At 44.2% G+C, this 121896-nt stretch overlaps 4 protein-coding genes across 6 annotated transcripts in view; 2 read left to right on the top strand and 2 right to left on the bottom strand.

Annotated features, from left to right (window-relative positions):
- Window positions 1-365: 365 nt before the first annotated feature.
- FBXO10 (F-box protein 10) lies at window positions 366-54376 on the top strand. 3 transcript variants are annotated; one of them, XM_049895789.1, is made up of 12 exons: window positions 366-708; window positions 3486-3604; window positions 30205-30795; window positions 32615-33445; window positions 36299-36448; window positions 37780-37916; window positions 43622-43692; window positions 45299-45451; window positions 46613-46882; window positions 48741-49054; window positions 50181-50362; window positions 52379-54376. In XM_049895789.1, exons 2-12 carry the CDS (start codon window positions 3530-3532, stop codon window positions 52551-52553), a joined length of 2949 nt encoding a protein of 982 aa, XP_049751746.1. In that variant the 5' UTR covers window positions 366-708; window positions 3486-3529; the 3' UTR covers window positions 52554-54376. The 3 variants fall into 3 exon arrangements, with proteins under 3 accessions (XP_049751746.1, XP_049751748.1, XP_049751747.1); XM_049895791.1 differs by lacking the exon at window positions 3486-3604; XM_049895790.1 differs by lacking the exons at window positions 366-708; window positions 3486-3604 and adding an exon at window positions 5923-5957.
- Window positions 54377-54438: 62 nt separating this feature from the next.
- Window positions 54439-72444, bottom strand: POLR1E (RNA polymerase I subunit E). The gene is made up of 12 exons (XM_049895792.1): window positions 72287-72444; window positions 71653-71756; window positions 70334-70410; window positions 68976-69061; window positions 66811-66869; window positions 65911-66055; window positions 64117-64224; window positions 61207-61303; window positions 60603-60736; window positions 59645-59726; window positions 58714-58845; window positions 54439-57222 (listed from the first exon to the last, which is right to left on the bottom strand). Exons 1-12 carry the CDS (start codon window positions 72360-72362, stop codon window positions 57063-57065), a joined length of 1260 nt encoding a protein of 419 aa, XP_049751749.1. The 5' UTR covers window positions 72363-72444; the 3' UTR covers window positions 54439-57062.
- Window positions 72445-82667: 10223 nt separating this feature from the next.
- Window positions 82668-105501, top strand: ZBTB5 (zinc finger and BTB domain containing 5). The gene is made up of 2 exons (XM_049895844.1): window positions 82668-82785; window positions 103467-105501. Exon 2 carries the CDS (start codon window positions 103471-103473, stop codon window positions 105499-105501), a length of 2031 nt encoding a protein of 676 aa, XP_049751801.1. The 5' UTR covers window positions 82668-82785; window positions 103467-103470.
- A 3685-nt stretch (window positions 105502-109186) lies between these two features.
- The window catches only part of GRHPR (glyoxylate and hydroxypyruvate reductase), a 13196-nt gene continuing 486 nt past the window's right edge, over window positions 109187-121896 (bottom strand). Inside the window, exons 2-9 of the mRNA XM_049895845.1 lie at window positions 119989-120119; window positions 119006-119078; window positions 118350-118466; window positions 117125-117213; window positions 115886-115990; window positions 114940-115075; window positions 111574-111704; window positions 109187-109308 (exon numbers count right to left, since the gene is read on the bottom strand). Of these exons, the coding sequence (XP_049751802.1) occupies window positions 109187-109308; window positions 111574-111704; window positions 114940-115075; window positions 115886-115990; window positions 117125-117213; window positions 118350-118466; window positions 119006-119078; window positions 119989-120119 (904 nt within the window). The remainder of the gene's footprint in view (window positions 109309-111573; window positions 111705-114939; window positions 115076-115885; window positions 115991-117124; window positions 117214-118349; window positions 118467-119005; window positions 119079-119988; window positions 120120-121896) is intronic.

The raw sequence follows: 121896 nt of genomic DNA, 5'->3' as shown, positions 1-121896 counted from the left end.
ATATACTCCTAGTATATTCTCTGGCCCATAGCCAGTGCTCAAGTTTATGGAGAGAATGAACCCAGTCCATATGGCCACACCTACAAGGAACAGCACCACCTCCTAAAACAGCCCGTCACGCTGTTACCCAACTCCAGTAGCTGGAAGAATCTAATTTATATCGACCCCAGCATGCCTCCCTACAAGTCCCGCCCACCGGTTCTATTTTTGCCCCTTCGGATGCCATGCAATACAAGCCTTAATCGCCCTTGCACAAGCTCGCCTTTGCAGCAGTATCTGAAGACCCACCCGCCCCCCTTTGCGTCTCTCTCCCTCGCCCCTCCCTGCGCCGTCCGCAGCAGGACCGCCCCCTTCCTGCAGAAGTTGCTCGGGTTCCTTTCTGCCGCGGTGGGCTGGAAGCAAGGCCCCAGCCGGCTGGACTATTTCGCGGGCCCCCGCCTGCAGCTCCCAACATCCCCCTCCTCGCGCATCACATGACAGAGCGGCCTGGCACGAGCCCCTGGCAACCGTCCGCCCCCGAGCGGGAGGGGCGGTGCTCCCGGCGCCTCTGCCCGCCCCTGGCCGCCCGCCCCTGGCCGCGCGCCGCAGTCCTCCCGGCTCCCCCGCGGTTCGTGCAGCGGCGGCGGGGGTAGCGGGCGGCTTTGGGGCGTCCGCGGCTGCCGCGGCCGAACACTGCTGTGGGCCAGCGCCCGGGGACCACCCTGCGAGGTAAGAGGTGGCTGGGCTCGTGGAGGCTGCGCTCGCGGAGGCTGCGAGCGAATTATTCCGCCCGCGTTCCTCGGATGCCCCCGATCCAGAGCGGGCGGGGACCGGGGGAAGTGGGCTTGTGTCCTTTGGGGCCGTCTGCGGGGAGCCTGGGGCGCCTCGTGAGGCGACCGGCCATGGAGGCGCTGCTGGCTCCTGGCAGAGGCTGAGCGTCTGGTCCGGCTTCGGGAATCAGGATCCTGAAGGGACCGTGTGGGCTGTCCTGGGGTCGCCCGCGGCTCCGCGCTGCTGCGCTCTCGTTTGCCTGCACCTGGAGCCATAGCTCTGCCTTGGTTTCCCCTCCTGTAAAACAACCTGTCCGGGAGGGTGAGTCTCCGCGGTTGCCTTTAGCTCTGAGGTGTTGTAAGTAAGTGAAGTCGAGGAGGAAGATGCAGACTTTTCAGATGGGATGCCCCCTCAGCTAGGAACCCAGGAGGGAGCTTGGGGCCAGGCTTCTTCACTTACTACGGCGCTTATGAGTTTTGTACAAATTTTAAGCTTCTGGGAGACTCGGGTTCTCCGTCTTTAAAGTAAAGCTGACAACCCCTGCCCAGGCTCCCTCATAGGACTACAGGGAAGAACAGAAGGGAAAGCCATTTAAAGAACTGGAACTCTGGAGTCGGTCAGACCTGGATTCAGGTCCTAGTTTTGCCACTTATTAGCTGTGTAACCTTGAACCAGATAGATTCCTCATCTATTAAAAGGAGATAATAATAATAATACTTAGCTCATGCAGTTGCTGTGAGGATTAAGTTTAAAGGGTTTAGAACAGTATCCAGTACAGAAGTGCTTAATAGTGTTATTAATACAAGTATTATTAAATTAACAAGCTAGAGAATGCTCCACGTGAGGAGTTTTTAGTAGCAGTAATCATACTTCAGCTTCTAGATCTTTAATCCTAAAAACAGTGTTGTTTTGATTTTCTAAGAAAGGGGGCTTGTGGGACCCTCCCCTCTTTACTCTTTCTGGGGCCCCTTTGCCTTCCCTTTTAAAATTGGCATGTGAACCTGTTGTTCCTACGAGATGAGTCAGGCAGGATGGGAACATTAATTTACTTGAGCAGATGGGTATCAGATTCTCTCTGAGGGGAAAGAAAAGTGCCAGGCATGTGCTGCCACTAAAAAAAAGCACAGTAAGTGATTGTCAGAGCTGGAAGATGCCTGGGAAACCATCTCATCCAGCTGCCTGCTTTTGCAAATGGAGAAACTGGACCCTGAATGAGGATAGGACTTTGATTTTGCTCAGATCCAACAGTGCTGGCACTGGATGGTGGAGAGAATGCACGTTTTACCAGGCACTGTGCTTTCCCTAAGCTCTAACCTTAATTCTTCATTTATTTCACTAGTATTTATGGAGCGCCTACTGTGTGCTTGTACATCTACTAGGAGCTGGAGATAGAGCCATGAATAGCATGGACAGGGTCCTTGCCCCATGGGGCTTTTTTCATAGCTAGCTATGTTAGCTTGAGATTATAAAAATTTCCTTTCTGGTCCTCAGTACAAATTATAGTAACAGTAAGTTCCAACTGCCAGTGAATTTGCTTCATAGGTAACAGCTGGCCCCAAGGGACAGAGTACACAGAGAGGCCCGAATGGTTTTGTGATCCTTTGCAGGAGGGCGAAAGCCTGGTGAGGTTTTAGATATGGGAGAAAATGCTACTTTGTCAGGGCTTTTAGGAAGGGATTTCCTTCTGGCCTGGAATACTTGGATTTCTTTGTGTTTTTAGTTTCAGGCCTTTTATTTTAAGATTTCTGAAAACATCCGCCCTCTCTGTCATGCCTGAATTTTGGTTTCCATGGTTATCAGGGCAGTTGTATTTTTATAGCACAGGTAGCTGTTAATCCATGGTCAAACAGTCACCAGTTGGCTGTGGGTTTCTGTTTTGTGGTGGTGGTCTCTGTTTTTGTTTTTCAGTTGCAATGCTGTCATCCCTCCCTCCCTCCTTTCCTCCCTCCCTTCTTCCTTCCACAAACATGCACTGGTAGCAGGGCCAAGAGTAGTGGGAGTAAGTAGAGACAGAGATAAAAAACATATAGACGGTGGCCCTAGGGACCTCAGAACTTTTAGGGGGATAAAACAGAGGGCACACACCCACCTTGTACCATGTGCAAGGGACAGATCAATGGAGTCTCTGATAAAGGTGTAGATAGTGAGCCAACAAGAGAGCTCAGAGGTGGGAGGGATGGTGTCCTGGGCAACTAAGAAGCTATTGCGTACTGAGGTGCTTTTCAAGGAAGATGTGGAAGAAACAAGTCTCATTCACATAGTAGTAATAGATGGTTCAAGAAGCAATTTGTTCTTTCATTTTGCTTTAATGAATGAACCTTCTTGTCACCTATCATGGACTTTGACTGAAATGCCTCCTAAGTTCTCTCATTACCCTCTTTCTGTTAGCTTAGTGTTTTAATAGTTTCTCCTCATATCTAAGTATTTGCTATTGTGTACATAAAGGTACATATACAAAAAGATATTTGATTAAGATTTGGTCTATTTCAGTTGTATGTCTCATTTCTCCAGTTGAGTTCCAATACGGTATTATATTAATTAATAATAATTAATATTTAATTATTTTTCCAAGTAATCTCCCAAGTACCCTAATGCCCTTATTAGTGAGAATTCAGATGTCTCTCTCCAAACCCCCTGGGAGCTCATACAGTCCAAAGGGGTCAGTCTTACTTCCACTCTCCAGAGAGAGAACTGCGAGTCTGAGCAGTCCACCCACGTTGTTATTTCTGACACAGCTACATGGTATCACTGTTGAAGAGCTGTCCTGACCGGTCCAAGGATGTGTGGTCACTGCTGCTCAACGCCCTTATTGGACCAGATCCCTGCCAGCATGATCCCATGCTTGGATTCCAAGGTTAGAGCTTTGTTAGTTTATGCTCACATGCTTAGCTCTTCTTCCCAAAGCACTGCACCTGGGCCTTGTGTTAATCCTTTCATTAGGCTGGGTTCCCCCAGGCTTCTGGTGAGTTCCCTTTTGGGACATATGGGGCTCTCTTCTGCTAGCAGCCTTGGTTAGGGTCACCCCAGACCACTCAAGAGATTTATTTCTTTATTTTCAAACCTTGGTTAAGGGCTCAGATTCCCTTGTAACTCTATCCCAAATTCCTTTGGCAAATTGATTCCACTTCCTCTCCAGGGTTCACCTACCAGGAATGGCAGCCTTCAACAAGCTGTCTACCCTAGGACTTTGGGTGCCTACTCACCTTACATTTCCCATCTAAGAGGGGTCCTCAGGTGACTCTTGACAAAGCATAGTTCTGCTACCAGGAGATTCTCTCTCTCCACTTACAGGCTTAAGATAAGTAGGCATCATTTAAAATTTAGCTGACACACATTCTGGTATGGATTTGGCATGGCAAGGTTTTAATTTAAAGATGAAGGATTTGTAGTTCCCTCAGTTTTTCTGAGAATCAAGCAGTAATTTGTCTATTTATTTGTCTTTGTTTTAAACTATGAAATATAATAAATACATGTGCAGAAAAAAACACAAATATATAGTTTAACAGATAGTCATAAGAGTACATATGTAACCACCACGTAAGTCAAGAAATAAAATATCACCAATATGCAATAGCATCACCTTCCAAATCATAATCTCTGCCCCCCAGAAGAAGCCATTATCTTGCCTTTTGTGATAATCATTTCTTTGCTTTTCTTCATAGTTTTACCCCCCTTTTTCTACATCCCTAAGCAACGTAGTTTAGTTTTACTAGTTTTAAGAACTTCATGCATAAAGAATTGTACTGTTCATATTTTGCATCTTGCTTCTTTTGCTGAATATTTTGTGAGATTTATTCATGAGGTGACCTCACTTATTTTCATTGCTATACAGTGTTTCATGGTATGAGTATGTCGCAATATATTTTTGATGGATATTTGAGTTGCTCATGTTTTCTGACTACTGAGAACAGTGCATCTAAGCACGTTCTTAGACATTTTCTATTATGTGTCAATGAAGTTCTAAAGTTATAACATCGGAGTGAAAATGCTTTGCTGCATGAGGCCTAACAGTGTTCTGAGAGATTGTACCAGTTTACTTTGCTACCAGCAGTATGTCGGAGTTCATGTTGCATCACATCATTGTGAATAATTGGTATTGTGGGTTTTAAATTTTTTAACTGTTCTCATGGGTGTATAATGATATCTCTTGTGGTTTTAATTTGCTTTCCTTGGTTACTACTGATGCTGAGCACTTTTTTATTGGCAAATTGGATGGCCTGTTTTGTGAATTGTGCATTCACATGTTTTGCTCATTTTTCAGTTTTTCTTACTGATTTGTTAGAGTTCTTCATATATTTTGGTTAGTGGTCCCTTGACAGGTATCTGTGTTACAGGTATGTTCTACTTGGTGGCTGTCTTTTCATTCCCTTAAATGGTTATTGTCTTAGATCCTGAACTCTAGAAGCAGGAGCTTCAATGAGAATTCTTGTTCAAGTGATATATTAGAAGAGGTGCTCAGGAAAAGGGGAATGAGGGAAGCAGGGTAGGATTAGCAGGGGAAGAGAGATATAGTTAGGTGAAGTGACAGTTCTCTGGAGAAAGGGACATCTGCCAGTTATCAGCTGGCACTTACAGCTGGGATGTGGGTGTGCTAGCCTGTAAGGAGGATCTGGGTGGGGCACCAATAGCATTCTCTACAGTCCACCCCTTGCACCATTCACTTATACTTTCTTCTTATATTAAGTTCACTCCATCTAGACATAGCTTCTCCAGGATTTTGGTTGGTCAGAATTTCTGGGAAAACTTACAAGAAGAAGGTTAGTGAGACAAACTATAATCCTTGGTGCTACAGTTGGTCCAGAGGTTTAACTGTGTAGCCATTTTCTCCCTCCTCCACCATCCATTTTAATTTCCCCTGCTTTGTCCCTTGAATGTTTGATAGAACTCAGTGATGAAGCCACCTGGGCCTGGAGATTTTGTTTTGTGTTTGGACTACACATTCAGTGTTTTTAATGGCCATAAAACTTTTTTTTTTCATTTCTTAGTTTTAGTAATCTTTTTTCTAAGGATATGCCTCTTCTAAGGTTTTTAATTTATTTACAGTTGTTTATAATATTTTCTTATTTTAACATCTGCAAAACCTGTAGAGACATCCCCTTTTTGGTTCTGATTTTATTTTTATGCCCTAACTTTTTTTTTTCTTCTTCTTTAATTTCAGTAGAGGCTCTTTCAAAGATCATCTTTTGTCTTCATTGATGTCCTTTGTGGTAGGTTTGCTCTCTTTTTAATCCATTAATTTCTCCTCTTTTTATTTTTTCCTCCCTTCTACTTCAGTTTATTTTGTTCTTTTTCTAATTTCTCAAAATGGATACTTAGGTCGTTAATTTTTATCCATTCTCTTCATTTAAGGCTGTTCATTTTCCTCCAAATATTATTTCAGCCGACGTTCACAAGTTTTGTTTTGTTTTTTAAATGGTGGTGAGTCTGATCAAACAATTTTTATTTTATGTTATTGTGGTGAGTCGGGTCACACAGTTCCTTTGCCCACCATGTTGGCATTGTTGACTGAGGACACCTTGATAGCCCATAGCAGCAGAGGTTAGTATGGGACTGTGTAGTATCTGTAGATGGAGTCAACGTGTTAGCCCTTATGCTTACCATTCCCACAGCCCTTTCTAAGGGAAACTTCCAAATCTAAAACTCCTGTTCATGAAGGGGTAGCCCTAGATAGCCATGTTTCTACTATAATATCTTACTCCATTCCCCACCCACAAGCCAAAACATACTCGGAGATGGACATTAGACCCAAGAACAGCCAATTCCTAGGCTCACCAGTGACCTGTGAAGTGACCTAGTGAATAAAAGATTCATATTATATCTCAGAACTTTAAACTGGGAATTTAGGAAGGACACTTAGCCATAGAAGTTGAAGCTGAAATGGTGTAGAGAGAGGATCTATGAGCTAGAGTCAGGACTTTGAGGAACTCTGGCAAGCTGATGTTATGAAGAAGTAAGGGCATTGAGGTAGAGAAAAGTTTGTGTAGACTCCAGGTAAGAGGAGAATGGAGCTGGTCCATGGAGAATGGCTGAGACATGTAATGAGTAAAGGCCCACAAAGTACAGCTGCTGAAGTTCCATGGGGCTACCAGGTATCCAGACTTTCCATTCTAGACTCTGGGAGACCCAGTGCTACAATGGTCCTGTCTGTGGATTTCCATAAGATCCCATCATACTTATCCATAGTCCACGTATACTCTTATGATAAGCCCTCCCTTATTTATACTTGCAATCAAAACACTTTACTAGAACACATGTCCAGAACTCGGGGGCAGTGTCTACCTAGGTGAATTTCTATTGCTGATGTAGTTATTCAAACCATTCTGCTCTGAATAACAAAACTTATTCTCTCTGCCATTGGTAGCTCGTTGGCTGAGTTATGATAAAGAGTCCTCTACAACCACTGCTTGGCCTGGTAGTGAATACAGGCATCCCTCCTTTTTCGAAAGTTCGTTTGATGCCACTTTGCTTTTACGAAAGACCTACATTATTACCTGTTCTCACCAACCGAAAGAAACTTAAAGAAGATTTTTGCGTTTATGAAAAAAGGCAAAAAGCAGAAATAACGTTCAGTGTTTGTTTTACAGTGAGCTGTTAAAGAGGCAACATGCCCCCTGAGCAGCGAGAGTGGTGTCGCCAAGCTCTTTCCCAGGAACTGCACTTAGCATCTACTTTATATTGTTGTTATTAGGTACCTTGCTATGAGTCAGTTCCGACTCATAGCAACCCTATGAATAGCAAAACAAAACGCTGCCCGGTCCTTCACCATCCTCAAAATCGTTGCTATGCTTGAACCCATTGTTGCAGCCACTGTGCCAATCCGTTGTGTTGAGGGTCTTCCATTTTTTCACTGACTGCCTACCTTACCACATGTGATGTCCTTCTCCAGGGACTAGTCCTTCCTGATAACATGTCCAGAGTATGTGAGATGAAGTGTATTTATCATATCATTTCTGCTTTTACTATAAAAAAAAAAATTTTTTTTTTTTTTTTTACTATATGTTAGTGTTATTTTAGGTTTTATGTGTTATTTGATATGGTTTAGTAGGTTATTTTTTGGGTCTGGGAACGCTCAAAAATTTTTCCCAGATAAATTAATGGTAATTGCTTCTTCGCTTTATGCCATTTCAGCTTACGAAAGGTTTCAGAGGGATGCTCTACTTTTGGATAGCAGGCGAAACCTGTATTTGCATTGTCTGTAGTCTCCCTGTTCCCTGCCTTCACAACAAAAACACGTCATTTATTGAATAAGGAGCCCTGGTGGCACAATGATTTAAGTGCCCAGCTGCTAACTGAAAGGTCGGCAGTTCAGACCCACCGGCGGCTCTGTGGGAAAAAGATGTGGGAGTCTGCCTCTGTAAAGATTTTCAGCTTTTGGAAACCCAGTGGGGCAGTTCTGCTCTGTCCTATAGGGTTGCTATGAGTCGGAATTGACTGCACAGCAGTGGGTTAGTTTTTTTGATATAGTCTTCCTGTTCCCTGCCTTCACAACAAAAACACATAATTTATTGACTGTAATTAATTTCATTTCTTTTAGGATGTGGGAAGGGTTGGCTCAGAATGAAATACAGAAAAAGAGATAGGAATTTAGGGAGATAAAAGAGACATAGCAGAAAGGGAATTCATTACCATTTATTGTGTGTTTACTGTGTGTCAGGCACAGTGTTAAGTGCTTTCCATCCATTCTCATTTCATCTTTGCAACAAACTCCCTAAGGTATTATTATCCCCATTTTTATAGATGAGGAAGCTGAGACAGAAGATGGTGTGACTCCCATCGGATGTGTGATTTTGCATGAGAAGTAACAATCACTTGGTATGGAATTGCCTTAAACTGAGAGTGATTAAAGAGAAAAGGTGAAGCTGTATGCTGCTGAGTGGGAGGCAGGAGGTGGTAGGAAAGACACTGCCTGGATAGTTCTCTCCACATTCCAAACTCTCAGGGAGGAGTCCAGAGTCAGGGGAGTATAACTTTGGATTGGTTGGGGTCCACTTGAGCACTGCTTCCTCTTGGCCAAGAGATCTGCTACCTGGTAGATTTGTCCTTGGTTTTCACAAATTCTGGCTTGAGGTCCTAAACCTTTTGAGCCAGGCTTTCTAACAGAGTACTGTTTTGTCACGTCCAACTCAGGCATTGTGTGGTACTGTATTGTGTGGCAGTTACAGGATTAAATTCATTCTTAATTCATGGTCTTTGAGTTTGTTTGTGATGATGTGGTTAGAAGGTCCTCTCACAAGTGAGGAACCCAAGACTCTGAGAAGGGAATTAGAAAGCAGGTTGTTATAGTGGAAAGAGCAGGGGCCTTTGGACCCAGTCCCCATTAGGAACCTCAGCTGTGCTGCTACTAAACCAAACCAAACCAAACCCTTTGCTGTTGAGTTGATTCCAGCCCCACGTGTCACAGAGTAGAACTAAGCTCCACAGGGTATTCTAGGCTGTGACCTTTACAGCAGCAGCAGACCAGGCCTTTTTCCTGTGCAGTTATTGGGTGGGTTCGAACAGCCAGCCTTTCAGTTAGTGGTCGAGCACAAACCGTTTGCACCACCCAGGGACCTGTGCTGCTTACAGCACTAGGTGAAAAACTGAGTCACCATTTACTCCTGGAAAATGAAATAAGAATACTGCTACCTCTTGGCTTGTTGTAAGTGCTCATTAAAATGACATATTAAAAAGCACCTGTGTCCTGATCAAAAGGAGGAAAATGTAGAACAGAATTCCAAATTTTCACAGACTCCAGATTTTCTGGAGCTATGGGGGCTGGATGAACCCCTGACATTATTGCTCTGAGATAATCTTTAAACCTTAAACCAAAAATATCCCCTGAAGTCTTCTTAAAACCAAGCAATAGTTTACCTTAATTAGTAAAAGATTTCTGCTGGAACATTGTGTTTTTTAAGATCTATCTGTATGGAATCAAACTGACAACAGCAACTCAAAAGATTAGGTAGGAACCTTAGGGGGCAGTGAGTTTGTGTTAATGCGGGAGGAACAACTCAGGAAAGGAGGGTGAGAATGGTTGTGCAACTTGAAGAATGTAGTCAGTATCACTGGATTTTACATGTAAAAACTGATGAATTGGTATATGTTTTGCTGTATGTATTCTCAACAACAACAAAATAAATAAAAAAATTTAAAAAGCACCTAGTGTCTAGTAAGGCCTAAATACACCTTACCCTGCCCTGCTCTAGGTCCCCAGTGAATAGTGTTAGAATCAGTAGGACCTCAGACTTAGGATCCCCAGGCCGGTGCTCTCTTCTAGTTGAATCACACTGAATGGGCAGTGGGTTGAAGGAGGGAGAGGGGCCCTCGGGGCTCTGCACTATGCTCAGGAAACACCATCCTTGCAGCAGGGCACAGCGTTCTGGTGTATGTCATCAAATTTCAGAGCTGGAAATGAGGAACAGCTGGTTATTTCTCCGGCTGAAGGAGCTAAGATTTGAAGAAATGGTAAAAGCCAAACTAGATTTTTATTCTTTTCAATTTATGTCACCCTTCAAAGTCTTAAGTTTTGTCTCACTTCCAGTCATGGGTATGTGTGTGTAGATGTATGTATGTTTATGGCTCTTTCCTGCTTCACAATATTTTACTCTCTACACACCTTAAAAAAAAAAAAGGAAATCCTGGTGGTGTGGTGGTTAAGAGCTATAGCTGCTGACAAAAAGGTCAGCAGTTCAAATCCAGCAGGTGCTCCTTGGAAACTGTATGGGGCAGTTCTATTCTGTCCTATAGAGTCAGAATCGACTCGACGGCAGTACGTTTCTTTCTTTTTTTTTTTTTTTTTTCATTTATGCACCTTAGAACAGTTTCACAGTAACTCTAGGAAAATTTACTTTGAGGAAAGATTTTAAATCATTAACCCATTACAGTTGTTCAGTTAATTCAGTTTGCAGTTATTTATGCAGGTGCTTTTGTGTGGCTCATAGTGTTGGATAAAAGTCTTTTTTTCCTTGGCAGTACTAGAGTTCTGAGCTGCCCTAGATCATTTCCTTTTATACATTAAAAAAATTCTACCACTTTGATACTGATATGGTCTTCCTTAGGTAGAAAATAAGCGCTTTATTATTATTACAATACAACATAGGACAGAGCAGAGATGTGAAGCCACCCACCCTCAAGGTTACCCAGTGAGGGAGGGGCAGGGCCCAAAATAGAATGCAAAGCCTTTTGGGTCCCTTTTGTCTGAATCATTGCAGCATGGGGTAGTAGGGCCTTTTGTGTTAGAACTCAAAGCATCTCCCCACTGCCCCCTGAATAAACTAGAAACTATTCACACTGGCTAAGAGTGTTTGTTCCATGTGAACTGATCCAGCTGGCCTTTCTCACTGACCCCTTCAGACTCTGGCAGCCAGATAAACTTGTTACTGTGTCCTAAGCCAGGTGGAGGTTTCCCACCTCTGGGCTTTTGCTGACACAGTTTTATTTGCCTACAAACTCGCAATTTTCCAGATGCCCCAATCCTACCTGTATTTCAGAGTCCAGCTCAGATGCCACCCCTTCCATGAAGCTTGGCTTAATGGTTAAAAACAGTCATTGGGGCCAGGCCTGGCCTCAGAAGGTGGCTGTGCTCTTGTTAGCAAAAAACTGGGGGCAAGTGATTTGTCACATAAGTTCTCTCAGGCTTAGTTTCCTTGTCTATAAAATGAAGACAATAATACGTTAAACCACTGCTTCTCGGACTCATGGTGCCTGTGAGTTCCATGATCACCTTCTTAAAATGGTGATTCTGATCCAGTAGGTATGGGGTGGTGCCCAAGATTTGGCGTTTCTAACAAGCTCCCAAGTCCTAGGAACGCATTTTCGGTTGCAAGCCTTTTAAGAGTTGTTGAGAGAATGAAATGAAATAATGCCTGAAAGCTGCTTAATATTATGCCCTTCAAGTAGTAGTACTTAATAGGTGCCACTGTTTTTGTTACCTGCTGTTACTACTGGCTGATTCCCTAGCTAGAGGTCATGTCTTTATCCTTTAAATTAGGGCTTCCCCTCTTTTATAGCACTGAGCACTTTCTCCCTTGTACTGTGTTTTTGGTAGACACATCTCCTACCAGACTTGTGGGTAGGGGTCTTCATCCAATTCCTCTTGCAGTGCTTACCACACAGCCTTATACATAGCAAGAGTTGAATTAGTACTTGGGTTTTATTTACTTGGTTTTTTTTTTTTTTTCCCTCAGGGATCTGTATGACAGTAGGAATTCTATAACTAATGGTTTAAATAGCCTTAGCTAATATTTGGAAGCCCTAGTGGTGTAGCGGTTAAGAGCTACAGCTGCTAACCAAAAGTTTGGCAGTTGGAATCCACCAGGCACTCCTTGGGAACCCCATGGGGCAGTTCCGCTCTATCCTACAGGGTCACTACGAGTCAAAATCAACTTGACGGCAATGGGCTTTTGGGTTTATACTAATATACTAAATAATAATAATAATAAAAAAAATAATAATGGTGACTGTTAATTCAGCAGATATTTATTTGAGTACCTATCATGTCCCTGGCATGATATAAAGCAGTGATACAGAGTTCTGCCTTTAATAAGCTTATCTTTTATTCAGAAGGGACCGACAGTAAATATAGAAAAACATACATAAAGTCATAAGCTCGTTGAGGACAGAAAATGTGTCTTAATTCATCATAGTGAATTTGCTCATAGTAGGTGTTCAGGCACTGTGTCAGCTGGCTCCTCTGAGTCTGCAAAAGCTGTCTCACATTTCACGTGGCCAGTCTTTATGGAGGAATCCCTTGGTGGTGCAAATGGCTTAGCACTGGACTATTAACCAAAAGGTTGGCTGTTGAAACCCACCCATAGACTTCTTGGTGGTAAAGCCTGACAACCTGCTTCCAAAAGGTCAGAGCCTTGAAAGTTCTCTGGGGCAGTTATACTCTGCACGTATGGTGTCACCATGAGTCAGAATCGACTCGTCGGCAACCAACAACAACAGTCTTTGTGGATAACTCAGTACTTCCTCATGTCCCCTTTACCTAAAAAAAAAAAACCATCCCCAAACCCACCTACACAGAAGCATAAGTGGGCTCTATAGATCTTACTAGAGATTTCATGGGGGAGCTAAGGAAAAGGCTTCATTTTACACCCCACAGCAAACAACTTAAAAGTATGTATTAGACATTTCCAAAGTTCCTTTTTTAACACTGCCAACATCAAGGGTGTTTCTCCTTTGGAACATCAAGGATATTTCTCCTTGACACTTCCACCACGCAGCCCTCAGCTGCCTAGGTCCCTGCCACCATCCCCAGCTCCCAACTTCACATTCTCCCAGATTCCTTCTTTGAATTTGCCTATCTCAACCCCTAGTATGCCTGCCTCAGCCCATCAGGATGCTTAGCAAACTAAACAGCCCATAGAACCCAGCCTTCTCAGAGACAAAGCAAAACCTTTAATTTCAGTGCCTTAAGTTTACCAGAGTTCTGTACAATTTTCTAAGGGTGTTCACTCCCATTTTCTTTCACTGAATCCTTTCCCATGCCCTTTAGATGTTAGATTGCCTTAGGACTTGGTCATCAGATCTCCTTTCTTCACTTTCTGCTTAGGTGATCTCATCCCATGGCCTTAAATGTCGTTCAGATCTCTATTCAAATGTTACTTCCTCTGAGATCTTGCTTGACAACCCTGTCTTAAATAGCATACACACATGCATCCATACACACAGCCCTTAATCCACTTGATTTTTCTTCATAGCATTTATGTTGTTATTTTTTAAATTTTCTTTTATTATTTTTTTTATTAACTTTTATTGAGCTTCAAGTGAACGTTTACAAATCAAGTCAGACTGTCACATATAAGTTTATATACACCTTACTCCATACTCCCACTTGCTCTCCCCCTAATGAGTCAGCCCTTCCAGTCTCTCCTTTCATGACAATTTTGCCAGCTTCCAACTCTCTGTTGTTGTTATTTTTTATTATCTGTCTCTGAAAGTAGGGACTTTGTCTTGTTCACTGCCTTTCAGTACTTAAAGCAGTGCCTGGCACATAGTAGGTTATCAATGAATATTTGCTTGCTAAATGAATTTTCTTTTTGGAAATTCTCAAGATCCTCCTGAAGAGTAGAAGGGCGGCCAGCATTAGCCTCAGTTTACAGGTGATGAAATAGGTTTGGAGAGGCTAAATGCCTTGTCTCAAGTCATGGGGCTAGAAGGCAGTAGAACCTACTTGTTGAGAGCTGAGACTGGTAGGACTCACCTCCCAAGAGTGGCCTGTGCCTCTCTCACTGAAGCTGGGGACACTAGGTGGCCTGAAGGCATGTGGATACCTCTTGTGGGAGGTTTGGAGGGTGCCACACAGAAACCTTGAGTTCTCACACTCTTGGAAACATGAGAAATGGAACACTATGGGGCCCATCTCAGGACCTGCTCTTTCCCATCCCAAACAGGTTCCCACTATTGTTTTCTCAGTTTTTCACAGGCATCACACTCTAGGTGCGTAGGCCCTGGGGGACATTTGTTACTTTTAATTCCACAGCTTAGAGGCCCCAATGGCAAAAAGGAAGGACGAAACGTGAATACATTAAAAAAAAAAAAAAAATACAGTGTTACCTGGTTATATAAATCCCTGTTGCTGTATCAATCCCCATGGATTAGCATGAAGAAGTAGTAAATAAACCAAGTGAAAGAACAGTGAATATGGCATTTGATTAAAAGGAAATCCTGATCTTAGTTCAGAGGGACGTTCTGAAGAGAAAATTCTTGGCCTCATTCTAGATTCAGACTCCCTGGTATTACCTAGGGTGGGGACATAGGCAAGTGTGGAGGAAGGCAAGTGCTGAAGGACAGAAGATGCCCTCTGGGAATCTTTGGGATGAAAGCATCTTCCCCTGAGAGTCTAGCTTTAGTGCCAGTTGCTTTCCACTGTGGTGTAGACTTCTCAGAACCCCAAGAAAAGTGACTCCCCAGTAGTTTGTGTGTCAGGTGCCAACATAGACGCTTCCCACATCATCTCAAGGGAAGCACCGCGACTGTCGTTTAATATTTGCGAAATTGTGAGTTTCTGCCTTCACTGTTCCACCTAACATACCTCTCCTGGATGGATCTCCTTAAAGATAGCTTTGATCAGGCCACTCACTCACTTCCTTAGAAACCTACAGTAGACAGAATACAAGCTTCTGAGTCTGGCATTTGAGGTCATTACCAACATGCTCAGAGGGCCATTATGTGTAGGAAGACAGAACGCCAGGCGCTCCACAGAGCAGAACTGAGATCAGCTAGGGAGTAACTAAGAACTAACTCTCAGCTCAGTGGAAGAATTGGGAAGAATACTGAAGTTGCTGCAGACCAGCCATGGAATGGGCAATTTCAAGGTGTTTGGGGGCTTAATAATACTGCTTTTTAGAGTTTCACATGCTCTGTCAGTCAAGATTGGCTAGGTTATGCTATAGTAACAGACAATCCCCAACTTCTTAATGCCTTAACCCAAAACAAAGGTTTATTTTTCACTGATGGTGTATGTCCACTTGGGGTTGGCAGGAGCACTCTGCTTATCCTAATCACTCAAAGACCCAGGCTAACAGGACAGCCTTCATCTCAAATGTTGCCACTTGCTGTGCCAGAGAGAAAGAGGGTTCTGGGTGATCTCTCACAGGCAGTTAAGTGCTCCAGTCAAGGAGTAACACATCTCTTCTCAAAACCCATTGGCTAGTACTAGTCACGCGACCCTACTCAACTACATGAGGAACCAGGGAGTGCAATCCTGTCATGTGCCCAGAAGAAGGGAAAACCGGAAGTAGTTGGTGAGGAAGCACTATTTACTAACACAGTGTCTTGGGCTGGGTTCTCTATAGAAGCAAAACCAGTAAAGTGTATAAATAAATGTACATATAGAGAGATTTATATCAAGGAAATTGCTCACGTGATTGTAGAGGCTGTAACGTCCCAAGTCTGTGGGTCAGGAAAGAGGCTTCTCCTGATTCACGTAGCTGCGGGGGCTGGTGAACCCAAGATCAACAGGGCTGGGGCTCACAGGCTGTGAAGATCAATAAATCCCAAGATTGGCAGGCAAGACTGCAGGTAAGCTGCTAGCTCAAATGCCAAGAACTGGAGGTCAGACAGACAGGAGCCAGCTGCAGGATCCAGAATGAACAAAAGCCCCCGAATCCTACCTGAATATCTGCCATACTTAACGCAGGCCACATGGCCAAGGAAACTCCGCTTCAACTGATTGGCTACTCACAGCAGAGTGATCATGTATCAAATCTCAACAAGGAAGTGATCACATTATACAACTGCCAAAGCATTGAAAATCACGGCCTAGCCAAGTTGACACACAACCTTAACTGTCACACGCAGTATGCATTAGATCCTTTAATCCTCACAACAGCCTTCAGGGTAGGTATCAAGATCCCTAACTTACATATGAGGAAAGCAAGACCGAGACAGGTTAAGTGACTTGCCCAAGGTTACCTACAACTTAAACCCAGTTCTTCTGACTTCAACGTTATTAGTCTTCCCACAGTACAGGAGCAGCTGAACGGTTGACGCTGAGGAGCAAAGCCACTTATTGAGGATGCTGCATCAAAGTGTGGTCGGGACCATTTTCATCACAGTCACCAGGGATCTTGTTAAAAATGCAGATACTTGATTCCATTCCAGAGATTCTGATTCTGGAGATCTGAAGTAGAGCTAGGAACAGGCCCTGGATGATTCTGACATGGATGGCTAAGAGCATGTTTTAAGAGCCACTGCTATGGAAAATCCTACCAAATCTGGCTTAAAGATGTTCTTTTCTCTTGAGCAATTTAAGCTGCAAAAAACAAACAAACAACCATTGCTGTCGAGTCAATTCCGACTCACAGCAACCCTATAGGACAGAGTATAACTGCCCATTAGTGTTTCCAAGGAGCTTCTGGTAGATTCAAACTGCTGACCTTTTGGTTAGCAGCTGTAGCTCTTAACCACTGCGTCACCAGGGTTTCCCTTTAAGCTACAGTGGTGCTTAATTCTTACTATCCCATGTTAGCATTAGCTGTGTCCATTTCCTGTCACGTAGAGGTAGGCATCATTTCCTTCTTGTTCCAGTATTCCCCACACTCTGTAAAGGCTCAGTGAACTGAGGAATAAGAGGGAATTTTATTCTTTAATTTCACGTTCACAGTGGGACTTCAAGAATTTCTGTGTGATGAAGGGGTTCTCTGAGAAGGTCCTTGAGACTGGACTGTGAGAGCCGGAACTCAAAGGCACTGCCTTGTTTTTCCGTGTCTCACAAGTTTTCTGCCTCTGACAGGGTGCAGCTTACAACTTTTTTATTGCTCTCTATTAGTGGAAAATATTTGAGTTTTCCTTCTTTGACAGGTTCCCTCCTAACACGAATTTCAGCTTTTGCAGGTTTTACTGTCTTCCATTTCACACAGTTATACAGGTCCCCTCCTGATGGCTGCAAGTAGCGTCAGTGGGGAAGCAACGGCCCAATAAACTCGAGAGGCAGAAAATACAGGAGGGACATATGTGTCCACTGGCCAAGAAAGGGGTAGTCTAGACACTTGGTAGCTTAAAATGCTCTCCTTGTCTTTTCTCTTACCCCAACGAGTTGGAGTAGAGAAGGCAGTCAACCCCAGGTATTGAGTCTTCAGAGATAAAAAAAATCCAGTGAGGATCCTACATGGTGCAGTGGTTAAATGCTTAGCTACTAACTGAAAGGTTGGTGGTTCAAACCCACCAGCCGCTCTGCGGGAGAAAGATGTGGCAGCCTGCTTCTGTAAAGATTTACAATCTGGGAAACCTTATAGGGTGGTTCTGTCCTATCCTGTAGGGTCACTATGAGTTGGCATTGACTCAATGGCACTGGGTTACTTTTTTACCCTAAAGGTACCTACAATCTAATGGAGAAGACAGAACTAAACAGTGCTGAAAATATGGTGTTAGGGTTGGCCTAAGGACTGACAAATAGATGATGGAATAGAATTCAAAAGCTCAGAAATAGACCCATATTTATTATCATCGGAAATCCTGGTGGCATAGTGGTTAAGTGCTACAGCTGTTAACCAAGAGGCTGGCAGTTCAAATCCGCCAGGCGCTTCTTGGAAGCTATGGGGCAGTTCTACTGTGTCCTACAGGGTCGCTGTGTGTCGGAATCGACTCGACAGCAGTGGGTTTGGTTTGGTTTTGGTTTATATTGTCATCATTTGATTTTTGACAGAGGCACCAAAGGAATCCATAGGGAAAGGAGAGTCTTTTCAACAAATGGTACTGGAATAACTGGAAATCCATATAGAAGAAAGGGAACCTCAACTACCACCTCACACCGTGACAAAAATTAATTCAAGATGGATCATAGAACAAGACATATAAAAAAGTTAAAAATCACAAAGTTTTTAGAAGAAAATTTAGGAGATTATCTTCATAATTTGAGGATTAGCAAAGGTTTCCAAATCAGTTAACGGAAAGCAACAACCATAAAATAAAAAAATTGATGAATTAGACTTCATCAAAATTAAAAACGTGTCATCAAAATCTGCCATTAAAATGAAAAGGCAAGACACGGACTGGGAGAAAATATACACAGAACATGTATCTGGCAAAGGATTTATAAAGAACTCCTTTAATTCAAATATAAAAAGAGAACCCAATTAAAAAGTAGACCAAAGATTTCAATTAAAAAACAAAAAACTAAACCCATTGCATTCGAATCGATTCCAACTCATAGCTAGCCTATAGGAAAAAGTTGAACTGCCCCATAGGGTTTCCAAGGAGTGGCTGGCGGATTCGAACTGCTGACCTTTTGATTAGCAGCTGAGTTCTTAACCACTGTCCCACCAGGGCTCCAAAGATTTGAATAGACGCTTTAAAAAGGAGATACATGAATGGTGATGGAACGCTTTCATTGATTAAGGGTAGGGTTGCACAGCCAATTATTGTAATTGCTGTAAATTGTACACCTGTAAAAAGTCGCATTGGGAAAAGTTGTGTGATAGACATTATTTACAACAATGACAAAAGATAAGAGTAGCTGCTGAGGCTGCTTACGTACAACCAAAATCCCCGTGGGATTTGGTTTTTCGCTTTGGAATTTTAGGGTCATGATTTCATGGGCCATCCCAGTAATTGGCCTAATAATGTGTTTAGTGCTTCTGTTCTACCTCCTAGTTCGTTGCATTGTGCCTGGGGTCTTAAAAGCTTGCAAGTGGCCATCTGAGGCACAGCAATTGGTCCCCATTTGTCTGGAGCAGAGGAAGATGGAGAGTCAAGAATAGGAAGAGGATGTGGAATGTGTGGCTAGTTGCCTCATGAACAACTGCCCCCTTTGCTGTGAGACCAGAAGAACTGGTTGGGGCCTGGCTACCATTACTGAACATTTTGATCAAAGGTTCCATAGAAGAATCCTGATCAAAATGGGGAAAATGCAGAACAGAATTTCAATTTCTCATGGACTCCAGACTTCCTGAAGCCGTGAAGGTTGGATGAACTCCTGAAACTATTGCCCTGAGATAATCTTTAAACTTTAAACCAAAATATCCCCTGATGTCTTCTTAAAACCAAACAGTATTTTAGCTTAACTAGTAAAAAAAAAAATGTCTGCCTTAAGCATTAAGCTCTTCTAAGAGCTGCTAAAAAAAAAAAAAAAAAAAAAATTTTTTTTTTTTTTATATAGGATCAAGGAAACCCTGGTGGTGTAGTGGTTAAATGCTACAGCTGCTAACCAAATGGTCGGCAGTTCGAATCCACCAGGCGCTCCTTGTAAACTCTGTGGGGCAGTTTTACTCTGTCCTATAAGGTCACTATGAGTTGGAATTGACTCCACAGCAACGGGTTTGGTTTTTGGTTATATAGGATCACATTGACAACAGCAACTTGAAAGATTAGATAGGAACCTTAGGGGGCGGTGAATTTATGTTAATGGGGGAGGAACAACTCAGAAAAGGAGAGTGAGAGTGGTTGCACAATGACAGGAATGTAATCAGTATCACCAAATGGTACATGTAGAAACTGTTGAATTGGTGTTATGTTTTGCTGTGTATATTCTCAACAACAACAACAACAAAAAAATTTTAAAAGGGAATGTACGAGTACCAATAAGCACGTGAAGAAGTGCTCAACATCAGTAGTCATGAGGGAAATGCAGATTAAATAAGAATGAGATACAGTTACATATCCACCAGGATGATAAAATTAAAAAGACTGACAACAACAAATGTTGGTCGAGGGTGTGGTGCAGCTAACCCAGAAAAACCAGACCCATTGCTGTCAAGTCGATTCCTACTAATAGCAACCCTGTAGGACAGTAGAACTGCCCCAGTTTCTGAGGAGCGCTTTGTGCTACTAGATCTCATTAGTTGTTAGCGAGCATGTAAAATGGTATGACTCCTTTTGGATAAAAGACCCAGCAATTCTCCTAAGTATTTACTGAAGAGAAATTAAAACATATGTTCACAAAAACACTTGTACAAGAATGTTCATAGCAGCATTGTTCATAAGAGCCCCAGACTGGAAATGGTTCAGTTGTTCATCAATAGGAAAATCCACTTTAAAACTGTGATATGTCAATATTTTATACAATTACATAGTACTCAGCAATAAAGAGGAGCGAACTGTTGATACATGCAACAATATGGATGAATCTCAGAAACGTCCTGAGCGAAAGAAGCCTTACACACAAAATGTAATACTGCATGATTCCATTTATATGAAATTCTAGAACAGACAAAAATGATCTGTGATGGAAAGAACCAAAACAGTGGTTGCCTTCTGGGGTTGGTGTGGGAATTGACTAAGAGAACTTTTTGGTGTGACGGTAATATTGTATTTCTTGGTAGGGAATTGGATTACACAGATGAATGCATGTGTCAAAATTCTGCAAATGCACACTTAGGATTTATGCATTTCATCGAATATAAATTTTATACCAAAAGAAAAAATGTAAATGATATGCATGCTGCATATCTAGAAGGAAGTGTACTGTTGTCTGCAGTTTTACTTGTGTCAAAAAAACAGGAAGGATTCCTAGATAAGAAGATAGGTAGACATATGATATGTATGGTAAAATGTTAGCGGTAGACTCTAGGTGGTGGAGTATATGGGTATTCACCATAAAAAAAAAAAAAATTTCACTTTTACTGTATGTCTGAAAATTTTTCATAACAAAATGTTGGAAAAATGTGATATGCTCAAAAAATCAATCAGAACTGAAACTTACTATTTCCAAATGAGCTGAAAGACATTGATAAAATGATAGAAGACATGACAGAACAACATAAATCAGAATTAGAAAATCTCAGAAATAAGGTGGCAAAACTGAAGAAAGAATTAGAAATAAAAGTTATTTTAGAAACAAAGACTAAACTAGAGGGAACGAGGAACACAGCTCTGTCCCCCGAAAATGTTTAGAAACAATAACCAGCCCAGCAGAAATAAGCATCTCTAATACACACACAAAAAAAAACAGATTATGGTCTTAAAATACTACTTCTGTTAAACCAGGAAAAAAATAGGTTCAACTAATTTTTTATGAGAGTGCAAAAGCACCCTGGAGAAATGGAGGAGAGCCTTTTCAACTAATGGTACTGGGATGATTGGACATTCATAGGGCAAAAAAACCCTAAGCATTATGCCTTAATAAAAAATTACTTAAAGTAGATCATTGACTTAAATGTAAAACTATAAAACCTTTAGAAAAAAAAAACAATGTATCTTCAGGATCCAGGGCTAGGCAGAGTTTTTAGACTTGACACCAAAAGTTTAATTCATAAAAGAAAACAATGATCAATTGAACCTCATCAGAACTAAAAACTTTTGCTCTGCCAAAGCCCATGTGAAGGGGATGAAAAGATAAGCCATAGAAAATATTTGCAAACCACGTATGTGATAAAGGACTACTATCTAAAAGATCATAAAGAACTCTCAAAACTCAACAGTAAATGTACGAATAATCCAGTTAGAAGATAGGGAAAAATAAAATGAACAGACATTTCACTGAACAAGATTCCACTTGGCTGATAAGTACATGAGAGCATGTTCAACATCATTAGCCACAACGAGATATCGCTACACACCTGTCAGAATGGCTAAAACGAAAAACCAAACACTGGTGAAAATGTATAGAAACCATATCAATCATACATTGTGAAATAGTACAGCCACTCTGGAAAACTATTTTCTAATAAAACTAAACATGCAATTACCATACGACCCAGCAATTTCTGTCTTCGGCATTTATCACAGAGAAATGAAAACTTGCGTTCACACAAAAAACTGCACAAATGTTCATAGCAGCATTATTTGTAATAGCTCAAAACTAGAATATGTCCAGAAGTCCTTCAATAGGTCATTGGTTAAACTGTGGTAAGTTCATACCATGAATGCACAACAGAACGAAACACTGCCCGGTCCTGCGCCATCCTTAAAGTCATTGTTATGGTTGCGCTCATTGTTGCAGCCATTGTGTCAGTCCACCTCGTTGAGGGTCTTCCTCTTTTCTGCTGACCCTATATGATGTCCTTCTCCAGGGACTGATCCCTCCTGACAATATGTCCAAAGTATGTAAGACGCAGTTTCGCCATCCTTGCCTCTAAGGAACATTCTGGCTGCACTTCTTCCAAGACAGATTTGTTAGTTCTTTTGGTACCAACAACACAATTAAAAGGCATGGATTCTTCTTTGGTCTTCCTTATTCATTGTCCAGCTTTCACATGCGTATGATGTGATTGAAAATACCATGGCTTGGGTCAGGTGCACCTTAGTCTTCAGGGTGACATCTTTGTTCTTCAACACTTTGAAGAGGTCCTTTGCAGCAGATTTGCCCAATGCAACGCGTCTTTTGATTCCTTGACGGCTGCTTCCATGGCTGTTGATTGTGGATCCAAGTAAAATGAAATCCTTGACAACTTCAATCTTTTCTCCGTTTATCATGATCTTGCTCATTGGTCCAGTTGTGAGGATTTTTGTTTTCTTTATGTTGAAGTGTAATCCATACTGAAGGCTGTGGTCTTTGATCCTCATTAGTAAGTGCTTCAAGTCCTCTTCACTTTCAGCAAGCAAGGTTGTGTCATCTGCATAATGCAGGTTATTAATGAGTCTTCCTCCAATCCTGATGCCCCGTTCTTCTTCATATAGTCCAGCTTCTCAGATTATTTGCTCAGCATACAGATTAAATTGGTATGGTGAAAGAATACAACCCTGACGCACACCTTTCCTAACTTTAAACCAATCAGCATCCCCTTGTTCTGTCCGAACAACTGCCTCTTGATCTATGTAAAGGTTCCTCATGAGCACAAGTAAGTGTTCTGGAATTCCCATTCTTCGCAGTATTACCCATAGTTTGTTATGATCCACACCGTCGAATGCCTTTGCATAGTCAATAAAACACAGGTGAATATCCTTCTGGTATTCTCTGCTTTCAGCCAGGATCCATCTAACATCAGCAATGATATCCCTGGTTCCACGTCCTCTTCTGAAACTGCCCTGAATTTCTGGCAGTTCCCTGTCGATATACTGCTGCAGCCATTTTTGAATGATCTTCAGCAAAATTTTTGTGATATTGATATTGTTCTGTAATTTGCACATTCAGTTGGATCACCTGTCTTGGGAATAGGCATAAATATGGATCTCTTCCAGTCAGTTGGCCAGGAAGCTGTCTTCCATATTTCTTGGCATAGACGAGTGAGCACCTCCAGCGCTGCATCTGTTTGTTGAAACATCTCAATTGATATTCCATCAATTCCTGGAGCCTTGTTTTTCACCAGTGCCTTCAGAGCAGCTTGGACTTCTTCCTTCAGTACTATCAGTTCCTGATCATATGCCACCTCTTGAAATGGTTGAATATCGACTAATTCTTTTTGGCGTAATGACTCTGTGTATTCCTTCCATCTTCTTTTGATGCTTCCTGTGTCATTTAATATTTTCCCCATGGAATCCTTCACTATTGCAACTCGAGGCTTGAATTTTTTCTTCAGTTCTTTCAGCTTGAGAAATGCCAAGCGTGTTCTTCCCTTTTGGTTTTCTACCTCCAGCTCTTTGCACATGTCATTATAATACTTTCCTTTGTCTTCTCAAGAGGTCCTTTGATATCTTCTGTTCAGTACTTTTACTTCATCAATTCTTCCTTTTGCTTTAGCTACTTGACACTCAAGAGCAAGTTTCAGAGTCTTCTCTGACATCCATCTTGGTCTTTTCTTTCTTTCCTGTCTTTTCAGTGACCTCTTCCTTTCTTCATGGATGATGTCCTTGATGTCATTCCACAACTCGTCTGGTCTTCGGTCACTAGTGTTCAGTGCATCAAATGTGTTCTTGAGATGGTCTCTAAATTCAGGTGGGATATACTCAAGGTCATATTTTGGCTCTTGTGGACTTGCTCTGATTTTCTTCAGTTTCACCTTGAACTTGCATATGAGCAAGTCGGCCCCTGGCCTTGTTCTGACGGATGATATTGAGCTTTTCCATCATCTCTTTCCACAGATGTAGTCAATTTGATTGACTCGTCTTCCAGAACTATATCAGACAGTGTTCCGCTGCTATTCATAAGGTTTTCACTGGCTAATGCTTTTCAGAAGTAGACTGCCGGGTCCTTCTTCCTAGTCTGTCTTAGTCTGGAAGCTCAGCTGAAACCTGACCTCCGTGGGTGACCCTGCTGGTATCTGAATACCAGTGGCATAGCTTCCAGCATCACAGCAACACACAAGCCCCCACAGTACGACAAACTGACAGACACGTGGGAGCCATGAACTACTACTCAGCAATAAATAGGAACGAACTATTGATGCCTGAAATAACTCAGACGAATCTCCAGGGAATTACGCTGAGTGAAAAAAGCCAATCCCAAAAGGTTACATACTGTATGATTCCATTTATATAAATTTTTGAAATGATAACAGTTTAGAATGGAGGACTGGTTAATAGTTGCAGGAGTTAGGGACGGGGGAGGGTAGGCAGGAGGGAAGTTGGTATGGTTACACAACGGCAGCACCACAAGGAGTGGTGTTGGGACTATTGAGCATCTTGACTGTCGTAGTAGATACACAAACCTATGCAGGTGATAAAATTGTATAGAACTTAATACAGACATGTACCCACACACACTTACAAATGAGTACAAGTAAAACTGGGGAAATCCGAATAAGCTTGGTGGATTATATCGATGTCAGTGTGCTGGTTGTGATATACTATAGTTTTGCAAAATGTTTCCATTGGGGGAAACTGGGCAAAGTGTACAAGGAATCTCGCTGTATTATTTCTTACAACTGCATGTGGATCTACAATTTCGCAATAAAAATTTCAATTAAAAAATATGGAGCTTCTTAGAGAAATGTCTGATAAACCCTGTCTGGGCAGGGTCTGTAGAACATGAGCCAGGACCATCTTGACATACCAGATAGCAAGGAAGCTATAAAATATTACTGGGGTTGTGTCAAAAGGACTGAGGAACCAACTCGAGGCCAAAGATGGTTCAATTTGAGCTTAAATAATACTAGGAATTTCAAAGAATTGAAACCCACCAAATATGTTTAAATTCATGAGTTCATAAAAGTAGTTAAAACACACACAAACATATAAGTAATTGGTCACCTTCAAAGAATAACAGAACCAGTTCATTATCTTGAAAACTAGGAAATAAGAAAGAATCAAGCTGACCTTTCCTGTGTGTACTGTGCCACTAGGTAACCAAGTAGTAGATGAAGGGAAGCATGGTAATAAAGTTATTTCAGCTAATAAATGAAAACCAAATGACACAGTTAGAAATCACCATTTTGTTACTTTCAGTAAATTAACAAATCCCTGCATTGAGCATCAGTGGCCACTAACATCAAAAAGGAGACAAGCAGATGTGTGCTTCCTGGTTAAAAAACAAAAAACAGTACCACTGTAGTCTTACTAAAGGCATTGAACCTGGGTCTAATCCAGTTGCCAATTTGTAGGAAATACAGATGACATGGGGATGAGTTGATCTCCCATCAGTATGCTGTCAGCAAAATTCAGACTGTGAGAAACTCAGGTCAAGTACTTAGGTTCCTCAGCTAATATAAAGAAAAGAAATGGGTGAAGGGAGAACCAGTGGATGAAATGAGAATAAAAGACATATCAGTCTGAAAAACCTAAGGACAAAACAGAAACTATAGTATCTAAGGATGCCTACTTGAGTGATAAAGCCATAAAGAAATTAGGAAGTGATTGTTACAGAAATCACAATTACATTTACTTTTTGAGGGAGGATTGGGTTATGGAGCACATGGAGAGGCATCTGCGGTGGCTGGCAAAATTCTCTATTTTGATCTAGGTGGTGGTTGATAAGGTTGTTTGGTTGATAAATAATTCTGTAAACTATACATTTGCTTTGTGTACTCTGTGTTTTTCTTTATGTTTTAAAAATCCTGTGATAGAACCGTTGTCAGAGTACTATGGGAGCTCAGAGGAGACACTTAATTTCTGAGAGAGGATAAGGATAGGCCCTCTGGAAGCAGTATTATGGAGAGAGTATGGGTGGAGTGCAGCAAATGCCCAAGATGAGGCTAGAGAAATAGACAAGCTATCTTGTATATTAAGCTTTATCCTGAAAGCCACGGGGAGGCACTGAGGAATTTAAGCCCTCAAATGACATGATCAGATTTATATTTTAGATCCCTGTGGCAGCTGTGTGCCAGATAGATTGGATGAAGGCAGGACTGGTTCCAGGGGGACCAGTTAAGAACCTCTTGCGGTAATCCAAACTAAAGATGGTGAGTCCAGAACTAATGCAATGATAGAGATGGTAGAGAGGAAGGGACTAATGTGAGAGTGCTCAAGGAGGCAGAAACCCAGGATCTTAGAAACTCTGGATATACAGGGACAAAGGAAAGGAGAAAAAGAAATCACGATGTTTCCCTAGTTACTGATTGGGCACTTAAGTAGAAGAGATGGTGCCATTTATCAGGCATGGAATACAGGTGGTAGGGCAGAGGTGGAGGGAGATGATAATATGGACAATTTGATAATATATACTATTTTTAAAATTGAGATAAAATGTACATACGTTTTGAAACTTACAGTTCAGTGATTTTTGACAGATGTATATATCCATGTAACTAACATACCAATCAAGATACAAACTATTTTCTTCACCCCAGAAGTTTCTTGTAACCCCTTCAAGTCAATCCCCACCCTCATTAGCAAGCACTGTTCTGATTTTTAGGAAACCCTGGTGGCGTAGTGGTTAAGTGCTATGATCGGCAGTTCGAAACCTCCAGGTGCTCCTTGGAAACTATGGGGCAGTTCTACTCTGTCCTATAAAGTGGCTATGAGTAGGAATAGATTGGACGGCAGTGGGTTTGGGGTTTTTTTTTTTCTCATTTTTGTCACTATACATTAGTTTTGCCTTTTTTCATTTTTAAAATATTTAATAATAAAGGGTAATGTTTACAATTGTAACTGAGGGTGACAAAAGCAAGATACAAACCTAGATTTACAGTCAAACTCCAATCTTGTAAAAATAGATACCCGTTGCCATCAAGTTGATTCCAACACACATGATGGCTAGAATACAGCACAAATGTGACAGTTTTGTCTGTTTTTTAACTTCACCTAAATAGAATCATGCAATATGTAGTCTCTGTGTCAGGCTTCTTTCACTCAGCATATCATTTTTTAGTTTTCCATGTTATTGTGTGTATCAGTGGTTCATTTTTTTTTCCTTTTTGACTCATTCCTTTTTATTGCTAAGTAGTATTTCATCGTAGGACTGTATCACAATTTGTTTACCCATTCCTCTGTTAATGGACTTTTGGGTTGTTTCCAGTTTTGTTGTCTTTTTTATTTCTTTGTTGTTGGTTGTGTGCATGCGTGCATGCACGTATGTGTATGTGTGTGTTTTTGCTATTATGAATAAAGCTGATATATAAACTTTCTTGTATGTCTTTTTGTAGACTCATGTTTTGGTTTTCCTTGTGTAAATATCTAGGAGTGGAGTTCCTGGGTCGCAGGGTAGGTGTATGTTTACCTGCAGAAGAAACTGTCAGTCTTCTGAAGTGGTTCTAGTATTTTATACTCCCACCAGCAGTGTATCAGGGTTGCTTCACGTCTTCACAGATATCTGATGCTGTTAGTGTTTTTAATTTTAGCCATTTTACTGGGTATGAAGTGGCATCTCATTATGGTTTTAATACAAATTAAATAATAATGAATACTAATGATGAGCAGTAAGCTATTCATTTTTCTTTTATGAAGCTTCTGTTCAAAACTTTTGCCAATTTTTATTGGATTTTTTAAAAATCTTTGACTTGTAACATTTCTTAATATATTCTGAATACAAACCATTTGTCTGACACATGTATTGCAAATATTTTCTCCCATTCTATTTCATGTCTTTTCGTTTTTTCAATGATGTCTTTTTTAAAGACATAGAATTTGCCATTTTAAGTTTTTCGAAGTGTACAATTCAGGGGCATTGATTACATTCACCACTGCTAGCTCCAATTTTTTTTCATTACCCCAGACAGAAACTCTACTCAGCAATAACTCTCATTTCCCCCATACCCCCTTGGCTGATTTTATTTTGGGGAGGGGGTGTCTGATTTTCCTGCTTCTTTGTATGTCTGATAGTGTTTGATTCAGTACTGAACATTGTGACTGGTATGTTGAGGGAGTCTAGAATTTGTTGTCTCTCTTAAAGAGTGTGGAGTTTTATTCTGGCAAGCAGTTAAATTACTGCAGAACCTTTTGATCCTGTCAGGCTTATTTTTATTTTTCGAATTTGAACTTATTCCTCCTTTCTGAGTCTCAGCGTGAACGCTCCATATTACCTGGACTGGAACACCAACGACTCCCAGCTCTGTGTGATCTCTAGTATCATCATTTGGTTCTCAATTTTGTAGCAGCCATCCCTGCCAGGTCTGATGAATTCTTGCCCTGCGCATATGCAGCCCATCCCTCAGCCAAAAATCTGCCCACTTATCCCTACCCCCACTGTGTGTATGTCTCTCTGTGGTGGCATCCTGCCTCACAGATTCCAGCCTTTTCAGCAGCAAGAACTGAGACCTGCCTGCCCAGTGAGCCTACTGCTCTGCCTGCCTCTACCTCTCACACAGTAGTAAAGTGCCCCCAGGATGAAAGCTGGCAGCACTGGGGCTCACATCCTGAGCTTCCTTTCTCTCAAAGATTACAGTTCTATGCAGCTTACTGTTCAATGCCTGAAAACAGTTGCCTCATGTATTGTCCAGCTTTATAGTTGTTTATGGTGAGAGGGAGAATCCAGCTCCAGCTGTTCTGTCATAGCCTTCTGTCAGTGTTCCGTTTTGGACATGATATAGAGATTTTGGTATCTGCGGAATGTCCAAATAGAAATGCCCAACAGGCAATTGGCTGTTCAGGTTTTGTACTCATGTGCTATGGATTGACGTGTGTCCCCCCAAAAATGTGTGTCAACTTGGCTAGGCCATGATTCTCAGCATTGCATGGTTGTGCACCATTTTGTGATCTCATGTGACTATCCTGTGTGTTATAAATCTTAACCTCTATGATGTTAATGAGGCAATTGTGTTAATGAGGCAGGACTCAGCCTACAAGATTAAGTAGTATCTTGAGTCATCTCTTTTGAGATATAAAAGAATCTAGCAGAGAGGAGGGAGACCTCAAACCACCAAGAAAGAAGTGCCAGGAGCAGTGCATGTCCTTTGGACCCGAGGCCCCTGTGCTGAGAAGCTCCTAGACCAGGGCAAGATTAATGACCTTCCCCCAGAGCCGACAGAGAGAATGCCTTCTAGAGCTGGTGCCCTCAATTCAGACTTCTAGCCTCCTAGACTGTGAGAGAATAAATTTCTGTTTGTTAAAGCCATCCACTTGTGGTGTTTCTGTTATAGCAGCATTAGATGACTAAGACTTCACGCATTTACATATGTAGTTGAAGCCAAGGGCATGAATATGATCACTCAGCTAGAGAATGGGTGGAGAATGAGTAGAAGAACATTTTTTCTCTTAAAAAGCCTGAGAAAGTGTAACTAAAGAAGTGGAGAACAGGAGATATCACTGTCACAGGAACCTGGGAGAGTTGCAAATGTCAGAAGCCCAGCATTTTCTCTATAATGCTTAAGTGTCTAGAGACTAGCTTAAGTTATAAAACCCAGATAAAGCCAGCTTAAGCAAAAAGAGAATTTATTGAAAGGTCATTTAGCTCACAGAGTTGAAGGAAGAGCTGCAGATTCCAGGGCATCTTCAGGCATCTGGAATTAGTACCACCAGGACACATACCTGTTGCTCATTTTTTTCTTTCTCTTTTTATCTTCATCTCTGCCTATTTCTGCTTCGCTCTGATACCACAAGGATTTCTGCACTAGGTGGGGAGCCTGGCTTCTAACGACTCTTGGTTATACTCTTATAGTATCTGACCAAAGAGACAAGAGAGTCTTCCTGTTAACTCCAGGTAGAAAAATCCCAAAGAAGGATTCTGAGTGGCTGGGCCTTGTTCACTTGTTCACCCTGAAGGTCAGGAGATGGCAGAGGGTATTTTAAGGGGAAAGGTATGCAGAGTAAACAAAAACCTCTCGTTTTGTGTCTGTCTCCCAGGCGACCATGGACGCTGGTGGCCTCCCCCTGGAGCTGTGGCGTGTGATCTTAGCCTACCTGCACCTTCCCGACTTGGGCCGCTGTAGCCTGGTATGCAGGGCCTGGTACGAGCTGATCCTCAGTCTCGACAGCACCCGGTGGCGGCAGCTGTGTCTGGGCTGCACTGAGTGTCGCCACCCCAACTGGCCCAACCAGCCTGATGTGGAGCCTGAGTCTTGGAGGGAGGCCTTCAAGCAGCACTACCTTGCCTCCAGGACATGGACCAAGAACGCCCTGGACTTGGAGTCCTCTGTCTGCTTTTCTCTGTTTCGCCGGAGAAGGGAACGGCGTACACTGACTGTTGGGTCAGGCCGTGAGTTTGACAGCCTGGGCAGTGCCTTGGCCATGGCCAGCCTATATGACCGGATTGTGCTGTTCCCAGGTGTGTACGAAGAGCAAGGGGAAATCATCCTGAAGGTGCCTGTGGAGATTGTAGGCCGCGGGAAGCTGGGTGAAGTGGCCCTCCTAGCCAGCATTGATCAGCACTGCTCAACCACACGCCTGTGCAATCTCGTCTTCATGCCGGCGTGGTTCTCCCCCATCATGTATAAGGTGGGTGTCCACATCAGATACATGGTCTTGAGAAGTCCCTGGCCTGACTCCAGGGCCTGGGCCTTCTCTTGGTGGGTTTGTAATCCCTTGTTTGTTGGCACTGAAAGTTTAACAGGTATTCTTAAACACGTACACTCCTCTGAGTTCTGAACCAATTGAAAAATAGACAAAGAAGTCAGTAGAGATCAAAATATCTACTTTATTCCTGGCAAAGCTGGATTAAGAAGTGAGGCTTGGACTTAAGGCCAGAATTGCTTGGTACTCCTTTTCCAAACTGGACCAACAGCCACAGGTGGAGCAGCTAGGTGGGAAAGCCAGGTTCTGAGGTAGCAGAGAATATGTGAGGTGATCTCAGTAGACATGCCCAGAGAGAGCCAAAGAGAGGAGAAACTGTTCAGGACCAGTGACCTTCAGCACATTAATACTGCCCTATGGAGGGTCAGGAGAGGTCCAACTTTTACCAGGATTAGTCACTTCTCAAGGGTGACTAGAGATAAGGCCAAGAAATATTAATTTAACACACCTCCTTACAGGAACAGAGAGCTGAAGTTGTGTTCACCACAAAGCATATATTGAGCTGTTGGTAGTTCGTGGTATAACGGTTTATAGCTATACGTTACCTAGAAATTGATTGTAAAACCTAGATTATGTATCCAGTCAATAAAAATTATATTGCCACTATGACTACCAATAACAACTTAATTGTCTCTCATGTATGTGATAATCATTATACTACCAATCATTTATGATGTACTTACTGTGTGCCAGGCACAAGCTTTATAGCCGTTACCTCATTTATTTCTCCCTATAGTTCTGTGACATAGATAGTGTCCTCCAAATTTCGTAGATGAGGGAACTGAGGCTCAACTAGATTAAGTGACATACCCAGGGTCTCAGAGTTAGTAAGGGACAGAGCTAGGATCCAAAGCCTGTACTGTACTCATGACCTAGGTGACTTTCCATCTGTAACCTCACTTGATCCTCACAGCAAACACTTGTGTTTGACAGGGTAAATGCAGTATCCTCATTTTGCGGGTAGGAACACTGAAGCTCAGAGACGCTAAATAACTTTCTCAAGTGGGTAGTTAGTGATGTCAGTACTTAGATCACTAAGCACTTTTAAAATTACATCATGCTGGCTTTCCTGGAAGCTCAGAAGCCTGCTTTTTTAGCTCTGGAATGTTTCCAAAGGACCGATGAGCTGGTCTTTAGACTCAGAAGGAGATTTTGGTTCTAGAAAGAGTACTGTCCAGACACATCATTTTTCACAATATATTTATTGCTAGAGTAATATGTTAATTTCAGCTCGTACTCCCCACCAGAAGTGTGGTTGTATATCCTCAACGGGTGGGGCCTGGCCTTAAGACTTCTTTGTATCTCACCATCTGGCTTAGTACCTGGTATATATTACTGATTGGTCCGTGACCGTCTTTTAACTAAAAAATACGAAAGAGATAAAAACTAGCAAGTCTTTGGGAAAAGCACAGGGCCTAGGATGGCCTTGCGTGAAAAAAGCCAAGACAAGGGTGATTTTACAGCAGTTTTCAATGACTGTCTTCAGAGAGCTGGGAAGGGTGGGCACCTCCAAATTATTTGCCCTCTTTGATGCAGAGCAGCTCCCCAGTTCCTCTCGGACCAGCTGACACACACGCCCTCATGGGGAAGGGGCCTCTGTCCTGCCCAGCAGGCTTGCTTTCTTAAATACATCAACAGAACTAGTGGCCTTTCCATGATCCATCCTCCTTAGAGAGCAAAAAGCACTGATCAGCAAAACAAACCTCATCCCTGTTATATTCATGTTTTCATTTTCATTCCCCAGACAACATCGGGTCATGTCCAGTTTGACAACTGCAACTTTGAGAATGGACACATCCAGGTCCATGGCCCAGGCACATGCCAAGTGAAGTTTTGCATCTTCAAAAACACCCATATCTTTCTGCACAACGTGCCCCTTTGTATCCTGGAAAACTGTGAATTTGTGGGCAGTGAAAACAACTCTGTGACCGTTGAGGGCCACCCATCTGCAGATAAGAACTGGGCCTACAAGTATCTATTAGGGCTTATCAAGTCCTCTCCCAGTTTCCTCCCCACAGAGGACTCTGACTCTTTAATGTCCCTGGACCTAGAGAGCAGGGACCAGGCCTGGAGCCCAAGGACCTGTGACATTGTCATTGAAGGCAGCCAAAGCCCCACCAGCCCAGCCTCTAGCTCCCCAAAGGACTCCAAGGCTGGCTCACAGGAGGCAGAGGTGGCCAGCGATGGGGAAAGGGTGGCACAGACCCCAGACAGCAGTGATGGAGGCCTGAGTCCCAGCGGTGAGGATGAGGACGTGGACCAGCTCACGTACAGACTGTCCTACCAAGTGCAGGGCCCTCGCCCAGTATTGGGGGGCTCTTTTCTGAGTCCACCACTGCCAGGAGCATCCATTCAGCTGCCCAGCTGCCTAGTGCTGAACTCACTGCAGCAAGAGCTGCAGAAGGACAAGGAGGCCATGGCCCTGGCCAGCTCTGTGCAGGGCTGCCTCATCCGCAAGTGCCTCTTCCGGGATGGGAAGGGGGGTGTCTTCGTTTGCTCCTATGGTCGAGCCAAGATGGAAGGAAATGTCTTCCGGAACCTGACTTACGCAGTGCGGTGTATACACAATAGCAAGGTGCTGTCATAGGGACTTACTCTGCAGACCCGTGAGACCTCACTGGGTCACACAGCAGCTTCAAGTAGGCAGGGCTTGAATGCAGGTCTCCTAACCTAATGTTCCTTCCATGCATCATAACTGGACTAAACAGAGAGAAAGAATGGAAAAGGTCTACCGCACCTTCAGAATTTAAAATGCCAAACTGCAAATCTTCTGACACCTTTGGAATCAGAAAATTCACTCACATTCCACCATTCTTGTCAGATGCAGTTATATCTGCCTCTGCATGACTTATTTCCCCTATTTCTTTTTAAAGCCACTAGCTCCCAGAACTGCAAATCTATCTGGCTCCAGGCAGTACTTCTAAAATTGTATATTTGTTTCTTAAAATACAAACTGAATTTTCATCATAAATGTTAAAGAAAATATTTTTAATGATTATACCAAATTCTACGTATATTAGAGAGTCACTGGAATAACTAAACAGGTTATGGTGTTACGAAAAGTTTATATTTTAAAAAAAGCAGATAACTAATTTAGCAGTATAAATATAAAATGCTTATTTGAATAGTTACTGAGAAGCTGTGAGATTGAGATTATTATATGTTTACTTGGCAATCTACAGATTCATCTTTTTTTTTTTCATTCATTTGTTCAAAAAATATGTATGGAGAACCTGCTGTGTGCTCGCTATACTTCTAGGGACCAGGGACACTACAGTGAAAGTGAGGTGTTCTGGATCTCAGCCCTGGGTCTATTATTAATATGCTCTCTGACCTTGAACAAGTCACTTCCCTTTTCTGGATCCCAGTTTCCTCATCTTAAAGTGAGGGAGATGAACTAGATCACAGATCTTCAAATAATTTTGCTTGTGTATTCTCTAAAAAAGTAGGAACCCTGGCGACTCAGTGGTTAAGTGCTTGGCTGCTAATTAAAAGGTCTGCAGTTCAAACCCACCAGCCACTCCACGGGAGAAAGATGTGGCAGTCTGTTTCCATGAAGATCACAGTCTTGGATATCCCACGGGCAGTTCTACTCTGCCTATGTGCTGATAGGAGCCAGAACTGACTCAGTGGCTGTGGGTTTTTTATTCTCTAAAAGAATTTTGAAAAACTGTGTTCCCCATTACTCATTTTTAAGTTGGCATCTAAAATTTTTCATCATTTGTTTAAATAGTTGCAAAGGATATAATTTCTGGTATTTTTAAAATATTGACATTTTAAAATAAAACTGTTACAGTCACTCTTTTAAAATTATCCCTTGAAACTGAAATGCCATAGCAATTTATTATTATTTATTGAGCTATAATTCACATACCATTAAAATTCGCCCTTTTACAGTATATAATTCGGTGAGTTTTAGTATATTCATGAGGCTGTGTAGCTGTCACCACTTTCTAATTCCAGAATATTTTCATCACTCCAGAAAGAAACCTTACACCCATTAGCAGTCATTACCCATTTCCCTGCCCCTGCCCTGGAAATCACTAGTGTACTTTCCATCTCTATGGATTTGTCTGTTCTGGAGATTTCATATAAATTGAGTCATACAGCATGTGGCCTTTTGTGTCTGGCTTCTTTTACTTAGCATAGTGTTTTCAAGGCTATCCATGTTGTCACATGCATCAGTACTCTATTCCTTCTTATGGCTGAATAATATTCCAATATATGGATATGCCCCCATTTTATTTATCCATTCATCCACTCAATATTGTTTCCACTTTTTGTCTATTATCAATAATGCTGCCATGAACATTTGCGTATAGGTTTTTGTGTGGACGTATGTTTTCATTTCTGTTGGGCACATACCTAGGAGTGAAATTGTTGCACCATATGGTAACTCTATTTTTAACTTTTTGAGGAATTACCAAAATGTTTTCCCAAGTGGATGTACCCGTTGTATATTCCCAGCAGCAATGTGGAGGGTTGAAATTTCTTCACATCCTTACCAACACTTATTATTGTCTTTGTTATTGTATTTATCTTACTGGCTATGATGTGGTCATAGCAATTCTTTTTTATTAAACTTCATTTTTTAGAGCAGTTTTAGGGTTACGGAAAAATTGTGCAGAAAGTACAGACAGTTTCCATATTAATAGTAATTTTTTTGACTTATTTTGAAATAATTTCAAACCTACAGAAAAGTCGTAAGATTAGAATGAAGAATTCCCATATACCTTTCACTCAGATTCCTCAATTGACCTACATTTGCTTTATTCTCTCTATAGATATATTGATATATTTTTTTTGAATCATTTCATATACAACCCTCAAAAACAGGAAATTAGCACTGATATAAGCCTACCCTCTATTCTGTAGACCCCATTCAAATTTTGCCTCTTGTCCTAATATCCTCTGTGTGTCCAGGATCCAATTCAGGATCACTGGTGTCGCCTTAATCTCTCTTAGTTCCTCAGTCTTGCCATGTCTTTCATGACCTTGGCATATTTGAGGAGTATGGGCCAGTTATTTGTAGAACGTCCCTCAGTTTGGGTTTGTCTAATGTTTCACCATGATTAAGTTGAGGTCACGTATTTTGGGCAGGAATACCACAGAATGATGCAGTGTTCTCAGTCCATCAGTCATATCAGTAGGCGTATGATGTTGATTTATCCTTTTTTAATGGAGATGCTAACTTTGATCATGTGGTTACAATGAAGTCTACCACTTTCTCCACTGTAAATTTAGTAAGTATTTTGAACTTACTAATAAATTTGTGGGAAGATACTTTGAGACTATGTAAATATCCTGCTTCTCATCAACCTTTCACCCATTAGCTCTCGCCTCCACAATGATTCTTGCCTCAAAGCAATTATTACTCCATTGGTTGCCAAATGGTGATTCTCTAATTCCATCCTTCTTTCCTGCTTAGATCGTCATGCTCAGGAATGACGTTTACCGTTGCAGAGCATCAGGCATCTTTCTTCGCTTGGAGGGTGGAGGCTTGATCGCTGGCAACAACATTTATCATAACGCAGAGGCTGGCGTGGACATCCGGAAGAAGTCCAACCCACTCGTACTGGTACTCTTCTCTGCCTTTGCTTCCTTTCCTTTTCAGAGCAGCTCTGGGTTTTCAGAAACCTTTTCGGAAGATATCTAAACAAATGTTGCCATCGCAAATTTATGTTGCTTCCTGTTTGCAAATAGTTCCTGCTCTTTTCTCTGTGTGTCTTTGTTTCTGTGGAATCATTTTGGAAGAGATATGGCTAGCTTCCTGTGGTAAGTATGGGATTGAATTTAGGCTATAAGTTAACAGACTGAAATAATTTTATTATAATTTTTTATTGTCTAAAAATTTAAGTCACTGTGGAAAAACAACTGGCCTGGGAGGCAGAAGTTCAGATCTGACTCTGCCACCAACTTACTATGTGACTCTGGTCCTGTTTCCCTATTTGTACAAAGTGTTAGAAATGAGTAATCTCTACGGATCCTTTAGCTTGTATACCTTCTATGACCATATGCCCATGGGAAAACTGAGCTCCCAGAGGCCGCTCCCCTGAGTGAGAAGCAGACTAAAAGCCAAATGGCCTTCGCCCTTCTCTGGATGTAGTGCCCTTGGGACCACATGGCCAGCATTCTGTCATATTGGGTGGAGCCCAGGTGGTGTAGTAGTTAAGAGTTCAGCTGCTAACAAAAAGGTCAGCAGTTCAAATCCACCAGCTGCTCCTCGGAACCCCTATGGGGTAGTTCTACTCTGTCCTATAGGGTATCTGTGAGTCGGAATTGACCCGACAGCAATGGGTTTTTTTTTTTTTTTAACTCTTCCCTGAAGGAGCCCTGGTGGCACAGTAGTTAAGTGCTTGGCTGCTAACCAGAAGGTTGGTAGTTTGAACCCACTGGCTGCCCCACAGGAGAAAGATGTGACCGTCTGCTGTCATGAAGATTACAGCCTGGGAAACCCTATGGGGCAGTTCCACTCTGTCCTATAGGGTCTCTATGAGTTGGGATTAACTCGATGACAATGGGTTTGGTTTGGTTTTTGGACCCTACTCTGAGACGTGGGCTCCTTGGACCCTGGGAGGTATGGCTCTGGCCAGATGATCGTGTGTCTGGGGGACTCTTTAGAGGCTCACAAACATTCAGTAGCCTGCCTTGCAGGTGAAGAGCAAGGGCCCTCCGCAGTCAATGTCAGCCTGAGTACATCCTAAGAGGCAGTGAAGACTTCTGTATTCCTGTTCTCCCTTACAGCTTCGCTGTGTGCACCTGTGGAGGAAGGACAGGGCAGCAGCTTGGTCTCATTCACTTTGGCATGAGCTTAGCATCTTCCTGGCCCAGTTGTGTAGGCAGCGTTGGGCACTCTGCCTCTCACTGGCGTGACTGACCCTTCCTCTGGTGTTTCATCTTCACTTGCAGTGTAATCAGATCCACCACGGCCTTCGCTCTGGCATTGTCATCCTTGGTAATGGGAAAGGCATCATCCGAAACAATCAAATATTTTCAAATAAGGAAGCTGGCATTTATATTCTGTACCACGGAAACCCAGTTGTGAGGTATGCACCTCTGGACCCAGACCATCACACTCTTCCGTGATCCCTTCTTAACTCTCTCATCTCTCTGTTTCTCTACTCGCTTTTTTTTTTAATTAGAAAACATATTTAACTAAAACAACTCTCAGATGCGAGCAGAAACTTCACCCATAATCCCACCACAGTAACACAACTGCATTTGTGTTTCTCTGTTCCCTTCCAGTTAACTATGTGCAGTCATTCTGTTCAGTAAACATTGCTGAGCACTTACAACAAGGGATAACAAAGGTAAATAAGTGGCAAACCCTCCTCCCTAGGGGCTTGCTCTAGTCTGGAGGACATGTACGCATAGAAATAACTCTTAAGACAGAGATGGAAATAAGCCAATCACAAAAGGACAAATATTTTATGACCTCACTTATATAAAAAGACAAGAAAAGGCGAATGTATAGAGACCAAAGCTTATTAGTGGTTACTAAGGGAGGGAAGGGGAGGTTATTGCTTATGGGGTACTGAATTTTGGTTTATGATGATGGAAAAAATCACATTGATTAAGGGTAGGGTTGCACAGCCGATTATTGTAAGTGCTGTCAATAAGTTGTGCACCTGTAAAAAGTTGAATTGGTAAAAGTTGTACGATAGACATATTTACAAAGATTATATAAAAAAAAAAAGTAACTGCTGAGGCTGCTTATGTATAACCAAATACCTCATTTGGTTCCTTGACTTGGAGGTTTAGGGTCATGGTTTCATGGGACATCCCAGTCAATTGGCCTAATAACGTGTTTAGTGCTTCTGTTCTACCTCCTACTTCTTTGAGTAATGCCTGGGGTTTTAAAAGCTTGCAAATGGCCATCCAAGGCACAACAATTGGTCTCTTTTTGCCTAGAGCAACAGAGGAAGAAAGAGAGACAGGAATAGGAGGAGGAAAAGGAATGTATGGCTAATTATCTCCATGAACAGCTGCCTCCTTTGCCATGAGACCAGAAGAACTGGATGGTGCCCGTCTACCATCACTGAACATTTTCATAAAAGGTTCTATAGAAGAATCCTGATCAAAAGGGAGAAAATGAAGAACAGAATTTCAAATCCTCATGGATCCAGACTTCTGGAGTCATGAAGGCTAAATGAACCCCTGAAATTATTGCCCTGAGATGATCTTTAAACCTTAAGCCAAAAATATCCCCCGAGGTCATCTTAAAACCAAAGAGTAGTTTAGCTTACCTAGTAAAAATTACCTGCCTTGAGCATTGTATTCTTTTAAAAACTATATGGGATCAAATTGACAACAGCATCTCGAAAGATAGGAACCTTAGAGGGCAGTGAGTTTATGTTAATGGGGGAGGAACAGCTCAGAAAAGGAGGGGGAGAATGGTTGCACAACTCAAAGAATGTAATCAGTGTCACTGAATTATACATGTAAAAACTGTTGAATTGGTGTATGTTTTGCTGTGTATATTCTCAACAACAACAACAATAAATTTAAAAAAAGACAGATGCAATAGAGATTTCCAGTCACCTGACAACTCCAGTCAGTTGGTAGTGGCTACCTGAAGTGCAGTGTTAAGACTGTGAGGCTCTATCTGGCCTCGGCATAAAAGCACGCCATGGTTAACTAGTGATGTCTGCCATGGTAGGGAGGGCGTGGGAAGGGGCCGTGTATCTGCCATCCCAGACGGGACAGACTGTGAAAAATGCTGTGAAAGTGGTACCAAGAGAAAGAGGAAAGGAGAGAACCATTCTGATTAGGAGGATGTAAGAAGGCCTCATTTAGGCGGTGGCAATCGAGTTGGACTTTGAAATATGGGTAGAACTTGGACTGTGATGGAGATGGGAGGTGGGCATTCCTAGTAAAGGAAACAGCGTGAAAAAGGCAGCAGAGCATAACAGACTGAGGGTTTAACTAACAGTCCATTGCGGCTTGAGGAAAATGTGGCACAAGCTGAGACACTGGTATGAGATATTTTAAATTGGGGCAATCCCAGAAATCTTGGGCTCTGTGGTCACTGCAGCATGACCTTTTTTTTTAAAAAAAAATAATTTTTATTGTGCTTAAAGTGAAAGTTTACAAATAAGTCAGTCTCTCACGCAAAAACCCATATACACCTTGCTACACACTCCCAGTTACTCTCCCCCTAATGAGACAGCCCGCTGTCTCCCTCCACTCTCTGTTTTCATGTACTTTTTGCCAGCTTCTAACCCCCCCTCACCCTCTCATCTCCCCTCCAGGCAGGAGATGCCAACATAGTCTCAAGTGTCCACCTGATCCAAGAAGCTCACTCCTCACTAGCATCCCTCTCCAGCCCATTGTCCAGTCGAATCCAGCAGCATGACCTTTTATGTGCCTCTGACAGTCCATCCCTGCCATGCAGCATAGTGAGAAGGAGGGATGGAAGAAAGGCTTGAGCCAGATGAGGAGGGCTTTATGTAGACCAAGCCGAGAAAGGAGGCATTTATTCTGAGGAGAATAACGGGGAATTGTGGAAGGTTTTTTAGCAGAAGACTCACACAGTTATGTTTTTGCTTGAGGAAAATTAACTGTCATTAATGTGCGACAGATCTATTCTGGGTTTTTTCCTTTTGTATTGTTTTATATGTACTTTTTCCACGTTGTTGTATGGCTTTTATCACTTGGACAAGTTTCAGAACATTACATTGTGTTAATATTCAGTAATTTTTGAACCAGTCGTATTAGTTGTAGCAACTATTTTTCACTGTTATAAACAGCTTGCTATAAACATTTGTGGTCATAGAACTCTTTTACCTTCTTTTGCATTATTTAATATAAGAATATGTGTTTGTATCATTCCCTTAACATACATTTAAATGCTTGTACCTAAAGGGACAGGGATATAAAAAGTGTGTGAAGATAGTCTCTGTTTCGTGGAGTTTATAGTCTCATGTTGGAGATAGACACATACAACAAAAACCATGATAGAAAACTCACTGAAATGAGTGTTTTAATAGGTCTTTGTGCAGAGGACCAGAGGAACTCAGCCCCAGTTTCAGCTGAGTACATCAGGGAAGGACGCATGATAACATCTGAGTTGTGTTTAGAGGATAAATAGGATCAGATTGCCGTGGACAAGGCATTCTGGGCCCAGAGGCAGTGAAATTCAGGGTATGTCTGAGAAAATGGTGAGAAATGTGTGTCTGGGGACAGGATGCCTGGGAGGACAGAGTAAAAGATCCACTTGGAAAGGCAGGTTGAAGCTGGAACAAGAAGGACCTCAAATGCCAAGTGTGGTGGGCAGAGTAATGGCTCCCCAAGGATGTCCATGTCATAGTCCCCAGGACCTGTGAAGGTGTTACTTCATATGGCAAAAGAGACTTTGTAGATGTGATTAAGTTAAGGACCTTGAGCTGGGGAGGTTATCTTGAATTATCCAGGTGGGCCTGATGTAATCACAAGGGTCCTTAGAGAAGCAGGTGGGCCATTGTCAAAAGGAAATGTGACAGTGGAAGCAGGGGTCACAGGCCAAGGAATATGAGCAGCCTCTAGAAAGTAGAAAGGACAAGGAACGGATTCTCCTCTGGAGCCTCCAGAAGCAATGCAGCTCTGCAGACATCATGATTTTTAGCCCTATAAGACCTATTTTGGACTTATGACCCCCAAAACTAGAAGATAATTTGTGTTGTTTTAAGCCATTGAACTTATGGTAATTTGTTACAGCAATAATGGAAAACTAATACAGCAAACAAAGAAGTTTGGACTTTACCTTTTGGTTTCTGGGGAATCATTAAAGGGTTTTGAGCAAGGAATAGCATGATCAGATCAGTGTTTTGTGTTTTTGTAAACATAGTGACCTTGAAAGAATAGGTTGTGCTTTTTCCTTTTCTCCTTGTTCGTGATTGGAGGTAAGGATCTAGGGGAGGGTTGTTGTTGATAGTTGCCGTCAAGTTGATTGCGACCCCTGCGTAGAGTAGAACTGCTCCATAGGGTTTTCAAGGCAGTGGCCTTTTGGAAGCAGATCACCAAGCCTGTCTTCCTAGGCAGCTCTGGTTGGGTTCACACCACCAATCTTTGGTAGTCAGGCACTTAACTCTGTGACCCAGGGATAGAATGAATGCTGGGAATTAATTTTGAGATCCCTGAAGTGGCCTGGATGGGGCAAACCACAGCATATTTTTAGTCAGTGAGAGTTAACATCACCTATCGTGTTTCGGTTTTTGCCTTGGCTGCCAGGAAGTGCAGGGCTAAGTCGGTGCTCATATACGGTAAATATCCCACCCTTGGTCCTTGGTACAGCGATCTGTCCACTTTTTAATGTTTTCTGATCCCTCTTTTATCTTTATTCTGCCCTGTGTACATACATGTACATATTCCTCCAGGTGGCCATGGACCCTCTCTGGAGGTAAGTGAGGTATGTTAGGAAAGATATACCAGCCACATATTTGCTGCCTGTTGGACGAGATATGGACGAGACATGCCCTAGCCCAAGGGTTACTTCTGATTGAATTGTATCCAGATCAAAGCAGCCTCTTCAGATCTGTCTGAGGAAATAAACAGGTCTTTTTAACAGATAATTTCACCTGCTTAACTGCAAGATGCATTATAGTGTAGATGCAGTTGACATTCAGCTTTCCCAGTATCAAATAACACAAATTGCTGTTTTTCTGCCAAGGAAGTAAGCCGTTTGGACCCTGCCCTGGGAGATGGAAAAACTTAATCAGTCAACCCCTGATCGTTGATGTTCTGTGGGGTGCCAGGCCCTGTGTTAGTCCCTGACAGGCCCAGCTGAATATTTGGCCCTGAATCCCTGAGATACACAGCGGGGGTGTGGGAGGCCCGCTCAAGAGAGAGTGAGCAGATGTGATTCCAGTAAAGCAGGAGATCACAGCATTCCTACTAACAGAAGATGTGTATCCTCCAGGGAAGACACAATTCTCCCAATGTCTGGGTATGATGAGCTTGTTTTCACAGGTAGTAAACATGTTCTCTAACGTAGCCAGTTGTCTGGTTTTGAAGAAATCATTCAAGAGGGCTTTACGTGGCAGTAAAGGGGTTGTGTGTGTCTCTGAGTAGGAGCATGTTTTTTATACATTCCATTTGTGGCTAATTCGACCCACGAGGTTTCACATACACGTTGTCACTATGATACAAAGAGAATGGTTGCATTTAGGTGGTGCGTGTTTCCACTGAATCCTCCTTCTGATGTTCTTAAAACCCCCTTTTTAAATCTGGTTTTCTTCTTTAAGGCGTGTTATAATTTTGTGTTGTTGTTCAGTGGATAGGTGATTGAGTTGACAGGAAATAAGATTAAGAGTAGATGTTGGAGACAAACAGAAGATTGTGGGCTCGTTATAGGAAGAGTGTCTCATTCGGGATTTGGACACAAAACACTCCTAAGCAAGCTTAACACAGCCTCCTAGGGATTCTGTATACCACCAAGACCAAGTATTCTACCTGTGACTTGGGCCCTGTATTCACATCTGTTTAAAATACTGTTTATATGTACGTGACAGTAAGGAGTGGCCACAGAGAACTAGATATCATTGTGCTTAGATGGCGTAGTTAGGGGTTTAAATTTTTGATCAAGTTGTCTCAGTGACAAGTAAGGGTTTCTAAATGCCTGGCTCATAGGACTTTGGGAGTACTTTATGCCTCTGTGGACGTGAGCCATTTTGAGCCACAAAAGAAGGTAATCACCGTGGGTGGGGCATTGTTTTTGAAGGATGACAGTGGGGCCCTGGTGTCACCTCTTTGTCTTGCTCTCCTTCCATTCTAGTGGGAACCACATTTTTAAGGGCCGTGCTGCTGGCGTAGCAGTGAATGAGAACGGCAAAGGCCTCATCACAGGTATGGGATAAGAAGTGCCTGGAGCTGTGGCCACCAAGGTGACTGGTAGAGCAGCCCCACGCCTTAAATACACCCCCTGGTTTGCTCCCTCCCAGCTGCGGGATCTTACATCACTCTTTTTACCTTGCCAGACTTTAGCCGCCTCCTCTGAATGGTGGGCTGGCCTCAGGGATACCAGCTCCACACACTGGCTGTGCTTATCAAGAGGAGGGCCTAGCATAGAAGGAGGGTCTGCTCTGCCAGGCCCAGCACTCAACAGGACCTTACTTCGTGGCTCATGTAATACTTTCAGAAACATTTATGCCAAACAAGTCATCTGAATCCCTCCTCTTGGCTTTGTATGGGCTTTTCCCTGCTCTAGAAATCCACCCCCGGCCCCCCTCTGCCTGGCTAACTCCTGTTCATCCTCAAGTCTCAGCTTAAATATCACTTCTTCGGGGAAGCCTTCCCTTACCTTCCATTATACAGAGACTCACTGTACCCAGTTCACCTCCTCTGTAGGACAGTTACTTAATTTCTTAGTGAGTTGTTTAATGTCAGTCTCCTCTGCTATCAGGCAGTAAGTGTGATCAGGCAAGATCAAGTCTGCCTAGTACATTAATGGAGCCTTGGCACAGAGCACAGCCATACCGGGCACAGAGAAGGGACTCAGCAAGCATCAGTCCAGTGAACACTCCTGACTGAATCCAGCCTTCATTCAGTCATCAAACTTTTATTGAGCACTTCCTGTATGCAGGCAGTGTTCCAGGAGGTGAGGATACAGCAGTCAACAAAACAGACACCGTCTCTCCCCTCAGGAGCTGACGTTAGGAGTGGGGAGCAGATACATAAATAAAAGCATGCTTACACATGCAAGAAAAGTCATATCTGGGGGTGAGTGCTCTCCAGGTAACTAAGGTGACAGAGGGATTTAAGATTGTGTGGTCAGGGCAGGCCTTTCTGAACATGGCATTTAAGCCAGAACCTCAGTAACAGAGAGGAGCTTGAGCAAAGAGCCTTCTGTGCAGAGTTGCCTGTGGGAACACACTTGGAATGCCTGAGGAACAGAGAGATGACTCCTGTGACTGGAGTGCAGTGAGCAAGGGCCAAGTAGTACAGATGGGTCACAGAGGCCAGAAAGGGCCAGTCACACAGGGCTTTGTGAGCCATTGTGCCTCAGCCCCAGAAAGCTGAGAGTTTGCCCTGCCTCCATGCTTGAGGCAGCAGTGTCCTAAAACTGCCTTTCTGACTTGTGCCTCTTCAGCCCACTCCCCAAGAGGTGGTGGCTTCCAGAGAGAGAGGAAAGGAAGAGTGTGGTCAGAATACAGAGCCAAGGCTGAGGACAGGGACTAGCGCCTTCCCAGGCATGTGATGAAATGGCTGGATTCTGCCCTTAGATAACCACCTCTGAGCCCCTACCTGGCCTTGGTCCGGGGACCCTAAAGCCAGTTTATTTTTAATCATCAGTCTTCAGGGCTGTTGGGTGCAGACAGCAGACAAGATTCCGAGTGCTGGTTGCTGACAACATAAGACCAGTCCAGAGTGTCCCTTCTCTCAGCTGTCCCAGCCCTCGTTGCCAGCACTGGAAGTGGCCCTTGGGTATCAACCTCCTTTTCTGTCTCCATAGAAAATGTCATCCGCGAGAATCAGTGGGGAGGTGTGGACATCCGTCGTGGAGGGACCCCTGTCCTCAGGAGCAACCTTATCTGCTTTGGCTATTCAGATGGCGTGGTTGTGGGAGACGAAGGCCGAGGGCTGATAGAAGGAAATACCATCTATGGTAAGGGGCATGTTCCCAGAGGGAAGAGGCTTGGGATTGGGAGCCAGGAAGTCCAGGCTCTAGCTGGGTTCCATCTTCAGCTTGTGGGTCGTGAGAAAGTCATCACCGTTCCTGGGCCTCAGAGACCTCATCTGAAGGACAGGAATGATTTCTGGCTCCTCCCAGAGTGTAAGAGCCTCTCACAAATCTTGTAATCCTCAGATTGACCCCGTGGGGTCAGCGGGATGGAGAACTTTATCCCCGTTTAAAACAGCAAAAGACAGGAGCTGGATCATATCTAAGACCAGGGTCAGTTAAGCTCTGACATGTAGGGATCTAACTCCTAATTCTTACCCTTTCTTTTGATCCAGAGAACTGAAAATGTAATGCTGCCAAGAGGGAACTCTTCTCATTCACTCTGTGACTGTGGGAAAAGCCTGAGTCTTTCTGGACTGCATCTCTGATAATAAGAATAAAAAATTTAAAAAACCCATTGCCATCAATTCCGACTCATGGTGACCCTATAGGGCAGAGTAGAACTGCCCCCATAGGGTTTCCAAGGAGTGGCTGGTGGATTCAAAGTGCATTAAGAATGCTTAACTACTGGCGCCACTAGGGCTCCAGTAATGGTGACAGTAGCGAACATTTATTGAGGCCGGTTCTGCTATGCTCTTTATGTGCATTATCATATTTAATTCTCATGACTGCCCTCTGAGGTAGGTACAGTTATTAGCCCAATTTTAAAGATGAGAAAATAGAGGCACAGAGAGGTCACACAGCTAGGCAGTGGTAGGTCTAGGAGTCAAATGCAGTGTGGCCCCAGTGCTTGCCCCTTCCTCTGTGCAAGGAGGGGTTGGGCTGGGTGAACTCTGAAGACCCCTTGGGCACTGTCACTACAGGCTTATGTGCAACTGCTCTGGAAGAGTGGTCTTGACAGTTCTCAGGACACTTTTGTGCCCTGTGGAATCATCCCAGCTTGTGAGGTTGGCCTGGTTGTTGTTACCCCATGTATGAAGGAGAAGCCTACAGCCAGAGTCATGAAGTGACTTGTCCAAGGCCACGTAGAAAATCAGGGACTTCCATCTCCAAGGCCAGTGCCTTTTTGCTGCCCCTCCTGGGGAGAACTGGGTGCTTCCTGACTCATGGTTGGGTGTCAGTGACCAGCTCCTTTTGCTCTCCCAGCTAACAAGGGCTGTGGTGTATGGATGATGTCGTCCAGCCTGCCCCACGTCACCAGCAATCATGTCAGCTACAATGGCCTGTATGGCGTGGCAGTGTTTAGCCAGAAGGATGGCTCCAGCGAGTTCCCTGGAGGCCATGGGGCCCAGGAGAACTTCAGTGAGGACGGGGACGCCATCCTCTGGGAGACAGAGCTGGAGAAGGATGACGACCCGCTGCGCCGGCCTGTCACCGTCGCTCTTGTGGAGTCTAACAGCATTAACCACAATGGAGGTGAGCCCCTGCCCAGGACCCTTCCGTGAACTCCACTGCCTTACGGGCCCTTCTTGGTCCCAGCTTGCCCTTCCAGCCTTATCAGCCACTTCTTCCTGCCACTGCCTGATGCCCCAGCCTTCTGTACTTCATGTTCCCTGAACTTGAATCCATTCCATCCCACCTCCCCGCCCCCGGCCTTGCTCGTGTGGTTTCTCTTGCCTGAAATTGCCTTTCTCCCGTCCATACACCCAAACTGACTTAAACTTCAGAGCCCATCTGAATGCAGCCCTCCACCCTTTCCTTTGTGAACCATTCCTGGTGACACTTACTCTGGGGCCCTTGACTCTGTTTGTTCCTGTGGCTGTTCTATCAGCTCTGACAGGCTGTGGACGTGGGGGAGGAAACGAATCTCCCTCATCCCAGTGGGCCCTGCCCTGAGCTTTGGTAATCAATTCTCAGACACATTTTTCACATTTTAACATTTCTGCTGAGATGGGTCTTACAGTTGATCATGTGTCATGGTTTTATTGGCAATGATTTTTCTTTCTTAGAGGTACAAAAAATAAGAGCGTGTTTTAAGTCCATGTTATCTGAGACTTGATTAAAAAATTGTAGTAGGTGTTTGGTATTTATTGAATTGTGAAGTTTTTATTGTGGAGTTTGTCTAACTCCAGGCCAATGATCGGAATCACTGAGGGGGAGGGAAGTTTGTTAAGAGCACAGGCTCCAGGGCCCTGACTGCAGATGACCCTTCAGGAGGGCTGAGGTGGGGCCTGGAATCCAAACTCCTGAGAAGCTCCCCGGATGACCCGAGTAATCAGCCAGTCTTGATGAACCCTGGCTTCTGCGGCTTGAGTCATCTTTCATAGATGGCCGCCCTTTCCTGTCCATAGAGAGATGTCGGGAAAGGTATCCCTGCCCCAGGTAAGCTCATTCCTCTGGGAGGGGTGGAGGGCAGGGAGATCAATAGCCAGCAGCCCCAGCCCTCTTAGTCAGAAATTGAGTTCTGTCACTTCTAGCTCAGGGTCTCCTCCGGGTAGCCATCCTGTCCAGTTGCACAGGCAAAGCAGCATAAATTCACAAATGCTTGATTTCGTTTTGTTGTTCTCAGCCAAGCCAGGAGAAATCAACAGGCAGGTGCTACCAAGAGGTTCTGCGTTACAGGCTCAGCTCAAACTGCTGCCTGTATATCCCAGTCATTGGCCTGCACACACTCCTCCCAACGCCACCCCAGTTCTTCTCGCTTCTTTGGTGGGTGGATGTCACAACTGCAGAGTCCTCGCCCTGCGCCTGCCCAGGTCTGACCACGTCATGCTCCTCTAGTTCTGCTGAGTCTGGGCTGTTTTCTACTAACACATAGTGTCTCTAAGCACACACAATCCTCAACACCATTTTCTCCCTTTCAGATTTTCTAGTACATTTTAGACACATATTACTTAACTTTTTCTACTCAAAAATAGGGAATTTCCCTTATGAAGGAAGTTTCCCAAAACAGGAGGGAGGCAGATTCCAGCTCAGTCTGGGAAGGAAAACAAAACAAGCAAAGAAACTTTCTAGTAGGCAGATCTGTTTGTCTAGCGGTGGAATGGGCAGCCTTGAGGAGGTAGTGAGCCCCCCATCATGTGAAGTGCAAATAGCAGTAGGCTGGCTGATCTCTTTCAGCACCACATTTCCCTGGGTGCATTTAATAAAGATTTGGTTTAGAAGGACCAGGATTTTCTCAATGTTCTTGCAGACCCAAGGGCTGGTTCTGTGGGTTGCTATTTCTTCCTCACCTGTCTCCTGGGTGCACGATGCAGGGAAGGTTCTCCCTGGCTGGTGTTGTCAGGCCTGACCCTAGGACCACCCTGTGCTTCCCTGCTTCCGCCCTGTACAGCCTCAGGACTCTACGTGCAGAGTGGCGAGGCACTGCACATCATCACCAACGTGATCCACGCCAACGGGGACAGAGGCATCACTGTGGCCCAGAGCAGCCAGCTCACCCATGTGGCCAACAACAGCATCTCCTGCAACCGTCAGAGCGGGGTCAAGGTCGAGGCCCAGTGCAAGGTGGAGCTCCGGGGCAATGGTATCTATGACAACAGAGGCCATGGCATCATCACCAAGGGTGACAGCACTGTCGTCATTGAAAATGACATCATTGGCAACCGCGGCAGTGGGCTGCAGCTGCTGCCTAGGTCCGACACAAAGGTGTGTATGTGTGCATGTGTGTGTGTCGTGTGGTGCTGACAGAGAGGACAGCACTGGAAGAATCTTTGTGCCCTCTCTGCTGAGAAGTAGATCCTTAAGCACTCAGGGCAGCATGGGGCATTGTCCCTCCTGCCGAAACAGCCTGGCAGATGTGGGTGAGACTTCACATAGGACAAAACATATGAATGGGGCCCTGAAGGATGAGCAACAGTTCCCTGGCAGGAAGCCAGGGGTGGGTGGTCACCTCCTAGACTCGCAGTGTTGGGAGCAACCTGAGCTATCTCTGTGGTCTCCAGGTCAAGGATGGGGCTATTTCAGCTCTTTCCTATCAGAAGACTCTCACACAGGACTGGTATATAGTAGTGCTTAAAGGGGAGAAGTCCTGCCACAGAGCCTTTGCACACCTGTTCTCTGGATACCAGGAATATCCGTTTTTCCCTTTCATCCTACAGCTTAGCTGTCACTTTTTTCTGGAAGCCCCCCTGATTCCCTAGGCTGTTTGAGATGCCCCTTTTCTGGGCTTCCATGGTGCCCATGCCCACCCCTACCTCAAAGAGCAGTTCCCACAGTGCTTTGTGTCTGTCCCTTGACTTACCTGTTCGCCCCATAGGACTGTGAGCTCTGAGCAGCACTCATGTTATGCAAACCACTGTGCTGGGTGCTAGTTACAGTGTAAGCCAAACAGACCCATCACGGCCCTTGTAGAATTTCAGTCCCAGAGGCTCCTTTTTAGCTCTCCAGCTTGCTGTTAGACAAGTGGTAAAGAATTCCTGGACTGTGTGTTAGAGCACTGTGGGGGAAGAGGCCAGGGACACACAGGCTCAGCTGGGTTGCCAGTGGCCTAGCTTCTGGCCCCATCCTTTCTGCAAGGCCTTTGCACACTGTTCCTTCTTCCTAGAACACCTTACTGCTGCTCTGCACCTGGTAAACTTCTACATCATAGCTGTCACCTCCTCCAGGAAGCCTTCCATGGGCCTCTCAGGTGGTCTCGATATCCCTTCTCTGAGCTCCTTTGGCTCTGTGATGACCTACCTGGCATATTCTTAACTCTCAGTTTTGTAACTGATGGCTCCCCTATCAGTCTAGGAGTCCCTCAGGTATGACAAGTTTTGGCTGCCTCTCCCAGGTAATAAAGAACCGGATCCATTCATTCCGGGCCTACGGCATTGCGGTACGGGGTCGCGCCAAGGCCCTGGTGCAAGAGAACATCATCTTCCAGGGCAAGACCAATAAGACCATCTTTCAGCAGATCTCAAACAACCGAGAATGTATCATGCAAAACAATAAGTTCCTGGTCTTCAAGAAAAAGTAAGTGCCTGGAGTTGCCTGAACCAGCCTTCTAGAACCACGGCGAGGTGACGAGGCCCAGGCCTCGTGATTGTGGCTGCCCTTCTCCCTGCCATTCTGCCAGCTTCTGGCACTGGTCACATAAAGACCTGGGCTGAGGACCAGCACCTTACTCCCTGGGAGGGAACCAGTTTTAAAAGTTGGGAGTATATAGTTTCAAAGCTTAGCTTTGCCAGTTTGTGATTGTGTGACCTTCGGCAAGTTACTTAACATCCCTGAGCCTTAGTAAAATCCAGTCAGTGCTGTCTGCTTTGTAGCATCAATTTGGGGTGAAGTAAGACCATGTGGCCTAGTAGAGTATCATGCTAGTTGCTGCTGCTGGTGTTGTTTTTAGTACCTCTGCCTCAGCATACCACAGTTGCCTCACACTCTTCTCCCCCAGACCTTAGTCCTTCCATGGTCCCCATTTTGATGACATTACCGTCCACGAAGCATTCTGGCAACAAAATCTTTGCCTCCTCCTCCTCCCTAACACCAAAGTACAGTCAGTCACCAGGTCGTCCTGATCCTGCATCTAAAACAGTCTTGCACCTGGTCCCTCCTCTCCTCTCCCTGTTGCTGCCGTAGTTCAGATTTCAGCACCTCTCACCCTCACGTATGGTCTCTATTCTTGTATTGGTCAGTGCGGTGTTAAACCAGTTATAAATATAATAATAGTTGTTGCTGTCACCCCTGTACTGTTAATATGACCCGTTCTGTGGCAGCAGCCCCCTGCCTCGTCTCTCTGCCCTTAGGCCACCCTCCAACCCATCCCACAGGCTGGCCTATGCAGCCTGCCAGATCAATCATTCTCAATCAGGTCGTGTCACTTCCACGGTGAAACCCTTTGATGGATCCTCGTTTTCTGTAGCAGTGATCCTCAAACACACACGATGACGAGGACAGCACAGGCTGGGGCAGTGTCTCGTTCTGTCGTGCACAGGGTCGCGATGAGTCGGAAACCACTTGACGGCACCTAACCACAGTAAAAATGCTGAGGAAACCCCCGGCACGTGTATATTTACGCAAAATTATGTGTTTTATTCTATTAGTACATTATATTATAAACTATATCAAAATAGAAATTTGTAAAGTATAAAATAACAAACAGAAATTCTACTATTTTCTTCCCACATCCCAGCAGATCACATTGTGGACTCCCTGGGATTCACGTCCTTTTTCCTTCTTTAGAGAACCCCAGGCTATAGGATATAGCCCAGACCTAACAACTTGGCATCGTTCACTACGTTATCATCTGTTTTAGTTTAAATATAACTTACATAGAATAGAATTCACCCTTTTTAGTTCTTTATGTTTTGACAAACCTATAGTCACATAACCATCATAAGCAAGGTATAGAAGAGTTCCCTCAGCCCTCCAGATCCCCTCACGTTCCTTTGTAGTCAGCCCCTTCCCCCACCCCAGCCCCTGAAACCCACTGGTCTGTTCTCCATTCCTATTGATTTGTATTTTCTAGAAATTCATATAAATCATACAGTGTGTAGTCTCTTGAGCTCGGCTTCTTTTACTTAGCCTAATGCATCTGAGATTCATCTACGGTGTTGCATGCAGGTAGCTCATTCCTCTTTACTGGTGAGCACTGTTCCATTGTATGGATGAACCACACAGTTTATTCATTCATAGCATTTAGGTAGTTTCTAGTTTTGGGTCATTATGACTAAAGCTATAAATACTCAGAGTTGTGCAGCTGGAGAAAAAAAGAAAGCTACTTAGTTAAAGACAGGAAAAGTGAAGCCCACAGAAGGAACTTGTCCAGGTTACATACAGCATTGAAGGCAGAGCTGGAACGAGAATATAGGACTTTTGCCCTGTCGACTCACACATGTCCTGCCTCCACAGGCTGTCACTAACTTGGGAGACAAAACCTACACTCAGGTTTACATATGGGCCCAATGATCTTGAGCTAAAGGTATGACTGTATAGGACATTCAGCAAGTGCACTGCACCTCTGAGTTCACTATCATTTTGCACCTCCAGGTCTGATACATGGCGCCTGGTGAACCCACCAGCACGGCCTCACCTTGAAAACTCTCTTAGAGGCCCCTCTGCAGCCCATAATGGGAGGAAGGTGGCAGCCATGGCTACCAGGATCACAGCCCGTGTGGAAGGTGGTTACCACAGCAACCGCAGCATTTTCTGCACCATCCTATAAGGATGAAGACCTGGCCCATCTCAGGTCTAGGCCTGGAAGGGGCAGGTGAGGCAGGAGGCAGTGCTTTCAGAGGACTCCTGGAACAGCAGCCACATCCCCTGCCCTCAGGCCCAGGCCTTGACAGGTGCTCAGAAGAGCAAGAACATGAAGCCTTCAGAAGGGAAGAAGTAGTACCTGAGAAGACTCCAGGCCTCTTTCCTCTTACCTACCACCCTTCACCATGTGAAAAAACAGGCTCCCAGGTCTCCTGCAGACTTTAAAAACAAGGTACCTCCAAGACTCTTCTACTCCATAACCTGCAGTAGGAAGAAACTTAGAAATGCATTTCAAAAAGACGAAAAAACACAAAAGTTGGTGTGTTTCCAGTCATTTGAGCTCTTGTGATTATAAAGGGTCAGGGAAACGCAAACGATCTGTGAGGCTTTGATCAGGTTTTTCTGTTGAGTTACAGGGAACCACATCTCACACCAAATACAGACTCTTCTCAGGGAAGAGCAGATTTACTCCTGAGGGAGGGAAATAATTCTGCTGAGGTGGGAAGACACAACTGCCCTAGAACTTTCCCCTTTCCTAGACCTGTCTCTCTTGATCCCACCAGGGACACCACCACACCCTCCCAACTGCCAGTGGAGCCAGGAGGAGTTGGGTTTGGTTTACTCAAGGAGACAGTTCTCTTAGACCTGGACATAGACCTATGAGGGGCTTGGGGCTGGAAGCCCCTCTTGAAAGGCAGCCCCAGTGATGACAAGAGGGCATGCTGAAAACAGTAGGGGTGCATGGACAGCTTCCTTCAAGTGGCTCAGGAGTGCAGGCAGGTGCCAGGCTGGGCAGGTACGGGGATGCTTCGGGTTGCTCCTAGACTCAGGAGGTGGTACCTCGGTGCCAGCTGCAGATTCAAATCCCACGTGAGAGCACCCACACCGGCTGTACCTCCCAGGCACCAGCCTTGCAGACTAGAAGATGGACGTGCCTAGGGTCCCTTGTATATATCCATGCTCCCTCATGGATAATCACCTGCCTTACTGCCCCTGCCATGTTTCCCCACTCTGTGCCTTGGCTCATGCTTTCTTCCTCCTGGCATGCCTTTTTCTGCCATCTCCATGTTTAGCTTTAACACTGCCACCTATACACAGCACTCTCTTCCCTCCAGACGACAATGCTCTTTCCTTCTTCTGAGCACCAATAGCCCCCCTCTGCTCCCTCTCAGGGTACCACGCACTTTCTGCCTTGTTTTGGAGCTGTCCGGGTCATACCCTGTTCTGTCCACTTGCCTGTGTGTTCCCCGAAGGTAGGGTAGGGCAGGGCCATGTCCTACTGCGTGTCCCCAGTACACAGCCCAGGGCTGGGACAGGGTTAGTGTCCTGAGGAAAGGAAGGCTGGCTCCCCAAGGGCTTTACTGAACCATAATATAAATCTGTCAAGGTTCCAGAGCCAGGTGGGCTCAGACCCCAATTGCCTGAAGTGGGCTGGATGCAGGACTGGCTCAGCCTGCACACTCCCCCCTCACTCAGCCTTCCATGCGGGGCCTTCACCAGCCTGTTGGCGGGGGGGTTGCTGTCGTGCACTTCAGTGGTCCTGGCAGGCCCTGGGTGCTGCTCTGCTGGGTGGGGCAGGAGGGAAGCAGAGGGAGCTAGGAGCACTGGCTTCTCCCTGAGGACCCTGGGCACAACAGCACCGGCCCCGCCTGTCCCCAGCACTGCCCTTCGCACTTCTCTTTGGTGGCCCCACTGTGAGTCGCTGTACAAAATGCTGCCTTTATTTTGTAAAAAATGACTTTTCTGTGAATCAAGTGCTTATGAGAATCTCAGTAACCAAATAAAGTACTGTATTATTTGTGGGGTTTCCTTGGTCTGGGTATATGCTAGCATTCCCAGGTGCTGGATGCTGGCACAGCACCGCTCCACATAGCCTTCCCCAGAGGCATCACCGCTTCTCTGAAGGGGACAGTTGAAGCCAGGGACCAGCCTGTCAATTCAGCTCGTTCCCACCATGGTTCCATTTCTCAGGGTTTTAGTGTCAGTCAGGGGTTGTAATTCCAGTACCGCCTGCCCCCTGGGGCTTTCTGATGATCAGTAACAGCCCCTCTGCGAAGAGTTTTCAGATCCATTAACATATTCCCAACTCGGAATCTTCCAATTTTTGCCAAAGTCACTGTGGTTACATAAGAGAAAGTCCTTATTAGGGACGTACACACTGAAGTACTTAAGGATAAAAAGGTATGATGTCCACAGATTATCTCCAATGGTTCCAAAAACTACAAAGCAAATAACAATGAGACAAAGTATCATTGGGTAAAGGGTATGTAGGAGTCCTTTGTACTAGTCCTGCAGTTCTCTAAATGTGAAATTGTATCAAAAAATATATATTTTTAATGTCATCTTATTAGCTATTTCCAGGTTAGGATCCTGGGCAAATATGAACAGTGTCCAAGAGGTCAGAGCCGCAGGCAGAGCCTTCCCTCCAGGGAGCGGACTTCATTCTGTTACAAACATCCACAGCAGTTATCCCACAAACTACAAATCTCATTAAGGACATGCACATCCAGCCCTGTCTCCCTTTCCTTAACAAGGATATCGGGAGATGATTGATGAGATAAAGGTACCTTCCGTGAATGTGTTGGTAAATAAATGGATTTTTCCAGCTAGAAGAAACCTAGTACAGTTCCATTCTACATGTTTACTGTCTAATCACCCCGCCCAGGAGAGAAAGTACAGTTTGTTTATGGCTCACTTGACAGGACCACCTCCATGTCAGGCACTGTGCTTAGTGCTGTCATGGGACATGTTCACATTGAACAGGGCCCCATTTTGAACATTTCCTAAGGAGACACAAACCTCCTGATACACAGAAGTTTGCTTTTCAGTCAGCCAGTACCACCCCTCTTGATGTGTCTGAAGACAAGGTGCTTCCTCACTTGGACCAAGGTTGTCCAAAGGGGCCCGGTCACAAGCTGTGGTCCAATCATTCCTGGAAATTAAGCCTTAAAGCGTCAAACCCACCAGAATCTAGAAGGTATTCAGGAAATCACATTCTAGCCGTAAACACATTAGGAGGCCTTTTCCCTAAGACACATCAGAATTTTGTTTTATGATGCAGAGTACCATACTTGATTTTCACAGCAGCTTAGAGAAGAAAAAGAGTTATCTGGATTTCCTGTCCACACCTCTGCTGGAGGGAGACAAAATACCACAAATGGTCACTATCCAGGATCAAAGACAAATGAAAAGTATGGAAGACATGTACTTTACACGTGTCCTTGCCACAGAAGCGGCTCCGATGACAGTATCCCAGAGCTTGAACATGAGGGAACCACCTGTTCCAACACTCATCCACAACCCATTTCCACCTGACCCTAATGGATGGCCCAGGTGCTGTATAAAGTTCCTCCTTTCCCATTTTCAGAGAGAGCTGAACTCTGAAGGGAGACAGCCTCCATTCCTTCACTAGCCCTGGCTTCCCAGCACTGAGCACCAGACATCACCTGCTCTGACCTGCAAAGCCTTGGAGATCTGAGACCGAGTGCTGGCCACAAACCTAAGTCTCTCCATGTCACAGTCCCAGTACTCACAGCACCCCTGTGTACACAGATTACTGTATCTCCCATGGCAGACTCCATCCATTCCCAGCTCCTTCTAGTATATCTTCCTATAATTACAGGGGCTGGAGAGATGAAATCTAAGATTCCCTTGCTGCTAAGATTCTAGAGGCATATTAGGTTCCTACAAATGTACTTGGATAAGAAGGAAGCAAGATTGAGGCCAGCTTCCTCTCTTTTGGCAGTGTTGACAGACAAGGCAGTAGAAATGAGTGGCTGAACTCCAGACCTTACAACTTTAGAGCACTTTGTCTATGTAATAAATCCCTTAAAATACCTAGAAGAGTTTCTGTTTTCTGTACTGAACTCTGATTCATACCCCTCAAAAGTATGGCTTTCAGGGCTGACCTAAGCCCTCCGTGTGGTCTGGGCCATGCAGAGCAACTGAAGTGAGCACATCCTCTGATTTGGCTCTACCTGGTTAAGGTATCCTCAAACTAGCTTAGCCTGTTTTGGCAACCCCACCCCACTGGTGACCCATAGTCAGCCAGTGATAAAACCTAAAGCCTCCTCTTCCAGCCTACCAGGCTACATCCTCCGGACCTAAGCATGCCATTTCACATTTCTCTTTATAAGGCTTCATCCCGTAGATTTGGCCCAGGTTTCACACTGGAGAGATCTTTTAGTTCCAGCTTCTCTAGGCCCCACCTTCCCAAATCCCCACACCCGTAAACCAACACGAGTAACGCATGCCATTTATAATCACAGCAAAACCAAAGGAGGAAGATGAAATCCAATCTGGCCATCACTCTATATTTCTGCTTAAGACAAGCATGACTGAGATGCAGGCTTCTGGCTTCATACCTGCACCAAAGCAAGGCTTCTTTTTTCCTTTCTTTCTAAAAATAAAAGAGGAAATGAGGAGAAGAAGTGGCTATGACGTGGCCAAAATGCTCTGTGTGGAAAGCAGACAGCTAGGTGACTCTCCTCCGTTTTGACTGGTGGTCCGAGGTCTGGGCTGGAGGCAGCGGGATGGACAGGGTGCCCAGTCTGTGCTCTTCTTCCCTGCCGGCTACCACAGGCACCGTTCTTTTTGAGATCTTCAGCCTCATGGCTTTCGCTATCTCAATTATCCTAAGGAAGGAACAAATGGACACACACCCCTCAATGTCACTGCCCAGTGAGGCTTGGCAGGAGGGAGTGGTACACTCATGCTCCAAAATTCCCCGAAGTGGCCATTAAGCAAAGCCCCAGCAGAGAGGCAGACAAGATCCCCCTCAAAGCCATCAGCTGGACAACTTCACTTAAATGTGTTGCCATTAGAAAACAACTATATAGGTGATGGAAAACCAGGTTATCTAGATCCCTATTAATAATGTTCTTTGCTTCCTATGGCAAGCTATAAATGCAACTAGGGTAGGGCACGTGCTAGAATTTTACAGACTCCAGTATCTGTTCTCTGATCTTTCAAACTCACTGCTTATGAGAATGTCATTTGCGGACAACCCTCAGAATTAACATTCCAGATTGACTGCAAGAGACTCCATACAAGGGTGTTTTCACAGGCTCCCCTGAAATGCCATCAGGGTCCTTGGACATCAGATGCCCCTAAATTACCAACAAAGGCCAACTGACCCCACAGTTCAGGACCCTGGGGAGTTCTGTCCTCTACTCAGTCTAAATCCCTGCTAACAGTTAGAGGGGACCTTAAAGGTTATCTCCGTCACTCTCCCAGCCCAGTCAGGGAAGCCCAAACGTGGCATCCCTCCCAAACAACAGCTCCGCCTTGCCTTGAACGAATCCCGTGGCAGCCCCTTCCATCTGACTCTGAAAAAGTTATTTTTGCTAAGCTGAAAAACTGGGTTTTCTTACAACTTCCACCCATGAGTTTCACTGCTCTGGGCCATACAGAATCCTCCTCCCCAGTGACAACAATCCAGAGAGTGGAGGCTGCTTGGTTATAAAGGAGCAGGATGCTGAGGGCTGAAGTCCAACTATTCCCCTTCTTGGCTGAGTGACCTTGGGGAAGTCATTTACTTCTCTGAAACCCAGATTCCTCAATTGTTTTTTTAGGAAAATCAAAGAGATAATACTTCAGAATTCATACCGTGCATAGTATAGAGAAGAAACTCAGTAGTGTCTGGTTGTTCATTCATTCACTCACCGAAATTGTGAGAGCTTTTGATTCCAACTTCCCCAGGCCCTACCTTCCTGAATCCCCACACCTGGTCCCAAGTCCTTCCCATACAAAACGTCCCCAGTTCCCTTGATGGTGCCTCACGCTTTCCAGTGGAACTAGTAATACATCATACTAATTATAGTCACACTAATAAAGGTAAATGGAAACATTTCTGCCCATTATCTGGGCAAATTTCTTAACACGAATGAACAAATGCAAGCCCACAAAGATTAGTGCAAAGGCCAAATTATGGTTTTGTGGCTACATTAAGTCCCCGTGGTGGCAGAGTGGTTAAGAGCTCGACTGCTAACTAAAAGGCTGGTAGTTCGAATCCACCAGCTAAACCTTTGGGGGCAGTTCTACTCTGTCCTAAAGGGTTGCTATGAGTTGGAATCGACTTGGTGGCAACAGTTTCACGGGGGAGCTTTTTATGCTGTTGTGCTCACCTTTTCTCACTGAGCTTCAGGTCCCTCTGCAACATCGTCAGGTCAACCTGGAAGTCATTTATGTGCAAGGCCAGTATGATTACATATGCAGTAATCTTTGCCTTCATTGAATCCGAAATTAAGTTCCGTAAACTGCAGAATCAGTGATAGTAAAGGGAACACAAAATTAAACTCTTAAGTTGATTTCTCCAAAAGCAAAAACATCTAATACTGTTCTCATACACACTCCATGTTTTACCACCTTGGGGAAAGGGAGAAGGAATTGAGGCAGCATTCCTTGTCCCTTTAAAGGTGCCTGAGCCTTCACACACAGTGCAACAGTAAGCCAATCCCAGTGTTTCCCTCCAAGTGGGACAGGGAAAGGCAGCCCTACACTTTCCCCAGGCACAGTTAGAGCTTCTCACTGGTGAGGACCCCTGAGTCTTTGTCCTTTATCTGCTCAGCAGGGCTGATGGGAAAACAGTCACCCCAAATGTAGTTGCTGATGACTCTCCCAAGCACATGCAGGAGCAGGCAGCACGATCCAAGTAGATGGCAGGAAGGAAGCCCCAGCACGCTGCCTGGGGTTCTTTCCTCGTCATCACGTTAACCTGCCCTTTTCTGCAACACTGCCCTTCCACAGAACACGAGTTCTGGGACTTTAGGAAGGGTTCCTCGAAAGGAGCGTGTGAAGTGAAATAAGTCTTTGTTGTAGGACTTTCCAGAGCCTTCACTATTGCAAAAATATAAGTAAATTTCTCCAAGGAGAATACAGTACATACAAATGTTTCTTAAACTTGATCCCAGAACCCTTCCAAATGTCAGTGCTCTCTTCAGCACTGTATATCTCGGACTTGGAATTGAAGCCAAGCCCCTACTTCCCACTTCCACCCCTTGCCCCCAACCTGCTTTCTACTTCACAAGCAGAAACTGGGACATGAACTCCCCTGACCTGCCATTGTTGTAAGTCAAACAGGTAAAGTGCTTCAGGAGTTTGGTGGTGATGATGTGTGGAACTCCAGGTCCCAAGGCACCTACAACACAAAGTTGAGCTTAATCATCATCTTTCAAAACCCTTAGGCCATGTCTCATCTATGAGCTGGGAGAAGCGACCAACAGCTGGGCCACTGTAATATGGTTTGAGAAGCACAGCCAGCCACTTTAAAATGACAGTATGCTCAGGTGTACTTCAGCCTTCAGATCATACACACGAGAGACGTTTGTGATGGCATGGGAGCAAAAATGAAAAAATAGACTCAAGTGAGGCCTAGAGAGTTTGAAAGCAAACACCAAAAAATATGAATGTACTCTTGGTCCCCAGTCACAGTAACAATGACCCAAATACACCTGGTGCTTAAAACCGTGAATGTCTCCTACTAGGTTTCCAACTCTGGGCGAGTTAGAGGGTATGGGAGCCACCCATGGCCCTAGCTACAGGCAGCACTGAGGTTACCATCAGAAACTGGCTCTCTCCCAGACAAAAATTAGTTGACACAACCCAACCCCTCTTCACAAGCAACCCATTAAACCTCCATAAGCAAGGCCGATTTTTTCTCCCTACGTAACTGATGTTTGTTGTAACAGTCCCTTAAAGTTTTCATTTGATTTGACCTGGATACTATACTTTGCCTAATGCAGAACAGAGGCAATGAACGTAGGCTCTAAGCAATCATATAATCCCACCTTTCCCCATTTTCAGATAAGAAAATGGGAGAGCCAAACAGAGAAAAGAGTTTGGCATGTCCTCATGGCATGTCAGCGGTACTAAGAGGACTCTCAGTGTTGCACAGTTAAAAATAAAGACCTGGACAGACAAATCCTTTTTCTTCTCTCATTAGAGCTGATTTAAGATTTATAAGCAAATAATGGACTGAAAAATAACTAGAATAAAATGCCTGTCATGGGCTTACTTTTCCGCTTAATCACTTTCTGAGCTCGAAATTTGATGAGGGTGTCCAGGAACCAAATGCATCGGGCCTGGCGGTCTCGGCTCTCCTCATTTGATGGCAAGGACTTCAGTGCTTCAATGACAAAGGAACAGTGTCTAAAACAAGAAGGGAAAGGGAGGCATGTATTAGGATAAGATGGGGTCTGTCAGAAACCATTTACTCCCTCATAATGAGAACAGCAGGCACCTCTCACACCTGACACACTCAACAGTCAATGAAGGGCCATCACACTCAACATTACCTGCATGGCTTAGTGCAGGTGTCAGTAGAGGGCTAGAGAGTAAATATTTTAGGCAACTTCTCTGGTTCCTGCCCCAACTCACCACCCTTCTGCCCCGTGCTGGGTTCCACATACCAGATACCAACTCTCTCCCTTGAACACCACTGACAGCCTTGGAATAACAGGCCTGGAGGCCCAAACATTCAAGGAAACGCTGGCTCATTCACGTTCAAATGCTGGACAGACATGCCTCCTCACTGACACCAAAGGTCCCGCTTCATGTCTGACTGCTGTTGTGTCCCAACATCACTCCCACAGACCTTCCACCTGCCCAAGTGGGGATACCTGTTCTCTTCAATCATCTTCAGTATTTCTTCTGATGTGACAGTCCTGAATACTTCAGATGGACTTTTAAGAGCTTCATACTCAGCAGGGGAAAGAACTAGTTACAGGTCAAGAACCCAATCCAACCAAAATGGAAACATCAAACTAGCCCTTCCCCCATCCCCTTAATTTCTTCCCCAGTTTTTTTTTTCTTTTTTATGTACAGTCAACCCTTTGCTGTTGAGGCCATCCTGTTCCTGAGACAGGAAAGTCTACTTATATTTGTATTTCAAAAATCTTTCATATTCATTCTCTCATCTGAGCCTCACAAGCAACCCATTTAAGAGGCAAGACAAGAACGGCTAGCCTCATTTTTCCAGTTAAGAAAATAGAGGCTTACAGCAGTTAACACACTTGTTCAAGGCCACACAGCTGGTAAGTGACAGAGCTTAAAGCCAAGTCATCTGATGCCACAGCCCATCCTCAGCACCACGTGGGCCTAGGCAGCCCCTAAGTCACCTCTCTCTGCAGCACAGCATTAACTCTCTGTACAGGTATTGTCTAGGACAATCCTAGGCAAGGTTATCAACTCAAGCTCGTCAATATTCTGTTGAAGACTCTCTCCAATTAGCCCATCCTAACTACCTTTTGTTTAAGCAAGAGAAAATACAAGCAATTTAAATTAAAAGGCATGAAGGGAAAGAACAAAAGGTGCTGTCACAGCTGTGGTACAAACAGTTTTGATCAGGGAACCAGCAATTCTGGTTCTAGTCCTTTGTCTGTTACTAAGCTGTACGACCAGGGGCAAGTCACTTCGCCATCCTCAGACCCAGCTTCTCATCAGTTAAAAGGCAATAGGACATTTCTCCAAAGATATACAAATGGCCAATAACAATATGGAAAGATGCTCAAAATCCAGGGATCACAACAGAGGGTCCTGGACAGAGCTGGAGAAAAACGTAGAACAAAATTCTAACTCACCAAGAAAAACCAGACTGACTGGCCTGACAGAGACTGGAGAAACCCCGAGAGTATGGCTCCCAGACACCCTTTTAGCTCAGTAATGAAGCCACTCCTGAGGTTCACCCTTCAGCCAAAGATTAGACAGGCCCATAAAACAAAATGAGACTAAAGGGGCATGACAGCCCATGGGCAAGGACTAGAAGGCAGGAGGGGACAGGAGAGCTGGTAATAGGGAACCTAAGGTTGAGAAGGGAGACTGCTGACATGTCGTGTGGGTGTTAACCAATGTCATAAAACAATGTACGTACTGTTTAATGAGAAACCAGTTCTGTACACCTCCATCTAAAGTACAAAAAAAAGTACGTGTGTGTGTGTATATAAATAAAAATGACCAAAATCAATAGCCATGAGGGAAATGGCAAGTAAAACCATGAGATAACACTTCACGCCCCTAGGATGGCTCTAATCAAAGACACACAGTAACGAGTGGTGGTGAGGATGTGGAACTGGAACCCTTCTACATTGCTGGTGAAATGGCAGATGCTTTTGAAAACAGTCTGACAGTTCCTCAAAGGGTTAAACGTACAGTTACCATATGATGTAGCAATTGCATTACTAGGTACACACCCAAAAGAAATGAAAACGTATGTCCACACAAAGCTGGTGTATGAATGTTTATAGCAGTGTTACCCCTAATAACCAACATGTAAAAACTCAAACATCAATACCCTGATATACGTTAAGTGGTTGCCAGGGGCTGGGAGTGGTGGTGGGGAATGAGGGGTGACTGCTAATGGACACGGGGGTTCTTTTAGGGGGAAAGAAAACGTTCTAAAATTAGACTGCAATGATAGTTGCACAACCCTGGGAATATACTTAAAAAACATTGAGTTGTACACATTAAGTGGGTGAATTGTGTTGTATGTGATAATATCTCAATAAAGCTGTTTAAAAAAACTGCCAAACAAAAAGGAAAAAAGGAGAGGGTAGGGAATGAGTCGCTGCCCTGCTGCCATCCTGGGCTCATTACAGGAGGGGCAACCAGTACGCTGCAAAGTGTTTTGTAAACAGGGAAGTATCACAGAGAGGCCATTGTTATTACTGGTGAAATTGTTATCATGGGTAAAGGCAGAAACTCTGAAGTAGTTAAGTTTAAAGTGAGTTTAAAACTGTCCCAAACCAACAGTAACTAACACCTGTCAGGAAATGAGGACTACAATTAATCTGATTCTGTACAGCTGAGGTCTTAAAACTGTCCTTCAGCATAAAAGAACTTAACATAAGGAGGATGCCAAGTCTCCTACCCCAACAGCAGAGAAAGGAGAAAGGATGGAATTGTCACAAGAATGGTATGTGAATGGAAAAAACAAAAAAATGATCATAGTATTATGCATCTAAGGAGCTCTGCTTTGATGGGAGACTCTGGGGCAATGTGTGATCTGTTCACATCCCGGCAGACAAGCTGTTACCTGCTAAACAAGTCAACAAGGTGACTGCTGTGAACAAGCTGAAAACACAGTGGCTACCTATCAAATGCCTGGACTTTTCTGCCTTCTCTTTCTTATCATAAAGCCACTGCGGCATCTTCTATCTGACTAGGCCCCTGAGAAGTGAAATTCTAAGCTACAATCCTTCCTTTTACAAAATTAGTCTGCTCTAGACTTTGGGCATTGGCAGACTCAAGTCCCATTTTGAGTGCTGAGGGAGAGGGGCCCCAAGGTCTGAGCAGTGGGCATTTGGCATCTTGCTGAGGAACAGGGTGAGGGGCTGGGGCTGAAGCAGATCCCTCAGCTAGTGAGGAAGCCCAGCTGACCTCCCAGGAACAACACTGGAGCAACTGCAGAGGTTTGCATGTAGTCTTTGTGAAGGTCACAGGAACACGGACACCCTCAGAGCCTGGCTGTGCCATTCCTATGCAAACATCCCGATTTGTGAAACGAGGCAGATTTTCTACCGCAAAAAGGATACGATCTTCAAATTTATACACGTCTTCCGGCTTGTCTGCGTCAGCGTAACAGGGAGGAAGGTACACAGAACCATCTTGCAAGTCATCCTGCATGGCATCACTAACCAGAGCTTTTCAAAAGAGGATCAATCAGCGTCAGTACCACCCTGCATGGCTTCAGGTTCCCCAACACTCTTTGCAACCCGTGCACTCAAGACCACAACTGGTCCACAAACACCTCATCTGAATGTTTCCACCAACCTGACCCAACCTCCCCATCGGGTGACCGCTCCAGGACTACTATGTTCACTCACGAAACAAACATTAACCAAGCACTATGGTTCCCCACTCAAGTAACTTAGAGTGTAGTTGGGATAAACAGATATACTAATATAGTACCATATGAGAGGAGCTAGAAATGAGGGAGATTCAAAATAGTCTTTAACAGTTTAACGTCCAGAAAATTTCTCCACATATTGAAACCAGAGGGTCGGGGAGAGGGGAGAGTCAGAATATAAAATTGTAACTACCTTACAAAAATAAACATGTAAGAATTAAGTATGCATATAAAGAAGGATGGAGAAGAAAACAGAAAAAATTGTAATAGTTGGTCTGATGGAATGACAGGAATATGGGTAAACTGTTTCTCTTTTTAAATGTCCTTTAATACCAGAAGTAAACGAAAAAGTCAAAAAATTTTACTTAGATATTAAAGTGTGTCTTTGAATCAATGGTGAGACCTATGTTCCCGGGTATAAAGGTGCTGGCTCTCCCCAACTGGATCTTGAAGGAAATTAACAAAATAATTAAGATCACCTGGAAGAAATAACATGCTATAAAAGCTAATATACACTTGTGGAAAATAAGGATGAATTTGTCCTATCAGACAATAAACCAAATGATAAGGCTGCTATAATCAAAACAGCCTGGTACTGCTACCAGATAAGCAGTCAGAACAATGGAACAGAACAACACAACTAAGTGTTTTAGGAAGGTAGTCAAATGATAAAGACTTTTTAAATCATCTTTTACAAAAGGAAAGGACAGCGTTGGGAACAACTAGCTAAATTGTTTGGAAAATATAAAATTAGATCCATATCTCACACCATATGGCAAAAAAAAAAAAAAAAACTTCACAAAGTTAAGGTTTAAACGTAAAAACATAAAACTGAATGTATTAAAAGAAAACATATAAAGATATTTATATAATCATAGGGTGTGGAAAATTTTTTTTAAATTACTAAAATTCTACTCTTAATGGAAAAACTGCTTTTATATAAACTTTCTCTTGTGTTCTTATAATGCCTTTTAACAACAAATACATGTTTAAATAATACAATTAAATACTCAAGCTGCCTAGGAATTCAGGACCAGAAAAAGGTCCAAAGACACAACGCCTTGCCACATTGTCCGCTGATCTCAAAGTGAAAGGGTGTCTCTAGTGGCCCAGGTCAATCATCATCGCATCAAGCTTTTTTTGACCAAAGCCTCCCTGTGACTCAACAGAAAAAACTGAGGCCTCCTCCCTCCTCTGTGCCCAAACTGCCCTGCAGGCTGCAACAAGGGCACCAGGAACACAGTGGTGCACACATCCATTCACACGTCTGTCTCCTCTACTTGTCTGTGAGCTCGCTGAGGGCAGGGCCATCTGTCATGTTTCCTACTACTTCCAGAGCCTGTCCTGAGGATGCCCTCAGTGAGAGAAAGAATCCAGCCTCTAATTCCCATCATTTCCATTGTGGAGCAGGCCAAAGATCTCAAAAGAAGAGAAAGCTGTCTTTATGGGCAGACTCTTACCCAAAGCCCCAGCCGCTTACCAGTCACCCCCTTCGTATCAATGATATTCTCTGCGGCTTTAGCTACTGCAAGATTCAAAGATTCATTGCCAACTCTGTTCATTCTCCTGGAGTTCAGAGCTCGCTTCTGTTTGGTGGTACCAAAGGCTTCAATGCAAGAATCCATCTGTGGAAGAGAAAACTCAGTTACTGGGTGCAGGCCTGGCACTGCTACTTCTAGCTGTGTGACACAGGGAAACTCTCACAGGCTCCCTGAGCCATCATCGCCTCACCTGTAAATCAGGTGATACTAGCAGATTTGAATAAGTGCTTGTTTTATAAACTGTAAAGGGCTATTTACAAATCATTAACAACATCTGTAAAACGAAAAGACCTGACTAGAACTGAGCTGGTAATCTGTGGCACAGTTTACATTCTCCCATCCTACACCCACAACAGACACTGCCAACAGATGACATCACTCCTTCCCCGAGGCTGAGGGAGCCTCACACCCCTTCTCGGTACAGTTGCTCCATGTACCACGAGGGATTGTATTTACCAACCTGGGGGGAGATGACCTCTGTAGGAACCTTCTACTCAAAAACCCTGAAGTTTACTTTGTTTTAATGTGAAAATTTCCAGGCTACAACCAGTATTTTTTGAGATTTGTAATAAATCCTAAAAACATGTGTTACACCACGCCTGTATCAGCACTGAGAGTAGGTTCCCAATACCGGCACACAGCTGCCCCAGATGGAGCAGGACTGCTCTCTGTGAGGCTGAGGCCACTGCAGTCAGAACTGTCCAGAGAACCACAGACTGAATGACCTGGGAGCAGCCAAGAAGACCTCTGAGTTCAACCAACTCATTTTACTGACAGAGACACCCAAGGCCTAGAAGGAACTTGCTTGAGGTCATAGACCTTAGTTCTGTCACACTTACCTTTTCTCTGTAAGTTTTAGTCTGACTCTGTGACAGCAGCTCACTTTCAACTGACTCATCTACCAAAACACAAAACAAAAACAGTGAAGCAAAAAGCAAGCTTGGAAGACCTACATATAATAATGGTGTTTAATACTTATGAACTGTTTCAGTAAAACAGTCTTTACTGCAGGACTTCCCAGAGCCTAAGATGACACTGTACTGTGAATCTTTGGAATGCTGTTTTAGTACACAGCTAAAAGAATTCAGAGAAAAAATTAAGGAGTCAAATGAATGGATCATCTGGTCCAACGTCTTCATTTTACAAATAAGAAAAATGAGGCCTCCAGATGAAATGATTGGCCCCAGATCAGCCCACCGAGTTGTAGCAGAGATGGGATTAGAACCCAAGCACTCAGCTCTTTCCCATGCATAGTTTTGCCCGCCTTGTAAAATACCAAAAACAGGTACAAACATGGTCACCATGAGTCAGAATCAACTCGATGACAATTGGCTTGGTTTTTTATATCTATTACTTACATGAAGCTCTCCCACGAAGTATTCATACAATGGGCAACATAACGTAGTGGATAAGGGCACCAGCTCTGGAGTGACCTTGCCTGAGTTTAATCCCCAGCTCATATATATACACACACATATGCATACACATATATATGAAGTACGTCCCTGCCACAGTCATTTCACCTCCGTGTCTCAGTTTCACCATGTATAAAAAAGTAACAGTACCTACCCCAAAGGTTCTTGTATGAGTTAAATGATGTAGCATATTGAAAGTGCTTAGAATAGTGTCTAGCACACACTAATGATCTCTCTCTCTTGCTAAAAAAAAAAACAAAACACCAAACCGGTTGCTGCCGAGTCCATTCCAACTGATAGCAACCCTACAGGACAGAGTAGAACTGCCCCATAGACTTTCCAAGGAGCGCCTGGTGGATGCAAACTATCAACTTTTTGGTTAGCAGCTGAACTCTTAACCACTACAACACCAGAGTTTCCCTCTCTACGTATATATTACATATACATACACATACATATACACACACATACACAGATATATGCTAGGTAGAAAAAACCAGTATCTAAAAATAATTTACATGTAAACACAAAAATTTATTTAATCAACAAATTAACAATCTTCCTTGACTCCTTGGAATTTAGAAGACCTTTTGGAGACTGATTAAATGTAGAAATTAGCCACTCTACTAAAAGTAGTGTGTTTGTAAAGCAGAGCGTTCTTAACCTAGAGACTGTGGACTCAAGAAATTCCTGGATAGGCTTTGGGATTCAAGAGCCCTTTAAAATTGTATGCAAAATCTCATAGGCTTATATACTTCCAGGAAGGTCCAGGTCATTACCAGATACTCAAAAGGTATGGAACCACTGCTTTGAGGGAGTAAGTCAGAACTAATGCCTCTGAAGGTATCACTTGGCTTCTAACAATGGTTCTAACAGTCTCCCTCCCCCATGGTTCTCAGTATTTAAGGGTATCACTAATGGCCCCAGTTTTGAGATTTAGGGAACAGAGGCCCTTTGAATCTGACTCTCTATTAATAATTTCTGAAGATCTCACTCCAGCCCTGAGCATTCAAGATGCCAAAATATAGAGGCAATGCAACTTCTCCCAATAGATTAGGGAAAAAATACATCCCCCCCACCAAATCACACATTGTTGAGACTTTTTATCAACATGAAAGTTATGGTACAACCTTGTGAGCCACTGCACTCACCCACCATACCAGAGATTCTAAAACCTTCTACCCCAACTAAAATGGTAAAGAATGAAGATAAATATCTTCAGTGGAAATCAATTTGGTATCAGAAATTCTAATATTCTGCTCATACCACTGCACAACTTACTTTAATATTAGTTTCTGATCTCAAGTCCGTAAACACTGTGGGGACAGGATTCTTGTCTGTCTTGCTTACTACTACATCCATAGTGCCTAGCTTGGTGCCTGGTATATAGTAGGTCATCAATCAATATTTGCTGAACAAAAAAAAACTTTAAAAGTTTTTCAAATAATAATTAAAAAAAAACTGGCAGAAAGGCACCATTTTAAAAATAAATACTAAATGTGCTTTGAAAATCAAAATTTCAAACCAAATCACCCAGTAAACCCAAACAGCACATACAATTTTCTGTGAACCTTCATGCTAGGACCTACCTGAAAACAGTGGGTGCATGTTGAACAACTCCGCGTCATATACTTCCATTTGGCCAGAGGTCTTGTTCAAAACTCCAATAAAGTGTCTGAATAAAGAAGGAATAATACCAGCAACAATGGATTACTCAAAATACATTGTTAAAAAAAAAAAAAGATATTGTTTATAAACTTCCTTTTTCCTATATAAAGGTTCTCAGCCTTCTTTCTGCCCCGACACATGTGAGGAGTACATCGCTTGCTCATAAATAACAATCTTCTCTTACAGCAGCAATCCCCTACATGGGGAGGAGGAAGGGAAGGAGGAAAGGGGAGAAGATACGACATGGTTTTGGGTTAAAAAAAAAAAAAAAAAGCCACCAGGTTGATTCTAGTAGTCAATCACCTTTGGACTCCCTGCTGTAATGGGAAACCCTTTTTAGGTAGAAGAATCTAGAATTACACTATAATTTGCTGCATGTATAAATTTTACGGAGGCACATATGAGTAAAACCATACTGATTATGGGGAGAAGACCACTCTGAATTAGAGAATCTTTGTGAGGGGATGCAGCGTGTTAATACTTTTAAGCATATGTGCATTAATCTGACTTGTATCAGGATGTGGTCTAGTGGGAGTTCAGACAGGGCCTTGTTTGTGGTTCACTGTAAGGAAACCCTGGAGGCGTAGTGGTTAAGAACTATAGATGCTAACCAAAAGGCTGGCAGTTGAAATCCAATAGGCGCTCCTTGGAAACTCTATGGGGCAGTCCTACTGTTCTATAGGGTCGCTATGAATAGGAATCGACTCGACGGCAACAGGTTTTTTTATGGGTTGGGTAGCATCACAGGGACCCCATCTGCATTATGCCAGCCCCTGAGAATTGTAGCCTGTTTCAGCTGGACAATCTTCACTGTACAGAGAGGGAGGACAAGGGTCAGTGAAAGGCAGAGTTCTCCAGTGTCGCTCAGTCAACTACCACGGAGCTAGATGGAAACCCTGGGCCCCTCCTTCCCAGCCCAGAGCCTTCAACACTACTAAATCCTTTTCTTGTAGTTAGTTCCAAGGCAAACTTCAGGCAAGGTCTGGTCTACTAATCACACATTCCAAATTTGTAGAGACAGCTGTCAATTGGAATAAGACAGATATAAAGAATATTACAAATTAACACGGTTTAAGAATTTTTAACAAATAGAAGTCATCTCTCTTTTTCAGGAATATTAACAGGCTGGTATGAGGATCCCTGGGTCCAGGAACACAGGGACTTGTTAACCTCCCTACGTTCTCCCACTGCCCCTATGATAAAGACTGATAACAAAAATGCCAGTGGCACCACCTCTACCCTCCCCATTACCTTTAATGCTGCCCGTCCCCATCACTACCTGCACAAAGTGTTGCATTTGAGGGCTCCGGTCCCAAAATTGTTCCCCACATAGGAAAGTCTGTCTGTTTCAGCTGCCTAAAATATAGAAGGGAAAAAAGCTCCACTTAATGTCAAAAGGTACTAAGTATCTTGTCTCCTTTTTATACATTTGCAAAAGCTTTAGAATGCAGAACCACAGTGGATTAGAACTAGAGAGCCACTGGGAGGTGGTACAGCCCCACTATCTCTAAGTGAATCTGGGGTACCCCTGGGGAAAGGGCAAGAGGACTTTTGAAAGGTAAGCCCCAGAAGGTGCTGAGTTCTAACCATATTAAAGGTTCCTGGCCGAGGTGCACCACAGGACTTGGGGGAAAGGCCCTGGGCTCCCAACACATATACATAGGCATGCAACAAGGTGATTCTGCAGGCAACCTCCTTGGCCTGGAATCCAAATTCTCTTTTATCCTTTTTGTTCACTTCTACCATGACTACTCTTTACGTACTCTTAGGACCACGGAAATGGTTAATTCACACCCCAATCACAGTCAAGCACTAGTTCTTGCTATCCTCTTCACCTGGAATATCAAATCTCACCTGACAGTCTCTCCTACCCCCATCCTTCAGGGCTCAGCTCCAGTGAACCCTCTTCCAAAAAGGCATTCTGGCAAGCAGAGAGTTCTCCCCTTTCTGAGCTCACTCTGCCCTGTACTCTCTCCCTTAGGCCTTGAGCTTTGTCTACTTGTATGAGTGTCCCTCACATCCAATTCTCACCTCTCCCTCCAGAGCAGAGGCTCTCAACCCAGGACAATTTTGTCCCCCACCCCAGTGGGACATTTGGCAATGTTTGACATTTTTGATTGTCACAACTGGGGGTTGGGGGCGGGGAAGAGTATTACTGGCATCTAGTGGGTAGAGACCAGGAATGCTGCTAAATATCCTGTGATGCACAGGACAGCTGCCCACAACAAAGGATTATCTGGCCCCAAATGTCAATAGTGCTGCAGTTGAGAAACCCTGTTCTAGAGTATGAGCTCCCTCAGAGCGGCACCAGGTCTAGTTTGGCTTTACCCCCAACAGGTTACAGCACAGGGCCACGGCAGGTGCTCAGTAAATGCTTGTTGAATTAACAAATGAATTAACCGTCATCACTTCTCCAAAAGTTCCAAACCTGGATGGCCAAGCCTGCCCCACACCAGCTGTGGGGCGGGGGGAGGAATAGTTCTTTAAAGGCCCATTTGCTGCCCCCCTTTTTTCCTCCCTCACTCCCTTCACAGCCACCCACACCCAAGGGACCTCCTGAGGTCTGCAGAGTGGAGGTAATTGGCAACCATGACTTACTAAGATTCGCTGACTCCTCTTCCTGGGGTTTGTGGAGTCTTTATTCTTGTACAAGGTAAAGTGCATGTTGCCTGGATTCTGCAGCTTTCCATTGGAGAACTGGACTGTAAGGTTGCAGCCAAGAGCAGAATGAGAAGGGGACCCACAGTGTATGTGAAGAGGAAACGGGGAGTCACTGGAAGTGATTCGAAGAATGGAGATGGGGAAGGAAGTCCTGACCCAGTTGAGAAGGGATGAACAGGTGAGAGGAGCCCCCGGGAGAGCCTGTGACAGGAGGGAATGACTGGGAGGATAGAGGTTACAGAGGAGGTCTGGTCCAGTTCTAGAAAAACAAAGGGGCTCTCTACCCAGAGGAGAGAGGGAAATGGGGCAGATAGGAGAGATGGTGGATGAGGGGACTAAAGGGTCCTGGGCACGGCCCTGGGGAGGGTGTGGCAGGGATGTCCCCATCCAGCTGGGAGTGGTGACAGGGTGGCAGGATGACGTTGAAGCCCTGAATGAGCCCCAATGAGTAGAGACTAGAGGGATACTGGCCCAGGTGGGAGGGGGGCCAGGCGGGGCGCGGGAGACTGGAGAGGTACCAAGAGACGGAAGTGGGATAAAGGGAACTCCGCTCCAGCTCCGCAGTCTTTACCGAGTACAGCTCTCTGGCTACCGTCGGGCTCCCCACAGTACAGCCACCTCGCACTCGGCAACACCTCCGCCGCCATCTCGCCCCTCTAGCGGCCACAACTCGAAGCTGAACTAGCCTGGACTACCGGGTGCATTAGGTCACACGTGGTATCCCGCCTAGTGCGCCGAACCGGAAGGGCGTGGCCTCGTGAGGCACCGCCCCGCGCGCTCGGAGACGCGTGTTTCCGCCCCCTCCTGACATCGCCCTCCCCCCTGCACGCTCCTCCCCGGAGCGTGTCGGCGCGCTGCCCCGGCCACTCAGCGCAGCAGCTCGGCGTGCTGCCCCGGCCACTCAGCGCAGCAGCTCGGCGCTGACAGGTGTGGTCTCCGGCACACCGTACCCCTGCACTATACTGGTTTTGTGGGACTAGGGCTGAGGGCGCCCAAACGTCTGCAGCTTCAGTCTGTGCTTCGTGTTTGGTTTCCAGCTGCTCAGCATGGTCTGGATAAAGTATGATCTATTTCTTCTACATTGACAAATATATCTTCCTGAGACCTGAAAAACTAGGTTCAAACTTAGGATTCTCCTACTGGACCTCCTCCAGCTACAACTAAATGTGGCAGCTGGCGGAGAGCTACCCACTCTCTAAGAGTTGCCATCTACACATGTGGGCTCCCAGTCCTTTAGTCCAAGCTGCGTCCACAACCCCGCCAGCACCTCCCCCATGAGCTAGGAGAGCATACACTAGGATCAGGGGGAAATGCGAACAGGCTCAGAGCTTTTGGGCAGGGAATTCTTGGTTGTGTCCTAAGAGGGGAGGTGGACCTGATGGGCATGTCCCCTTGGCCCTGAGGATTCCACCCCGCTCCCCGAGGGAAGTTACCAGAGCAGGGCCTCTAAAGCATGGACCCAGGCCAGGGGTTCCTCTTGCCAGTCAAAAGACGGTACTGTTGAAGGGCAAGAACTCGGATTGGCTCTTCTCGGTTCTCCAAAGCGCCTTCTTTCAAGACTATGTTCAGGTTTCAGCCTTAAGAAGCCGTCCCTAGCACCCCTGTCACCCCCTACACAGACACCCAATCTCCTCCAAAAAAAACCTAGCACTTCAGCTTCCCTTTACCTGAGCAGTTGCCACATTTTTATAATGACCCAATCGCAAATTTACAGAAATATTGCGAGCAAGTATGAGTAATTTTTTTTTTTTGCCCTGATCATTTTAGAGTAAGCTGCCAACCTGAATTCCATTGCCTCTGAAGACTGTATAGTATTTCCTACTGACAAACACATTCCCTAAATACAATGCAGTCATCAAAACCAGACAATTAACATGGATGCATTACTTCCATGTAATCCTCACACTCCATGTAAATTAACCATTGGTCGCACTAACTTTGTTCGTAGGGAAAGGATCCTGTCCACAATCACGTGGTGCATTTAGTTGTTATAGCTCTTTAGTCTCTTATAATCTGAAACAGTTGCTCAGTCTTTCTTTGACTTTCATAACTTTGACCATTTTAATGATCACAGGCCAGTGATTTGTAAAACTTCCCTCTGGGTTTCTAAATGATCTAATGTTTCCAAATGATTAGTTTCAGATTATACATCTTTGGCAGAACTATTTGTGTTCTTCTTGTATTCTATCAGGTGGCACATAATTTCGATTTACTCCATTACTAGTGATACTAACTTTGATCACTTGATTAAGGTAGTGTCAACCAGACATCTCCACCACGAAGTTATTCTTTGTCCCTTTGTAGTTAGTATTTTGTGGAAGGTACTTAGAGACTGACTATGCAAGTGTCTCATTCATCACATTTTCAGTTTATTAATTTATGTCAGTTTGGACTTGTTGGTTCCTATCTTATTCAGTAGATTAAAATCTGCTGTTATCATTATTTGTTTCTGTGTTGAAATGTTTCCAGATCGTGCCATTGGAAATCCCTTCGAGTTGCCTGCTGTGTCCTTTTGACATGCCCCATCAGTTTTAGAGCATATCCCTACCTCCTGGCACAACAAAGTATCCCAGTTCATCTTGTACTTTCCCTGCCCCAACCCTGCAATCAGCTATTTCTCTAAGAAATTTTTGCCGTAAGAAATTTCTCTAAGACATTTTTGCTGAGAAATAGAATTTAGAAACAAAGATCTGTGTGTTAGATATATTTTGCTTTTGGCATGCCACTGCTCCCAGGCCCTCTTGGTTGGCCAAATTAGGAAATACATGTATTAATGCTTACAACTGTATTTATTTCTAGATCTGTATATATATACTGAAAATCATGAGTTCACACTGACCTCTGATTCTAATCCAACACCACAAGGGTTCATTCTAGTTTTCTTTCGTCTCATATTTGTAACTCCCTTGGCATAGTGGTTAAGAGCTACAGCTGCTAACCAAAAGGTCAGCCATTCAAATTCACCAGGTGCTCCTTGGAAACTCTATGGGCAGTTCTACTCTGTCCTATAGGTTCACTATGAGTCGCAATCGACCTGACGGCAATGGTTTTTTGTTTTTGTTTTTTTCTCTCACGCTGAGAAACCTGGTTCCAGTTAGCCTTAATACATTCACTTATTTGATCAATCCTCTGTAAGTAATCATCTCCTGCCACCACCATGACCACCACCACCACCTGACATGGATGCCCTTCTTACTTCATTCAGGCTCTAACACCCTGTACTGGGCCATTACCAACGCCATTCCACCACCTGCATGAATCCCCTCTTCACTTTGCTCAGACTCTGATAACCCCAGCCAAGCTGCACCCCTGCCCAGTGCCACAGATTGAATTGTGTCCCCCAAAAATGTGCGTCAACTTGGCTAGGCCATGATTTCCAGTATTGTGAGGTTGTCCTTTGTTTTGTGATCTGATATAATTAACCTATGTGTTGATAATCCTAACCTCTATGATAATGAGGCAGGATTAAAAGCAGTTATGTTAATTAGGCAGGATACAATCTACAGGATTAGTTTGTATCTTGAGTCAATCTCTTATGAGATACAAAAGAGAGAAATGAGCAAGAAACCACCAAGAAAGAAGAGCCTGGAGTGGAGTACATCCTTCGGACCTGGGGTCCCTGTGCTGAGAAGGTACTAGACTCACGGGAAGATTGATGACAAGGACCTTCACCCAGAGCCAACAGAGAGAGAAAGCCTTCCCTTGGAGCTGGCACCCTGAATTCAGACTTCTAGCCTCCTAAACTATGAGAGAATAGATTTCTGTTTGTTAAAGCCATCCACTTGTCGTATTTCTTTCATAGTAACACTAGATAACTGAGACACCTAGCTGGGCTCAGACACTCTTTACCTGGCCACCCTTCCACATGGATGCCTTTTCACACTCCTTAGGCTCCAGCACCCCTGTTCTAGACCACTGCAGGCTCTCCTTCTGCTCTGAGTGGAAATCTACCTTTGCTTGACTCCTCTTGATGGCTTTTAGATTTATTGGGGGGGGGGGGGGCGCAGTGAGGGAAGAAGAGGAAAAAATAAGCTTAGTTCTAATTATTTGCCTGTTTCCCACCTGATTGTTCCCTCGCTAAATTTATTTGGGGTTAACAATAAATACTAAAACAATAAAAATAATTTGGGGGTTAAGCAATAAAAAGATTTATGCCTGTTTGTTCGCTGCTGTAGCTGCAGCTCCTGGACCAGTGCCTGGCACAGAGTAGACCCTCAGTTAATGTTGAATGTGTGACAGAAAGGAAAGGGTCTTAATCGTGATTAATCCTGAGAGCCTCACACAAGGACCGGAACTCAAAGATGTTGGTTGAAATGAATTGGCAGAGGGTTTGCAGATAGCAGATTCTCTGTAAGTGTTGATGGGTTGAATGACCACATGAACAGTTAAATCATAGTTATGGGATGACAAAGAGGCGGGAGTGGCTACACAAAGTCAAATGTCATTCTTGAGAGAAGTGCCCTGGCCTCTCCTTATATAGGGTCGCGGTCTATGGCCTTGCTACTCAAAGTGTGGCTCATAGACCAGCAGCATTTGCATCACCTGGAAGCTTGTTAGAAACGCAGAATTAATCTGCACTTTAACAAGATTGCACAGGTGACTCCTGTGCATTTAGGGTTTGGGAACCACTGTTGTACAATATGGAGCCCTGGTGGTGGCAGTGCTTAAGAGCTTGGCTGCTAAGCAAAAGGTCAGCAGTTTGAATCCACCTGCCGCTCCTTAGAGACCCTGTGGGGCAGTTCTACTCTGTTCTATAGGGTCGCTATTAGTGAGAATCAACTGTATGGCAATGGGTTTGGTTGTACCATGTTAAACAAAAACACCCAGCGCCATGTTGTTCCCCTTTTAAAGCACATCTTTGTCAGTCAGAGCAAGTTTGTGAAAGCTCTCAGAATTGGCTGCTTTGTAGATGGGTGGAAGAGTGAAAAGTACCACACACCTACTGAGAGCAAAGATTCCAGAATTACCACAGGCAGGATTTCAAAATGACAGATTCGATCAGAGGAAGGAAAGAATTAATGGTGAGGTAGCTGACGAGGGAATTGTGGTATACCACTTTATTGTTTAACAATCATTAAAACACATACACCATATATACATATATATATATACACACACATACACATATATATGCATACATAACCGGGTTGAGGCAGGGTTGAGGCAGGGTGGAGGGAGCTCTATTTAGCCAGTGATCCAAAATGCAAAAATCTATGGGGGGTCTCCTCTAGATTAGTAAGGTAAACCAAACCCATTGCCAGTGAGGAAATTCCAGTTAAAGCTTGAGTATACAAAACCATGGAATATGGGCAGAATTTTTACAAAATGTTTGTTTGAAAATTTGACTTGGGAACTTAGACACTTCGGTGTTCTTTGTTCCTATCATTTTTCAGAGGAAAACGATTTTGGCGGGGCGGGGGGTCGGGGGGAGAGGCAGAGTAGTCCTTTCCTGGGGTGATATCGCCATCTGCTGGCAATTCAGGATATCGCTAATGAAGACTTGAAAAGGTAGGTCAGATCCCACGGTGTATGCCTTAACTCACCTTCTATATTAAAACTGCTCTTCTATCTTAAAACTGCTCTCCTCTGCCTTGTCTTTCGTTTTCCTTTCTTCCCCCCTGCCTCTTTTTTTGCCTTTCTATTTCTGTTTCATATCACTCTCCTGTTCTTCCTTCTATCTTTCCCTTTCTCTTAATATCCCAGATGCAGACTCTGCTTATACACCTATGCACATGGACAACTCAGACCTTATGAGTCAGACATTTCACCTTGGACAGGTTTTACCTTAGAGGGAGCTGAAATCTTCCTTCTATAGCTTCCTCCTATAGTTCCAGTTCTTCTCTCTAGGGTCATGCAGATACATGACCAACTCCTCTGCCCTAAGACAGCCCTTCCTAAGACTGAATACTTTCCATTTATCTGTTACTCTCCTGCCTCAGCGACTCCCTCCAACACCTCAGCTGCTCCTCACACACTAAAGTTTCTAGACTCTTCCTTATCTTGGTCAACCCTGCTGGACACACACCAGTATATCTTGATCCTTCTCACGCTGTGGGGTCCCAGACTGATCAGTGCTCCAGCTCTGCGCTAGGTGGCACAGAACAGAGGGGCTCCATTACTTTCTTCTTCTACGTGCCCTCTCCTAATGAAATCTGTTCGTGCACTTACTCTAGGCATCCATACTGCCCAGGTAACTTACTTGGGGTTAATAATAAAGAAAAATTCTTGACTCTGTTTCTGCTAAGTCACATCTTCCTCTGTAATTTTTTTTTTTGAAACAAAGTTTCAGAGCTTTATATGAAGGCCTATTAAACCTAATCTTGTTAGAGTCATTCCATTTGTCTATTTTCATTTTTCCTAACATTTATCATATTTTTTAAAATTATCAAAGTAATGTTTGATGTAGAATATTAGGAAAATACAGAAATATGTAAAGAACATAATTATAGTAACCCAAGACCTCTCCCTCCTAAAGACCAGCACTGTTAACATTCTGTTGTTTTTCTTTCTTGTGCATATGTATATTTATATAATTCGTATAATATTGTATTCAATTTTGCCTCCTCCTTTTTTTTAAATTTAACATTACCTGGTGAGCATTTTCTGAAGTCTCACATGATGGTCTATCTAATGCTGCCACAGAGTTTACAAGGTTCTCTCAAGTAGAACCTTTAGGCAATTTCCTTTTTTTTCACTATGTGCAACATTTTAGTGAACATTTTAAGGATAAAACTTTGACTAAAATATTTACTATCTGGTCCTTTACAGGGAAACCCTGGTGGCGTAGTGGTTAAGTGCTATGGCTGCTAACCAAAAGGTTCGGCAGTTCGAATTCACCAGGCACTCCTTGGAAACTCTCTGGGGCAGTTCTACTCTGTCACCAGGCGCTCCTTGGAAACTCTATGGGGCAGTTCTACTCTGTCTTAGACGGTCGCTATGAGGTCAGAATCAACTCGATGGCACTGGGTTTGGTTTTTTTGGTTTGGTCCTTTACAGAAACTCTTTGCTGACCCCTGCTCTAGGGTTTACAACATGCGTCTTTAAAATGTCAGTGTATCTTCAGATGGTATTATACAACTTCATATACAATGTAAGAACTTTACAACATTATGCTTCCACTTTTTTTTTTTTGCTTTAAACGTCGATTTTATTTTAAAAGAACTGAAAAACAAGCAGAAATTCTTTCTTATTTACCCATGTATTCATCATGCAGTGCTGATCAGAGCTGGAATGTCTTCCAGCTCTGTGTGAGCTCTGAAAACTGCATTTTGCCTGGCCTTGTAGAGTTTCACCCTATTCACACACAATTTAGTAATCAGCAGCCAACTCTGGGAGACTCGTATGCAGATTTCCGGAAATACTTTGTATGCACAGGTCCCTCTTCTCTGACACTCTGCTCTGCTCTGCAACTTCCAGCCAACTCACTGTTCCTTCAACTTAGTGAGACTACCATGCTCTGTTTGAATTCACTCTCGTGCCATTGTCCAGAAAGTGTCTCCAGGTAGAAAGATGGAGTGATCGTAGGGTTCCCTTGCCTTTTTTTTTTTTTTCTCTCAGGGATCACAGTTTCGTGCTGCCAATTGTTCAGTGTCTGAAAACAGTTGTTTCATATATTTGTCTCGTTTTCTAGTTCTTTACTGAGGGAGGGCAAGTCTGGGACCAGTTATGGTTATAGTACAGGCAGAAGCCGCCTCATTCTTTTCATTTGTGTCTCCCTCTCTGTTTTTGTTTTTTGACAACTGCATAGATTCCATTGTATGGATGTACTCCAATTTATTTAGCTAGTCTTCTACTGATGGATGCTGAGTTTGTTTTGGATTGTTTACTAACACATATATGATTTTACACTTGTGTATATCCCTATGATAAAATCCTAAAAGTGGAATCACTGAGTATAAGGGTATTTGTACTTGCAATATTGTAAAAAATCTGTACTAATTTCTACCCCCAGTAGCAATGAATGAGAGTGGCTATTTATTTCCAAACTCTTGCCAACATGGTGTGGTATAAAACTTTTGCATCTTTTCCGATCCGATAGTTGTGTTGTGCTTTGCACTTCTTTTTGTATGAGGTAGATTGAAAATCTTTTCATATGTTCATGAGCCATTTGTATGTCCTTTTCTATGAATGTAGACCTGGTGGTATAGTGGTTAAGAGCTTGGCTGCTAACCAAAAAGTCAGCAGTTGGAATCCACCAGCCACTCCTTGGAAACCCTATGGGGCAGTTCTGTTCTGTTCTATAGGGTCTCTATAGGCAACAGGATTTTTTTCTCCTATGAATAGTCTGTTTGTATTCTTTGCTTATTTTTGTATATGGTTGTTGTCGGTCTTACTGATTTTCAGGAACTCTGTATGTAAGGAACCTAGACTTTTAATCTGTTGCAAATAGTTTTCTGTTTGTCCTTTGTCTTTGGACTTTGATTATGCAATTTTTTTTTGCACTATAGAAAAAAGTACATCTTTATGTAGCTACATTAATCAGTCCTATTTTATAGCTTTCAGGGTTTGCATTTTGTTTTAAAATGTCTATGCCACTCCAAGACTATAAAGCATCTTATTCCATGTTTTCTCCTATAGTTTAATTTTAAAATGTTTTAATATTTGATTCATTTGATTAATTTTGTTGTAAGAAGCCAGGTAGATATCCGACTTATTTTTTCCCTAAAAGGCTTCCCAGTTTCACAATATCTTTTTAAAGAATAGTCTATATAGTCTATACCAACTTTGTGGTACACTAAATTCTTAGATATTTAGGTCTATTTCTGGACTTTCTCTTTTGATCCATTGATTTGTCTGCTTATTCATATACCAGTACCAAATTGTTTTAAATAATAAAGCTTTGTGATATAGTTTAGTAATTGTTAGGGCTATTGTTGCCTTGTTAATTTTTTTTCCAGAATTTTTTAGAATTTCCCTGGCTAATCTTGCAATATTATCTTCCTTTAAGAATCAGAGAATCAGCTTGTTTCAAATAGTATCCTATGATAATTTTATTGTGAACCTTTTAAATTTATAGATTTAGGTAAACCAAACCAAATTTAGAACAAACCAAAATTGTTCCTGTTTTTATAAAAACTTAGTTTTCATAAAAGTATAGAAGTATTTGTTATAAAATTTAAATTTACATAAATATATAAAGACTAAAAATTAAGAAGGCTCTCTTAAAACATTTCTTCATGACTCCATTCCCATCCCACCCCCCTTTACAGGGAACTAATGTTAACAGTTTGATAGTATCCTTTCATTCTTAGCCATACAGTTACAAACATTTACAAATACCACATACACAGGGATTTTTTTGGCTTTGTATGTAAATATTCATTAGTGATGAGGGAGCCATAATATTTAAGTACCAATTTGTTATGGATTGAATTATGTCTTCCCAAAATGTGTGTCAACTTGGTGAGGCCATAATTCCCAGCATTGCGTGACTGTGCACTGTTGTGCTATCTGATGTGATTTCCTTATGTGTTGTAAATCCTTTTTTGGGTTAGAATGTTGAGGCAGGATTACAGGCAGTCATGTTAATGAGACAGGACCCAATCTACAAGATTAAGTTGCGTCTTGAGTCAATCTCTTTTGAGACATAAAAGAGAGATGATAATTGGATGTAATGTTCTGAAGAAGCGGGTGCTCCATTTTTAAAAGAACCGAGCCGCCTTCCAGAGCCTGCCTTTGTCTCCGGAGCAACGCAGAGCTCCCTAACGAGTCCGTCAGGAGAAGGTCCCTTATGGGCTTTCTTTTCTCCGCCGAAGAAGCAGGAGGGATCCTTCCCTGGTTCCAATGCCTGGCACCCTTGGGAGGGCGCTTACTCCGGGGCCCGGGTTTTCCATCCGAGCGCGCACCTGAAGCCCGGGAGCCGCGCCACTGCTTGCTTTTTTCTGAGAACAGTGTCTCAGAGAAGGCTGGGACCCTTCCATGTTTTAGACAACGTTAGGAAGTCTCAGCATTTGCGATTTTCTTTGGCTTGGAGTAGGTGATTGGGGTAGGTGATTATAAACTTGGCTCCGGAAACTACGCGTCTTGGTCTGCCGCACGCAAGGTGGAGCCAAGTGCCAGAATCGGGAATCCGGGCCAGCCCGTCAGACTCGTCAGGAGCCAGCGTTTCGAGACTCGCAGCCACCGTGACGAGACGTGGGGCGGGGTTGGACCCGACTGCCATCAAACGTACAGCTTTTTAGTTCGGCGTTTTTAGCCTGGATTTTGGCTTAATTAAACTTAAGCAGCTTCTTGAAAATTTATTTTTTACAGAGCCTAAGAGGTGCGAAGTCAACCTCCGCCCCGCTTCGCCTGTGGGTTCCGCGAAAGGAACCCTCTTCAGACACGGAGCCGGGGTTCACCGAAAGGCCGAGAGCCGGGGACAGGGAAAATCCTTCAGGACCAGCCAATGGTAGGGCGCGCTACACAAAGGTTCCGTCTCACGGGCTCGCTCAAAAACCCAGGCAGTCGTGATTATGACTGGCGGAATTAGGCGGAAAATGCTAGTCACGCAACAACAACGGGTTCTCATTGGCTGAGGCACAAGTCGCTTTTCTATAATCCAAACCTAGAGCCTCTTAGGGATAAATCCCGCCTTAAAAGGCGTTTGATAACAGGTTTACGTGTTGTAAGACAAACGATGATTGGTCACAGCGCTCGCGGATTCGGTCGGTAGTAAACACAGCGAGGCTCCTGGGACCGTGGATTGGCCAGTTTATCAGGCTGAGTAAATTCCTCCGGCTTCCGCGAGCGGGCTGGCTGCGCTCCTGCCCCAGCCCCGCCCCTTTTTGCTGGTTGGCTGCAGCTTGACCGAAGGGGCGGAGGAAGGGGGCGGAGTAGGCCAGCTCGCATTCCGTCACTTCCGTTTACTGTCGGGCACCGCCGCGGAGTTCTCAGAGTGCCGAGGCGAACGGGCCGAAGAAGCTGGGGGACTAGAGGCGGGGAGGGCGGGGGGGTGGGCGGAACGGGGAGGAAATCCCATCACCGAGTCGCCAGCCTGGACGTTCCCACCTCCTCCGACACTGTCGGGTCCGATTGGAGAGGGGTCACCGCCTCCTCCGGCGGTGGAGAAGGGGGCGGAGCCCGGCTCAGGTGAGGCGACCCTGTCAGCGCCAGCGGGGGTGGCGCGCGGGCGGGCGCGCTCACTCGGAGACGGTTCAGCACCAAGGTTGCGTGGCGGGCGGCGCGAGTAGGGGGTCTCTCCAAGGCGTCGGGGAGCGCGCAGACGTGTATCGGTGCCCCCTGCCTACCCTGCCTGTCTTGCTGAGGGGTATTGTTACCCTTCGGAGTGGAGGGGCCAGGCGGGTGAGAGTCTGGTGCTTCTGCGCAGGCGTCCCCCGTGTCCCGACGCCAAGCTGTCTGTCTGCGGGGTGGGGCGGGGACCCGTGCCCCCGCGGATCACCGGGCTGGCGACGTAGGTTCCTGGGATGGGGTGGGAAAGGCCTCCGGACCCACACCCGGGCGAGATGAATAGGGCATCTGATGCCGTGTGGGATGGGGCCGGTGTCTCTCTTGCCCCCATCCTGGGTCTTGTTTTCTTGAGCGACGAGATTTTATTTCACCAGAGCAAGGCCACAGGCGATCAGGAATCGAGAAGCGGTGGCAGACCCTGGAAGGTGTTTCGGAATGCGTCAACTAGTTAGTTATCAGAGGAGTGAAGTGTATAATAGGCATTTATTGAATGCCCACTATTTCAAGGCTTCGTACTAGGAGCTGTGGGTGATTCATGGTAAGCTACAGCCGTCCCACCCTCACCCCTTGTTTGGAGAACAGGCGGGCTTGTATATGGATACTAAAATATAAGGGAGTGATTGAGGGAGGTCGAAGGATTTTCCTTCCAAAAAAGATCATTTGTTGTTAAGTCAATTTGCATTTTAGCATAGTGGAGTGTGCTGTTTAAATTAACTTCTGAAGAGAAGACAAATCCGAAATACTGTTTAATTTGGAGAAAGTTTTTTAGGTAAAGGCACAGGAAAGTCTTGATTAAATAGTAAGCTCCGGTGAGTTTTAAGTTCTGGTTAACTTAAAGGTATAGAAATCTGAAACCGTTCACCTGCAAGAATTGAAACAAGATGTTTCTCAAAGTGTTAATATAGTTTTCAACTGTAATAAATAGAAGATGTTACATACGTTTAGATCTTTTTTTAGAGATTGAAAAAATGTTGTGACTTAGTCATCATTCATGACTTGTTTCCCTTTGTATAGACTACTGTGTCTTAGATTAAAAAAAAAAAAAAAGTGGGCTGAGTGCCTCACCCTTTTCTGGAGAACTTGCTATGGGGTCTCTGTGAGTCAGAATTGATTTGACCACAATGGGTTTTACTTTTTATTTGCTAAAGTGTTGTAATTTCCGTGGTGAGGGTGGTCGGCAGTCAACGAAGAGTGGGAAGGGAAGAGACCAGACGGGGAGAGAAGACTGAGAAGAATTTTAGGCAAAATCCCCTAAGCCAAGAGGAGATCTCCCACTGTTGCTTTAAGCCCCTCTGGAAATCTTAACAAACTTGGGAGGACTGGCCTGGCTACTGCAGGCCAGCTTGGTGACCTGCCAGGTGACACTGACTGTTTGGGGACCTGTTCTGGGCCCATGGGTTTTGCTTAATAAATGAACCAGGACTTTTTGAAAAGTCTGAGGTCAAGATTGGCCTTTTTTTCTCCTAAAAGTTGTGTTAAACAAAACATGAAGAGTATAGTTAGTTGGGGACGTTGGCAAGCTGGATTCTGGTTAATTGAGGTGTCTGGCAAAATTCTGAAAGTGGTAACATTGGGAGGAAAAGCATATAATGGGGGGTTGTCCGAAATTCAAGGGGTCAGTGCTTTCAAAAGAGAATTTGTCCCAAGACTGACACAAGAGGTTGAAGTAATTTAAAAAAGTCATTTGGATAAGAGAATGCATGTAAATGGTTTTCATTATTTAAAGTAGTTAGCATGAATTATAAGGAGCCCTGGTGACGCAGTGGTTAAGAGCTCAGCTATTATTTGGACCCTCCCAGCGGCTCCGTGAGCGAAAAGACTTGGTGATCTGCTTCTGTAAAGATTACAGCTAGGAAACCTTATGGGGGCAGTGCTCCTTTTATATGGTTGTTATGAGTCAGAGTTGACTCAACGGTACGCGATAACAGCAGCATAAATTATATAGAATCAGAGTTTGTCAGTGTGGATAAGTCTTAAAAGCACTGTGTTCACTGTGATATGACAAAGCTTGCTGTAGTGCTGACAGAGTCTTGAATTTGTTGCAGATACTCTTTGGAAAGGGGAAAAAAACCAACAACCAAGTATTGATTCCATGTTAGCTTTCAGCTTTTATTTTTTAAAATGTAAATTAATTGTAACCAAATACTTTTTCTCTCTAAATTTTAAGTACATAATTTTACTTTTTCTGTACTTAGTATTTCTCAAGCGTGTTGTCTAGTAGAGCCAATTTTGTTAGTGTAGCAGGTGGGATGGAATGTAACATAATACTACACTTTTTGTCTAAGTATGAAGTGAACTTCTCCTATGCTAAAAGACCAGCTGTTTTGGAGTGAACTGTTGCTCTTTACAGTTGTTTTCATCACCAAATAGTGGCTTTTAATCTCAAGATCCAATTTTTGGCATGCCTTTCAGTTTATTAATTATACATATATTTGCCAAAAGCTTTGATTTGTCTTTTGACAGCTCAGACAGATAAGGAATCATGCTAGAGTACTGACTTCCTAGTAATATAGTCGGTAAGGGTAGATTACTTTCTGTGATGGTTAAGGTTGTGTGTCATCTTGGCTGGGCTATGATTTTCAGTGGTTTGGCAATTATGTAATAATGTAGTCATTCTCTATGATGTGATCTGATGTGGTCAGCCAGTTACTTGTATGTACGAGGTCAGGCTCAAACCCGACCTGAAGGCACAGATAAGTTGCATAAGGAAGTGGTCCAAATGCCCATGGTCTTCACTCCTTCCTTTTCCCATTCTGCACCTATCACCCCATGGGGAGTTCCTTATGATCATTTGACTGAGGAAGAGAGAACTTAGGCCTGGTGTGTGCATGGTTCTGCATGATACGCAGACACCACCCATAAGTAGACAGTGACAGCCCTGCAGCCCCTTTATGGGACCTCCTTGAAGGACAGTGTTGAAGGAAAATCCTCCCAATGGACAGAACCTCGAGCAATGTGCCTGATTGTTCACTTTCTTAGAAGCAGAAATGGCCAGATGTGTGATTGTATACTCATCATGGGCTGTGGTCAGTGGTTTGGCTATCGGATGGTCAGGGACTTGGAAGGGATGTGATTGGAAAATTGGTGACAAGGAGGTATGGGGATGAGGTATGTGGATAGACCTGTCTGAATAGGCCAAAGAAGTGAAGATATTTGTGTCTTATGTGAATGCTCACCAAAAGATAACCTCTGCAGAGAGTTTTAACAACCAAGTGGATAGGATGATGCAGTTTGTGGAAACCAAACTTCTTTCCCTAGCCACTCCTGTCATTGTCCAGTGGGCTCATGAACAAAGTGGCTGTGGTGGCAGGGATAGAAGTTATGCATGGGCTCAGCAACATGGACTTCCACTTGTCACGGCCGACTTGGCTTCAGCCACTGGTGAATGCCCAATCTCCCAGCACCAGAGACCAACACTGAGTCCTCAATATGGCACCATTCTTCAAGATGATCAGCCAGCAGCATGGTGGCAGGTTGATTACATTGGACCACTTCCATCATGGAAAGGGCAGTGTTTCATTCTTACTGGGATAGACACTTACTCGCGATATGGATTTGCCTTCCCGGCATGTAATGCATCTGCCAAAACTACTGTCTGTGGACTCATAGAATGCCTTATCCACCATCATGGTATCCCCCACAGTATCACCTTGGATCAAGGACTCACTTCACAGCAGATGAAGTATAACAATGGGGCCATGCTCACGACATTCACTGGTTTTACCATGTTCTTCATCATCCTGAAGCAGCTGGCTTGTTGGAATGGCTTTCTAAAGACACAATTATAGCACCAGCTAGGTGGCAACACTTTGCAGGTTTGGAGAGTATTCTTCAGGAGGCTGTACGTGCTCTAAACCATCTTCCAAGATATGGTGCTATTTATCCCATAGCCAGGATTCACATTTCCAGGAATCAAGGGGTGGGGATGAGAGTGACACCACTCACTATTATTCCTAGTGACCCACTGGCAAAATTTTTGCTCCCTGTCCCCTTGATCCTATGCTTTACAATCTAGAGGTCTTTGTTCCAAAGGTGGAATGCTCCCACCTGGGGACACAACACAGACTATTGACCTGGAAGTTAAGAATGCCACCTGGCCACTTTGGGCTCCCCATACCTCTAGATCAACGTGCAAAGAAGGGAGTTACCATATTGGCTGGTGTGACTATAAACGGGAAATCAGATTGATATTGCATAATGGTGGTAAAAGAGAGTATGTATGAAATACAGGAGATCCCTTAGGGCATCTCTTAGTACTACCATGCCCTGTGATTAAAATCAACGGGAAACTAGAGCAACCTTATTCTGACATGAGTACTAACAGCTCAGACCCTTTAGGAATGAAGGTTTGGGTCACCCCACCAGGCAAAGAACCACGACCAGCTAAGGTGCTTGCTGAGGGTAAAGGGAATACAGAATAGGTGGTGGAAGAAGGTAGTTCTAAATACCAGTTACAACCACATGACCAGTTGCAGAAACGAGGACTGTAATTGTTATAACTATTTCTTCCTTGGATGTATATATCAAAAAAAAATTTTTTTTCACTTATGAAATAAAAGATATAAACAGGGCTATTGTATTTTCGGTTGTACACATGTTAGTTGTATCATGTTAGGTGCAAGTATGACTTTGTAATTGTCTATTTATAGATTGTATATGGTTTAAGGAGATGTGTACAGGTGTCAAGTTGACAAGGGATGGATTGTGATGGTTAAGGTGGTGTATCAAATTGGCTGGGCCATGATTTCTCAGTGGTTGGGCAGTTATATAATGATGTAGTTTGGCAGTTATGTAATGATGTAGTCATCCTCCATAACGTGATCTAATGTGATTAGTCAATCACTTATAAGGGGAGTTACATCAAGGGTGTGGACTGCATCCAAGATATAAATGAACGTTTTGGCAAAGCTAGCTTGCTTGCTCTGGGTCCTGCATCCAACTCGTCGTCATATGACCTCTGGTTCTTAGGACTTGAGTCAGCTGGCTGCCATATTGCCTGCTGATATAGGGACTTGTCAGCCTCTGTAGTCTGTGTTCTAGTGGCCTGTTGCCTTACCTGCGGATCTTGAGATTTGTTCGGCTCCACAGCCTGTGAGCCAGCAGCCTGCTGTCTTACCTGACAATCTTGGATTTGTCAGCATCTGCAGCCTGTCAGCTAGAGGCCTTCTGTCTGATCTGCTGATCTTGGGTTCATCAACCCCTGGAGCTACATGAGTCAGGAGAAGCCTCCAGCTCAACACCTGGCCCACGGACTTGGGACTTACTAGCCCCTACAACTGTGTGAGCCATTTCCTTGAGATAAATCTCTCTCTGTGTCTCTGTGTGTGTGTGTGTGTATATATGCTTCACTGTTTTTTTTTTTTCTTAATTTATTCTTTAGGTGAAAGTTTACAAATCAAGGCAGTCTCTCATACAAAAACTTATACACACCTTGCTATGTACTCCTAGTTGCTCTCCCCCTAATGAGACAGCATACTCCTTCAGTCCACCCTCTATTCCCCATGACCATTCACCCAGCTCCTGTCCCCCACTGCCTTCTCATCTCGCCTCCGGACGGGAGCTGCCCACATAGTCTCGTGTGTCTACTTGAGCCAAGGAGCTCATTCCTCACCAGTATCATTTTCTGTCTTATAGTCCAGTCCAATCCCTGTTTGAAGTGTTGGCTTCGGGAATGGTCCAGTCTTGGGCTAACACAGGTGTGGGGACCATGAACCCTGGGGTTCCTCTAGTCTCAGTCAGACCACTGAGTCTGGTCTTTATACGAGAATTTGAGGTCTGCATCCCACTGTTCTCCTGCTCCATCAGGGATTCTCTGCTGTGTTTCCTGTCAGGGCAGCGATCAGTGGTAGCCAAGCACCATCTAGTTCTTAGGGTCTCAGGCTGATGTAGTCTTTGGTTTATGTGGCCCTTTCTGTCTCTTGGGCTTATATTTACCTTGTGCTTCACTGGTTTTGCTTCTCTAGCAAACCCAGCCTAAGTCTCTTTTTATCCAGGGTTATCTATAGATAATTTGCTTTCCAATCTTCTGATTTGAATTATTTAAGGTTCCAGTATTTCCTTGATTCTAAGTCACGTTTTTTTTTTTACATTTTAATCTCTTTGAAGACAGGATGTGATAAATTAGATTAATTGGTAACTTTTTTTCTTTCCTACCATTGCATGAAATAATGTTGTATCTTATAATCACTGTCATCTTAAATTTAATGAAATTAGTACAGTTGAATACTTTAGTACTCTTTTAATTCAGACTTTACTAAATTTTCCAAATTTGCCTTTGTACTCCAAAGACAGTTTGCTATTGAAAGGAATCCTGTTGCAAGTGATATTTTTCTTCCATAAATGGAAATTAACAAAGTTTTTTTGTTTAAAAAATTTTTTTAAATGGTTGATTTGTGGATCTGGTTTTTGGGTATGTATACTTTGTCAGCTCTTACTTTGTGTACTTGATAACATAGGTTTATAAATACTTTATTTCCAACTTCAGTTTAAAATGATTGAATTGCTTCCCTTTTCTTTTCTGTACATCATTTTGTTAACATGGTGTAATTGATTTTTTAGGACATCTTAATTAGTTGATTGTGATTTAAAATCTACTCAGCTGTCTTTCTCTGAAAATCTGAGGCTTTTAGTTTTTAAAACAGCCTGTACTACAGAAAGAATTTGAAGAAGGAGGACTGGGAGAAGAAAACCCACTGTTTTGGGGTTTATTTGTGAGCGGAACCTACAAATGCTACAAAAATCTAAACACATTTAGTAACATACATTCTACTTCATTTTGAATAGAAGGTCAAAAGCAACTCATCAGGTTAAGTTTCAGTCAGAATATACTGCTGATTCAATAAATGACTCAGAAGTGACAGAATTTACACTGCTTGGAAAGTAAGCTAGGTATAAGAAATGGATTAAATCCGTTTTTCATCTTCACTACTAAAAAGGCACCATCAGTAATAATGTCTCCAGTGCTTTGGTATGGCTTTCTTGATTAGTTTACTCTTTTCACGAAGAATTAAGTTTCTTCATTGTCAGGAGTAAAAGGCAATGAAAGCTATTTTTTAATACTGCTGAAAAGGTGTGTGTATGTGTGTGGTGTGTAGCAACTGGGATGGGTGAGAGGTAACATTTTTTTAAGTAATAGGGGGAAGTGAACATTTTAAAATAGACGTGGTCTTATGGTCTTAGACTTAAAAGCAGCTAAAAGGAGCCATTAATTTTTGGTTTCTGTAGACTTTTGGATAACTATGTATAGTTTTTTTTATTAGTTTGTATGATGTTTTGAATGTTAACTGGCTCAAGTTTTTTTTTTTTTAAATCTAGATAGCTGAGTATTTATTCATTTCAAATTTTAGGGGAATGTAGTACTTGAGAGAGGGAAATTTCTAGGCCAGTTACAGTGCAAGTGTGAAGCTCTAAACAGGATAAAGCAGTGGAATTTGTCTTAATTTATTTTGCAGTCTAAATGTAGTGCTTTCTCTGTCATGCAACTGACTGCCTTGTGCATGCCCATCTTTTCTTTTTTTTTAAATTTATTGTGCTTTAGGTGGAAGTTTACAAATCAAGCCAGTCTCTCATACAAAAAGTTATACACACCTTGCTGTGTACCCCTAACTGCTCTCCTCTTAATGAGACAGCACATTCCTCCTCTCTACCCTGTACTCCCCATGTCCATTCAACCAGCTCCTGTCCCTCTCTTCCTTTTCATCTCGCCACCAGACTGGAGTTGCCCACATATTCTCAAGTGTCTACTAGAGCCACGAAGCTCACTCCTCACCAGCATCATTGTCTATCGTATAGTCTAGGGCAATCCCAGTATGTAGAGTTGGCTTCGGGAATGGTTCCAGTCTTGGGCTATCAAAGGGTCTGGGGACCATGACCGTCAGGGTCCCTCTGGTCTTAGTTATACCATTAAGACTGGTCTTTTTATATAAGTGAGATCTGCATCCCACTGTTTTCCTGCTCCATCAGGGGTTCTCTGTTGTGTTCCCTGTCAGGGCAATGATTGGTGGTAGCTGGGCACCATCTAGTTCTTCTGGTCTCAGGCTGATGGAGTCTCTGGTTTATGTGGCCTTTTCTGTCTCCTGGACTCATCTTTACCATATGTCTTTGGTGTTCTTCATTCTCCTTTGCTCCAGGTAGGTTGGGAGCAATTTATGCATCTTAGATGGCCGCCTGCTAGCGTTTAAGAACCCAAGGCGCTTCTCACCAAAGTGGGTGCATGCCCATCTTTCAACAGCAGTCCTCTGACAGACCACCACTCTGACACAGGGTTGGGCAGCCCAAGATTTTCCTCTTATAACAAGGTGACCCTGCTGCCAGAAGTCTGCCATTGCTTTCCCCTTCTCCCAAAGCTCTGATCCCTGATTCTTGTTGGGTACCAGTCTATTGGAGGGCAGAGTTGCGAGGAGCCAATGGCAGGTTTCGTGGGAGGAGAAGGCAGAGCTCATCCAGCATTCTCCTGACCTTCCAAACCAGGGGTCTTTTGGCAGTGGTGAAGGTTTGGCAGTGTCATCTGTGGTGGCAGCATGTGACACTGGCAGCAAGGGAGGATTTGCATAAAAGAAGTGGAGAAGAAAACCCTCCTTCCATCTCTTCCAGAGCCCTTGCTCTAATTTTCACTCCCTTTGCCACCATTGTACATACCTGTTTTCTCATTCTCACCTCCAATCCCAGTCTCTGGCCCTGCCTTTCAGCTCCATCTCCTTACTCCCATAGATCTCCTCATCCTTACCCCTAGCCTTTGCTCACACTCATAACTATGTATTCTCTCTCCAGGTGTCATCAGCCACCTGGACCATATCTTGTTGGGGACTGCTCCCATTATAACAAAGTGAGGTTTCATAGTTGGACCTAACCCCCATCTCACCTTCCCCACCTTTACCTCTGTCTGGAGTGTACTTCTGTATTTCACTTTACCTAATCCAAACCTGCCCCTGTCACAATGAAGCTGCAAGTAGCCTTTGCTTTCTTTGAGCCACTGAGTACACTTCACTTAATGCTGTAGCACGGAATGCATTCTGTTTTGTAATGTGGTTATTTGTGTGTGTGTCTTATCTCCAGCAAGCACCTGTGGCAGTTAGGACCATGTCATATAAATCTGTATGCCACAGCACTTAACCTGGAACAAAGTAAGCACTTCAACACATTAGGTAGGTGCATCTGTATACCAAATACACAAGTACCTTCATGGGCTGTTGACATGTCTAAGGCTACAGAGCCCCTCTACTAAAAGGCTCCAAGCTGCGGGGTCTCTGGTCCTTGTATTTGCTTTTCTTTCCTCCCTCAGTGGGTCAGCTGTTTCTTTTTGCAGCTGTCAGTGTGCCTTAGGGAAGCAGCAGCCCCTTGCCCTCATTCTAGAGTTGCAGTTGTTCATCTTTAGTCAGTTAGGAAACTAGAAAAGCTTACCCAAATTTTGTTTGTTTAAAACAAAAGACTTTGTGTGAGGGCTTGGGGGATGTTACTTTGAAGAAAGTTTTTCATACATAGGTTTTGATCTTTATTTTGACTATTCTGAGTCTCTCTCTGCCTCCCGCCCCCCCCCACCCCCCCAGGTTTCTGGGTGATTTTAGAGATAGTTGAGATTCTTACAAATGTGATTGCTGGTTAATATGGTATTATCATATTTCATCTATGAAGGTGCAGTTCACTCAACAAACAATATTTTCTAAGCTGAGTGTCAGGCACTGTGGGTGGTGCTTGAAATAGAGAGAGAGAAAATATAGTTTCTGCCCTCAACAAGCTTAGTATAAAAATCACTTTGAGTTTGCACTAGAAATAGAAGTAGAGCACTAATACCTTTTCTTATTCAAACTGAGTTACAAAGTTCTAGGTCATTTAGTCCCCAGGAATTTTGACTGGAAAATTAAGGTGGCAAAGTGGGGAAAGTTTGAAGGTAAGGTAAGGTGGTAAGGGCTTCTGGCTTTAGCCCTGACTTCCCCAGTCATGCTCACCTTTAGTCATCGATGGATTCCCTTTACAACAGGCCTAGTCTGTCCAGTTTCTGACCACCACTAACAGAGCAGAAATAGATGAGGAAATTAGTCATGCTGACAGATCTGGTATCTGGGGTTTACCCTGGGTACCCATGTGTCCACCTAGCCCAGCCTTCCCCTACCCTCACCTTGTTGGTCAAATCAGAACAATGGATGAATGCTCCAGGTCTCTACTGGGCCTGACTTGGTGCCCTGTCAAAAATCTTAGCCTGTTTGAAATCTTGCCGAGTTTCGCTCTCTCATATTTATTTCCCTCTGTGTTCTCTCTCTCTCTGGCTGCTAACCAAAAGGTCGGCAGTTCAGATCCACCACGCGCTCCTTGGAAACCCTGCAAGGCAGTTTTACTCTGTCCTCTAGGTCACTATGAGTCGGAATTGACTGGATAGCAGTGGGTTTTTTTTTTTTTTTCCATATCATCTCTGTAAGCAGAGGAAAGGTTCTGTTCCATTTTTGGTTTTCTGCTAGCATAGTGAATGTTAAGAATTCCTTAGAATGTAAGATGCTTCCGGCAGGTGGCAACTTTGCAGGTCCTTCCTGGCAGACAGGCAGCAAATCACTTGAAGATGTTTGAGTATGGATATACTTCTTTTTATGAACTAAATATATTATTAAAAAGCATATAGATATGTTTTTATAAATCAAATAGTTTAAGATGTGCTGCTATTAACTGGTTTGTTCTGGAACACAAATTACCTTTTTTTATTAGGTTAATTAAAGCATTAAGAAAGCACATCTATTGAGAAAACAGTCAACTCTTGATTATTCATTTTAATATATTAAATGGTGGTATGAGTGTGTTTTCTTACCTATATTTAGAAATTATAAAAGTCTGTTCCCACAGATAATAAATATTGTACTGTATACTTGCTTTGGGTCAGACACAGTTAAAAATTAGTAGATTGCTTATCTAATCTCATCCAGCCATATATACCCATATTGTCACATTTTGAAGTCTTTTAAAGAGACCTGAAGCTTATTTCCTTGTTTTGAAGGCTTCAGATGGGCAGCTTTTGATAAAACTCTTATCTTCTCTGCATGAGCTCTCTGTAGCTTTTAGGTTGGACCTCTGAATTTACTAGAGTTGCTTGAGAGTTTTGAATAACCATGATCTTGATTCATGATTCCTTTCCAACAGAGCAGAGCGTAACAACTTTTATATCTCCCAAAGTAACTGAATTTAAAAAATATCCTTCTGGATCCAAAAAGGTTTTAAGGTAGTTATTTATATTTTTCCGAGACTATAAGTTGAATTTTGCGTTTGATTTTGTGACAGAGATCCGACATAATCCAGGTTAAGGTAAAAGGGGAATTCATTGGCTGATGAAACTAGGTAGGTCGATGACAACTCCAGCCATGGCTGGATCCCAGGAGGTCTGTTGATGTCATCAGGACACTGTCTTTTGGTACTGCTTTCTTCTGTGATGGCTTCATTCTCAGACAGGCAAAAATGGCCACCATAGTGCTAGACCTACATCTCCCTCATAGCTTGCAGTCTGAAGGAAAAGGATATCTTTCGTTCGTTATAGTACCTGTAAAAATCCCCAGGCTGACTCTAACTGGCATGGCTTGAGTCACATACCCCTCTCTGACATAATCACTGTGGTCAGGGGGAGTGGGAACCAAATTGACCAGCCCACCGTCTCTCCCCCTCCCCCCACAATCGTGTGTCTGGACACCCCGGGAACTCAGAACCTTGAGGATAGTCTGATCTGTACCACATGCCTAAGAATGAGTGGGAGATGGTTCCCCCCAAAACATAGTAGACATTTAAAAAAAAAAAAAAAAGTCCCTTCGAGATAGTGTTTGAATGTTGATTTGTGGGGAAATGTTAACAAGCATCACATTGTCCCAGTTATTTGGTGCTGTATAACAAATCACCTGAAAACTTAATGGCTTTTTTGGTTTTCTTGTCTAGAAAACAGTATTACCTCATGAAGTTAAGAGCAAATGAGTTAATATATGAAAATAGTGGTGTGCTGGTAAATGTTTAACAACCAGCTCTCTGGGGAAGAAAAATGTATGTGTGTTATATGTATGTACTTATTAATTTTACTGAAAGGTTGTATAGCACGTAATTTATAAATAATAAAATATATACTACTCTTATAAATTCTCTGTAACCAATTCTTACAAACAAGTATAGTTTTGACATGGATGTTGGTGATATTTTAATCTATCCTAATTAGTAAAACAAAAATGAAACAATGAAAAAAAAAACCTTAATGGCTTAAAACAACAAAAATCATTTTATTATTGTCTTTCACAGTTCTGGGGGTTACCTGGGCTCAGCTAGATGATTTTCTTTTGGAGTCTGTCATGGTTATAGTCAGATGATGACTGGACCTGAAGTCATCTTGAAGGCATACCCACATGTCTGGAGGCTGATGCTGACTGTCAGCAAGACTTTGGCAGGGCTTCTCACAACATTGTGACTTGTTTCCAAGAGTGAGCAATAGTCAGAAGCCTGCCTAGGCTTCAGAGGGAATGAACATAGAGAGGAGTGTCAATGTTGCCTTATGTGATCATGTGGGATGGGAGATCTTGATGTGACCATCTTGGAAAATACAGTCTGCCACACAGATTGCTTTATTTCAAGTGACTAATTTTTACTAGTTAAGAACTAGTCAAAACATGAAATATAAATTAGGCTGTTAGTCCTTGGGTTGTCCTTATCAATGTAATATAACCAAATCATCTTGTTGCCTAATATACCATATACCACTTTTTTAGCTCTCCAGTATTCTCATTCTCTTCCTGGTAGCATTCTGATTTCCTGTTGGGGAATTATCTCAACCCTAAAGTTTATGTGTAATCTTATTAGGTGGCAAATTGGCAGTCAGCATTCCACTACTGAAGTAAAGGCAGGAAAGACGTCCTCTTTGCTTCCCCAGCATAATCAGGTGAATCCCTAGTTCAGCACGTAGGAGCTCTCCCTGGGACTTCCAGTCTTTGAATCTTGAACATGTGATGTCAGTACTGAAAGAACTGTTACAGGAGGCAATTTATTCCAGGGGCAGCACTCCAAGGAGACTCTCCTGCTGTGCCACTGACTATGGGTCTTCCTTCCTAGCCCTTCATACCACCTCTGGTTGCTGTCCATTTTCAAGCCTGATTCTTCAGCCCCCAAAGTGTTGAGCCTTCAGATATCCTTGTAATTAATTACCTTTTGCTCAAATAAGCTAGAGTTGGGTTCTCTTGATTGTAACTACAAAGCCCTGACTGACAGAGTATTGCAACTACAGCTAGCTTTATTTTAATACTTAAACTAATTGGATTTCTTCGGTTATGCCAGAAAGCTCAGTTGAGAAAGTCTGCCATGGTTATTTTGTCAATGACTTTTGTTAAAACAGAGTTTACCAACTTTTACGGTGATGGGACCTCTTAATGCTAAATGGCATCTTAGAATCAAAGAAAGGAATCGAGATTTTCCATTGCCTTAATGTTGCATTCCCAATCCACCACTCCTGTCCTTAATATATTATTATTATTTTTTTAATAATATATTAAGGACAGGAGTGGTGGATTGGGAATGCAACATATACTGTACACAAAAATATCCTTTGCTAACAGACAGTAGGGTCTGTTTATCCATGTGGTTATATGTCACTCACTTTAGCATCACCGAATATGTAAAGACTGTTGGGTGTCTGACCAGATGCCCTTGATCCCTTTTACTGGTTCTCTGCACCCATTCTGCAACTTCTGTGTGCTTTTGCTTCTAATGGCTTGCATCTGTGACTCTTTCGAAGACTCCTTGGGGTGACTGGTATTACTTTGTGAGTGGGCTCAGAGAGTGCCTGGTAGTTTACATCCTTCTGGGGAGGCTCTTAGATGTTGACTGACTGGTACGGGGCTTTTAAAGACCAGTGCCCTTTCCTTGAGGCAGCTCAAAGTCAGGGACATGATTTAAATGCTCCAGAGCTCCCCTGCTAGATCAATCAGCTAACGCTGGGATTTTACCGAAAAATCACACCCTTGCTCGGCAGCTTCTGCCCTTTTTGGAATCACTTTTGGGTATCGTAGTAATGCACTATTTCTAATTTGGGCTTGGAATATTGACTTTTAGCAATTTGGGATAGCTAAAATATATAAAAATACTAGGTTGTCAGCTGCATTTCTTATTTGGTTTAACTCATGGCTCCACTTTACCTTAATTGAGTTGTGCATGTGTTAATAACTTTATTAATAGCTTTTCTTAAAAGTTAGTGTAATCACAGTAATTGCCCTTCACTACACATGAAGCGTTCTTACACATCCATGCAGAAAGATTGGTCAGTATTTGCCGTGTTTAATTGCATTGCCTAGCATGTGATACAATAACCATTCAGTGTTACGTCATAAGAAGCTTTCTAAGAATGGTTTAAATAATATAGGAATTATCTTTTTCATTGGGTATCTTTTTCATAACGCTTGATAGATATTTCCTTTAAAACTGTTTGTTACTAATACTTTTTGGAGGAATAATTCTTGGACAACTTTTTCTAATTGTGTGTATGTGTGTGTACATACATAGTTGTGGTCTGTTTAGTTTCTTTTTTGAATTAAAAAATTTTTTTTTTTTACCCAAGGTATATGTAGTTTGCTAAGTACACATATTTAAAAAATCAAATAGTTCTACAAGGTTTGTTAAGGTAAACACCAGACCCTGGTCTCCCTACTCCTCATCTTCTTTCCCACAAGACTTTCAACTCAGCTAATTCTTTTGGTGTTTACATATATATATTAAATAACATACTTGAAGCTGCTTCTTGATTTTTCAGTGTAGGCACTATTGACTTCTCCTTGGTTAACCCATTAAAAACCCATTGCCGTCGATTGGAGATAAGAATTTTGTTAATTTCTCCTTGTAATTCTGCCAAATTTTCCTCTCTGCATTTCAGTGCGTACTCCCCATTCCTCCATCCTCCCAGTATAGTCATTAGATCATCAAACTTAACCAACACAAACTATCTGGCACAGTTCTCATACCCTTAGAGGTCCCCAAGACTTCTTCAAAGGGTCTTTGAGATCAAAACTATTTTCTAAGTTTTCACTTGCTTTTTTCACTCTCATTCCCTTGTGAGTGTACAGTGGAGTTTTCTAGGGATCACTCATGTGATGTGTGATACCACAGTAGGCTGAATGCAGAAGCAAATATGAAAATCCAGCTGTGCTCTATTAATGGGAAATGTGAAACAATACCACTTTTCCAACTAATTTTTTTGAAAACTTATTTTTCACAAAAATCTTGCTACATTAACATGTAATTGTTTAATTTTAAGATAAATATTTAAAATGTCTATTTTTAATTTACTTTTTTTTTCTAGTTCCTTAGAACAGCCCATGGCAGAGTAGTCAGGACTTAGCAAATGCGAATTGAAGATATCTGAACTGCCTGCATACCTCTACCTTGTAACATCAACTCTTCTGTCCTTCTGTTTTGCATCTTCCTTTCGATTCCAGTCTGATTACCTCTTACCCAGTACATCTACGGATTTCTAAAGCCACCTGCATGTTTCATGCATGTAGAGGGGCCCTAATTGTCAGGCAGATGCTTAGAGGACATTTGTCATTTGCAACTCCCCAGAATCTTTTGAACACCTCTGCCCTTTATATTTGGATACCTTGAAAATTGTGAGTCCCACCTTCTCAAGGCAGAATCCACATTCTCTTACAGTTACAGTGCAGAGGTGAGATATGAGCCATGTGGGAAGCTATTAAGCTTCTAGAACTGCTCTGACCAATAAGGTAGCCACTGGCCGCATGTGGCTATTTAAATTAGCTAAAATTTAAATTTAAAAATTCAGCTCCTCAGTTGCATTAGCACAATTCAAGTGCTCAGTGCCACATATGACTAGTGGACAGCATAGATACAGAACATTTTCATCATTGCAGAAGGTTCTGTTAGTGTTAGTCCAGAAGATAAAATGGCAGAGATACGTGACTCTTCTGAGTAGCTAATGTAGTGCAGGATCCATGCAAAGCATCGAGTGGTAGAGGTGGCAGTGGGGGTAATGATTTCTCTAGAACAGTCCCACGGTGTTTCTTGGTTGTTAGGTGCCGTTGAGTTGGTTCCAACTCATTGCAATCCTGTGTGCAACAGAATGAAACACTGCCTGGTCCTGCACCATCCTCACAATCATTGTTATTTTTGAGCCCACTGTTGCAGCCACTGTGTCAGTCCATCTCACTGAGGGTCTTCCTCTTTTTTGCTGACTTTCTACTTTACCAAGCATGACGTCCTTCTCCAGGGACTGGTCCCTCCTGATAATACATCCAAAGTATGTGAGACAAAGTCTTGCAATCCTTGCTTCTAATGAGCATTCTGGCTGTACTTCTTCCAAGGCAGATTCGTTCCTTCTTCTGGCAGTCCATGGTGTATTCAATACTTTTCTCCAACACCTAATTCAAAGGCATCAATTCTTCAGTCTTACTTATTCATTGTCCAGCTTTCACATGCTTATGAGGCAGTTGAAAACAACATGGCTTGGGTCAGGTACACCTTAGTCCTTAAAGTGACATCTTTGCTTTTTAACACTTTAAAGAGTTCTTGTGCAGCAGATTAACCCAGTGCAACGTGTTGTTTGATTAGACTGCTACTTCCCATGGGTGTTGATTGTGGATCCAAGTAAAATGAAATCCTTGACAGCTTCAGTCTTTTCTCCAGTTATTATGATGTTGCTTATTGGTCCAGTTGTGAGGATTTTTGTTTTCTTTATGTTGAGGTGTAGTCCATACTAAAGGCTGTGGTATTCGTTCTTTAGCAGTAAGTGCTTCAAGTCCTCTTCACTTTCAGTGTAGTTAGACATTATTTCTGGCTCTAGAGTAGCTTTCCCACCATCCTGAAGGCTTGGTGAGGTTCCTAGTATCCTTTAACTCAGTGATTGGCTGTATCGTATTCGGTTAAGGACTCTGACTTATACGAGGTGCTGTACTGACACTCTTGATGTTGAAGAGGGTCAGTTGAATAATCTTACTGGACAGTTTTCCTGCTAAGATTTACCAGCTTGCATATTAGTGGATTTGATTGCCATCTCCAATCCAAATGATCATAAATTGAATGATTAAATGACATTGAGATGAAAGGAAAATGCCATTAAGGAGAAATTAGTTTGGAATATCTCCAAATAATTGCATGCAATTATTAACTGAGAGGACAGGTATTTCTGCAGGTTTTGATAATCTCCAATGTCATTCTGTTACTTCAGTAACTTCCAGAGCTCCTTAAGAGAGAAGGAATCCTTAGCCTCCATACTGCCCTGAAGATGGCCTGGTAACACAGCCTTGCAGGAAGCTCCAGGCATATCTAAAGCGACTTGAGAAGAGCCTGGAGAATTTTGGTTGCTCTCAGGAAGCTCCAGGCATATCTAAAGCGATTTGAGAAGAGCCTGGAGAATTTTGGTTGCTCTCAGGACTATGATGGAAGATGTAGTGTAGGCCTGAAGATTCCTAGACTGATGGGAAGTTAAAAAATTGCACGGACTGTTTTCTTGTCTTTGAATATTATTTAAACCTCTGTCATTGTTGAGATCATGTTTAGCTATCTCAGTAGCCTCTTCTCCGAGGTCTCTGGGCACCTCAAAATGGTGCTCCTGGGATCATGATCTCTTTCTCATTTTTGCCTTAGAAAGTGGGAATTAGACATTAAGAGTTTGACATTTTAGTGAGTGACCTTTTGTGGGAAAGGATTGTGGTTTCTTCTTACACTCAAGATAACTGACATTTAAACAAAAAAAAAGTAAACTAATTTTTCTCACATAATTACTGTTCTGGAGATTTCTTCCCTCAGGAGGCCTTCCACACTCCCTACCAGGGCAGGTGCCACTTCTTTGTCTCCTGTAGCATGTTGTACTTCTCTGTTGTAGCACTTACAATTCTTTGTTATAGTTGCATGTTCATTAGTTCATTCCCCCTGAAGGGAGGGATTTGATCTGTCTTGTTGATAATTTTATGTCTAGTGCCAGGCACATTAGATATGCAATATGCTCATTTGTTTGTATCAGGGCATAGAAATCAGTTTCTGCCTAACCCCTACCCCAAAAGGCCACAGGTCATTCTCTGGATAGGGTACAGCAGGGTTTTTAACTCCGTGGCTCCTTCAGCTTCTACAGAGTCTGTGCAGAGGGCATGGAAGAGTGCCACTTGGCGTTACAGACCTTATTTTCTAACCACATAATCAGAGTCTGTCACTGAGCTCTAGTCAAGGAGACAGGAACTGAATGGGCAGTCACACGGTTCCTAGGAAGTGTAGCAGTTTCTTAGGAGAGAATAATAAGCAAGCTCATGTTTCTAATGAGTCTAGGAGGTGAAAATGTACAGATGTTTACTGGTTACAGACTCAGCATTAGAAAGTGATACACCCTTTAGGCCATTGTGGCCCCCCGCCTTTTTTTTCTTTTTAAATTTTAACTTTTTTTTTTATTGTACTCTAGGTGAAAGTTTACAATTCAAGTCAGTTTCTCATACAAAAACTTACACCCACATTGTTATGTGACCTAGTTCTCCCCCAATGTGACAGCACATTCCTCCTCTCCACCCTGTATTCCCCGTGACCACTCAACCAGCCCCTGTCTCCCTCTGCCTTCTCATCTCGCCTCCAGACAGGAGCTGCCCACATGGTCTAATGTGTCTACTTGAGCTAAGAAGCACACTCCTCACCAGTATCATTATATGTCTTACAGTAAATTTTAACTTGTAATGAAAGTATAAAAAAAAAATCATAAATGTTTGAAGCAAATCCCAGACATCAGGTAATTTGATCTGTACATGAATGTTATCTCATCAAAAAATACTTAAAATATATATATATCCACAATACCATTATCACACCTAAGGAAAAACCAGCAATAATTCCTTGATATCATCCAAGATAATATGTAATACTCTAAGCAGTCTGTTTAGTTTTGTAGAAGCCGTACAGTTCAAAATGGGCTCCGAAAAAATGGTTTTGGAGCTTGTTCATCTCATTTTTCTTTCCCCATTTTTTTTTATTGAGGTATAATGTATAGACCATAAAATTCCTTGTTTTAAGTGTCAATTCAGAGGTTTTTAGTTAACTTACAAGTTGTGCAACCATTACCACAATCCAATTTTAGAATATTTCTGTCACTCCAAAAAAACCCTGGTGCCCATTTGCATTCACTCCCCGTTTCCACCCCAGCCCTGATGACCACTAGTCTACTTTCCGTTGATACAGATTTACCTTTGCTGGACATTTCATATAAATGGACTTAATACAATGACAGCAGCGCTGGCAACATGACAGTTGTTCGTGATTTTGAGATCCATCCATACTGGAGCATGTATCAATATGGCGTTCCCTTTTATTACCGAATAGTATTTCATTATATGGACATACTAATTTTGTTTAACTGTTGGGCAACTGAGGAACCCATGGAATATTTCCAAGGAGCCCTGGTGGTGCAGGATTAAGTGCCAAGCTGCTAACCGAAAGTTAGCAGTTTGAACCCACCAGCCATTCCACGGGAGAAAGATTGTGGCAGTCTGCTTCTGTAAAGATATACAGCCTTGGAAGCCCCGTGAGGCAGTTCTTCTCTGTCCTGTAGGGTCATAATGAGTCAGCACTGACTGACGGCAATGGGTTATGGAGGAGTGTTTCTACTCTTTGACTTATCTCCTTTGTTCACTCAAATTTTTCAGAGTCAAAGAGTCAACTAGTTTTTTTCAGAAATTAGAAGAGTTTTCTGGGAACTCTGACTAGCCCAAGAAAAAAGACCTGAAGTTTTACTGATAATTGTGGTCCCTCAACCATATAGCCTAGCTAGATCACTACACAGTGACAAACCCCAGCTGCGGACACAGAGCATCCATGAGGTTTTCAGTACACTGCTCTTAACTGTGAGCTGACTTTCAACACTAGTTCTTGTGTCTTAGCCTTATCTTCACCCTGCTTCCACTGGCACATTGGCCACCAGTTCCTGAGCCTTTGGGTTTGTGCAGGCTTATATATAAATCAGGTTGTTTTGTTCATTGCCAGTTTAGAATTTAACTTTTTTGGGTATTCCAAGTCGTTTATCATTTGTTCATGTGCTCACCAGCTTCCAAAATGTTATTGGTATCTCCTTTCCCTCTCGTTTTTCTTTTGTTGGTTTATACTTTTAAAACAACAACATTTTACTATTTAATAGATAGTAAAATTAAATGCATGTGTGCAATCTACTATCTGTAACTGAAAATCTCCCCATATAATATTGATTTGCTATTTTCTCTTACTTAAGGTTAATAAAAGATTCTATTTTGAATATCTTGGAGCTTATTCATTGTTACCTGGGAACGCAGAGCCTACAAAGTTCTGTCGGGTAGATAGACAATCACCTACTCACTGATCTGCTCTAACTTGGTCCCAGGTGTTAAGAGGGTGCCAGTAAACAGTCAGTAGCTGATCCTACACACGTGCATGCTTCTTGAGTTGGTGGCCGAGTTGGCATGTGCTCCTTATTTGATGGGTTCTTAGTCTATGTGACCGTCACCAGAAATGCTACAAGCTTTAAAAGGTCCAAGCTTGGCCATCCCTGTCACTCTTTCATTTCACCATTGTGCTCTGACTCTGACTTAGGCTCGTCTAAGTCTTAACACCTTTTTTTTTTGCCCCTATAGGATCATGGATTTTCCTGGACACTTTGAACAGATCTTTCAGCAACTGAACTACCAGAGACTTCATGGCCAGCTCTGTGATTGCGTCATTGTAGTGGGGAATAGACATTTTAAAGCCCACCGCTCTGTGCTGGCAGCATGCAGCACGCATTTCCGAGCCCTGTTCTCAGTGGCAGAGGGAGATCAGACCATGAACATGATCCAGCTGGATAGCGAGGTGGTGACAGCGGAGGCCTTTGCCGCACTGATTGACATGATGTATACCTCCACCCTCATGCTGGGGGAGAGCAATGTTATGGATGTCTTATTGGCAGCCTCTCACCTGCATCTGAACTCTGTTGTTAAGGCATGTAAACATTACCTAACGACAAGGACGCTGCCCATGTCTCCCCCCAGCGAGCGCGTTCAGGAGCAGAGTGCCCGCATGCAGCGCTCCTTCATGCTACAGCAGCTGGGACTCAGCATCGTGAGCTCGGCCCTCCATTCCAGCCAGAGCAGCGAGGAGCAGCCGGCACCTCTGAGCTCCTCGATGTGCAGTACCCTGGACCAGCGGACGCCCTTCCCCATGAGACGCCTTCATAAGCGCAAGCAGTCTGCAGAGGAGCGAGCCCGACAGCGCCTTCGACCCTCCATGGATGAGTCTGCCATTTCAGACGTTACCCCAGAAAATGGACCATCGGGGGTTCATTCTCGGGAGGAGTTCTTTTCACCAGATTCTCTGAAAATTGTGGATAACCCTAAGGCCGACGGCATGACCGACAGCCAGGAAGACAATACCATCATGTTTGACCCATCTTTTGGTGCTCAGGAAGATGCCCAGGTGCCTAGCCAGTCCGACAACAGTGCTGGCAACATGGCACAGTTGTCCATGGCCTCTCGGGCAACTCAGGTGGAGACTAGTTTTGAGCAGGAAGCTGCAGCTGAGAAAAGTGATTTCCAGTGTGAAAATCCTGAGGTCAGCCTTGGTGAGAAGGAGCACATGAGAGTGGTGGTGAAATCGGAGCCCCTGAGCTCTCCCGAGCCTCAGGATGAAGTGAGCGATGTGACCTCACAAGCAGAAGGCAGTGAGTCTGTGGAAGTGGAAGGAGTTGTGGTCAGTGCTAAGATAGACCTCAGCCCTGAAAGCAGTGATCGAAGTTTTTCAGATCCCCAGTCTAGCACTGACAGGGTAGGTGACATCCATATATTAGAAGTCACAAATAACCTAGAACATAAGTCTACTTTCAGCATTTCAAATTTTCTTAACAAGGGCAGAGGCGGTAACTTTAGCACAAACCAGAACAATGATGATAACATCCCAAACACCACTAGCGACTGCAGGCTGGAGGGTGATGCCTCTTATTTGTTGAGTCCAGAGGCTGGGCCTGCAGGCGGGCCTTCCTCGGCCCCTGGCTCTCATGTAGAGAACCCATTTAGTGAGCCTACAGACTCGCATTTTGTTAGACCTATGCAGGAAGTGATGGGTCTGCCGTGCGTGCAGACTTCAGGCTACCAAGGGGGAGAACAGTTTGGGATGGATTTTTCGAGGTCTGGTTTGGGCCTCCACTCCTCCTTCTCCAGGGTAATGATGGGCTCCCCAAGAGGAGGAGCCAGTAACTTTCCATATTACCGCCGCATAGCTCCGAAAATGCCAGTTGTAACTTCCGTCAGGAGCTCACAGATCCCTGAAAACTCTGCCAGTTCCCAGTTAATGATGAATGGGGCCACGTCCTCATTTGAAAATGGCCGCCCTTCCCAGCCTGGCCCTCCACAGTTGACCAGGGCCTCTGCTGACGTCCTGTCCAAGTGCAAGAAGGCCTTATCAGAGCACAATGTCTTGGTTGTAGAGGGTGCTCGCAAGTATGCCTGCAAAATCTGCTGCAAGACTTTTCTGACCTTGACAGATTGCAAGAAGCATATCCGCGTTCACACAGGTGAAAAACCCTACGCCTGCTTAAAGTGTGGCAAGAGGTTTAGCCAGTCCAGCCACCTGTATAAGCATTCTAAGACAACCTGCCTCCGCTGGCAGAGCAGCAGTCTCCCGAGCACTTTGCTCTAACCCTGTCATCTTGAGACAGTGCTGATGCCAGTGGTAGGACTGCAGCTAAAATCTCTGTTGGTAGATGGTTAATGCCGTAGGGTTTGAGCTCCGGGCTGCAGTGTCTCTTGCAAATTTCGACAACTGGTATGTGGAGACTAATAAACGTAGCGCCTGTGTTGCTACACTTCCAAGTTAAGTACAGGACTTGGTAAAGGGATGCAATCCCTGAAACCAGGTTCTTGCTTAGGATTGACTAATGCAGTCATAAAATAGTTTGAAATTGATGTTGTTAAAAGTGGCACATTTACAAATTAAAATCGAAGTGCAAAAAATTTTTTTTAGCAATTTTTGTAAAACTCTGTGAAGCATTTAATTAAATTTGCTATACCCTCTGATAGGAATATTGTATACCTGTACAGTGATGCAAAACACACTTATGTGTAACCAGTGGCAACTTCACGCCTGTCTAAAAGGAAAGCCCTTGAGGACATGCCTGTCTGCCACAAATGCTTTAAATTGTATCATGAGCTAGTCTAGGCCTCAGAAAGTACTGTATTTTTTATTTTTGTCTGATTTGCAGTCACAGACACTGCACTTTTATGGTGCTGACACTGGGTCCAGAGTGAGCATTCTCTTGGACTATAAGGTGTATATACTTTTGAATACATCGCTGTTGGACAGATGTTTTAACAATTCTCCTGGATTTAAAAACAAAGCTGTAAGTGGAGTACGTACTTTGAGGGAGTGACAAGTAAGGTATCGTTTCTGTAAGTGCTGTTGTAGCAGTATTTTAACAACCTGTAAGACAGACGTTAAGTTCCATGTTTGGAAGTCAGAAAAAAAAGTGTTTGTCTTTGTTCTGATGACGTGGAGTCATGTTTTGTGGGATCTTTCATGGCACACTTACCCTTTGCTCCAGCTACATGTTGGGGCCAGTCCCATCTGACACATCTCAGCCAAGGACCAGCCCGTTCTCTGCTTCTTCTCTTCACACTCCCACGCCCCATATGGCATCTTTCCCAGACACTGTTTTAGTTATAAACTAACCAAAAAGTGGAAACCCTGGTGGCATAGTGGTTGTGCTACCACTGCTAACCAGAAAGTTGGCAGTTTGAATCCACCAGGCGCTCCTTGGAAACTCGGTGGGGCAGTTCTGCCCTGTCCTATATAGGGTCACTATGAGTCGGAATTGACTCGACAGCAACGGGTTTGGTTTTTTGGTTTTAACAGTGCTAACCCCGCTTTGCCCTGGGTTTTATTACTGACATATGCTTTGATTTAAAAATATAGATCCTAAACTTTTGTAGTTGTTGCTTCCCCAGTCCAATACTGAATGTTTAAATTTATTTGAAATCTAAATGTAGCAGTGTTCATGAATATTTTCTAGGCTCTGGAAGAGGGCTGACAGCCCATGGCATAGAAGTCACCAAGTAGCATCCAAGACGGTTAGAAGTGGCATTGGGTCATTGCCCAGGTCCTCTCTGGGCCCCGCGGCCTCCCTTCCCCAGCCACATCTTCCTGTCCCGAGACTGCCATCAGAGCTGTTGGTGGCCCCCATTCTGGGCTGAGCCTGGCTCCTGCACTTCCAGGGGAACAGCATAGTTTAGTGCAGCTCAGTAGACTTATGGAGTCATAGTTTGATTCATGCACGAACGTGAGTTCATTTTCTTTTTTCTTTATACAGCCTTTGTAGAGACACCAAACCATTGTGCATAATTCAGAGAAACCCTTCAGTTGGTGTGTTTAGAAGCTAGATGTGTATGTGTAGCCTAAAACAAAACTTAGTGTGTGCCCTCTCCTCCAACTGTAGCATATGCAGTTACACGTGTCTGTGGATAAACCCATAATGCTCATAGTGGGGCCTGGCTTCCCCTAAGAACTGCTTTCCAGGGAGGAAAACCAAAAGGGAAGCCTCCGTGATTCCTCTCCTTTCAAGCAGACATGGGCAAGAGGCCTGTGGAGGATACGGGATCACCTGTGAAACTCAGTTCCGTGTGTGGCTAATTGTTAGTAATCATGTCCTGACTTGATGTGAGCGGGCTACATCTAAAATGGTGGGGACCAGTGTTTTGTGAGGTGCTTCATCTTGGAGACAGATGGGTCAACATGGAGAATAAGAGAGGTCCTGCTTGGGCCCAGGGAGAGGAACCTGTGACATCAGAAAGAACAGAGGGCGACCCTCCTTCCCTTCATCCTCATGAGGAGGTGTCAGAGCCTGCCCCTCACCTTAGCCTGAGCTTAAGTGGACTTTGCTTTGGGGGTCTCTCTCACAGAGCTGCTGGAGCCCTGCCTGTCCACTGCTAGATGGAACCTGGAATCGCTCATCTACCTCTTAGTCAGTTTCTACATGTGAGAAGCAAGCTTGCAGCTAGTACCCTGGTACATGCTGTAGCTCTTAAAACATAATTCAAAGGTTCACTGGAAAACCAGTCGCAGGGTTCCTATGATCCATGGTTTGTACCTGAATTATAACTGGTATTGGATAACTGAATTTTGATTGGTTAGCCTTACTTATAGCCTGGCATAATCATGTAGACTCTTTTGTGGTGATCAAATCATAAAGTTCTATCAGGGCATCCATGTCAGTGGTGCTATGCTGGTCAAAATTTTGAAATAAAAAGATTGTCATATTCATGCCTCTATCTAAATATGTCTTCTTTTTCTTTGCTTAGGCTGTTAAGATTGAACCCAAAAGGGAAATAGCTGGCCCCACTTTGACCAGTACTTATTTCCTTAACCAAACCTCCTAGAAAATACTCTAATGCTGTGAACTGATTGATTCCCCCTGCCTTCTCTGCACTCTTTTTGCCTTTGAGCTGTGCACATGTGTAAGGTTGCATTGTCAGCACACCCAGTTTTCATCCTAGAGGGCTGGCTTAATCTTGTGTTTTCTGCTGCTCTCTGTACCTGCCTCTCAGGTTTGAAAACTCCACTGTCAGTTTGGCCTGGCTGTTGGGGAAGCTGGAGCCTAATGTCTTGGGCATGGAGCAGGGCTTTGGCAATGGCAATGCTGGCAGACTGGCCTTAGGGAGGTGGTGATTAGAAAAAGATTATCCATCTGGGGAGTGGGGATGGAGGAAGAAGTGGACAAAGGGAACAAAGTGTGTAGATGCTGAAATGAATTTTAAAATAAAAACTAAGAAACCCACGTATCTCCAATTATTTTTGACAAAAAGATAACAGAGTATTGTGACCTCACCTAGTTCTCCTTCTTCCACTTAACTCTCCTTTGCTGTGTGTGCTCTTTAATTTGTCTGCTGGTCTAGGTATCAGATTTAAGTGCCAGGGTTGCAGCTGGGCTGAGGTTGTCCCATCTTCAGTGAGAGACAAATGAAGGGATTTGGGCAGAGAGGATGAGGGATAGGGTGGTTTGGACACGTTCTAATAGTTAAAATGCAAGGCAGTCACCTAATGCCCCGATTGAGAAAAGGTAAGCAGATATTCTTTTTGTTAGCTTCCCAGTTCCAGGCCGAGACAGTCTCTCAGAGAATTATCTAATAATGAAATTACATGCTTTTGGCTCAGCTGCTTCCCACTACAAAAGTGGCATGCATATCCATCAGGACCAGTCTTCCCTCCACAGAATCAGTACCGATCAGACGTTTTTCCCCAGCTCCCGTCCTGTGGGTCCAAATCAAGCCTGGGCACATCTGACCATAGTGGGGCATCGTTTGCCTCCTGGCCCTCTGTCTCTCCTGTCTGGTTACAGCTTGAGCTCCTTGGGCATTGGTTCCCCTCTCAGGCCAGCCAGCAAGTTGTTAGCTGCCAACAAGGACATAATGTTGCGGGTTCTGTAGGTGGCACTGCCAATGTGGGGCAGAATCACTGGAAGGAGAGACAAAGAAGAGGTAAGACGGGTGTTACAAGAGCCTTAAACTCTTTCATGGCTTGGGTTTGCCAGTAAGAAGAATAAAGAGAACCTGCCTCAACATTCCTTGATTTGCCTTCTCGCCTACTGTCACTAAGCACTACCTGGGGCTGAGGGTTAGAGTAACAAAGGAAAGGGATTCTAGACTATTGAAACCCAGACACAAGTGTGGCGAGAGGTAATGTTTCACAAATACAAGAATGTCAGGGCTAGAAGGGAGGGGTCTTGGAGCCTATCTAGCCCCAGCCCTTCAATTAATAGATGGTGAATCTAGGTGATGACTAAGCTTCAGAGTTTTAACACTGATCATCCCCTCTGTGCTCCTGAAAGTGATGCTACAGGGCTGTGGCATTTCTGATCTACAGAAGTAACCACAAGATGAAATGTTGCACAGCACAGCTCCCTCTGGCTCACTGCAGAGCAAGTGAGGTCACCTGTCCCCAAGGAACCATTTTTTGGAAGCAGTACCAGAGGCACTGAGCTGAACTCTTAGGCCTGGGGGGGATGGGGACAGCTTTCTCAGCTAGCTGTGGGCAACAGCCCTGACATCACAGCCAATGTTCCTTTCAGGCTGGGATGGGGGGTGGGGATGGTAGAGTTTCCAAGGCCTGAAACAATAGGAGCATTCACTGTGGGGAAGGTAGCTAAGGACCTTCTCTGAGTTTCTATTCCAATAGGGCTTCGAACTGGTTCTTCCTGGCTCATGGCTGAGGAAGTAAAACCAGAACAGACCCACTCAAAGATGGTGGCTGACGTGCCACTTGGAATGTGTGTCACTCTCCACAGTCCTGCCAATAATCCAGTTTCACACATAAGCTCCTGAAAGGACTCATTACGTCTCTTCCAAGTCTCCCCCAGAGATTTGACCTGTAATTTTCCCCATTCCTGTTATCATTCCAGATCACCCAAATTGAAAAAATTCGAGTCTGTTCCAGTTTTGCTTTGTTGGCCATTACTGAACCAGTTCAAATCAGTTTGAAGCCCTGGTAAATAATGCCCAGACAATCTAAGTCCTTAGCAGTCTTACAGTTAAGTATTAGTCTGGAGATGGAAACCACACCAGAGAGAATTTAAGAATTGTGAACTAGGTATACAGTTGTTAACTAAAGGTAACTGGAGAGGCAAAAAAGAACAACAAAGCAGTGGTTCTCAAAGTGTGGTTCCAGGACCAGCAGCATCAGCGTCATCCAGTAATGTGCTAGAAACGTACGTTCTCAGGCCCTACCTCAAAACCTACTGAGTTAGAAACCTGGGCTGGGGACCAGCAGCCTGTGTTTTATCAGTGTCCTGGTCTGATGCACACGGAAGTTTGAGAACATTGCGCTACCACAGAGGTAGCAACTGTAGGCAGCATCCCCTAGGGCTAGGAGAACAAAGGCTTAATTTATTTTGGACAAGTTCAAATAGTTAATGCTAGGGGATCAGAACTGAATTACTAAAACCTAGACAACCGAAGGAAAGGTTCCTTTGGAGCTGACGCTCAGACCTCTGTGGCGGAGGCATTGACTGGTTGTTGCTAGTGCCTGTGAGGGGGGCACCATGAGGCTGCTTAAGCAAGTGTTGGGAAAACTGCAAATTGGGTTTACCAGCCACTACAAGCAGGAACTGCTACTGCTAGGTGAAGCATTGCTCTGGGTGCTACTCCCAGACACAACCAACAGGAAGGCACGAAGACAAGTCTTGCTTCCTCCAGCCTTCCAGTCTGCCTCCAGTGCCCTCCGCTGACAGCTGAGCAGGGCCAGCAGCCAAGCAGAAAGTGGTTTGCAGAGTCCCAGCCCCAGCATCACACAGCAGAATACAGAAGGATGTGGTTTGGAGCTGAGAGAAAATAGCTTAATGCACAAGTTATACATGTTGGTATGGTAATTACACTTGAAACTTCTCACACTTAAACTGATAATAGCAATTCATAGTAACCAATTTTACCCATGACTATGTCCATAGGTACCCAGTCAGCCCACTTTTTTTTTTTTTTTTAAACAAATCCATTCACCCCCACATTCAGCTCCGTTATGGATAAAGAGTTAAGCGTACTTGGGAGGCCTCTCTCCTACGTTATATACCAGTGTCATTAAGGACACAAACACTTAGGGTGTTTCAGTGCGGTCCTTTATGTTAGCACTGCTTATGATGGTTTCACACCCAACATCTCCAGACCACCTGTAAATACTGTGGTCCTAGAGAGGAGAAGATGACTTTTATTTGAAAGGTGCAGTTCTTACCACAGTTCTTCAGGGTGAGGAGAGGATGGTTTGTAGGCAGTGGTTCTGGGGTGGTCACATCTAGTCCAGCAGCTGCAATATGACCACCAGCCAAGGCCTGGTACAGGTCGTCCTGGTTTACCACATCTCCCCTGGAATGACAGTGGTGATGTGGGTGCCCCAAAACACCCTTCCCCCAGGCCACTTTTAGGGCAGAACAACCCACATAATACGAATTTTTCTACTGGAAGGTACTAACTTTTAAAGCAGTAATGTCATTATTTCTCTAGGACACATTTTTGTTTGTGTGTTCTTTATATAACATTTAGCCTTTACATAGCTAGGTGACTGTAAGTGTCCCTTCTTGGCTCTGGGCCTGTCAGGGGCTTGAGCCAACCCACTGGTACCTAAACTGAGTAAGGCAGGCTGAAGACATAATAGCCTTTCCTAATTTGGCCATGGTCTTTGTTTTTTTTCCTAATTTGCAGAAGCCTAAATTTGAGAAAATGCTCATGTTTTCCTTCTGCACATTTTCCTTAGAATAAGGCATCAATTATATACACTGGAAAGAATCCAGTATCAAAAGGGTATGTGAGAGAGTCTGTAGTAAGACGGTGGTGTAAGCAACAAAACACATATAAACAGGTAGAAACTGGAAAACTCAACAGTATCAGAACTCTGGAAGCTAATAAAGCAAATGCTGAATCAAGAAAAAGGCAACATAAATGGTAGGAAAGATTTCGTTTTCTACCTGCCTGTGTTCCAATCCAGAAACCCTGGTGGTGTAGTGGTTAAGTGCTACGGCTGCTAACCAAGGGGTTGGCAGTTCGAACCCACCAGGCGCTCCTTGGAAATTCTATGGGGCAGTTCTACTTTGCCCTATAGGGTCACTATGCGTTGGAATCAACTCGACGGCACCGGGTTTGGTTTGGTGTCCCAATCCATCCCTGGCTCGGCACGGTCATCTTAAAGCAGTATCAGAGCGCATCCACAGAGCGGGAGCCTGGCCTAGCTCTAGACAGAATTCAGTAGACTGTATTAAAAAACCATTGTGTCTGTCTGTTCTAACCTGTCTGGGGGCTGCCCGAAGGACTGAAACAAGGCATCTGTCTCAGTTTGGCCTGTCTGGGAGCTCATGCAGGGCTTAGGGGCAGTGGGCAGCAACCTAGGGCTGTGACTATAGCTGTCTGGGGCTAAGGAGTACCATTAATGCTTATGATAGGCCCCTAAATGCTGGAAGGAGAGGCCAGTAGAGAATTTCTTTTGGAAGTTAAAGCTTTCAAAAGCACTGTGTCTCCCTCCTGCCCCTGGTAACCACTAATAAACCTTAGTCTCTATTAAAAAATAAATAAATAAAAAACACTGTGTATACGGGAGAATTGAGAAATGAGAAAGCCACACACATGCCCAGGACAGAACACATGCTCAGATATTATCTGACAAGACCCTATGATTTCACCTCAGGTTGATCCATAGCTCAGTGCAAGCCTGGCTCAGTGCTGAAGGAGGACCTTGGCACAGAAGGTTTTTTGTTTGTTTTGACAACACTCCCCTCCCCCCACCACAGTGTTCAAGGAAATCTTTGTCAAAACACTAGCTGAACATAAGCTAAGAAACTGAGTCCTCAGTATCCATACACGTATGAGAAGCCAATCTTTGCAGGAAAAGTTAGGTAAAGTCTCTAAACAAATGGATGAGTACAGCCTTCGATAATTTAGAAGACAAAACAAAAGCAAAACAGCACACCCTGGGGAAGAGGAAGAATCTGATTTCCAGAATTACCACATTATAATATTCAAATGTCTTAGTTTCAGCAAAAAAAAAATCACAAAGCATACAAAGAAACAGAAAGGATAGCCCATTCAAAAGAACAAAATTAAGTGACAGAACCTGTTCCCATGGAAGCCCAGATAATGGACTTAATAGACAAAGACTTTAAAACAAGAATATTAAATATTCTCAAACAGCTAAAAGAAAACACGAAGAATTAAACGGAAATGATACATGAACAAAACAAGAAGAGACGGAAATTTTACAAGAGAAACCTAACAGAAATACCGAAAAGTAGTTAACAGATGAAAAATTCACTGGAGGGGTTCAACAGCAGATTTGAGCAGGTAGAAAGAATCAGCAAACTTAAAGATAGGGCAACTGAAATTATGGAGTCTGGGGAGCAAAAAGAAAAAAAAAAGAACAGAATCCTAAGGGACTTCTGGGACACCATCAAGTGAATAAATACCTGCATTGTATTGAGCATTGAGCCCCAGAAGGAGAAGACAGAGAGAAAGAGGCAGAAAGAATATTTGAAGAAATAGTGGCCAAAACTTCCCAAATTTGATGAAAGACCTGAATTTACACATTCAACCAGTTCAACAAACCCCAAGCAGGATAAACCCAAAGAGAGTGACACCAAGACACATTATAATCAAACTCTTGAAAACCAAAAATAAAGACAGAATCTTAAAAGCAGCAAGAGAAAAGCAAATCGTCACCTACAAGGGATCCTCAGTAAGATTAAATAACAATTTCCCCACAGTAACCATGGAGGCCAAAGGGCAGTGGTATGACATATTTAAAGTGCTGAAAGAAAAGAACTATCAACTAAGAATTCTACATCTGGCAAAACTGTTCTTCAAAAACGAGAGTGAAGTTAAGACATTGCCAGATAAACAAAAGCTGAGAGCTCATTACTGAGATCTGCCTTACAAGAAATGCTAAGGACAGTCCTTCAGGTTAAAAAGAAAGGACACTTGATAGTAACTCAAACCTGTACAAAGGGGGAAAAAAAACCTACAAAACTCCAGAAAAGGTAATTTTATGGGTAAATATTAAGGTTAGTTTTATGGTATTTTTTGTGTGGCCTTTACAGGCAGTCCTCAGGTTATGAAGAAGTTCCGTTCCTAAATCTGTCTTTAAGTTGAATTTATACATGAATTGGAACAGTTAGGTATGGTTTATATCTAACGTTAGTCAAACATTTGTTTTAATATACGGTATATAGTGTACCTTTCTATGCATAAAAAAATTAAACGCTTCCAGATACACTAAAACATCTTTAACATAATAATACAGTAATAATAAATAACAGTAATGTTTTGATGTGCATCTCAAAGTAATGCCTGTTTGTTATTACGAACCATTGCACGTACCTCCAATTTTTAATACAATAGGCTTTATACGGGGGTTGGCTTGTAACAACAGGTTGTACATAAGTCAATTTCATAACCCGGGGACTGTATTTACCATATTTCTGTGTTGGGTGGTTGGTTATTTCATGGAGACCAGCAAGCTCTGCCTGAGATCTCATCAACAACCCATAGGGAAGAAAAATTGCAGATTACAGCAGCAGGACAGCCCTTTTCAAGGATGTCAGGCAACCCTAGGTACCTGCTGATGTTGACAAACACAGCTGTTTTTTTCATCTTCTGGAAGAAGTCCTTGTTGCAGAGCTCCTTGGTCGCAGGCGTTAAGGAGCAGGCTACCACGATGAAATCAGACTCAGTGGCCAGCTGGGAGACAGACACTGGGGAAGGACAGGACTCTATCAGACACTGATTCTCAGGTTAGGGACAGTGAGATAGTGCGACACCAGACCCTCTCCTCCTCCTCACATAATGGAAACTCCCAAGATGGTTCCTGAAGGCCTTGTCTCCACTTGGACAACTCTGATGGCTGTACAAACTTTATAGCCATTCATGGAATCCTGGTACATCAGACCGTTCCGCCAGCCCCTTGCTCTATCAGATGGGGAAATTGAGACCAGTGAGGGGCAGGAACTTATTCAAAGTCACAAAGTGGGATTTGGGCCACTGTGGCTATCACCACCTTCAGAGCTGGGTATGCCAAGGGGGTAAGGAACAGCTAAAATCCAGCCTGCCCTCTGCTCGCCAAGCTGTATACCCTGCTAGGGGGCTGTATCCGCCAGGACAAAGGGACACCTTTTTCTAATTCACACAAAGGCTGGGGATAACACTCACCACTTTATTAAGAAACTCTGAGTTAAAGTCCCCAGTTCCCAGTTCCTCCTTGCATCCATCACCATCTCTGCTACTTTGCCCACACATGGCAATGGTGACAAGGAACTCTGAAAGAGACCCCGAGTGCACTACTGCACAGAGAGAATTTGCTGTGTGACCTGGGGTAAGTCCCTGCCTCCCTGAGCGGGCCTCTGTGTTCAGGGCAGGTAGACAAGATAATGCCTAAGGGACACAGTAGGCCCTGAATACATCTGAGCTCTGACACTCTGCCTGCAAATGGTGCCATTGAAGAAGACAGGGAGAACCTCCCAAGAGAGCACAGAGGGGGCTCCTGTGGAAATCAAGGTTTTACTTACCAAACTCTGCCTGGAATTCCTCTGCTTCCCGAGGCCTGGGCTGCCGTCCTGTGTAGAGAAATCTCTGGACGCCAAATGGTTTCAGACGCCGAGCAACAGCCTGGCCTGGGACACAAGGAGTGAGAGTCCATGGCTTGTCCCTCACACCCTCAGGGAGCAGAGGCAGCACCCAGCACCTCCAGGGACAGGGTGCCCCTCGGGGTCAGATCAATACAGTCCTGACGTACTGGTGCTGTCTTACATGGATGGAGCTGGGAGCTGTCTCAGCTAGCCCCACCATACCCTCGGGGGCCACAGGGCAGTCCTTCGGAGATCTCGAGGCAGCATCACAGCTCCCCTGTGGCTTTGACTGGCTGATGCTGTACCCACATGGTCCTGCCTGCCTTGAGGACCATTTATTAACCTCTGAGAACTGGACCTGGCACTCCCGAAGTGGTTTGGCAAAGCAGTCCCTCCCTCCTTCTGGACCCTCTGCTTCTGTTAATGCAGCCCCAGAGCCCATTTGACTTCTTAGTGGCATTGCCACACTGCCAACTTGCCCAAGACCTGCAAGACCTTTGCACAGGTGCTGCTGCTGAGCCAGGCCTCCCCTGGCCAAGGTTTGGGCAGGTGTATTTTCAGACAGAACATTCCCCAAATCTGCTAGGTTCCTCTGACCAGCTCTCTAGTGTGAAAGGTAGGGCCGCTGGCTGGCCAGACAGGTTACCCACACTCTCTATCCCTCACCGAACCCTGTACCCAGGCAGGATGCCAGAAAGCCACCAAGAACTGCTTGGGTGAGCTCAAGCCCTTCTGTCAGGCTTTTCCAACAGGGGCCCCGGAAGAAAAACAGCTCTGCTTCATCAGCAGAACCCCAGCAAACCCTGCCCACTAGGCCTGCCTGTCCCTGAGTTACGGCTCCACAGATGAAATGCCTTCTGGAATCCAGGCCTGGTGTGGGGGTGGTGAGGACTTCCCTCAGTATAGGATTCCTAAAGGCCCCAGTGTTTGTAGCTTTCATGTGTTTTTACGCAGCTGTAATCATTCAGAATCCTGGCTCTTACAATGTCCTTTTATCACCTAGTGGGTTCTTAAGGAAATCCTGACGTTCCTTCTGACCTGTGTTTTATGAAATTGAGTTTTCTCCTTCGAGATTTCCCTACAGCATGCAAGGTGCCTTGACAATATCCAGCTAAGGAAACCCTTTACAAAAGAGGATTTTCAGCATCTAACCATGGGAGCCCATGGTGGGCAACTCACCTATGCGGCCCAGGCCGATGATGCCCACAGTGCTCTGGGTGAGGCCGTAGCCACACATCCACAGGGGCTTCCATGTGGTCCAGCCACCGCTGCAGGGAGTGAGTGGGTTGTGAGAGGCCCCGGCCTCTGGCGAAGACAGGAGTCTAGTGCAAACGCACAGACCCCACACCCCTGGTATAGTAAGAATGGGGATGAGGTATACCATACCCACAGTTACTCAGCACTGTGAAGATGCACAGGGAATGACTCCTCCTTTAAAGCCAGAATTCAAGGGCTGGAAGGGACCCTGGAGGCTCCCATCCCATTCTGCAGATGGGGAAACTGAGACCAGAAAGAGTGACCTGCTGAGGTCACACAGCCAGGGCGGAGTGGGTTATAGCAGGTTGCAAGCTTGCGATTTGGGATTCTAGAACCAGTGATCTCACACAGATAGTAAAGCCACAAGGCCCAGCACCTGTGGCCCTGGGGGACAGGAGAACACAGCCTGTCTTGAGCACCTTCAATAAAGGTGACAGGAGGGTCAGCAGGACACACGGCTCCTGCACACCCCCACCCCGGAGCCCATGTCCCTCATGTGTGCTCGTCTCCCAGCCTCCACTCAAGCCGTTCCTTGCCCCGGGGATACCTTTCCCAGCTCTTAATACACAGACCTAAATCCCTTACCTGAAACCCTTGGACCAGATTTCAGAATTTTTCGCATCTTAGAAGGCAGTATGGTCCCTATGCTGTATTCTATATAACACCCTCTGCAGGGTCTGGGCCACACCTTGCATCAGGCACATCAGTGTTTCTGCAGCAAAACGTATGGCTAGCCACACTGAATGCAATAAACAAGGACCACAAACAGCCTCACGTAGTTTCGGTCAGGTTTTGCTACCAAAAGATTTATGGAACACCTTTCAGAGATTTTGGATTTCAGCATCACGGACGAGAGGCCTATACCTCTCAGCAGTCAAAAAGGATGCCCAACTGCTACTTCTTCCATGAAGCCTTCCCTGATCCACACCTCCTCCCAACCAGACAGAATTACCCACCCCTCCTTTGTCCTCTTCTCTCATGCCTTGTTTATTTCAGTTCTGCCTTTTGCTTTAGTATTTTGGCTGAGTCTGTCCTCCCTACCCCACCACCATTACCCACATATGCTAGATGGTCTGTGCCCAGGGACTCAGTAGCTCAAGAACCAGCTACTGAGCAGAACCGACTTTCCCACCAGGCGTTCACTCACTTCTTCACTTCTGCGATGGCCTCCGGCAGCCGGCGGCAAGTGGTGAGCAGCAGGGAGACCGCAAGTTCGGCAGTGGTGTCTGTCAGGACATCCGGGGTGTAGCCAACGCGGATCCCTCTACGAATCAAACATCTGGTAACACCAACTGCAAGCACCTTCACCACTTTCTACCTTTCCATTATGGAAAGCAGTCCCATAATGCTACTTTGCTCCCTCTTTGGTCTGCCTGCCAGGAAGCTCAGAGCTATAAATGAGCCTCAGGAATGTTCATCCCTTACTCCCACTTTGATCATCTTCCCCTTTGGGGAGGATATGAAGATGAAAGATCAGGGTTCAAAGGCAAGTGAACTACTTGACTTTTCTGAATCTCTTCATCTGTACAGGGAAACAAGAATACTTGCCTTTTCTCCTAAGGGGTTGTGGGGATCAGAAGATACTGAATGCGAAAGGGTGATAAACTGGACAGATGTTACCCACTAATTCCAACTTCTTGAGTTTAACTGACCTGTGCCCCTGTGGGCGTATTTTATCATCAGCTACCTCACGTTCTCACTGAATGGCTGAGGGGTATGAAGTGAAAATAAATACTCAGCTCCTCCTCCTCTCTGCCAGCCACCCCTCCCTTCAAGCCCTTCCAAAGCCCAAGCTGCATTTACCGCTTCTTGATTTCGTCCAAAGCCAAGTGGTCAACGCCCACGGACAGTGTGCTGATGACTTTGAGATTGGCTCCTGTTGTGCAGAAAAAAGCACCCTTTATATCTTCCCTTGTGGAATTCAAAGCCCTCCTCTATGGCGGGGACACCAGCTTATTCTTATTTTCTTAGAATAAGAGAGAAGACTGGCATCTCTGCTCCTCGTTTAAAACTCAGAATAATCCCTTTGTCACATATGGACACTGGCTCAAAGACATTACGGGACCTGCCCAGGTCACAGGATACCATGTGGCCCCTGAGGCTCTGACACCAAAGCTTCTGCTCTTACCCACTAGACTGTCTGCCCAGTGAGGCCTCAGGTCTCCTTGGGCCACAACCTGGGGCCTCCCCAGGACACCTCACAGAACACCAGGAAGGCAGGTGGGGCCTAATCCTCTCATCCAGTCAGGCAGACAGAAAGCTGCCAGGCCAAGGTTGAGGTGCAGGTGCCAGGCTTGGCTTGGCCCTGACTCACAAGGGCCCCTCCCCATCCAGTAGCCTGTAATTCTGAACCTTTCCTCAAACTGTCACAATGACAAATCTCAAGGAGTGACATTACCCTGCCTGCTTTGTGACATTACCCTGGTGCTTGCTGGTGCTTGGCACTGAGCTGGGCCCTCCCTCATTGCTACATGTCACAAAGCAAGGCCCTGGCAGGGCTGGCCGAGGGCCTTGGGTGCACTCCCCAACACCCACTGCCTCCACACCATGGTCTTTGTCCTCGTAAGGCCTCCCTCCAGGGATCCACAGCCAGGGGAGAGGGCACTGTGTGTGCTAGGTGGGGGTGCAAACAACTGCCCCCTCAGGCATAGTATCTCTGCAAGTGACCTTAGAACCCAGAGAGGGTCCTGCAGGCCTGCTCAGGGAGCCAGCAAAGGCAGGTTGATGTGCCCACAGGGCCAAGACGTCCTCCCATCCTACCCCAGACCTGCTCAGTGCAAACATACCTGCCGCGTCCAGGAGCCTCTTGTCCACGCAGTCAGAGAGAAGACAAAGCAGGCCATCTGCCCCGGCAATGCCTCGCTCCAGCTCCTCATCAGGGATGGGTTCGTCTGAATCCCATTGCTCCACCTCACAGCTGAAGGCAAAGGAAAGGCCACTCAGGAGAAGCAGGGGAGCCCCACAGATGCCCCCAGGCCCCAAGATTCCCTACAGCCACATCCCCTGCCTCCCCTCTCAGAGCTGGGGACGCTGCCTTCTGCTTGCTCTGGGGCTAGCAGGGGGGAGTCAGGGGTCAAGCACAGACAGTGGCCTCAGAACTGTCCTGAGAGAGCCAGTGAAGGGCTATTACAGGGCAGAGGGAGCTGACAAGGCCTGAGGGGGCCCCAAGAGCAGAGGCTAAATTAGAAGGGACAGCTCTTAGCTCAAGATCAGGAAGTGCTAACACCAAGCGGAGGGCTCAGTGTAGTAAGCTCCCTGACACGGCACATCCAAGCAGGCAGTCAACTGTTGGGAAGGCCAGGGAGGGGGGAAGGTTCTTGCATGGGTTAAATCGTGCTCCCCCCCAAAAAGATATGTTGAAGTCCTAAGCCCTGACACCTGTGAACATGACCTTGTTTGGAAATAGGTTCTTTGAGGCTATTACCAGTTAACATGAGGTCACACTGAAGTAGAGTAGGTTGTAATCTAATCCGAGTGGTGTCCTTAAGAAAGAGAAGAAACACAGAGAGACAAAGAGAAGACGCCGTGTGAAGATGGAGCTATGCTGCAGCTGCAAGCCAAGAACACTGGGGCTACTAGAAGCCGGAAAAGCCAAGAGAGGATCTTCCCTTAGATCCCGTGGAGACAACACGACCCTGTCAATCTTCTGAATTCAGACTCCTAGCCTCCCAATTTGTCAGACAATAAATTTCTGTTATTATAAGCCACCCAATCTGTGGTACTCTGTTACAGCAGCCCAGGAAATTTAATACAGAGTCCCTGACCAACTGCACCTCTACCTGTTCCATGAGTCAGGAAGCATGGGAAACTCTCAGACTTGGACAAGATGGTCAAGACAACGCAACACGAAGGAGGGTTAGGGTGTGCTTCCATGGCAGCTAATGGGAACTGTATATGTTTCCTGTGCCACCCAGCCTCTCAGTCCTTGCCATTTAATTCAGTCCAGACAACATGTATTAAATACCTATGTGTGTGAGACACAGGGCAGCTGCTGGAAATGCCCACAACAACGTGATGCAGCTTTTGCCTGGCAGGCTGAGCCCCAGGCACAGGTCACTTTCCATCCACCTCTGCTTGACATGGTGCACAGTGCTAAATAGCAGTGTGAGCTACTCTACTGTTGTTGTCATTTCTGCCTTCCCCGTCACTCCCCCCGCCCCTTTAGTAATTAGCAGGTCCTCAGCAAGTTCCCTTGCATTGAATGAAATAAATCTCATGCACCCCACAACTAATTTCTGAGATTGGATCCCAACTTCTCCCCGCCTGAAACTCAGAGCTGAGTTCAAACCCCCAGCTGTGCCACTTAAGAGCTGTGTGACTTTGGGCAAGATACTTAATCCTTCCCAGTCTCAGTTTTCTCATCTGTGAAATGGGAATCATAATATTGACTTCACAGTGTTGCAAGGATTAGTTTATATATACGAAACACCTGGCAAGGCTGGCACATGGAAAGGTTCAATTTTAAGAGTCGCCCAAGGCCATTGCCAACTGTCCAAAGGGGCTAGACCAACGACTGTCACGGACCCTGGCCCCCTTCCAGCCAGTCCTCAGGCGACCTGGGAGGGTAAATGATTAACAGCCTGAATCTTGCGTCATAGGTGGTCTCCCCTGTCCCCAGGGCGATGACCTGGAAGAGTTCCAGTGTCCCCTTCCCAGCGACACTGCACGGGACCTGTAGAGAGCTGGGGCCGCAC

The sequence above is a fragment of the Elephas maximus genome, chromosome 9 (assembly GCF_024166365.1).
Source record: "Elephas maximus indicus isolate mEleMax1 chromosome 9, mEleMax1 primary haplotype, whole genome shotgun sequence".
In the NCBI taxonomy this organism is placed as follows: domain Eukaryota; kingdom Metazoa; phylum Chordata; class Mammalia; order Proboscidea; family Elephantidae; genus Elephas; species Elephas maximus.
This window is presented reverse-complemented; position numbering and strand designations above follow the sequence as displayed.

Coding starts and splice junctions, on each gene's coding strand:
- POLR1E (XM_049895792.1), bottom strand. CDS start 72,362: ATGGCGGCGGAGGTGTTGCCGAGTGCGAGGTGGCTGTACTGTGGGGAG. Junction 70,411..71,652: donor AGAGGAGTCAGCGAATCTTA/GTAAGTCATGGT, acceptor TCTATATTTTAG/GCAGCTGAAACAGACAGACT. Junction 66,056..66,810: donor CTAAAACTTACAGAGAAAAG/GTAAGTGTGACA, acceptor TCTCTTCCACAG/ATGGATTCTTGCATTGAAGC.
- ZBTB5 (XM_049895844.1), top strand. CDS start 103,471: ATGGATTTTCCTGGACACTTTGAACAGATCTTTCAGCAACTGAACTAC.
- FBXO10 (XM_049895789.1), top strand. CDS start 3,530: ATGTGTGGTCACTGCTGCTCAACGCCCTTATTGGACCAGATCCCTGCC. Junction 43,693..45,298: donor CGGCAAAGGCCTCATCACAG/GTATGGGATAAG, acceptor CTGTCTCCATAG/AAAATGTCATCCGCGAGAAT. Junction 45,452..46,612: donor AGAAGGAAATACCATCTATG/GTAAGGGGCATG, acceptor TTGCTCTCCCAG/CTAACAAGGGCTGTGGTGTA.